The sequence below is a fragment of the Panthera pardus genome, unplaced genomic scaffold (assembly GCF_024362965.1).
Source record: "Panthera pardus isolate Hobbes unplaced genomic scaffold, ASM2436296v1 HiC_scaffold_2, whole genome shotgun sequence".
In the NCBI taxonomy this organism is placed as follows: Eukaryota; Metazoa; Chordata; class Mammalia; order Carnivora; family Felidae; genus Panthera; species Panthera pardus.
Window position 1 is genome coordinate 95,024,854 of NW_026526765.1, and position 144,179 is coordinate 95,169,032.

The 144,179-nt window shown below is 41.1% G+C and overlaps 2 protein-coding genes, 1 long non-coding RNA gene and 1 pseudogene across 6 annotated transcripts; 3 read left to right on the plus strand and 1 right to left on the minus strand.

Moving 5' to 3' along the window:
- Positions 1 to 6,686: 6,686 nt before the first annotated feature.
- Positions 6,687 to 9,310, plus strand: LOC109274855 (60S ribosomal protein L18a-like; annotated as a pseudogene).
- An 11,999-nt stretch (positions 9,311 to 21,309) lies between these two features.
- On the minus strand, positions 21,310 to 66,372 carry THBS4 (thrombospondin 4). Its single transcript, XM_053907246.1, has 22 exons — positions 66,111 to 66,372; positions 59,939 to 60,142; positions 48,592 to 48,839; positions 43,759 to 43,867; positions 43,294 to 43,376; positions 42,914 to 42,965; positions 42,488 to 42,699; positions 40,856 to 40,993; positions 38,360 to 38,428; positions 36,270 to 36,422; positions 33,249 to 33,353; positions 32,582 to 32,689; positions 32,169 to 32,328; positions 30,696 to 30,814; positions 29,761 to 29,813; positions 27,061 to 27,254; positions 25,970 to 26,148; positions 25,289 to 25,337; positions 24,995 to 25,191; positions 24,221 to 24,393; positions 22,065 to 22,204; positions 21,310 to 21,532 (listed from the first exon to the last, which is right to left on the minus strand). The coding sequence occupies exons 1-22, from the start codon at positions 66,196 to 66,198 to the stop codon at positions 21,471 to 21,473; spliced, it is 2,895 nt and encodes a 964-aa protein (XP_053763221.1). The 5' UTR covers positions 66,199 to 66,372; the 3' UTR covers positions 21,310 to 21,470.
- On the plus strand, positions 24,299 to 25,641 carry LOC128778291 (uncharacterized). The gene is made up of 2 exons (XR_008423816.1): positions 24,299 to 24,413; positions 24,673 to 25,641. It is a non-coding gene; the product is annotated as an uncharacterized LOC128778291 (long non-coding RNA).
- A 45,222-nt stretch (positions 66,373 to 111,594) lies between the features above and the next one.
- On the plus strand, positions 111,595 to 127,402 carry MTX3 (metaxin 3). 4 transcript variants are annotated; one of them, XR_008423817.1, is made up of 10 exons: positions 111,595 to 111,691; positions 112,200 to 112,269; positions 112,882 to 112,958; positions 114,143 to 114,235; positions 114,747 to 114,929; positions 115,072 to 115,148; positions 115,655 to 115,812; positions 116,195 to 116,291; positions 117,065 to 117,153; positions 120,930 to 120,952. XR_008423817.1 is itself a non-coding variant. In XM_053907247.1 (9 exons), the coding sequence occupies exons 1-9, from the start codon at positions 111,611 to 111,613 to the stop codon at positions 121,038 to 121,040; spliced, it is 939 nt and encodes a 312-aa protein (XP_053763222.1). In that variant the 5' UTR covers positions 111,595 to 111,610; the 3' UTR covers positions 121,041 to 127,402. The 4 variants fall into 4 exon arrangements, 3 of the variants coding, with proteins under 3 accessions (XP_053763222.1, XP_053763223.1, XP_053763224.1); XM_053907247.1 differs by lacking the exon at positions 116,195 to 116,291 and having other exon boundaries at positions 120,930 to 127,402; XM_053907248.1 differs by lacking the exons at positions 114,143 to 114,235; positions 116,195 to 116,291 and having other exon boundaries at positions 120,930 to 127,402.
- Positions 127,403 to 144,179: the final 16,777 nt, after the last annotated feature.

Genomic DNA, 144,179 nt, shown 5'->3' on the forward strand with positions numbered 1-144,179 from the left:
CTCTTACAGGTTTTTGGCTTGTGGTTACCATGAGGTTTATGTATAACATTCTAAATATATAGCAGTCTATATTAACTTGAGGGTCACTTAAGTTCGAACACATTTTATGTATGTGTTGTCATATTTTACATCTTTTTATTTTGTAAGTCCTCTTAATTAATTTTTTAGATGTAATTGATTTTACTACTTCTGTCTTTCAACCTTCATACTAGCTTTATAAGTGATTGCTGTGCTACCTTTATGTTTGATTTTACTCAAGAAATTTTTCCTTTTGTTTTCTTAAGATTTTATTTTTTGGTAATCTTTACACCCAACGTGGGGCTCAAACTTAAAACTCCAATATCAAGAGTTACCTGCTGTACCAACTGAGTCAGCCAGGTGCCCTGAAAATTTTTCCTTTTATAATTTTTTTTTCTAATTATGGACATTTCTTCTCTTCTTACAGAAGTCCCCTTAACATTTATTTTAAGACTGGCTTCGTGGTAATGAATTCTTTGATTTTGTTTGGGAAACTATCTTTCCTTCAAATCTGAGTGATGTTCTTGCTGGGTATTCTTGGTTATAGGTTTTTTTTTTTTCTTTCAACACTTGGAATATATCATGCCTCTCCATTCTAGCCTATAAAATTTCTGCTGAAAAAAAAGCTGATAGCCTTATGGGATTTCCTTTGTATATGACTCGTTGCTTCTCTCTTGCTGTTTTTAAAATTCTTTCTCTTTCATCTTTGACATTTTAATTATTATGTGTCATGGTGTGAACCTCCTGGGATTCATGATGTGGAACTCTCTGTGTTTCTGAACCTGGGTATCTGTTTCCTTCCCCGGGTTAGGGAATTTTTTAGCTATTATTTACTCAAGTAAGTTTTCTGCCCTCTTCTCTCTCTCTTCTCCTTCTGGGACCCCTATAATGCAAATGTCAGTTTGCTTGATGTTACCTAAGAGATCCTGTACTCTGTCCTCATTTTATTTTATTTTTGTTGTGTTTTGTTGATTAAGTGTTAATTTTAATTCCAGTAGAGTTAACATACAATGTTACATTAGTTTCAGGTATACAATATAGTGATTCATCAATTCCATATATCACCCAGTGCTCATCATGACAGGTACACTCCTTAGTCCCAGTTTCCCCCTCCCCCCACCCACCTCCCATCTGGTAACCATCAATTCGTTGTCTATAGTAAAGGATCTGTTTCTTGGCTTCCCTCTCTCTCCCCACCCCCCCTTCTCTCTCTCTCTTTTTCCCTTTGCTCATTAGTTTTGTTTCTTAAATTCCACATATGTATGAAATCATATGGTATTTGTCTCTGACTTATTTCACTTAGCATTTGACTCTCTAGCTCCATCCATACTCTAATCCTTATTATTTCCTTTCTTCTGTTAGGTTTGGGTTCTGTTTGTTCTTCTTTTTCTAGCACCTTTAGGTGTAAGGTTAGGTTGTTGCTTTGATTTTTTTTTGCCTCTTGAGGAAGGCCCGTATTGTTTTAAACTTCCTTCCTAGAACCAGTTTTGCTGCACCCCCCAAATTTTGGACTGTTGTGTTTTCATTTTCATTTGTTTTTATGTATGTTTTAAATGTTTATTTATTTATTTTGAGAGAGAAAGCAGGGAAGGGGAAGAGAGAGAGTGGGGGAGAGAGAAAACCCGAAGCAGGCTCCATGCTGCCAGCACAGAGTTTGATGTGGGCCTCAAACCCACGAACCATGAGATCAAGACCTGAGTCAAAACCAAGAGTCAGACACTTAACTGAGCCACCCAGATGCCCCATTTTGCCATGTATGTTTTGATTTCTTCTTTGATTTCCTGGTTGACCCATTCATCGTTTAGTAGCATGTTATGTAATTTTTTTTTTTTTTTTTTCTCTTTCCAGACTTTTTCTTGTTGTTGATTTCTAGTTTCAGTGTTGTGGTCACAAAAGATGCATGGAATGATATTGATCTTTTTGAATTTCTTGAGACTTGTGGCCTAATATGTGATCTGTTCTGGAAAATGTTCTATGTGCACTTGAAAAAATTTGTATTGTGCTGTTTTAGGATGGGATGTTCTGAATATATCTGTTAAATCCATCTGGTCCAGTGTGTCATTCAAAGCCAATTTCCTTGTTGATATTCTGTTTGGATGATGTGTGCTTGGATATAAGTGGGGTCTTAAAGTCCCCTGCTATTGTATTACTATTGGTTATTTCTTTATGTTTGTTATTAACTTGTTATGTATTTGGGTGCTTTCATGTTGGGTGTATAAGTTTTTACAATTGTTATATCCTCTTGTTGGACTGTCCCCTTTATTATTAAATAATGTCCATCTTTGTCTCTTGTTGTGGTCTTTGTTTTAAAGTCTGTTTTGTCCATTTTAAGTATGGCTACCGTGGCTTTCTTTACATTTCATTTGCATGATACCTGTTTTTCTATTCCCTCACTCTGAGTCTTCAGGTATGTTTAGGTATGAAGTAAGTCTCTTGTAGGCAGCGTATAGATGGGTCTCTTTTTTCCAATGTTTGTTTTTTTGAGAGAGAGAGAGACAGAGAGACCAGCATGAGGGGGGAGGGGCAGAGAGAGAGGGGGACAGAATCTGAAGCAGGCCCAGGTGCTGAGTTGTCAGCACGGAACCTGACGTAGGGCTTGAAATCATGAACCCCAAGATCATGACTTGAGCTGAAGTCAGCCACTTTACCCACTGAGCCACCCAGGCAACCCCACCATTTTTATTTTAAAACACCCTATGTCTTTTTTTTTTTTAACGTTTTTATTTATTTTTGAGACAGAGAGAGACAGAGCATGAATGGGGGAGGGTCACAGAGAGAGGGAGACACAGAATCTGAAACAGGCTCCAGGCTCTGAGCTGACAGACGCGGGGCTCGAACCCACGGACCGTGAGATCATGACCTGAGCCGAAGTCGGACGCTTAACCGACCGAGCCACCCAGGCGGCCCAACACCCTATGTCTTTTGATTGGAGCATTGACCCATTTATTTATTTGAGTCCAATTTGAAGTTATTATTGATAGATATATATTTATTGCCATTTTGTTACCAATTTTGTGGCTGTTTTAGTAGTTGTTATGTGATTCTTCTCTTGCTCTCTTTCATGGTTCATTGGCTTTCCTTGAATTCCTTTCTGTTTATTCTTTGCCTGTCTATTACTGAGTTTTGATTTGTGGTTACCATTAGGTTTGTGTATAACATCTTCTGTGTATAGCAATCTATATTAAGTTGATATTCACTTAAGTTTGAACCCATTCTCTACCCCTTCCCCCTGTCCCCCACATTTTAGATATATGGTATTGTGTTTTACATCCTCTTATTTATTTAGTGAATCCTTTGACTTATTTTTACAGAAATACTTACTTTTACTGCTTTTATGGTTTTTTTTTACTTTTCATACTCTCACTTATGTTCTTTCCTTTCCATTCAAAGAGTACCCTTTAATATTTTTTGTAGGGTAGGCTGAGTGGTCACAAATTCCTTTATTTTTTGTTTCAGAAACTCTTTATCTCTCCTTGTATTCTGAATGATAGCTTTGCTGGATAGAGTATTCTTAGCTGCAGGTTTTTCCCTTTCAGGACTTTGAATATATCATGCCACCCTCTTCTGGCCTGTAAAGCTTCTGCTGAAAAATCTGCTGATAGTTACATACAGGGAGAATCTAATGATGCTATCTTCTTTTCTGTTGCTGCTTTAAAGTTTTTTTCTTTATCACTACTTTTTGCCATTTTCAGTACTATGTGTCTTGGTGTGGACCTCCTTGAGTTGATTTTCTAGGGGGATCTCTGTGCCTCCTGGATGTGGATATCTGTTTCCAGATTGGGGAAGTTTTCAGCTATTATTTCTTCAAATAAATTTTCTGCAGCCTTTGCTCTCCTCTTCTTCTATGATCCCTATAATGCAAATATTATTACGTTTGATGTAGAGACTGAGTTCCCTAAGACTTTTCTTAATTTGCATATTTTTTCTTCTCATTTGGTCAGCTTCATTACTTTCTGTTACTTTGTCTTCCACTTCATTAATTCATTCCTCTACTTCATCTAGACTGCTGTTTATTCCGTCAAGTGTATTTTTAATTTCATTTATGGTATTCTTCATCTCTGATTGGTTCTTTTTTTCCCCAGAATCTTAAATATTCTGTATTTCATTTCATTACATTGTTATTGAAGTGTAGTTGACACAGAATGTTATGTTAGTTTCAGGGCTACAGCACAGTGATAAAACAACTCTGTATGAAAGGAACTTGATAGATATTTTCCCAAAAGAGACAACATTCTGACAAACGTACCTGACTATCAATAATGAGTTGTGAAAGTAAAAGAAGCTTTTTAAAAATTATCAGTGATAGAAACATGCTCGTCAGGTATTCTAGATATTGACATAAACTATCTTTTTAATCTCTATAGAAAATGAACTTACACATTTTTGTCATAAGAGGCAAAGATTTGAATCTGAAAAGTGTATTCTAGAGATGTGTCGGGCAGTAAAAAAAGTACAAATACATTATTTATATATAGAAAAAATTCAGGCATGAGCAACACCATCTGATGGGTTCTTTTTTAAAAAAAATATCTGTTAAAGATCTCATTGATGTCCTCCACTCTTTTCTCAAGTCTAGTGAATATCTTTATGATCATTATTTTAAATTCTCTTTAAGTCATATTATTTACATCTGTTTTCCTTGGGTCTCTTGGTCTGGTTTGGTCCTGGTCTTTCATTTGGGACATAGTTCTCTGTCTCCACATTTTGTCTAACTCTCTGTGTCCATTTCTATGTATTAGAAAAGTCAGCTATGTCTCTTACTCTTGATGCTAGTGGCCTTAAGAAGAAGAGGTCCTTAGTGCATGGCAGTGCAGTGTCCCCTAATCCCCAGGACCTGGTGCTTCAGGGAGTGCCTCTTATGTGTATATCATGAGCTGTGCTGTTGCATCCTGACCTCTTTTCCCTTCAGTCCATGTCTCTTTGCCTGTTGTGGGCAATATTTTTTCCTCAGAAGGGGTGGGGTGTGTTTTTACAAGGTGTGTGCTCATCTGCTTGTGAAATGAGACCTGCTGCTACTGCTGGCACTGAAACTGAAATCCTGCAAAACTTGTTGGTCAGGAGATGTGGTGTTGGCAGGGTTTGTGCCAGTCTTCTGGGGGAGGGGGCCTGTAGCACCAGGACTAAGGCCAGTGTGACTGGAAAGGGCAGGTCTACTGATGTGGGGGGTGGGTGGGCATGGCTTGGTGTAAACAAGTTAGGTAATGAGTGTCAGAGGTACACTTGTTACTGTAGGTGGCCGCTGTTTATGCTGCTGGGAGCAGGAGGTAAATGGAATGTGCCAGTTTGTTTGTTCCTGGAGGGGGCTTCTGTGATCTCTGTCTCTCTGAGTCACACTCTGAGATGAGTAAATCACTCTCCCTCCCATCTGCCCCAGTGTATTTCAACTGCTGATTCTGGGCTGTTTTTGCATGGGCTGTTGTGCTCTTTAAGGGTGGCGACTTGGCTTCCTAACACCCTCTGGGCTCTTTCAGAGCTGAGACCTCTGATTTTTTAAAAAAATCCCAGGTTTCAAGTTCTGCTGGTTGTACAAACTCACTAAATTTGGCCCCTCTCACTTTCAAAGCCAAATGTTATGGGGATTTGTCTTGCCTGTGTGGGCTCCCTTGTGTGAAATTTTGTTTTTCACCCTTCTCTGTGCTACCAGTTCCCTCCCTACCATGGGTGGCCATGGTCTGTTTTGTTTCCAAACTGTGTCTTCACCCTTCCTACCTTCCTCAGTGTGGCTTCTTCCCAGCCTTTAGTTGTGGACTTTGTTCTGCCTGTCTTAGGGTTATTTCCTAGTTATATATGCTGATATGAGTGTTACTTAGTTGTATCCATGGGATAGAAGGAGCTTACGGGTCCTTTTACTCTGCCATTTTCTCAGTCTCTCCTATCCTCATTTTTGGACATTGTTTTTTTGTGGGGTGCCTGGTAGCTCTGTCAGTTGTGTCTCACTCTTGATTTCGGCTCAGGTCATGAGCTCACAGCCATGGGATCAAGCCCCATGTTGGGACCCCATGGAACCTGTTTGGGATTCTCTCTCTCCTTTTGCCCCTCCCCTGCTTGTACTCTCTTTATCTCTATCTCTATCTCTCTCTCAAAAAAAATCTTTTTTGGGGGTGCTGAGGTGGCATTTGGTTGAGCATCCAAATCTTGGATTGGCTCAGGTCATGATCAACCAAATGCCACCTCATGATCAACCAAATGCACTGTACATGGAGTCTGCTTGAGATTCTCTCATCCTCTTCCCCTTTGCCCTCTCCCCTGCTCCCTGCTTGTGCTTAAAAAATATAAAATAAAAATAAAATAAAATAAATCTTTTTTATTTTCATCTTGGGTGCTTTCCCTTATCCTGCCTTCCAGATCACTGATTTTTCCTTTTTCATCCTCTAATCTACTGTTAATTCCCTCTTGGGTATTTTTCATTTCAGTTATTATATTCTTCAAGTCCTTCTGAGATTTTTGTCTTATTCTTCTGTGTGGAACATATTGCTCTGTCTCCTCATTTTGCTTGACTTACTGTGTTTCTGTGAATTAGGTGAAACATCTACTTATCCTAACCTTGATGGAATGGTTTTGTTTATCACAGGCCATCCCCTGTGAATACTGTGTGTTCCTGGTGACTTTGGTTGGTTGGCTGGAGATGTGGCTGTCATGGGCTGGGGGTCCCAGGCTGCCCTGTTGGGATGGTTGGGACTGAAGTAGGTGTGGGCCAGAGTGGTCCTGGGACCCTCTCTGCAGAAGGTACCTTGGCAGGACAGCTGAAGCTGAAATTACAAGCCAGGGTATTCCAGGGTACCCTGTGCATGGCTGGAGCTGAGGTGTGCACAGGCCAGGGGATTCTGGGATCCTTTGTATAGATGGTTTGTGCCAGAATGCTTAGAGCCAAGGTCAGTGTACCCCCAGTTGCTCTGCACTGGAGGGGTTCCCTGGCAAGTTGTCTGGAGCCAAAGTGATGTGGGTCTGGAGAGTTGCAGGGTGCTTTGTCCCTGTGTCGCCTTGGTGAAACTGCCATTAGCTGTAGTAAGCATCGATCAGGGATGTCCTGGTGTGTGCACCATGGTGGGGTGGCCTTGGTGGTATGGCTGTGACTGCTGTGAGCTAGGGGCCTGGGGCTCACTGAGGCAGCAGGCCAGCTATGGCACTGGGCCCTGCTCCTGTCCATACTGTCAAGGTGGAGGGGGAATGTAAACTGTGCTGCTCACTAGTCCCTCTAACCTCGAGAGTGTTCCCGCAACTCTCCTACCATCTGGCAGGATTTTAGGGTTGGTTTGTTTATATTCTAGTTGCCCTTTTAAACTTGAGCTTTTTTTTTTTTTTTTTTTTTTTTTTTTTTTTTTTTTTGTGCTCCAGGGAAGAGGGATCTCCCAGCCTGTGGGTAGCATCCCTCCCCAGTGCAGTTGGGGATTCCCCTTGTCGCTCAGTCTCCATCTCTTGCCATTCTCTCTGGGTTGTTTATATCATTTGTTGTGCAGAAGCTGTTCAGACAGCCCTCGGTCCTTCTCCAGGAGGAATTGATCTACAAATGGGGGTAGATTTGGTATACCTGTGGAGGAGGTGAGTTCAGGGTCTTTGTGCATTGTCATCTTAGACTAGAGCTCCAAATTTGTCTCAGTTTTTAAAGTTTGCATTAGTTAACAAAACAAACAAAAAAGCCCCAAGAATAGTGAAAACACTGTGCAGACCAAACAGTTTTTGACTGAATTAACTTCTGTCAAGCCACCTGTCCCTGCCTGGTAAGCTATGTTGTGTTCCCTGGAAAGTCATTCTTTCTGGTGAGACATTTAGGACAAGTCTTTTTTTTTTTTTACTTAGCTAAAAACTCTCAGGATTAAGTAAATGGGGGTTCTTTCAGTGGACAAATGCTTTACAAATAGAGTCAGAGAGCAAGCGTATCCAGCAAGTTGCTTTAATAAAGTTTCATCCAGTCCTAAAACAAATTATTCTTTTGCAATTAACAGTGTTGGAGTGAAAATGGCTCTCACTCAAATAGAGACCTGGACTAATGCCAACTGGATTCACGTACTTTTTTGCGTTCCTCCCAGTGCCTAGCACAGCGCCTAGCACACAGCAGTTGCTCAGTAGGTGTTGGTTTGATGTGTGAGTGAATGAATGATGAATGGATGGATGAATGGCTCTTTGCTTGGCTCACAGAGAAGACCCACATGTGAATTTAGGCTGAGGGACAAGGAAGGTCTTCTCTAGGCAATTCCAGAAAAAGAGAGAAAAAAAAAAAAATGAGGCTTCTGTGTTCATTCACAGCCTCATCTGTAATAATTGAAATATCATTTGTTTCATGTGTGGTTGTTGGTTTTTGTTTAATTTAATGTTTTGGTAATGAGTTCTTAAGCACTGAACTATTAGCAATGTTGTTACTAAGAGTAAAATAAGTAATAAATGGTAGTTGTTTGATTTTTAATGAACTTCAGGTGTTTTTTAGCTAGAAAAGGGCAGCCTGCTCAGAATAGTCATGTTTTTGGAGGATTGCCGCCCCCTCGTGGATTCAGTGGAGAAAGACAAGAGTTTGAAGCCTCCTGCTCTTGGCTTAATGGAGGCAACTGGCTTTTCCAGTTCAACAAATACTTTATTCAGGGGCTGAGGGTAGGGTACAGATAAGAATATTGCATACTACTCATCCTCCAGCAGCTCACAGAAACCACAGAGCTCAAAGGGACTTTTGAGACGTTCGTTTTCAACCCCTGGTCCTCAGAAGTCTGGTGGGAGCGATCCTCTCTTGGCTGGCTGTTGAGAGCGGACAGTGCGCCATGATGGCACACTTTAGGGTACAAGGTAGTGGAGTGCTGCCTGCCCACCCCGAAATGCCGCACTCCACTGTTGTATCTCCTGCGAGTATTTGCACCTAATCATGTCATCGTCAAGTCCCGCTTCTGGTACTTTGTGTCTGAAGATGAAGGCTTCAGGGGAAATTGTCTACTGTGGACAGGTGTTTGAGAAATTCCCCTTGTGGGTGAAGAACTTCGGCATCTGGCTGCGCTATGACTCCCGCAGTGGCACCCACAACATGTACGGGGCGTATAGGGACCTGACGACGAGGGCGCCGTCACCCACTGCGACCGAGACATGGGCACCCCACACCCCTCCCTGGGCTGCTGGATCCAGATCATGAAGGTGGAGGAGATTGCAGCCAGCACGTGCCGCCGAGCAGCAGTCAGGCAGTTCCATGACTCCAAGAATCAAGTTCCCACTGCCCCACCGGGTCCTGCGTCGCCAGCACAACCCGCATTTCATCACCAAGAGGCCGAACACCCTCTTTTAGATGCAGAGCCTCCCTGGCTCCAGTTCTGCCCAAATGAATTCAATGGGAAAACAAAACAAAACAAAAATCAAACAACAAAAAAAGGGCTTCTTGTGAAGATAACAGAACACCTTTTTCTCTTTTCTTTTCTTTTCTTTTTTATGTTTGTTTTGAGAGAGAGAGAGTACACAAGCAGTGGAAGGGGCAGAAAGAGGGAGAGAGAGAATCCCAATCAGGCTCCCTACTGTCAGCGCAGAGCCCAGGATGGAGGGGGCTCCATCTCAGGAACCATGAGATCCTGACCTGCGCTGAAATCAAGAGTCCCACGCTTAACCCACTGAGCCACCCAGGTGCCCCTAATGGAGAACACTTTCAATGAAAAACTTACTTCCATAAGTTTTTCTTAGACTTGAGATATCTGCTACTGTTTTTTTCTAGTGGGTGCTATAAAATAAGCAATTAATGAACAGCTATTTAGAAGAACCCCCCCCCCCAAATATGGCAAGAGATGTTCATATAGTTGGACAACTCTTCTTTGCAGAGATGTATGTGCCTCACAGTGATTACTTATTGTGTTTTATAATGTATAAACCTGATATTACTTAGTAAGGTAACCTTAGTGAAGGGAAGACATGTGTGCTAGATCATAGCTTGGATAAGGGTTTGAAGTGAATCCTTTCTTCAGGGTACTTTGAACCAAAGCTGTGACTTCAGGAGCTGCCCCCTTGAGGGTGCTCCACCCACGTGGAGCACTTCTCAGAGGCTGTTTGTAGAATTTCTAGGTGGAGGACGTGGCCTGGTCTAAACATAGGCATCTTTTCATTTTAGGAACAAATCCAAACAGTAGGAACTGAATAATCCAGGTCCAGCAAATAGTGGCTGAAGAAACTGCGTTGGGGTCCAGCCTTGGTGATGTGAGTTGTGAGGTAAGGTCAAGGTTGTTTGTTTGATTTTCATTTTATTTTTTTCCCTTTATGTCATTTAATCACCCATACTTCTCTTAGGTAATATTCTGCTGAATCTATTTATCTATTTATTTAAAACAATGTTTATTTTTTTGAGAGAGAGAGAGAGCACAAGCAGGAGAGGGGCAGAGAGAGAGGGAGATACAGAATCTGAAGCACACTCCTCCACACTGTCAGCACAGAGATGGATGCAGGGCTTAAACCCACAAGCCGTGAGATCATAACCTGAGCTGAATGAAGTCAGACGCTTAGCCAGCTGAGCCACCCAGGCGCCCCATGCTGCTGAATCAGTTTTAACGGCTCATTGGTTTCTTTGGTACTTTCTTAATGTTTATTCCATTTCTTCTTATAGAAACAACACATGTGCAGGAGTTTTAGAATAGTGAATATGCTTGGCGGGCTCCCCATTTCTGCATGTGGGTCCAAGGCTGCCTGTTTCTGCCTCTGGTGACTGGAGGTTGGATGGAGAGTGTCACCAGAAACACCTTCTGGAGTTGGGAGTATAGGGCCTGGAGGTTGTCTGGCTCTCTGTATGACCCTCTTCTTTTCCCTGAGCATAGGTCCCTGTGGCCTCTGTTCCTCAACTTTTCTTTGGTCAGCTCCCCTCTGTTAGAGCTGAGCAGAGCCCTGCTCCTGTTATGCCCAGAATTTATGATCCCCAAAGACCACTAGGGAGCCGAGTCCAATGTAAAAGCAAAAGAGCCTTTATTCAAGCTAGCTCGAGCTCAATCCCCTACCTGCACCTATGCAGAGGTGAGATACCAGGGAGAGAGAGCGAGTTTCAAAAGGACAAAGGTTTTATTGGGGCCTAGGGGCAGTTGGTGAGGTAATGGCTATGGCCTCAGCCGATTGGCTGGGGAAGGGTCCGAGTCCTGTTAGGCAGGTGAGGGGGGGGTGTTACTCAAGGGGAGGAGGTGTGGTCAAGGTGAAGGACACAGAACAAGATGGTGTCCGCTGGTGTAGGCCCGCCCTTTCACTCCCTGCTCTCACTTTGTCCCCCTGCCCTCTCACCTAGCCAGCCTGCAATGTCAGTCCTTACTGGGGCTCCTTCCTTAGCCCCATTCTACAGGTTCTCTGTGTGTATTGGGGGGAGGAGGTGGTGCTTCCTTTAGGAGGGCTGCATTGGTGCTCCTCGAGATCAGCCTGCCTGCTGCCGTAAGCTTGGCCATCTAGAGCCCTCATCTCTGCTCCAGGGTGCAGGCTAAGTGTCCAGTCCACAGTCATGACCAGGTACTCCCATCAGAGGCTCCTCTCCATTTCTCAAACCATTTAGGAGTGGAGCAGACAAGTCCACTCCAAACTCCACCATGCCTCTGCTCCCCCAGCCTTGGGGAATCCCTTTCTCTTCTTTCTCTGCCACCACACCCCTCTGCCTCTTGAGCACCTGCAATTTGATTCTGTAAGTATGGCTTTTCCAAACAATATTCCTGGTGGCTTTTTTTTTTTTTTTTTTTTTTTTTTTTTTTTTTTTTTTTTAGGCTCCAGAAACCCAAAGAGGATCCTATACTACACCTTAGGTCATCATCATTTGGGCTCATTCAGAATGTGGTGGGGTAGCACCAGAAGACACTGAGCCCATCTCCCTTTGATATTTCCCTATTCCCCAATTCTCCATTCAGAGGGTGGACTCTGAGCTTATTACCTCAGAGGGGATGTGGCATGTGTGAGTCAGAGCCGGCCTGCAAGCTAAGCCTTTAGGGGAACTTAGGGGCCATAAGTAAAGGAAGACTGGGAACAGACAGAATTTCTTTGCCAAAAGCAAGGAGGGAGGGCAGACATAAGGCTTTCCTTCTCAGATTAGGGACAGATTGTCCCATGCTAGAGAGAGAGGGAGAAGAGGGGCTTCCTGCAGCCCTCCAGGTGAGGGCCAGTAAAGAAATGGCTCCAGGGGTTCATTCAGATTTGGGGGCCCTTTTGTGGTTTTATGGCCTCTGAGAATGGGGGTGGTGGTGAGTGCTGACCATGGTCGTGTTAGGAGGAATCTGTGTGGACAGCCATTCCCCAATCCCTAACACTTTGGTACTGAGAAGTCACCCTAGGGTGATTCTGAGAGAAGAGTGGAAACCCCAAGCAAGACTCAAGTAGTACTTGTCTGGAGTCTGGGAGAATGAGTTTTCAAAATGAAAACAAGTTGGAATTTGGGAATTAAAGTGGTTTTTCTCACAAACCTGAGTTCAAGGGCTGATTCATGTCTACTACATGGCTGAGGAGGCAGGTGATATGCGGAAAATAATTGTCATTGTTTCACAACAGGCTCAGGAAGAGGCCACTGTTACTTCTGGGGCATCTAGCCAGAGAAGGAAGCTTTAATTCTGCAGGTCTCATTCACCCCCAACCCTCCAGGTAAGTAGGTGCATTTACACTTCTTTTTAAGGTTTAACATGGGGGGGTGGCAGGTAGGAGGACGAGAACAGAGGGGTGCTTCTTGCCACATCCCTACCTGAGGCCCCGAGTCCAGCATGAAATGTTCTTTGGACCAAATGGTCAACAAATGAGGGTCTGATTGCTGAAAGCAACATCACCCAGGCCATTGAGATGCTGTAGCAGCTGCCTGGTGATGCCCGGGGAGCCATAGGGAGCGGTACCAAGGCTCTTTTCCCCTCTGTGCGGTGACGGTCCCCATTGTAGAAATGCGCTGTGCTCTAGAACAACTGTCACTCCTTATTTGGAGTTGACGATGTATTTCCCCAGACTAGCACTGGACTGTATTTTGTTGGTTTTATTTTTTGCTTATGAGGGCAGTTTTTGTACATAGAAAGCTATTAATAATGGCTTTTATGTTTTTTAAAAAAATTTATTTACTTATTTTGAAAGAGAGAGAGAGGGAGGGGGAAGGACAGAGAGGGAAAGAGAGAATCCCAAGTAGGTTCTGCGCTGTCAGATCCTACTGTCACCATGTGCTGTCACCATGGGGCTCCCTCTCACAAACTGAGAGGTCATGACCTGAGCCAAAGTCAAGAGTCAGATGCTCAATCCAATGAGCCAGCCAGGTGCCTGAGGTTTTTAAAATTAGTATTTGATTAATTAAAGATACAAATTGCAAAACCTTAAGTTTATAAGTTCAACTTAAAAATTTGCTTACTCTTCTATACTCCATAAATATACAAATGTACTTATAAATGTATTATAAATGCACTATAAATGTACTTATAAATGTACTCTAGAACAATTTATCATCACTTTTAAGCTTTTGATTAGTGTTTAGTCTCATTTGCAAACTTAAATTTTAAATTGCATTTATAAGTTGAATATATTAATTCATAGCATCTAAAATACTATATTAATGTATAATACACTATGAACTTAATATGTTTATTTTTAAATGTTTATTTATTTACTTAGAGAGAGAGAGACTCCCAAGCAGGCTTTATGCTGTCACTACAGAGCTCGATGTGAGACTTGATCCCACGAACAATGAAATCATGACCTGAGCTGAAATCGAGTCAGATGCTTAACTGACTGAGCCATCTAGATTCCCCCAAACTTAGTATGTTTAAATTTCATTTATAAAATTAATTTTTGTATCATTTGTCTGGCAAAAACTACCTAGGTACTCAAGTAACTCTTGTAAATATAACAAACTTATAAATATTGTGGATTTAATTTATCTTAATCACCTCACTCTTATTTATATAGTCAGCCAAATTCTTCCATACCCTTTAACTTAAAATCAGAAGTCTAAAGTCAAATACACAACTATATGTACAGACGTATATATAATATGTAATACATATTATATATATATATATTATATAAATAAAAATGTTTATATTTTTATTTTGAGAGATTGCAAGCAGGGGGGAGGGGCAGAGAGAGAAGGAGAGAGATCCTAAGCAGGCTCTGCACTGCTGGTATGGAGCCCCACACAGTGCTCTGTTCCAGGAACCCACAAGACCATGACCTGAGCCTAGATCAAGAGTTGGATACTTAACCGACTGAGCCCCCCAGGTGCCCCAACCCTGAAAGATTTTTTAAAAATAATGGATGTAGGGGCGCCTGGGGGGCTTGGTCGGTTAAGCGTCCGACTTCGGCTCAGGTCATGATCTCATGGTCCGTGAGTTCGAGCCCTGCGTCGGGCTCTGTGCTGACAGCTCACAGCCTGGAGCCTGTTTCAGATTCTGTGTCTCCCTCTCTCTCTGCCCCTCCCCTGTTCATGCTCTGTCTCTTTCTGTCTCAAAAATAAATAAACGTTAAAAAAAAAATAATGGATGCTGTGGTCAAATCCACAGATATTCTAATTTAATTGGTTGGGGGCAGGGCATAGATTTATTTTTTAAGTTTCCCCAGCTGATTTTTTTTTTTTTTTTTAAGAGAGAGAGAGGGCACAAGTGAGCAAGGGGCAGAGAGAGAGAGGGAGAGAATATCCCATGAGGGGCAGAGAGAGAGAGAGAAGCCGGGTTCACCGGGGTTTGAGCTCACCTGAAACAAGGCTTGAACTCATGAAACTGTGAGATCATGACCTGAGCCAAAGTCAAACGCTTAACTGACTGAGCCACCCAGGCACCCCTCCCCAACTGATTTTTATCTGCAATTTTAATGAGAACCACCTTTCTGAGACTGGGAATATGCTTTACCTTTACCATTTTATATTATTTTATTTTATTTTATTTTATTTTATTTTATTTTATTTTATTTTATTTATGTTGCATTGTGTTGCATTGTGGTCCATTCAATTCCATCTCATTGCATTGTATCCCATCCCATCCCATTCCTTTATTTTAGAGAGTGAGAGCCAGGGAGAGGGACAGAGAGAATCTTAATCAGGCTCCACACTCAGCATGGAGCCCAATGTGGGGCTCAATTTCATGGCCCAGGGATCTTAACCTGAGCCAAAATCAAGAGGTGGGCACTCAATGGACTGAATCACCCAGTTCCCCAAAATGCTCTTTTTCTAAAATGAGCAGGTGTTTGTTGTCAAGAGAATTAACTGGGCAAAGTAAGAAATCAGCAATCCTTTATCATCCCCTGAAATTTATTTTGAAATCTCAAAAGAAAGCCAAAGGTTTGGGAGCGACTACATTAGAGGGTAGTAAATTATTAGGACTCTGGAGTTCTTAGCCCTTTAGGGAAGAGGAGTCTGATATCTTTGCATCCCAGGTCTAGTAGAGTGCAGAGAACATAGGAAGCTCAATTTTGCTTTCAAATGAACAAATAAGTTAGGAAAAAAGACTTTTGAATTTCAGAAAATGCGTTTCTAAGCATGGAAACTCTAGTTGTAAGTGGGAACTTAAAAACATGCCTAAATGAGGAAGCTTCAAATGTGTTTTTTTTTTTAAAGTCTCTTTATTTTAATAGATAGCACATGTGCACATGCTCAAGTGCAAAAGTGGGGGAGTGGCGCAGAGAGAGAGAATCCTAAGCAGGCTTAGTGCTTTCAGTGTGGGACCCTACAAGTGGAGCTCGACATGGGGCTTGAACCTACAAACTGGGAGATCATGACCTGAGCTGAAACCAAGAGTTGGATGCTTAACCGACTGAGCCACTAAGATACCCCAGAATGATATATTTTTAATTGAATCACAAGTTCAATTTATTAGGTTCTCTAATATGCCAAATTATTTAAAATATTTCAGGTAATTTATTTGTATTTTATTTTTTAAAGTTTATTTAACTAATCTCTACACTCGTGGGGCTTAAACTCACCTTGAGATCAAGAGTCACATGCTCTTCTAACTGAGCCAGCCAGGTACCCTTCAAGTACTTTAAATACCACATATTCAAAAATAATTCCTAAACACTACACAAAAATATTAGGACAGTAGGTTTAGTATCTCTATACTTAATTCTAAGTGTTTTTAGGAATTAAAAATCCTTACCCATTAAGGAAACTACACTGTCTCAAGAAATTTAGGGTAAACTTCTCAGTGGACTGTGTGCCCTCAAACAAGGGCACCTCATATCCCACTTTTGTAGGTTCATATAAATGATTTAGTTCTCAAGTTTTTTTCAGACCAGATTCTTTTCTGTCCCTTGAATATACTCTGAGTTATCTTCCTAGTCTGGGTCATTAAAAAAATGCTTTACAGATACTTCAATAATGGGTGACTAGATGTTGCATCTTTCTCATTTTCTTTGACTCTATAGCCCAGAATTAAAATTAAGCTAAGGATAACCTCCCATGATAATTCTGAGATATGGGAATAATAACCTGGAAGGAGAGAAGCAAGAGCTTCCTTTTTTGGGGGTGCTCTACTTCCCTCTCAGCCCCTCCTCCCATGCCCCTGGGGCTTCTCTTCATGGCCCAGGGCCCTCCTCCTGCCCCCCAAACTCTTCCCTCATCTTGTGGGTGTCTACCCTGGAATGGTCTTTCCCCACAGTGACATTCTCATTTTTCCATCACTCCTCCCATTTCCTCAGAACCCTTGATCTCAGTGAACAGTCAGGAGGAAGACAGATAATAGTATGAAATCATGAGTGAGTGAGGGCTGCTCACACTCTTAGAGGTATTAATAAGATTATTCTTCTTTTATATTTATTTCTATAAGGCAATTATTCTATGTTTTTAAAAATTTTTTATTTATTTTAGTTACATATTTTTTTAAAGTTTATTTATTTATTTATTTATTTAGAGAGAGATGGGGTGCCTGGGTGGCTCAGTCGGGTTTCCGACTTTGGCTCAGGTCACGGTGTCTCAGTTGGTGGGTTCAAGCCCCGCAGCAGGCTCTGTGCTGACAGCTCGGAGTCTGGAGCCTGCTTCGGATTCTGTGTCTTCTCCTCTCTCTGCCCTTCCCATGCTCATGCTCTGTTGTGCTCTCTCAATAATAAATAAACATTTAAAAAAAAAAGAAAGAATGTGACTGGGGAGGAGCAGAGAGAAGGAGAGAGAGAGAATCCCAAGCAGACTCTGAACTGTCAGTATGGAGCCTGATGTGGGGCTTAAACCCACAAACTGTGAGATCATGACCTGAGCCGAAATCAAGAGTTGGATGCTCATTTGAGCCACCGAGGTGCCCCTATGTTTGTTTATTTTTGAGAGAAAGGGAGAGCAAGGAGGGGAAAGGGCCGTTAATAAGATTCAAATGAAGACCTTGCTAACATGGATGGAACTCTCATAGAAATTTGAGTTTCTGTACTAGAGTTGAATATAAATATTAAAAACTCCCAGGTTTCAATTTGGGGGAGAGGGCACCACACCAGCTAGGCCATTGCTATAGTTTGTCGCAGGCATCTTGCTAGCCTTTTTCAAGTGTTTCCTGATTCTCACAACTTTCTCCACTTCTCCACATTTAAAATATTGAATATATTTGACATGTAATGTGCAAATTTAATGCATACAACTTATTAGTTTGATACATCTATATATTGTAATATAATTGCCATTGTAGCAATATTTAACCCCTCTATCATGTTATATAATTATTCTTTCTTTTTAGCAGTTGGGATAATTAAGTTTTAGTCTCATAGTAAGTTTGATTGTAGTACAATATTGTACAATATCATCTACATTCATTATACTGTATAGACTTTAGATCTCTATGACTTATTTACTACTTATTGCAAGCTTGTGCCCTTAAACACCATCAATCTTTTTTATTTATTTTTTAAACGTTTGTTTATTTTTGAGAGAGACAGAGCATGAGCTGGAGAGGGGAAGAGAGAGAGGGAGACACAGAATCTGAAGCAGGCTCCAGTCTCTGAACTGTCAACACAGAGCCTGATGCGGGGCTCGAACTCATGGACCACAAGATCATGACGTGAGCTGAAGTCGAATGCTCAACCAACTGAGCCAGTCAGGTGCCCCAATCTTTTTTTTTTTTTTTTAAGTTTATTTATTTTTGAGAGAGAGGAAAGAGTACGTGCATAGGGAGGGGCAGAAAGAGAGGGAGACCGAGAATCCCAAGCAGGCTCTTTGCCAATGTGGGGCTGGAACTCATGAACCATGAGATCATTACCTGAGCAAAAGCCAAGAGTCAGATGTTTAAATGTGCCACCCAGTGGCACTTACTGTTCCACATGTAAGTGATATCATACAGTACTTCTCGTTCTCTGACTTACCTTGCTTAGAATATTGTGCCCAAGGACCATGATGTTGTCACAAATGGCTGGATATCCTTCTTTCTCATGACTGAATAATTTTCCACCATGTATATTTACCACATATTCTTTATCCTTTACTTCACTGATGGACATTCACGTTTCCATATCTTGGCTATTGTGAATAATGCTGTGATAAATGGGAGTGCAGATATGTGGTTGAACTCCTGTTTTCCTTTCCTTGGGTATATGGTAGCTCTTTTTAATTTTTTTGAGGAGCCTCCATATTGTTTTTCATAGTGGTTGGACCAATTTACATTCATATGAATAGTGTAAAAGGGTTCCCTTTTCACCACATTCTCACCGGCACTTGTCTCGTCTTGATGATAGCCATTCTAACAGGTATGAGTTGATAACTCATTATGGTATTGATTTGCATTTTTCTGATGGTTGGTCACGTGGCATATTTTTACATATGCCTATTGGCCGTTTTGATGTCCTCTTTGGAAAAATGTCTGTTTAGTTCTGTCCATTTAAAATCAGGGTTTGTTGTTGTTATTGAGTTGTATGAATTCTTTACACGTATTGAATATTAACCCCTTATCTGATGTACATTTAGTTTCTTTTGCTGTGCAGACGTTTTTGAGGTTGATGTAGTTCCATTTGCTGACTTCTGCTTTTGCTGAATGCTTTTGGCATCATATTCAAATCACTGCCAAGACCAGTGTCCAGAAGCTTCTTCTCTACATTTTTTCCTGTTGCTTCTCCATTTAAAGAAGAAGTTTTCTGAAAGTTTCAAGCTTTCTACAGCATTTCCCAAGATACTGAGGAGGGACAACCAGAAATAAGACAGAATAGTATACCCCACCCAGTTGTGTGCTGGTAAATGTTTGACCATCAGCTCTCTGGAGCCTTGCTTTGTAGTGTTTGCCAATTTCTGTGGTGTAAATATTCTCATGATGGCTATCAAACCATCAACAGCTTGACGGGATATCCTGTCTTCAAAACATAATAGTTGGCTCTCCTGAGCTAGTAAGCACTGGCTTCAGCACATCACTGGGTCTGTTGCTCTCTGTATATAATGACCTTTGTCTTCCCAATGGTCTAATAAGCTCCCTAAGGGATACAATTGTATTCTTGATCTCTTATAGGCCAATGGTACTAGCATGGTTATAGACACAAAAGTATCAAAGAAACTTTCCTAAGGGTATATTGCTTTCCTAGAGCAGCTGTATTGCTAACAGCAGGGAGACTTGGGGGTGGGGAGGGGACAGAAAGGCTGCCTCCTCTTTCCACCAGCATCAGGGAGGCAGTAAAGGAGAGAATATGGGAGCCAGAGATGGTTTTGATAAGGAAATCAGGCTCACTGAAAGTCCGATCAAAATACTGTAAGAATTCAGCTCAGCTTCACAAGCAGATCTGATTAACACACTCTCTTTAACTTACAGAGTAGTTTATTTCCTGTCCAGGATCTGGTATATACTTCGGTGATGAGAATGAGATCTCTGAAGAAACAGATTTGTGGTTTTCATCACAGACTGCCTAGTAAAGTGCCAAAGACTCAGCAGAAGGGCATAAAAATAGCTATAAAGGTGTAACCTAACTGTATTGTTGACAAAGTGTGTGGAAGACCAAATGGGCCAGAGAGCTCCAAGAGGCCCTAAGGGCTCAGTAAATAATAAACTTTCAGTGAGATTAAAAAAAAAAAAAAAAAAGGAAAAGGACTAAGATTGAAAGAGGATGATCTCTAATGAAATGAACTTGTTCTTAGTTTTTTTTTGGAATTGGGAAAGAATTATAGGTGTGAAACCACAAACTGAAAAAAGCCCATGACAGCAGTATGGTCCAGAAATCCTTGAACAGTATCTCCTGTAACATAGTCCCCCTGGGAGACTAGACAGTGTCAGCGGAGGGAAAAATTGGTAGGCCTGAATTCTGTCCACTCACTGAAGACCTTGATGTGGGAGATCTAGTGTCCTGAATTAGGAGGCAACAGACACCTCTAGGCTTTACATGTGTAGCGGGCTGTCTTGAAATCCTGCATATCTCCTATTGCTTACGCATATGCGTCGTACTTTAGGACTATTGAAATCATGATAAAACTGTGGTGATAGTGTTTATCCTCTATTTATGACTTAAGATACCTCCAGGAGTATTGGAATAGGAGGATATATTACTACCCAGCAATATTCTTTAAAACAGAATTCTTAGGGAGTTTATAAAAATGGGCCTGGATCTTTGCCTTATAAATGGAATGGGTATGTATAAATTAGGCACTGAAATTAGGTTACTGATATAATCATAGAGCATATGTTGTGAGGGTTTTTTTAATTTATTAGAGAGCGAGAGAGCACGCATTAGTGGGGGAGGAGCAGAGGGAGAGGGAGAGAGAAAATCCCATGCAGGCTCTACCCTGTCAGTGCAGAGCCCAACATGGGCCTCAATCTCACAAACCTGTGAGATCATGACCTGAGCTGAAACTAAGGGCTGGGTGCTTAACCGAGCCACCCAGGCGCCCCTGTGAAGAGCTTTTTGAGTTGTGGAAGGGCTTATATGATGCATCTACACTTTTGTCCTTGTTACTTAAGAGGCATTCAGCCAGCAAGCCAGCAAACATTTACTGGATATCTACTATATTTCAGGTAACTATGTTGGGTACTGGGAATACTGATTTTAGTTAAGACATGGTCTTTGATGTCAGTAAGCTTACATTCCACTGGGGGGAGCCAAATATATAAATAAGCACAATGACTGCTGAATGTGCGGGTGTGGAAAGGTGTGTGTGGAGTGGGGGAGGGTGTCAGAAGGAATTAGACAGATTGGCTCCAGGACTGGTCAGGAAAAATCTTCTTGGGGAAGGTTCCCCTGAGCATGTGTTTTTGAGGCTGCTGAGGTGAGCAATGGCACTGTTAGGCTTTTATGTGAAGATAACCTGAGGGACCAGTGATCAGACCTTCGGCCTGAGTCTCCTGATTCACGCACTTGCTCAATCTCACTGATTCACCCAGTCTAAGCAAAAATTCCCCCTACAAGTTCAAGATGTATACCTCAGAGAAGCACATACACACCATCAAAGCCTGAGCCACATGTAAGCAATGTCTGAGTAGCCCAGGCTTTAGAAATTATCTCTTCTTTATTGCCACATCCATATAAAAAGTTTGATATTATTTGGATTGGTAAAAGGCAGGCACAGTGTATATAAAAAAAAGGTGTAGTAAGTTAAAAAATATATGGCTTTAGTGCTTGGAAAAACAATTATGGATTGCTTCTTTGGTTTAATTATCCAGGCGATCGAAATTCTGGGTTTGAAACTCTTGGAAGTCCTCTGGGATGGTGTCTGCAAACCAGAACAGGCACAGCAGGGTTAGTAAAGTTCCTTCCACCTGGAATCCGGGACCATCTCGTGCTGCGCAAGCATCCTGTAGGGGTCACTGTCAGCCTAAGCAACAGGCCCCTGAAGCCTCCACAGCCATTTTCTACTTCAGGCTGCTTTGCAAATTGTTGGCTTAAAGCCCGGGAGTGCTCATTCATAGGCCTAGAGGAAATTAGCAGGCAGAATGGATTTTGAGTGTGATTATGTCTCAGCCATGAGAAAATAAAGGCTGCCGTAAATTAAATCTGACTGAATTTCTCACTGAACCCCAAATCCTAAGCCAAGCAGTTAAATTCTGTGGGTCTCAATGTCCTCATCTACCAAGTAGGAAAAATGAGATCTACCATTTACTTTGGTTACACAGAGACTGTTACATTTTAACGAATATGCCGCATGAGCTTGGAGCTCCTGAGAAGAAAATGTGCTGTAAAAATAAGGCGGCGTTTTCTGATTAATGATAGTAATAATATTGTATAGTAACAAGAATGCACATTACCATTGCAGCGATATTTGAGGTTGGACCAAATGATGTTTTCTTGGGAGAAGCAGAACACGCCAAGCCGGCCTCCACGCATGGTGGTGTCTATGGTGACCCCGGAGTCAGCTACCAACTCAGAGCCTTCATAAAAGCGCACTCTGCGGACAACACAGCCCAAGCCGGTCTTCATGAACCTCAAACCCAAGTCAAGGTGAAGCACCCACTGTGGGACCCAGGGGCCCCACTTAAAAAATTTTTTTTTTTTTTTAAATTTTTGAGAGAGAGAGCATGAGCTGGGAAGGGTCAGAGAGAGAGGGAGACACAGAATCCAAAGCAAGCTCCGGGCTCCGATCTGTCAGCACAGAGCCTGACAGGGAGCTCAAACCCAGGGACCACAAAATCGTGACCTGAGCCAACCAGCTAACTGACTGAGCCACCCAGGTGCTCCTGAGGGGCCTCACTTCTTAAATACCCACATCTTTGCTGTTTCATACTCCATTTTTCACAGCCCTGGGTTGTGCTCCAGCTGTGACCCCTTCCCTCTTGGACTGGAAGTTCCATGAGGTCAAGGACTGTATGTTCCTGTCCTCCCATATTCTTTCTCTCCAAAAGCCTAACACAATGCTGGGCACAGAGTCATATTCGATGGGTACTTGCTGATGAGTTAAAGAGAAACCACAGTGTGAACCATGGCCAAGAGGCTTTGTGACCTCATTGTCCTGTGAGTTACCTTGTCCAGACAACATACTGAAAAATCACTGCTTTTCCTGAGGTCTGACTGGTAGCACCTGGTTCAATCTCAGAATAGTGATCCTCCACGGGAGCAACAGCCCTCCCCTAAACAAGGGCTTTAGAAATTTGTGGCTCTTTGTCTGGCATTTTATGACAGAAGCCAGGGAAGCTGAATGGCTTACAAAGCCCTGGAGAGAACAGTCACAACTTGTCCTGCATCCTATACTCCTTTGGAGTGTTCCTTCGTCACTTGGGTAGGTGAAAACCCTGCTTATAATTATCAGGGCGGGCCTAGACCCTAACTTCCGTTTACTTGAGAACATCAAGTATTTTTTGCACTGTTTTAATATATACTGAACTTGGGGGGGGGTAAATTGAGAAACGACTACTTTGTTTTGCTTAAAAAGAGTTGTTCACCTTGTTAGAAGTTAACTCACCAGCAGAAAAACCTGCATTAGAATGTCACTGCTTCTATTTCATTTTGTGTTGTGGTGTAGTGGTGTTTAAGCATTTACATGATTTTGTCATAAATTATTATTTTTCTCTTACAGTGTTAGGGAATTAGTTTTGCAAATTATGTGCAGGCAGATTGTATATTCTATGACTGCATTTTGGGACAGAAAAGAAGGCATTAGGCTTCATAAGGCTCAGAACATGAATGTCTTACTGTGCGACAAACAGTACATTTGACTAAATGCTCAAAGAAGAACAAAACATGAATTAGCCACCATGATTTTCTTTTTTCCACCAGGCTGGTTTCCTGGTCAGGAGACTGCAACTGGTCTACATAAGCTGTCGTTGGTGGTGATCTGCACGTTTGAGGAATGAGCAAGTAAGTACATGGTCTAAATTTCAAAGATGTAGCCTAAGCCATCCTCATTTCTGAGAAGAGTTTTTAGTGCTTGTTTTTTAAATAGTCCTATAGGGAAATGAGGCAGATGGTGTTGGCTCACGTGAAGATCCGTTCCTGCCGCATGTGGTACAGGCCCGAGAGTGGGGAGACCAAGGTAAAAGGAGATACAGGCACTGTCTTCAGGGAGTTGATAGTCCAGAGGGGAAGAGACCAAAAAAGGGATCCACCGCAGTGCAGCATGAATATTCGTGAACAAGCCACCATACAGGGCAGGTGTGGATAGGAGGCTTACCCAGGCCTTGCCTCACAGTGGTCAGCATGGCAGAAAGGGGGTCACCACTCAAGCACCTCCTTCCCCAACGCTGACACCTCCCGTGCAGAAAGTCCCTCTACCCCCAGTTGGGCCGTAATGTCCAGCTGGTTAGTTTGAGCTTGGGTGTCTTTCTCCTACTACTTTTCTGGGAGCCATGGCCTGAGTCTTGGAAGCATGCCCTTGGAGGGCCATCCAGGGTCAGGGCGGTGAAGGCTCTGTGACGTACAATGAGGATGTGCTTTGCTTCAAGTGCAAGGTGAGATGTCTTCCACGTACCTTATGTAGCCCACCTGGGGCCTGTGCTGCAGGAACCAGCGGTAGGACACCTTGTCCTTCCAGCCCACGTTCCTCGAGTCCTTCCACAGCAGCCGGACCTGGTCACTCGTGTCCCCGGTGTGCCACAGGGAGTTGCGGAGATGCTCCCCTGGGCCTGTCTTAGACTTAACAGCCTGGAAAGGACACGAGCACGGTAGAACCAAATACACAGACCACCCTTCCTGCTTCCTGGGTCCCTGGGGTGGTGACTTCATGGTTACAATCTGGCTGTCTTGGATTTGGACAAAAGCGTAAACACTTAAATGCCCTTTCTCCTGAGGTGACCTTCAACCCTTTAATAACCAGCTCTGGCTGATACCCCACTAACCCATTCCACTTTTTTTCCTGCTGTAAATCCATTGCTCCCCACATGTGTTTCTGAGAGCTCTGAAGTGTGCCTTTTCTCCAAGCAGGAGTGAGGGAGGCAGCGGCTCAGCCCTCCTGTACACAGCTGGCCCCATCAAGGGAACAGATTAGCCAGTTAAACTGGTATGTTGTGCCTGGTGACATACCCCCAAATCTCTCCCAACTCTTGAGCCCTACTCAGACTGACATTTTCACCATCAGTCACCCAGAGGTTAGGACACAGCTTGTACCCAAGAATGAAGGCCAAGCCCTGGGTGTACTGTAGCACAAACACCTCGATTTCACAGATGAACTAAATGCTACATGGGACAACAGAGGATTTAAAAAGAGGGCTCCGAAGAGAGATGAGTATCTTAGAGCTGTTGGTACCTTAAGCTGGATGCCAGGTTCCGCCACAGCGCGGAATGGCGTGGCTTGCCAATATGTCTGCTCTGTCTGCTTCCACATGACTACGTAGAAGCTGGAGCTGTCTTGGTAACCAAAGATGAAGCCAGCGTAGTCATCGTCTGTCTGGGTGTTTACGTGGAAGGTCCCTTCAAAGTCAACTCCGTTGAATGCCGTGTACCCTGCAGGGATCAGAAGAAGATCAGAGAGGCAGACCAGCCACATGAGGAGCTGCAACGAGTGGATTCTATACACGTGCTCCTGATGCCCTGGACATACCCACTGCCAGGCCAGGATCGCTGTTCATAGTCTGCACAATCTCCATGCCCTGCAGAGAGAGTTGAAGGCCATCTTAGAGGGTGGAGAAAGCTCAAGGAAGCCCAGAGCCTCTGGCACCATTGGTGAGTGGTCAGCAAGGTCTGACCTCCACACAAAGATTTAATTACCTGAGGAACTGTTCTACCTCGTTATGTCCTCAAAGAAAGCACATACTTGTGAGGGGGGAAAGAGAAGCTGAATAGAGATTATTTTGCTAAAACTGTAATTAAGGGTTTATTGAATCAGCTTAATTGAGAGAACATAGACTTCTAATGAATGTGACTTCCTGGGTGACACTAAAAAACCCAAGCCTCTCTGTGCCTGCTCTTTGTAGCTACACAATAAGGAAGACATGCAGGAGGCAGTCCCCTGGAGAGATCAGTAGCATGGCTCTGGGGTCAGATTGCCTGGGTCCCAGTTCCAGCATTCTTAGCCATCACCTGCATTGCTACCCGGAGCAATCATTTCGGATTGATGGGACTTGATGTGTAAAACAGGGCTAATGAAAGTGCTCTGTCATAGGGTGATTATGAGGAGTAAGTGCAGTCCGAAACAGTGCCCCCTGTTACTGTTACCCACTTCTCCCAGGACGACCTGTGCTGAGAGGCAGAGCTGAGCTGCTGTTGACCACGTGACGCTTACCTGGTTCAGGACCACCCAATTGGGATCAATCTGGGCATCCCCTTCAGGGTCCAGGACTACTGTCTGGTAGGCCCTGAAGTCGGTCAATGTGACCTCCGCATTCTCTGGGCAGACATCGATCCGATCGATGACCTGGTCCTGGTCAAAGTCAGTCTCACAGATGTCTCCCACGCCATCTCCTGGGTGGGGCGGGGGAGGAGGAGAGGAGCTGGCTACCGCCCACTCTGTGCTTGACGGAGACAGGGCTGGGCAAGGAGCTGGAGGGAGCCCACACCCCACCTCCAGGGCTATGACACCCCACCTCCAGGGCTATGACTCTCCACCCATGTGGGCAGAGGAGCCCAGCAGCAGCCATGTCTGAGGTGGCCCCGAGCCCCATCCTGGAGTCATCATGGTTGGTTGCTGAACCCCACTGTAGGTGACCAAAAGAATTTTCTGGGGGTAGAGTGGTGTGGTAGGCAACTCTATAAAACTGATCTTGTCAGAAACCTTGGGTCAGGATGCTGGGGTTCACCAAGTGGTGAATCTTAAGGCTGATCTTACATAAGCAAACATCTATAGTACTTTCTCTAGAACATATGAAAAACAGGGAAATTATCATCACCAGACAGTCTCTAAGACCAGCTGGTGATCCTTAGGCTCTCTGGCTCCTCTGGCTCATGGTTTGTTTTGTTCAGCTGACCTGGTATTAAGATATTTGAACTGAACTGCTGAGCTGTGGATGGGCGTACCCTCCCCCACTCGCCAAGGTCCTCACTACTCTGTGTCATTTCTGGCTTTGTGCACACTCTTCCTTACTGGCCTCACCTCTGTAGCCATCTGAGCTTGGGACTCCTGTGAGACGAGCAGCTCCCCAAGCCCTTTGAGGGGAATCGTGTGGCTGCTTCCCTGGCCCACGTGACCTCATCCCAGGGCTACTCAGGCTGCAGGGCAGTGCTTCTCTGACGGAGCTCGCCAGTGGTGTCTACCAGCTGTCTGCTGACCACCCAAACTGTGGCTCCTCAGAGAGGCCCTAGGAGAAGCGTGCCACCGTGTGCCTGGCAGAAGGGAGCCTGGGGGCCCCCGTGCAACCCGAGGCTGAGCCCGCCTACTGTTGCTATCCTCCTGGGCTGGGTTGGGGACCAGCCGGCAGTTGTCTGGTCCCGGGGGCACCACGTCTGGGATGCCATCGTTGTCATCATCATCATCACACTCGTCACCGATGCCATCCTTATCAGTGTCCAGCTGGGCGCTGTTAATGACGGTGGGGCAGTTGTCTGTGCTGTCCTGGTGTCCATCTCCATCACTGTGGGAGGAGGAAGAGGTGGTTTGTGGCAAAGGTGACCGGAGAGCAGGGAGGAAGTGAGAGTTGGGTGTGGGGGCTTGGTCTCTGTTGACCCACATGTCCTTAGACAGGGCTGCCCTGTGGGCCTCCGAGACCATTTTCTCCACTTCCTCATCTTGTTGAAACAAGCACATCATATCCTACTCAAGATAAAGGTTGATTTTTGGTTTTGTGACCAGATGTTCCTATCAGTCCCTGGGGACTGTGATCACCTCCCCACACCCCGCCACCTCCAGCTGAGACTGTGCAAAGGGAACAAAGTGAGGGGCAGTGAAGCCAGGCTGCTCAGTGAATCCTGGCTCAGCCACTTACTAGCATGCAGCCCCAGGCGTGATACTTGACCCCTCTGTGGCTCAGTGTCTACATCTGTAAAATGGGAGTAACAGAGCCTACCTCATTGCGTTGTTATGAAGATTAAATGCTTCTGTGATTAGAATTTTGCATATTGCAATTTAATCTATGACAGAGTACTTGTATGTGCTGGCTCCTAGGAAGCCCTCCAGTGTTTTCCATTCCTCTTCACAATCCCTGGCCAGCAGACCCAAGAAGGATCGTATGTGCATGCCTCAGGAAGAATGGCAGAGAGGAGGGGGCGGCCCCTGCCTGAGAGGCAAGCATGGAGGCTGGGCTCAGTCCTGCTCTAAAGCACTTCTCAGAACCCTCATTCTCCACCTGACATTTCTTTTTTCCAGGCCTTAGAGCCACTCGAGGAGGAGACTGCCCTGTCCCCAGAGTTTTTTTCCCCGTGTTGATGGAGGCCCTCTTTGGCTACTCTGTATCAGAGCAGATGTCCCTTTCACCTCATTCTACCCATGGCCTATCCCAGACAGGGGAGGGAAGCCAGACACCAGCCCATGCCCTCCAGGCCACATGTCCCAGATGGGTCCCAGAGAAAACGAGGCCAACCTGGGCAAGTAGAAGATGACATGGCTCAAACAGCGGAATTCCTGTGCCTGTAGCAGGGCTGACTTTTAAATCCTAAGATCGAGCCGTTTCCATCAGCAGCCATTCTATACGGCCTTGCACATTTTTATGCAAAAACAAGCAGTTCCTGTCCTCCTCCCGAAGGTTCAAGTTTATGGGAATTAGAATGTAGCAGAATGAGTCATTTATTTTAGGCAAATATCTACAGGGTGACAGGATAGGATATTTTAGAGATTCCGTAGATGGCAGTCGGTGCAAGACCACCTGCACCAAGGGACATTCTTGATGTCCATCCCTTAGGGAAGGTTCCACTTAGAAATGGAGACCTCCTAGGGCAGACTCTGTGGCCCTCTCCTCGTGTGGTGGTAACAATAACACAGCCACTGTTTGGTGCAGGTCACCTGTGGACCAGCACTCTGCCAGCAGCGTTACCTACTTTAGCTTTTATTCTTACAGAACCTGCAAGGTGCATTTAATTCTCTCTACTTTGCAGATGAAGAAACTGAGACTGCATTGAGAAGTAGGATTAAGTGCACTTGGCTGACACATACTTTGCAGCAAGGACACTGAGCACAAGGACAGAAATGGGACTTTATGGCAGCTGTCCTTGCACAAGGTTGGGCTCAAGAACCACTGGGGATAGGGCCACCTCCCAGGGGTTGAGAAGGGAGGCCCTGCTTTGCCTTCCAGGGTCCTTTCCCTCTCTCATCCCTGTCCTGCCGCCCCGACAAGCATCCCTGATGGAGATCAAAGGGGACAGAGCCTGGGACCACAGGCGCCTCCAGGGCAGAGATACACTTGTCTGTGTTCTTGCTAATGTTGCTACAGCATCTGATCCAGCCCTGTGTCTTAATATAGGACTACATCGTGTGGGGCTAGACGGGTTGACAAAACTCATTTGCACAGGACAATACCACCAATAAAGGGACACAACACGAAAAAATTCCAAGGACAATGAAATAACAGTGATCTCTCAGCAAACTGACAGTTTCCTATTTTGGGATGATGGTGAAGCTTCCCTGAGCTGAAAGACTATAATAATAAAAGAGCTCATACCTACTGAGTGCTAGCTATGTAAGGGAAGCTGTGATGTGCACTCTTCGTAAATTAACTCCATCTTCACAACAGACCTGGCTACGTGCCATTGTCGTCCCCATTTTTCAGATGAGAAAACTGAGGCACAGAGATTTGATGACCTGGTTAAGGTTAGGTAGTTTGTAAGTGAAGGGGTTGGGATTTATCTAGCTGTGTATCATCCAGAGCCCGGGTCTGAAGCATGATGCTCTACTGCCTCTCCTGTGCTAGAATCTCACTTGCTGGAGTGCCTCGTGGCCCCTCCTGACACCGTCACCTGGCTATAGAGAACTTTCAAGGAAGTGTGGTGACCCTGGCCAGAGGCAGGGCTATTTTCCCACCAGGAGCTCAATCTCTCTCAATGTATTCAGAGAGATCCCAAAGCAAGGTGGCAGCAGAAAGCTCCGAAAGCTAAAATTCCCTCTAAATTTTTCATCGGGCCTTCATGCAGCTGAGAAATGTGCCCTACCTGTCCTGATTGGTGTCACAGGAGTCCCCAACCAGGTCGTTATCCACATCAGACTGCAAAGAGAACAGAGCATGTAATTATTTATCCCTGGGCCTTCATGCACAGAACGTTCCAGAGAAGGCAGATCTGGCCCCTCACCACTGCATCTCAGGAAGTCTCTCTGGAATTGGGTTGGTGCAGAACTGCAAAAGGACAGCACCATATTGGTGTAGGCACAATGCTGAATTGTCAAAAAAGCCTTCCAAAATATCAAGCCACATGGCTGGGCTGCCTACACACCAGATGAGCTGATTGGAAAGGGCGCCGGGGCAGGATGGTGGCAGGTGGAGACGTGGAACTCTGGCACGGGTCTGAGGAGAGCCAGCCAAAGGCATGGGGACAAGGCAAACTGATTTGGCTTTGCTTCTGCATGTTGGAATTAAGCCAGAATGGGAGTGAGTCACAGAGGGCAACAATGACGCCCCTCTCTCAGGGCTTTAAAAATACATGACACATCATACCCAATTATCCAGACAGGAAGCGAGAAGGGAAACAACACGGCGCTAACTGAACTTCATCTGAAATGTCCAGACATAGGCTGTATAGGGGCTTGGGGACTAAAAGGGCACAGGCTCCCAAAGGTTAGTTTCCATGCTACATTTTCCTTCCAGCAAAAAGACTTGTTTTGGGCATCATTAAATTCCTACTACTAAGGCACTCTACACAGGCACTCTACAGCCCATGAGATTAGCCCAGAGGGCCTTAGGTCTCATGAAGCGTTCTTCCTACCACCTCCAGACCTAAGGTGTGCAATTCTACCATGTCTGCTCTGGTAGGTAAGTGCAACAGCAAGGAGCTGAGCCAGTGTGCTCTGCTGTTTTTCTAGGCACCCGTCTTAAAGAATCTTCACATAGGGGAGCTCAGCCTAGAGTATGAGGCCCTCAAACACTCCTCACCTGGTTAGGGTTACTGACATCAGGACAACTGTCACAGGCATCCCCCACGCCATCACCATCCCTGTCCCGTTGGTCACGATTGGGAACTTTTGGGCAGTTGTCCAGAATGTTTTTTATTCCTACAAGAAAGGAATGGTTCCCTGAGTCAGGTGAACACACAGATCTAGAAGACAGGCTTCAGGGTGCTAAGAGATCAAGCCTCTACCCAGGCCTGGGGTGAGTGACTTCTGTTGAGCTGTGCTCCAAGAGCCACTACCTTTCTCAGCACTTATCTGGATGTACCCTCAAAGGATGGATTCTGGGACACTTAAAAATGAACAGCGATCTGAGGCATTTCTCCATGCAGTTAGAAGTTGTGCAAGATGTCAAGGACTATCATGTAACCAGATGAAAAGGTCATGAGGGCTAGGTGGGCCAGCCCTGGAGAGGGAGGACCTTGTGGCGATGTGAATAAAGACTGGGACCCAAGGGCTGGGCCCACCGTGCCCCCCCTCTTCCCAACTGTTGTCTGACTATGTCCTGTCATGCAAGCAGCCTGTAATCAGTCATGGTGGGAGTGGTATTTATAGCATAGAAACTGGCAAATGCTACATCTTGGAGCTTTTTTTGGTTTGTTGAACTGGTTTACCAGCATACCACTGGATCTGATCATCAGTAGGGCTTGCAGAGGATGAGGTCATGTTTTAGGGAGGTGTGGATATTCTGGAGCGGTGTGTGTGTGTGTGTGTGTGTGTGTGTGTGTGTGTGTGGTGGGTGAGTAGGTGGAGGGCCGGGAGTGTATTTCTAAAGATTTTCCTTCAAGGCCCTTGTGATGTGAAATATTTTTCAAAAACTATCACATCCAGCCTATACTTTGATGATAGTCATCTATATGCTATGGAAGCTACACAGAAACAAATGTTCTGCCTCCCATCCTGAGAGGCTCCAGAGCTCAAACTGTGCTCTGGGGGTTGCCATTCACACAGCCCACACTAGAAGGCCTCTTTAGTGGAGCCTAGAGCTGGCCCACTCCTGCCTCCACACTCTTCCCAGAATAGGCAGGGGAAGGGCCCGTCTTCCGGGAGATGCCTGATTCTCCGCAGGAGGAGCCAGACCCAGAATCTGTAGTTTGTGACCCTGCTCAAGGCCCTCTCATGCAATTCTCTGCTCCCAGGAATCTCACAGGTGGGAAGTGGGGGTGGGGGAGATCTACTCTTTCTAGGAAGACACATGGCCTGCAAATACGCTGCTCGAAGTAATCCCCACAAAGTTTCTGGCAAAGATGTAGAATTCCAGAAACACCCAGGGTTATTAAATAGAGGAGTGGGCTATGGAGTCTCCTTCCATAGAAAGAGGCGGGCCAGACACAAGCTGCAGGAAACCACTCCATGTGGGAGGCCTTCTGAGTTAGCAATGCTATTTCTGCTCCTAACAGAGAACAAGGGCAAAAGGACACATGAGTCCCACATAAAAGACAAAGCAAGACAAGCCCACCATCTCCATCCATGTCATCATCACAGGCGTCTCCTTTTCCATCTCCATCAGTGTCTTTCTGGTCATTATTCAGGACATTCCGGCAGTTGTCACAGGCGTCCCCAAAGATATCTTTGTCACTGTTCCTTTGGTCCACATTGTGAGTCAGGACACAGTTATCCTAACGGATCAGAAGACCATTTAATCAGACTTTACTGAATCCCTCCAAGGTCTCCGGTCCTGCAGTGGATGCCAGCCAGCCCCACCCCATTGTCATGTGCTGTCAGAACTCAGGAGAGAGAGCCGCGATGCCAGGGGATCACAGGCATGGCAACTACCATGGGGAATGACTAATACAAATAGGGGACTTCGCAGGCTTTCTTCTGCATCCCTGGTATGTGGCAATTCATGCGCCCGGCTGGCAGAGCAAGTACCTGCTCATTCAGGATCCCGTCTCCGTCAGCGTCGTCGTCACAAGCATCTCCTATGCCATCTCTGTCTGCATCTTCTTGGCCAGAATTTGGCACATACTTGCAATTATCCTAAGGAGAAGAAACAAGAGCTCAGAGAAACATCTGCATCTGACTTTTTTTTCAGCTTTATTGATGTATACCTGGCAAAATTCTAATATATTTGAAGTGTACACTGTGATTATTTAATATACCTTTATGTTGTGAAAGGATTCCCACCATTGAGTTAACACATCCAACATCTCACTGGCTCTTTGTGTGTGGGTGAGAACATTTAAGTTTTATCCTTTCAGCCAACTGCAGTTAGACAATACAGGGTTAACAACTATAGTCACCATGTTATACATTAGATCCTCAGGTTTATTCTTCTTATCCCTTCGTATCCCGTCTGTACCCTTTTATCAACCTCTCCGTATTTCCCCACCCCCATCTACATCTGTCTTAGGTCAGAAATGATTTCTAACCTCAAGACTGACTGTAGCCGCCTGACTTTCCTGTTGATGGCTGTTTGGCTACGTTTGATATGCAGCTACTTTCAAAATGCAGTTTTAAATGGAACCCTCCCCCATATAAGCTCTGGCTCTGGACAGCCCACAGCGAATGTGGTGTTTTTCTTGTGTGCCCTCCTTACCTTCTTGCAGTTCCTGGCAGAGCACGGCAGTTCTTCATCGGGGTAACTGTCAATGTCCACATCCTTTCCGCAGATATAGCCATCGCCAGCCCAACCAATGCCACACTGTGAAGGGAAAGCGCAGGAGAAGTTCGGGAAACCAAGCCTGGGAGGAGGCAGGTGGCTGACAAGGGCCTCAGCTCTGACCCTGTGAATCCCTGCTAATCATATGTGCTTCCCCAGAGGGAGGGCCCAGAGCTACACCGCCTTGTTGGGTAGGATTTTAAAACTATTATTTTTTGAATAGTCTTATGAATCAAAAGGTACAAAGGGAGATAGAACCAAGACTCCTCCCCATTCCTATTTTTTTGGCTCAGGCCATCCATTATTATGTATACTTCCACAGATACAACATGCACAGACAAGCAAATACACGCATTCTTTTTCTTTTGACTTTTAACACAAATGACAGCACCTATATCCATTGTTCTGTACTTTATTTGGAGCTCTTTCCATATCACTCCAAGTAGATCATGTCACTCTTTTTAGTGGTCACAGATATATCATACCCAAAGTGGTAGGCATGTGCCTTAATGAATTCAACCAGTCCTCTACTGATGGGTGTCTGGTTTTTAAAACATTTTTCTATTGCAAACAAGGCTACAACAAGTTACTCTAGTACATAGGTCATTCTGCACATGTACTGGTGTACTTAGTGTGGAATTCCTGGTTCAAAGGGTATTTGTAATTTAGAGTTACTGTTAACCTGTTCTCCACATGATTATTCAATTTCCTCTCCCAGCAGAAACGAATGCATGTGGCTTTTGTGCCACTTCCCTTATCATTCTTGAACCGCAGTCATATCTCTGATTTTAACAGTCTTCTAAATCAATTTCCATCAAAAGAGTAACCTTCCAAGGTGCTTTACCTTTATTCATGCCCTTTAGCAGAAGAAGATTCCCACAGGTCCAGGGCTGGGCCTGTGTGTTCTCTCCACCCCTGGAAAAGTCTACCCAAGTACCCTGTTGTCACCAGCCCTCACTTCATTGCCAGCATAAGAGGCATCAATAGTTATTCTGTATCAGACCCTACACCCATTGTCTCCAATCCTTACAATGACACTGCAAGGTCATTGTTACCCCATTGTAGGTGAGACAAGTAGGCTATCGAGCAAGGATCGCTGGCAAACCGAAGACAAAAGAAGTTATTCAGTAAGTAGTGCCCTAGGCATGAGGTAGGACCTGGGGGCCCAGCCCAGGAACAGGACAGGCACCTGCAGAGGGGGAAGGCAGAACAGAGGAACTAACAGTGAGGAAGAGGACCTGGAAAAGGACAGGGAACCAGAAAGTCAGGGAGAGGACAGAGAGCCTGAGGAACAGAAGCAGGGTTTAGGGAAAAAGAACTTGACATGAATAAACATTAAATTTCCTGGCCTTGCTAATCAAAAGAAGGTGATTGAAGACCAGTGACTTCCTAAGCGGCAGCCTGCCTGTTCTCAATCATCCATGCTTTCCTTCTGCAACCGGGAATTTAGAAGGCAGGAGGCCAAAGACACCCCTCCCGTAAGTGCCCCTATTTCCGTGCAGTTGCTTCAGCGGGCCTTCAGAAGGCCTGGAAAGCTTGGCCATGGGGTATGGTCCTTGACTCATTTTAATGAAAGAAAAAATTTCCTCTAGGAACAAATACATTTTTAATGAGCCATTTTCTGGCAGATTAAATTATTTTAGTAGTCACACCAAGTGTATTAATCCTTTACCATCTGTTGTCGTGCCTTATTACAAATTCAAAAACATATTAAGAGCTCCATCACCCACCATCCCAGGGAAGTCATTAATTTGTTCACAGAAAATTAGGATTTAAACACAGATTTACACTCGCCTCTCAATGGTAATAAACATGCCCAGGCAACAGGAATTAGGCAAGTTGTGGGGTTTTTCCCTCTGACCCAGCCTGCTCCTTTGTCAGGACCTTGTTACAGACTATCTGTGCTGCCAGAGAGAATGCATGTTATTACATTTCTTCAACTTCATTCTAATTCTTCTCATTTCCAATATTTGAAAAGCGATATGCTCCCAGTAGAAAATTTTGTGAGCATAATGATAAAGAAGCCTAAGTTCAAGGTATAGACAAGAGAGAAAGCGTCTCCCAGAATCCATCCTGCAGCTCAGGAGTGACCGTCGTGAACCTGGGAGTCCCACAGTCTGAAGGGCCACCTGCCATGGGCCTGACTTACTGGGAAGCAGCTGAAGTGGCTGACTTCTCAGTGTCTAGAAGCCCTGAGGACTCTGGAGCCTGGGATTTAGGAGTGGGTGTCAGAAAGGGCCCTCTTCTTCACCAAGGGCCCAGCATGCACCCACCTGGCCCGAGACCCACGTCAATTCTCTTGCCAGCCAGCTCCTCCCCAGATGGGCTCCAGGGTTGGGTAATGCATAGGGAGAAGAGTGGCCATCCGCTGAGCTATTCCTGAATCTGGGTGCAGGTGGAGACAGAAAAGTGCCCTCTGTCCCCTCGCGTTCACTGGCAGGAGACAGGAGGGTTCTCTGAGAGTTGCAACAGCCTACCGCTTCCCTCCAACCTGCTTCCTGGAGCATCAGGCCAGGTTCTAAGGACAGCTAGAAAGGATGGCAGTATGCTAATACATTCCCCGAATAAATAGGGCGGTGGATGGGAGGGAGGGAGGGAAGGCGGCCCCTTCGCTTCTTGCCGCCCACTTCTTGGCCCTCCACAGAGGGTATCTACCACTCTGTGGGTAGATATCTACTCTGTGCTAGAGTGGAGGGAGGGCTCTACCACTGATGTGCCTGAGGGAATGGTGTTGACCCATGACTGACAGGGAGAGAAAAGGCAGCTGATGTTCGATGGACTTCACATTGCTCTCCGCGAACTCAGCTGACCCTGTTACTATAAAATTCTGTGTGTGTCTCAATTGAAATGTTTTCACTTCTGAGTACTTTTTACCTGGAAGCAAGGAGAAACTGGGGAGGGCTTGGTGTTTGAAATGGAAGAGGAAAAAAATCATTGAGCAGGTGACAGACAACTTACCACACATGTCACATCCCCTTGCCTCTCTTCAATGCACTGTGCATTCACACTGCAAGGATTCAGCTCAGGATTTCTGCAGCTCCTTTCGGTTTTGCATCCCCTTGTCTGATCACCAGTGTACCCCAGTTTGCAAGGCCCGCAGCGGTAAGATCCCTGCAAAGATCAGATGATGAGCTGGGGCTCAGAACTGTGAGCGAGGCGACTGCAGTTGTGTTTATTTTTGTAGGTACTCAGTGATGCCAAGATTTAGGGACACCCATGCCTGCCTCTCCGCCCATGTGTACATCTTGGAAGACTGTGTGAATGTTGAGGAAGACACCGCCAGCCTGGAAGCTGCAGCGAGCCACACGGACGTGAGGGAAGAGCAGGGAGGGCAGAAGAAGGCTAGAGTGAACCACCGTCACCAGGACTTGCCAGCTCTGCCGTGGAAGACAAAAGGGGAAGGGGCTGATGGCGCCAGTGAGGCCCTGGGAGGCAGAGAGCATTTATTCTCAGGACAAAGGAGACGGTTTGATTGAAAAGCATGTTAGGAAAAAACAAGGTTTTTTTTTTAACTGTTCCTTTGGCTTTTTAAAAATGGAATGACAAAGAACAGTTGTACAGAGAAATGTCAATGGCTTTGCACGGAGAATTCTTGATGAGGTAGGCTCCGTGGAGAAGCCTGGCAAATGAGCTGTCAGCCCTGCTACAGCAGCCCTTCTACCGGCCGTGACTTTTTTTTAACAGCTTTACTGAGATGAAATTACATTTCATGAAAGACACCCATGTCACCTGTAGGGTTCAATGATTTCGGTCATTAACAACCTCTTACTGCCAACTCCAAAGGATGCTCTTCAGTGGTCTTCCTCGATCTACTGGCCTTACCGGATTGCTCCATTTGGTCGGTTCTCTCCTTTTCTTGGCTCTTGTTCTTTTTCCTTGGCCCATTTTTGAGGTTCTCCGGAGTTCTACTTTCTAGATGGTTCCAGCATCTAGTTTTCTTCCCCCAGGGTGACTTTAGTTATTACCTTTATGTCAGTGTCTCCCAAATCTCTATCTGCAGACTCACTGATAAGGGCCTGGTGAAAAGCTAAGAAGCAACAATCCCTATATATCCCTAGGTAGCCAAGTATGTGGATAGGAACACAGGCTGCAGCTGGAAGTCTTAGGAGAGGTGTGGTCTTGGCCCAGTTACTTTTCTGGAGTTGTTTCTTCAACTGTCAAACGGGAATAATAGTGCCTAGTGACATGGTTGTTGTGAGGACTAAAATAAGGGGCTTGATATTTATAAGATGTTTTTAAATTAAAAAAAATGTTTATTTTTCAGAGAGAGAGAGAGAGAGTGCAACAGAGCACAAGTGGAGGAGGGAGAGAGAGAGAGACACCCACAGAAATCCGAAACAGGCTCCGGGCTCTGAGCTGTCAGCACAGAGCCTGATGGCAGGGCTTGAACTCACAAGCTGTGAGGTCATGACCTGAGCCGAAGTCGGACCCTTAACCAACTGAGCCACCCAGGCGCCCCTATAAAATGTTTTTACATACAAGCAAACTAGAGTAATTTTCCTAGGGACAAAGTTTGAAGCAGTCACAAATGGAATCAGCAGGTCTCTTGATGGTTACTGGGCCACACCTCTATCTCGGAATCAGTTGACAAGAACTTTCAGAAATAAAACCATATCTAAATATATACACTTTAGACCTCTTAAGAGCTAAGCATTTTAATACGAATGACTTTTGGAGAGATTTATAAAAATAATGAATACTATTTGGGGATTGTGTCATCACCAATAAAATGTATATTCTGAACTGTATAAACTAAGAAGTTCTTCATATTTTTAAAATAAAAGAATATTTTAAAAATATATTCTAAAAGCCCAACATTGCAACTATGATTAAAATACAGCAGCTAGAAAATTATTCTCATATAAAAATTACTTATAAAATTACTCTCACATGAAAGACTATTTTTCAACATAAACTTTTATCTTCATTTGCCAACCAAATATGTTGTACCCACCTGTTCTATGTGTGTTTGGGGTTATGATTTATAAACATATGATTGTATCAATAACTGGTCTGCTTTGATAACATCATCCATGAAAAATACTTACCAGAGTGTTAATACAGATAGAGTTGAGAACACATGCTCCGTTTTGACACTCATCAATGTCAGTGCAGACCTAGTACAGGAAAGTTTAAAGACATACTCCATTTAAGCAGAAGTGCAAATAAATTTTGCTTTGATATCTTTGGGTGAAGACATGGGATTTCAGGTAAAATGGTAATAGGAGCGTCGCTTTAGCCACCTCCCTGTGTTTGTACCAATCTGAACTTGACCTAATTTCAAGTGATAGTTGCCGCCTTGGGATTTAAGGTTGTTCAGAAAACACAACTGGTATGATTCATCTGTTCCTGCAACCTTTTTACTCAGGAAAGGACTTCTATATCCTGTTTGGTACTAGATGTACTTCTGTATGAGGATTCCTAGCTTTCTTCAATTCTGGAAAATTCTCAGCTTCCCTCTGCTCCTACTCTTTCAATTCTTTCTTTGGAACTACCAATATAAGCCAATATTGGACTTTCTCATTAATTTCTCCTTTTGACTCTTAACCTCTTGTTCATATTTTCACATATCTTTATTTTTCTGTGCTGCATCCTGGATGATTTCCTTAGATGCACCTTCCATTCTATATATTCTCTGCTAGCTGTCTTGCCCACCTATTGAGTTTTTAATGTCAATGATTACATTTTTCACTGAGTAAGTTTAACCTGTTTTTCAAGGTTGCCTTTTATTTTTCACACTGCCCTATTTTTTTTTTTTAATTTTTTTTTAACGTTTATTTATTTTTGAGACAGAAAGAGACAGAGCATGAACAGGGGAGGGGCAGAGAGAGAGGGAGACACAGAATCTGAAATGGGCTCCAGGTTCTGAGCTGTCAGCATAGAGCCCGACGCGGGGCTCGAACCCACGGACCGTGAGATCATGACCTGAGCCCAAGTCGGACGCTTAACCGACTGAGCCACCCAGGCGCCCCAACACTGCCCTATTTTTAAATTATGATATCTATTCCTTCCTTGGCCTCTTTATCCTTTTGAACTGTTTTATATTTATCATGTATCCTCAGGGTAGCTTAAATCACCATTCACATAAATCACCATTTTTGTTTATGAACAAAATGTTTATGAACAACATACCTTTAGCGCCCTGTTTTTGCATGTTCTACTGGCACTGGGTTTCAGAGTCTCTGTTATGACTTTGACATTAGCCAGGGCCCTAGGGATTTTACTGCACCAGGGCTAATTTTTATGTTAATTTTCTGGCTTGTATTTCCATGTGGTATTAGTAACATAGATTTGAAGCTCATAACGGTATATGGCACAAACCTGGAGCTCTGACTTGTTGTGGGAAATATTCCTTTTTGTCAACCATGTCCCAAAGATGACATGAAGTTTCCTTGTTGATTTTGGGGGCTAGTAGTTTTCTCATCTCCTCGTAATGCATGGGTAGGGTTCATGGCTTTATGAAGGCATGGTAGGTCTTTCTAAAGGTCCAGGACTACATCTGCTATACCTACACAGGTGCTAAAACCCCTGATTCCCACTCCTAGGACTGATACCCAGCTCCTACCTCCCATAAGCATTAATTTGTTAAGTTTTAGCAAGGTGGCTCCTTCTACTTCAGTTGAGTCTACCATATTACTGGAAATCCACTGGGCACTGCTTCTTGCTCTCTTACACAAAGCACTGTCTATTTCATTTCGTCTATTTTCCTTGGTTTAGTCTTGGAGATTTTTGTCTTTAGAGGAGAGGATGAAAAACTTTGGGTCATTACTCTAATGGTTTCTTGTCACTCGTATATGTCCAGCTTGCCTCCTTTTTCTAGTCTTAAAAAATGATGCCCTCTAGAATCCTTTGATAGGCAGCTAGGAAATAATGAACCCTTGCCCTTCTTCAAACCTAATAATTTCCCTAAGGTAGTAAAATATATTTATAGACCAACCACTTTTAAGGGCTGAAGACATCAAAAAGAATTTCACAGTCAGTCAGTTAAATAATGGCCAGGATATAGTAGAACATTTGGAAATAAATGGAGACTGTCACAAAGTGCTCAAGTGCTTTATGGCAGTTTATAGCTTATATAAGAAGAAGGGGGGTTTCCTCAGGGGATTATTTCTACTCTTGAAATCCTCTCATCTCTAAAACAGCTTCTTATCAGCAACAATGACTCTATAAAAGTGACCTAATTTTTCAAAGCTTTTATTTGCTTCCTTGATTCTCAAGTTATTCTGCAGGACAAAACGTTCAATGGCTAACAGAAGAAGTCTGACATCATACCACATATTTAGTATTACCCCACTCATTGTTTTCCTAGTGATACTCTATTATCCTGATTTGATAGTTTCCTCCCTACTAGATATTATGAACATCTATACTCAGAAATGAGTTGGAAAACTTCCCTATTTGTCCTTTGTGCACCATGACATTCCACATGGCATTGGCTGTTCAAGGAGGTAAAGGGTTATAATGAAAGAGGTGAGAACAAACCCAAGGTTTTCTGTTGGTAATTAAGATAAAAAATGAGTAGAAAGACCGTAACTTCAGCCCACCTGCTTGTTTGACTTGGCAAAACTGATCCCAACACCCTGCACCATGGGCCCTGTGAAGCCCATGGGGCACGCATCACATCTGAAGCCGGGAGCCAAGTTCACACAGCGCACACCTGGGTAGCAGGGATGGTATTTGCACTGGAAACAAAAAAACCCAAAGTCTTTAGCCACATGGAGAAAACACACACTCTCATTCATCTATTTGTACATGCTTATCTACTTAACTGTCCATTTCTTGGTGACCAAGATGGTAAAAGGATATAAAGGCTTCGAATTTCATAGTTATAGACGGAATCTCAGACACACACAGTATAAGGCTGACTTCTAGTGGGCTTTGCTGTATTACAAATAATGGCATGGCCAAGTGGAAAAGGTCCTTAACGATAATCAGTCTACCTCCCAGTGTAAATTCTCTGATATTCTACCTTGTAATTTAAAATCACCATGGAAGGACAGTGTTCCTGGACTGCCTGTCAGGTGGCTGTTAGGTGAATCCAAATGCATTACTAAACCAAATTCTCAAATGAAAAAATCTCAAGAAGACAAGGCCAGGGTAGCTGTTGCTTTTTTCAACAAGATGTGATCTATTAGGGTCTGTGCCTGCCTTCATGCCCTATAGAGTCCACGGATGTTCCAAGGCTCTTGGTAGTCTAGGAGATTGGTTCTGATTTTTTTTTTTAACCGCTTCAACTAATGTAAAAAACATGACCACTTCCTGCCCTTTCAAAAGGAGGAAAATTCCAGCTCACAGATAAAAACCAGATGCAGTTCTGTGAAACATGTACAGACGTCTCTCCAAGTGAGGGATTACTACAGACCATCTTAATTGCTTACTACCTGGGAAAGTAATCAGCTGAGTGCTACCATGAGCCTGAAGGAGCTGTGTGTGTGTGTGTGTGTGTGTGTGTGTGCGCGCACACACACACACCTAACCTCTTTGCAGGCACCGTTCTTTCTCCTTCTAGTCCTCCTCTGGCTTGGTGGGAGGGGAAAGGCATATTCTGGTGGCGGCCTTGCTACCTACTGTGAACACTGCTTTGGGACTGGACTAAAGACTGGCTAACCACAGTCTTGAAACAATCTCCTTTAGAGGCTTTTGCAAGCCGGCCAAACAGCCTGTGTTTGCTGTATGTCCTTCTGGCTCCATCCCTCAGCACTTTTGGTTACTCACAGGTTATAGGATCTCCTCAACAGGCTTTGCTGGTCTGAGATTCCCCTCTGCACATCTAACCTGAAGAAATTAGTTGCAACCCCTGAAATATACCCTCACACAGATATTCCCCCTCCCGTGTTTGCAGAAGTGTAGAAAAATCCAAACTGTAACAATGACTACATGAGAGAAATAATCGATGCTGGGGTACAAATCTCAGCATTATAGTGACATGGCCCAGCAGAACAGCCGGGAACACAGAGAGGAGATATTACAAACAGAGCCACAATCAGGTGTCATGCCTCCTTCATCCTGCTGCTCATGGTCTTGTGCTCGCTAAGGATTCACGAGGGAGAGTATTTATGTTACCTGGAGAACAGCCCATGTCATCCCAGCATCATCAACCTGGCTTCCTTTTCCATAAGCTGTAGGGTGTACAAGATACTTAGGGAGCCCCTGTCCCGGGGAAGCTGAACTTTTACCTCATCAATATCAGAACAGGTGATCCCATTTCCTGTGTAGCCCTCGGGGCAGGGCCCACACTGAAAGCCATCTCTGGTGTCAGTACATCGGACACCGCGGAAACAGGAGTTAGAATCACAGCGGCGCACTGGGGGTGTCGAGGATGTCATGGGCGCTGGGGATGCAGGGGGCACCAGCGTGTTTGGGGTTGGAGACTGAAAGCTCAGTGGACCTAGAGGAAAACCAATAATCCGCAGACTTTTTGACCACCAGAAAAACGTAGCTGATTCAAAATGCTATTTGATTTTCCAATGAACTTCCCTTCCCTCCAACTCTGTGCCAAACCTCCAGAAACCATAGTCGGTGTAGCCTCACTCCATGGCCCTTCATCAATCCTCACCTGCTCGTCCAACTCAGGATGAAGCAGTTACTAGAACAGCACTTACCGCAAGCCTGGCACTCAGCTATGGTATTTCGCAAAAATGATGTTTCCTTGACCTTTAGAAATGGGAAGGGAAAAACAGGATGGAAAAGGAGTATCTGATATAGAATCCAGGAATGAAAGAATCCATGTGTAGCAATCTAGTAAACACTTCTTAAGGTAGTGCTAATGTAGCCTTTGATGGCTCCAAGGAGAGCCATCACATACCTGTCCCCCACTTCCAGAGCCCTTCGAACAGACCTCTGGGGTAGTGGGCCACATGGGGCCACCTGAGGTCTGCCTCCAGGTCCATCTCCCTGCCCCTGCTGCCTCAGCAGCTCCACTAGCTCGTATGATGAGCTTCTTTGACAGGACTAGGGATTTTCCATGCTGTGGCCTTGTTACCTGCTGTCTCAGAAGATCCTTCACCTCTCCCAGGAGCTGGTTGAGTTGGGTCATTTGCCCCAAGAACTGCCGATTAAAGTCTCCTGTAGCAATAGCAAAAGGCAAGGAGCATTCAGCCACTAACAGACATTTCTACCATGGCTCAAAAGCAAATGGTTTCCCAGAGAATCATCATGACAAAAACCCGAGGAGAGGAATTTAACTTGGGGTAATTCATCTAATTCACCTAAAAAAAAATGATAATGATGCCATTGGCTGTTAGCCCAAATTCATGAGTTATAAAAATAAAAGCACAATGGAAATATTTCTTGTCCCGCTCTTTGGCACAAGAGCCTGATTTCTGTAGACACATCCTGTACCTGTGCTCTACTGAAGTTCACCTTTCAGTGATGGGAGCCAGCCCACTTGGGGGCTCAGGGTTTATCTGTACTGATGAAGGTGTGCAAATTGCCCAAGAGCCCATACCTGTGCTTGTGGTGGCCAGTGGCTCACTCTGCTGTAGGAAGCAGTCTTGCAGGCTGGCCACCTGGAACAGTGAGCCCCTCACCACCAGCTTCAGCTCTTCCAAGGAATCCTGGAAGAAATCACATTCATACCACACATTGCTGACACTGTTAAAAAACCAATGTGCTTGCATACTCACATAATTTTCATAACAGAGTTAGTAGCCCTGTATACTTAGACTCTGACAGCTTGCATAATTTTGTGGGTTTGATTTTTCCTAAAACCTGCCAGCCCTATCCTTCTGACTGAAGCAAATATGGAAGTAGCCAATAACCTAGGAAAATGCTGGCATCCAACTTGGCCTGAGGGTTCATCAAGGTGTCTCTGAGAAGAGGAAAGGCTTTTGCTTTCATGGTAAACAAGCTATTTTGTGGCAGACACCTCTTAAGAATTGTCTGGAATTTAGTTATGGAGTTTAGACTGTAATAAATAAGACACTGATCTCAATTTTAAACGCTATTGTTTTTAGGATGTCTCGGCTCCAGGTTTTAGCAAAGACCCTGATTTCCTTGGGCTAGGAGAATGAATAAACAGTATACTCTCTGATTATCAGGTAGTTGGAATCATACTTTCACATTATTGGTTGATATCAATCATTCTAGTCACAAAGTCAATTTCCTCACCTCTTTATAATTTTTAGTCTACTCATTATTGTATACTTGTGACAGAAAAAGTTTATGTTAACTGCCAGTGTAAAGTTATCATCCTTATTTTATTATTATTTTTTAAATTTACATCCAAATTACTTAGCATATAGTGCAACAATGATTTCAGGAGTAGATTCCTTAATGCCCCTTGGCCATTTAGCCCACCCCCCTCCCACAACCCCTCCTGTAACCCTCAGTTTGTTCTCCATATTTATGAGTCTCTTCTGTTTTGTCCCCCTCCCTGTTTTTATATTATTTTTGTTTCCCTTCCCTTATGTTCATCTGTTTTGTCTCTTCAAGTCCTCATATGAGTGAAGTCATATGATATTTGTCTTTCTCTAATTTCACGTAGCATAATACCCTCCAGTTCCATCCACGTAGTTGCAAATGGCAAGATTTCATTCTTTTTGATTGCTGAGTAATACTCTATTGTATATATATATATCACATCTTCTTTATCCATTCATCCATCGATGGACATTTGGGCTCTTTCCATACTTTGGCTATTGCTGATAGTGCTGCTATAAACATGGGGGTGTATGTGTCCCTTCGAAACAGCACACCTGTATCCCGTGGATAAATGCCTAGTAGTGCAATTGCTGGGTCGTAGGGTAGTTCTATTTTTAGTCTTTTGAGGAACCTCCATACTGTTTTCCAGAGTGGCTGTACAAGCTTGCATTCCCATATCATCCTTATTTTAAAAATGAGGATGTTCTTCCAATGGAAAAAAGACAGTCTCTTTAACAAATGGTGCTGGGAGAACTGGACAGCAACATGCAGAAGGTTGAAACTAGACCACTTTCTCACACCATTCACAAAAATAAACTCAAAATGGATAAAGGACCTGAATGTGAGCCAGGAAACCATCAAAACCCTAGAGGAGAAAGCAGGAAAAGACCTCTCCGACCTCAGCCGTAGCAATTTCTTACTCGACACATCCCCAAAGGCAAGGGAATTAAAAGCAAAAGTGAATTACTGGGACCTTATGAAGATAAAAAGCTTCTGCACAGCAAAGGAAACAACCAACAAAACTAAAAGGCAACCAGCGGAATGGGAAAAGATATTTGCAAATGACATATCGGACAAAGGGCTAGTATCCAAAATCTATAAAGAGCTCACCAAACTCCACACCCGAAAAACAAATAACCCAGTGAAGAAATGGGCAGAAAACATGAATAGACACTTCTCTAAAGAAGACATCTGGATGGCCAACAGGCACATGAAAAGATGTTCAACGTCGCTCCTTATCAGGGAAATACAAATCAAAACCACACTCAGATATCACCTCACGCCAGTCAGAGTGGCCAAAATGAAGAAATCGGGAGACTATAGATGCTGGAGAGGACGTGGAGAAACGGGAACCCTCTTGCACTGTTGGTGGGAATGCAAATTGGTGCAGCCACTCTGGAAAGCAGTGTGGAGGTTCCTCAGAAAATTAAAAATAGACCTACCCTATGACCCAGCAATAGCACTGCTAGGAATTTATCCAAGGGATACAGGAGTACTGATGCATAGGGGCACTTGTACCCCAATGTTTATAGCGGCACTCTCAACAATAGCCAAATTATGGAAAGAGCCTAAATGTCCATCAACTGATGAATGGATAAAGAAATTGTGGTTTATATACACAATGGAATACTACGTGGCAATGAGAAAGAATGAAATATGGCCTTTTGTAGCAACGTGGATGGAACTGGAGAGTGTGATGCTAAGTGAAATAAGCCATACAGAGAAAGACAGATACCATATGGTTTCACTCTTATGTGGATCCTGAGAAACTTAACAGAAACCCATGGGGGAGGGGAAGGAAAAAAAAAAAAAAGAGGTTAGAGTGGGAGAGAGCCAAAGCATAAGAGACTGTTAAAAACTGAGAACAAACTGAGGGTTGATGGGGGGTGGGAGGGAGGGGAGGGTGGGTGATGGGTATTGAGGAGGGCACCTTTTGGGATGAGCACTGGGTGTTGTATGGAAACCAGTTTGACAATAAATTTCATATATTAAAAAAAAATTGAGGATGTTCATATGTGAAATTTAAGACACAAAACAGATGAACATATAGGACGGTGGGAGAGAGCAGAGAGGAAAGCAAATCACAAGAGACTCTTAACAACAGAGAACTGAGGGTTGATGGAGGGAGGTGGGTGGGGATGGGCTAGATGGACGATGGGTATTGAGGAGGGCACTTGCGATAATGAGCACTGGGTGATGTATGTAAGGGATGAATCACTGAATTCTACTCCTGAAACCAATACTGCACTGTATGTTGATTAAAATTTAAATTAAAAAATATGTAAGTAATAAAGAAATAAAACAAGGACACTAAGTATTTTCAGAGTAGTTCTGTTTTCTAATTTTGCTAAGTTAATACGCAACACATGCTATATAACAGATATTGTTTTGGACATCAGGCTATAAGCTCTATGGAGGCAGGGCCATGACTGTTTTGCCCACAATGCTTTCCTTAACACCTAGAATATGCCTATTTGTTAGCTGACTGAATAAATAAGAAGGTGACTATGAAGACAGAATACTGTAGTCTTTGATAGTCTAAGGATTTAGAACTTTTGGAAAAATTCCAATGAGTTTAGTTTCTGATGACCTTGACATGGCTGACTCCTGGCTTTTAGAAATTGACTTATTTAGTGGTACACACTAAATTCTGAAATGGTCAGTGACACAATCTGTGACTGTCATTCTGATTATTTGGGCTACTTTGGGGATTCAGAAATAAAGTTTTGCATATCTCTCTATTCACTATTTTTTTCTCTATATAAAAATCTATACTAAGTCTATTTGTGTTTTTCTCTTTTTCTGCAAAAACAAAAGAACCCTTGCATTTTAGCTTTCTTGAAGTTTCTGCTTGAAAATGCTTCCTATTCTCCAAACACAAAATTCCAGTATCAGATTCATTGTTTTTATATTATTATGTAAAACTTCTCAGCATTCTTAGTTGTAATGGAAATTATTGCTTATACCCAGTCTCTTTGTACAAAGGGATCAGAGCAGCTTGTAACTAAAGCACATACAATAAAATAAAGTAGAAATGGAAATGAAGATTGAGACACAGAAGATAACATTATGGGCCGTAACAGATGAACACAGTTACTGATTTTGGCATTGACTTCTACATCAATGGAAGGTAAAATTCAAGAACTATGACCAGTTATAATACATGGGAAGGACAAAGAATGCTAGTTCTTTATAGGAAACACATTATTTCCTGGCACAAAAATTTAAAAGCAATATATGTGGCAATTTCTAGGGGAGGTGCCATGATATAATAAAAAATACCATCAACATATCATAAAACAGAAAAGGGGTGAAGAGACTTTTAAGGCCTCATGGAGCTAAGTTGGCAGTAAGGTCTTTTTTGCTAGGATTGCTCTAATAAGACACATGAAAAATGTTGTTCCTAGTGCTTGGAGTTTCCAATCATTCTTTTTCGCTTTCATTAAAAACAGTAAAATTATAGAAAAATTTAAAATAGATCATCCTATTGCTCTAAGATTTTGTTTTTGTTTTACATAATCTCTAGGCCCAATGTGGAGGTCAAACTCAGGAACCCACAATCAAGAGCCGCATGTTCTACCAACTGAGCCAGTCAGGGGCCCCTCTAAGATTGTTCTTTAAATTTTTGCTTTTCCTTTCCAACTTCAGAGGCTCTCAATTTTAGCTTCTGATTAGAATCAGTATTATTATTATTATTTAAAAAAAATTTTTTTTAAGGTTTATTTATTTTTGAGACAGAGAGAGACAGAGCATGAACAGGGGAGGAGCAGAGAGAGAGGGAGACACAGAATCTGAAATGGGCTCCAGGCTCTGAGCTGTCAGCACAGAGCCCAACGCAGAGCTCGAACTCACGGACCGTGAGATCATGACCTGAGCCGAAGTTGGATGCTTAACTGACCAAGCCACCCAGGCACCCCTAGAATCAGTATTATTAAAAATACTTAGGCCTAGGCACCACCTCTACAGAATTTAATTCAATTTGCCTTGAGCCTAGGCCCTCTTTCAATAGGTTTTTAAGTTCTACAGGTAATGCTAATTATGCATCCAGAATGAGACCCACACATGACCTCAGCATACTCCTCTGCATTCCCTGAGCCTGGGCTCTTTCCACTTTGGAGAATGGCTTATGGGTTTCTACCTGTGCCTTCCTCTGGAAGGTCCTTAATTCAATGGACTCAGGACTCTGGGAAGAGCCGGAAAAGGCTCTGGGGAGATTGTGAACAGAATCCACTTGGGTGCAATCCACGTAGAGCTCTACAGAGCCAGTCCCTCGCCGCAAGTTGGTGAGTCTCAGGAGGACCCTGTGCCGCCTGCCATCAGCCAGATGCAGGTTGTTGAAAACCACCAAATGAATCCTCCCATCGTTCTTCAGGTAACGGAGTACAGCTGGAACCAAGCACATATCAACCAAGGATGAGAAAAGGATGAGAAAGGGCAAGTCTCTGGTAAACAGCCTGTAGGTCACAAGGCTGGGTTACTAGAAAGAATGCAAGCAAGTTGGAACCATAAATATTCAACACATTGTGTGCCAGGCATTATTCTAGACACTTGTAACCCACTCTGTTGTTGAGGATGCTTTGTGCTCATGGAAAGACAGACACTAAGTAGCACATCTGAAAACAAACAATTTCAGACAGTGATAAGTACAATAAACAAGCAGAATCCATCAAAAGTCAATTGAAATCCAAATAAGCTCCTGAACGCATAAATCCATTAATTCACCAATTCATTTATTAAGCACTACAATGGAGCTGGGTGCCGCCCTTAGTTGCTTTCAACACTTAATTTCTATTCACTGCAACCCTATCAAAGTGGAATAACTCCAGATGACAAAAGTGAACGTCAGGTAAGTGAAGGAACTTACACAAGGACACCTAAGTGGCAAGACTAGAATTTGAAACTGAGAGGAGGGCACCTGTTGGGATGAGCACTGGGTGTTGTATGGAAGCCAATTTGACAATAAATTTCATATATTGAAAAAAAAAAAGTAAAAAAAAAAAAAAGAAACTGAGTGGTTTATTTCATGACTAAAGGAATGTGAACTATGGCTAGGCCTTTGTAAACATATATTGAATGGAGTATTATCTGTCATACTGTCCCTCTGCAACCCATCTTCAATTTAACAATGCTCAGAAAACCTAAGGTATCCATGGTTGCAAAAGAAGGACTAAGAAGAAGATCTACTATCTTATTTTCTGTTTGATTTTTTCTTTTTTTATGTAGGTAGCTATCTATTCACATATATCCTTAAGCTCAAGCATTTCCACTTCTTGTTAAATAAAAATTCTTACAAACTTTAAGATTCTGGTTTTCTGTCTTGCTTTTTACTCCATTACTTTCTTGAATTTATTGAGCCCTGAGCTGAAATCTGTTCAGCTGAGCCTTTGGGAGTTAAAGCCCATCGGGTGAGGTTTGCTCTAAGGACCCAAGTTTGGTCTTGGGAGCAAACCGATTTGCTTCTAAGGGCTTAGTGAGTCGACCCAAGAACACCTCCAAATTCATCCATAGGTACCATTGCCAAACTACAGTTCGTTGCCAGAAATAATCATTTCAGGAATATGTAAGAAACATTTGGTACAACATATATGCATAAAAAGAGAGGGTGCACTAGCTACTTTAATTTTAGTGTAATCATGAAATGGAATACTATGGAATAGGCACACATTAAAAACACAGAGTCCTGGTATTTTGTGGAGTGAGAAACGCGTTGAGTCACAGTATAATTTCGTTCAGAAAAAAATATACAGAAATTTAGAAGGAAATATGTCAACTTTAATACGGTCATTGGTGGGTGCTTGGATGATGTTTTCCTCTTGCTCATCCTCATTGTCTAATTTTTTTCACAAGAAACATGCGTTATAGTATACAAAAAAAAATTAAGAAGAAGTGAATTACGTACATATACCCAGACTGTGCTGCTGTCAAGCTGTATGATTTGTAGCAAGTAACTTGGACTATTTTTCCACAGGTACCTTTTCTGAAGAGTGTAAATGCCAACTTGGTGCCTCCCCGTGGAGTAACCAGCCTGTTGATGTTGTAGTACTGCCAGAAAAAATAGTCACCACTATGAAACTTTCAGGATTTATTTGAAGACTTCCTCCAAATGTATAAGGCTGTCTAGGTGGATATTCCCACCGCTTCTAAAATCTGCCCAGATCTGTTTTTCCATTTGACCATGACTGGAGAGGGCCAGATAGCCTTAGGTTCTGTGATATGCAGAGATGCCAGGAGGAGTAAGGAGATCTTCTCTTAGGCCTATGTGCTCACCACCACTCGCTTACCAAGAGAAAACAATTGGTAAGACCTGGCAGGACAGACTGGCTAAAAGACCTTTCTCTGACTCTAATACAAAACATAGTATTTTATATATGGTGGTATGAAGAGAAAGAGTGGGAAGGAAGAAAGTAGACATGAGTAGACATTCTCGAGGCATTATAAATATGGGATACGCCAGAATTTTTACCTATTTAATGTTGTTCAGAATTTAAACAATAACTGCACAGCTGGAAATTGAAGGCATATATGGTACCCAAAAGAGGGAGAAAACTGATCAAAACCTATAGACTAATTCAACTTTTCAGAGCTCATTTCTTTACTGTTTTGAGCAGTTTTACAAACACCTGGAGTTTTACAGGCCAGTGAGAATACCACTTGGGCCACCAAACTTCAATTAGGTCATAGACATGTATACTCAACATCTCCTTATTCTCTTCACACCACAACCTCAGTGCCTCAAATTAACAGTTGAAGAGGATACACACAGTGGCTTAAAACAGATAGCCTTGGTTTTCTTCCTCAAACTGAGATTTCTGTGGAATTCAAAGGAAACATATTTTCATGGGCATCTTGCCTGCTTTTAACAGGCTTTCCAGGGCATGTGGGCCATGATTTATTTTCATAACTGAATCACTAAGTTTAATTTTATAAATAGTACCCAGTGGAGCACTTTACACATAGCAGGTGCACATTAAATGTTGTGAACATGAACTTTCAATGAATAATAAAATGATTGCATGGAAAGCGTTCCATATATAAATTATGAAGTTTAGAGAGGGGCAATTCAATATCTACTGCAGAGAGCAAAACCTACTGTTGTGCTCATGCTGTTATTTAAGGGGATTCTATACTTCTGCCTGGCTTTGTGTTGCAGTGCAGTGCTGAAATGACAAATTCCTCATGCTCCTAGATCTTGTGACAATGGCAAGAGGAAACAAAAGGAAAAGAAGAATCACGGAAACTTCCATCTTCAAAACGTCCGTTAGCAGAAAAATTATCAAGTGCTTTGACATTTACCATTCTTCATATTTGATCCAGTGATTCTCATTTCTCTTATGGCTTCCATTTTTCATTTTTCTTTTTTATTGCAAAGAAAGGAGTTTCAATGCTTCAGTGCTTCAATACTTATTTTATCTTCAGAGCAGTAAGACTACCCCAGAGGGCAGACAGGCACCTGCTCAGGAAACTCACTGTTGTCACATCAGTCACACTGAGTTGAGACACATTCTAAAGCTCTGGCTCTAGGAGCTTGCAGCCTGCGGGGTGGAAGTTTCTCCGACCTTCTCCAGAGACAGCACCGCTGGAGCAGGAGAGGGCAGACATAGTTGCCTCCCTCTCTCCGGCCCCCTTTTCCAGTGTTCACCTTGCCCTATCTTAATGCAACACACATACACACAGTAGAGAGAGCCAAATGGAGCAGAGATACTACAGAGGTAATAACATAATCAGGTTCCCCCCTCCAGGAGGGGTGCAAAGCCAGTCCCCTGAAGCTGCTAAGAGTGGTCTTCTCCTGGGTCAACCACACCTCTGTCCATCACCACCTCCAGGAACACCACACTCAGGAAAACAGTCATCGGTACAGCTTTGTTTCTTCAGCTGTGGCACACTGCGTTCTCTTATTCCCTCTTCACTCACCACTAGCTGAAACCAGTTTGGTGATAACTGCCTGAAAACCGCACGTCTTCAAACGGTGTTGCTGTCTCCACTCTGTTCTGTCGCTGGCTTTGTCCACCACATTCCTGCCTCACGTTCCCACCAAAAGCTTCTCTCTGCACAATTTATCTAGACCGACAGCTTGAGCTCCTTAAAGGACTCTTCTGACCAAGTTATTGCCTTCTCAAAGCCGCACACAGGCAAGCAACTGAAATCTTTTAATAGCTCCCTAGTGGTTCCTAAATAACATCTAACCTCCTGATCCCAGGACTAGCTGCAACCTTCCCCCTGCCTTCATTACCCAGCCAAGCTGAACAACCCGTATTAGGTTTTCCCTCTGTGTGGAGTGCCCTCTGCTCCATCGCTTTCTTTCCTGATCCATCACGGCTACTCATCTGAAACCAAGATCCAGCTCAAATGCACCCGACTTCCCGAAGTCTTCCTTCTTCCCAATGGCTGGCAGCTGTCTTCATTCCTAGTCCTGTAACACTTTGTCGGGACTTTTCCAGCTGTACTTTTCCAGGACTCAGAGTCCAGTTTTGGCTCAGATACCTAATAGCTATGTGACCCTGGGCCTGTTAATTTTGCTAGGTGTCCATTTCTTAAACTATTAAATGCAGCTAAGATGAGTTTTCCTTTCTATCTCTTTTGGTTTTCAGTGGTGGTCAAATAAGAAAATACAAAAACTACCAACTGCTATGCAAATGTAGGTATTAGTGTTATCTATTTGTATTTATTTCTTATCTTCACTACTAGAGCATAAAGTCTGGGGCCAGGATTCTAATTTTTATCAATTTTCTCACATACCATAGCATCTGAAAACACAAAATACAGCTATTTATTGGATGAAAAATAGATAGAGTATTCATGTATCCACTCTGATTTTTTTTTTAACCCACAATCTCTTAAACAACGTGAGGGGCAGTTTCTACTGGTTTATTTATTTTTTTGTTTACAAATCCTTTCCTTCTAAACTTAGCATCTTTGTATCCCAGACAATTTGGGGCTTGATTTTATAGCTCCATTTACATGCCTGGCTACCCTCTTGACACAGAAACCACGTAACTTAGCCTGATTAAATACCATCTCCGCGACTGGCAAAAGATGAAAAAGCAAACCCAAGCAATGAAGATGTGAAATACTGCTTTCTTGGAAAAGAATTTTCAAAGGGTGCTTTTCGGAACAGTGGACTTGGTAGTCAAAAATATTATGATGTACTGAATGTCAGAGCAATGAAGTAGGGCGCCAGCTTTAAAGAACTGGAAATGATAATATTTTGTCTGCCTGGGCAAAAGAGTTCAGAGTGACCTGGCCCGCAGGCAGCAAACTCGTGAAGCCGTAGTCCGGGGCTTTCTGCTTTGCTTGGCAAATGGCTTTGCTCTTTGGCACTTTTCAATATTTGATGAAAGCCATTGCTGTCAACCTTTCCTCTTCTTTTAAAATAATTGCACATTAAAAAAAAAGTCTTCTTGCCATTAATGTCTCTTGTGATGGATATTCTTGTTTGCCTTTGCTTATTTATCTTCATGCCCTATACACTGAGTCTTTGTAACTTTAGTGCTTTGGAAATACATATAAAAGGTAAGCCATCAAATTGCTTTTCCTGAAAGTACCCTGGGTGACTCCCAAGTGGGATGAATGCCGTGTGGAGGTTTTGAAATTTTCTTATAGCAGTTTGAACAAATGTAAAGTACACAGAGTACATGTATATATATACACACACACACACACCCTGCAAAGAAACCATCCAGTGAAAGGAAGCGCAGTAATTATATTAAACATCTGCAGAGGGCTTGATATTTTGAGAAGTTATGAGATTCCTCAAGTGTGCAACTGTCTGGTAAGTGACAAAAGCTGTTGAGTGCGCACGAAGTCCCAAGGTCATCTTATAGGAGGGAGTTCCAAAGCAATTCCTTAAGCACCCATGGAATCTTCTGGTCTTAGCAGAGCCACAGAATATGAACACTGTAAGTTATCTAGCTCTATTTCCCATTTCACAAATCCCTTCAATAAAAGTTTAGCTTCTACCAGCACATTTCCAGGAACAAGGAACTAATTACTTTGTAGGGAAACCCATTTCACTTTTGGATTGCTCTCCAAGATTTTCCTAATACAGAACCAATATCTGTTGTTCCCTCTGACTTCCACCAATGAGTCCTAACTGTGCTCTTCAGAACTATAGACAGATTTAGTCTTATCCTTAATTCAAATGATATTCTTCAAATATTTTAAGGCAACTTTCATCTCTCTCATGTCTTCTATTTGGCTCCTTTATTTCTCCAGATCCTTTAACATTTTTATTTGTGATGTCATAAAAAATGAGGTCCAAAGGGCTGTTGTTTTGGGGACTCTCCTCAAGGTAATCTCTGACTTGAGAGTGTCCTTGTGTCATGTGTCCTGAATGAGTATGGTGGGACTATTAGCTCCTTTAATCCAGCCACATGAATGCATTAATGAAGTCTAAAATTTAAGGAGATTTTTTTTAAATGATGACAGGTGATATGTATTTTTTTTTAATTTTTATTTTTAGAGAAAGCATGCAAGTGAGGGAGAAGGGTAGAGGAGGAGAATCCCAAGTAGGCTCCTTGCTCAGGGCAGAGCCTGAGATGGGGTTAGATCCCACAACCCTGGTATCATGACCTGAACTGAAATCAAGAGTCAGACACTCAACCAACTCACCCAGGCACCCCTTAAGAAGATTTAAAAAACTGTTGCATTAATGCATCTGCTAATTCATTCATTCATTCATTCAGCAAACATTTCTAAACAACTACTAAGTGTCAGGCACTGTGCTCAACACTAGTTGGTTCTTAATGTTGACTAGGCCTCTGAGGATAGTTCTCCCACAGCCTGTACTTTGGCAATTTACTTTTCACCCCTACGTGATGGATTTACATTTGTTATTGTTAAATTTCCTATGATTGTGGCATATGTGGCAGACTGGTAGGACCTTGTTAAACTTGATGATGGCATCCAACATGTTCAACGGTCTTCTCTAGCTATGTGCCATTTTCAGACATGATAAAATACTATTTATGCCTTCACCTAAGTCACTGATATGCTGAACAGTTCAATGCCCAAGACAGAGCCTTGTCAAAAACCACTAGATTTGCTGTAAAACAACTTACTAACCCCTAATAGTACTATTTATCTAGCTTATTCTTTTTTATACTCTCCAGAAATGTATAATGAGTGGCTTCAAAAAATTCTTTTCAGATATCAAGATACATTATGCTCACAGCATCTTTTTGATCTCTCAGCTTAGAAACTACTTTAAAAAAAGTTTGGCATGACTTATTTTTAGTGAACTCATTTTCTTTTAAATAATCCCAGCTCTTTCTTTTCCAGGTAATCCCAAGATACAAGAGTAGTAATATAATCCTCCAGGAGTTCGTCCTAAAGTTCACTACTATTCTTTCCATTTTCTATACATGACCATTTTAAAACCAAGCAATTCAAAGGCACCTCATAGGAATACAGTGAAGATCACAAGAGATAATGAGGTTTGAGCCTTTAGAACACTCTTGGGACACTGGATGGGCACATAAATATTATTATTAATGTTTGAGGCACCTCATTGTCCCCCTTCATTACTGGGTTCAAAATTCTAATTTTTTTAGTGGGGGGAGGGGCAGTGGAAGAGGGAGAATCTTAAGCAGACTCCATGGCCAGTGGAGAGCCTGATATGGGGCTCGATTTCAAAAACCATGAGATCACGACCTGAGCTGAAATCAAGAGTTGGACACCTAACCGACTAAGCCACCCAGGTGCCCCCAGAATTCTAGTTTTGAAACTCATCTAGCTCTCTTATACTGTGTTTCTCTTTAGCCCACAGACTTCTCTGTGAACCATTACTCTGAACTATTTGACATGTCCTATCTTAATGCTAAGGAGCTTGACTGCAGTTATTACTGCAAATTCTTGGGGTTCCCTTCATTTCCACAGCACCAAGTTGTTCTTTTAAAAAAAAATTTTAATGTTTATTTATCTTTGAGAGACAGATTGTGAGCAGGAGGAGGGCAGAGAGAGAGGGAGACACAAAATCCTAAGCAGGCTCCAGGCTCTGAGCTGTCAGCACAGAGCCCAACATGGGACTTGAACCTATGAACCGTGAGATCATGACCTGAGCCAAAGTCGGACATTAAACCGACCGAGCCACCCAGGCACCCCCTAAGTTGTTCTTCTGTGGCAAACAAACTAAGACTAAAGAAGCAGTTCTTATTGTTTTTTTCTGAAAGGTGAAGGTCTCATCAAGGCAAGCCAAGAGTTCACCAAATCCTCTCTGGAAGACAGTCCCCTAAAAAAACAGAGATCTTTATCTTCCTCTTCTGTCTACCTATCGTATAGAAGCATATGGAAGAACCTGAAATTTTTATTGAGCTTCACAGTCTATAAAAAGTATACTTATATAATTCAGCTCTTGCAATCAATCAACCCCACTGTAGAGACAGTAAACCAAGGCTAAGCACTTCAGAGACATATTCATGGGGACAGAGCTGTTAAGAGATTTAACTGTGACTCAAACTCAAAATCCTAACTGGAAGGTTGCTTCTATGCCAGATACAAGAAAAATATCAACCAGATCTTCTGTACAGCCAGGTGATTTCTGTAGAACGCTTATTTCTACCAAGATTGCACCACCTGTATTACTAACAATCTGATAGATCATTTATATCAGAAATAGTCCATTTCCCTTATGTCCTCATCCAAATGGTCTTCAAAACTCATTAATGCATTTGAGCCAGAACTATTATGCGCCAGACATTGTATAGTTCCAGAATTTTCACAACAGTATATATCTTCTTTAATAAACAAGGCTACTCTTCACAGCCTCCATTTATTCTATTCACTTTGCTCATGAGCTACTTTATGTACAAGGCACTGTGCTAAAGGCTACAAAAGACACAAAGGTGAGTTCAGGGATGCTCAGTTCCTGCTTTGAGGGAGCTTACAACCTACTGGAGAGAAGAATTCAAGAACAAGGCAAACTAAGATTAGTACCTTCTGTAGAAATCATAATAAAAGATGTCAGAAAGAATTTGAGAACGGTCTTGCATCTTTAGGATTTTGGTATCTGTATATGATGCAGGAAAGGTACCAGTGGGGAGCAAAGGACAAGAGTAAAAGGATAGAAAAGGACAGACAGCATGAGTGGGCCCAGGAAATGGTAACTAGTCCATCTAGCTCAAGCACAGGCTGCATGGAGGGTTGGAAGAAGGGATAAATTGCAAACGCTGGTTGCGAGATCATGCCACAGAAAGTTCTGACAGCTCAGCAGGGACATCTGTATCTTATTCAGTTTGGAATGGGAAGCTACTAAAGGTTTCTGCCATCCAGCCTAACTCCATCCAAGTTATGCTTATGAACGATAATGAGGCAGCCATGCAAAGGCTGACTTGTAGAAGCAGGGAGCTCATTGGCCAACTTGTGCTTCACATTCTTCACGCAATACACTTCACTTTACTGTAGGAGCTCATCTAGATCCTTAGACAGTGACTGGGGTTCACCTTCAAGGTAGATGATTCTCCTCGACCCTCCAGGTCAGGCCTGCACGGCCACTATCAAATACCTCGACAGGGAGTCACAATCACAACCCCGTCTCTTCCATGGAGCTGATGGACCCAGTCACTTCTCCTTCTTGTTCCAGTCTGAAGGCTACTGCTCCTTCACAGAACCTTCAGATTCACCGTGTTGGCAACTCTCTATACTTTTTTCTATTGCTCCAGTGAAAATTCTCTATGTCAAGTTCGTCCACTCTCCAAACTCTGGTATAAATTCCTCTTTGTTTTCCTTTAATTTTCATTTTCTAACAAAATCCAGAAAGGTGGAGAGGTGTTCATCCAACCTTGGGGTCTTCTCCTCTAACATGGAGATCAGCTGGTGTTTACAGCTGAATCACATGACTGCTGGTTGTTCAAAGGAAGCACTAAAAACACCCTTACCTCTCCATCTTGCTATCTGGTGTTACCTCTGCCCATATAGAATCAACAAAAAGAATCCGTTCTGGGGAATGTGCTGCCTTGTGTTTCCAGGCAACACAGATTTTCCACAATGGGCTCACGCATACTGGACAATTGTGAAATGGAGGGGGGAGATTCAGTGAGGCTGAAAAGCTAGGAGCAGAGTTTTTCACTCCACAGAAGGCCCTTCTGTCACCAAGCTGAGACATGTCACCATGTCCCCAGACTCCCTTCGCTATTTGGGACCTCAACACAGCCCCTGACAGGCCCAAGGTACAGACAGAGAGAACACATATGAGTGGGGAGGGAAGGGGCAGGGGGGTGGTTGGGACTTGACATAAAAGGAATTAAAAACCCATTCCTTCCTGCTTTTAACTCTGTAGTCCTATGAAAGCTAAGAATTAGGAATTTCTGTCAGCTCCTAATATCTGAAAATTAAATGTTCAATCACAATTAGAATCTGATAGAGAGTCTGAAGCACTTGAAGTAAAGCAAAGTGAAATAAATATAACATCTAGCCAGAAGGACCAGTCCCCCCCTTTTTTTATTAAAATCATGAGGCAGCAGGAACACGTATCTGTCACATTCCTCAATAAGCAGGAACAGGTGTTGTCCCCAGGGCATGGGTGGAGGGGAAGGAGATGAAAAAATAGTGACCTGTTTCTTTGAGAATCATTTCTTAGTATTTGTAGTAACTCACTGTGACAATGAAACATTTGACAGCAAAGCAACCAAACAGATGACAGACCTGTGTAAACTGGGATGAAACAGGTGGAAAAGAACGATGTTCATTTAGTTCTAGTGACTGAGGTATGTTCTCTGCATCAAGTCCAGGGAAGTTCTTGCAGAGCTTGGAGTTAGGTCTGCTAAGCCACATACTTCCGAGGGAACAGAAGAATGGTGTGGGTGGCTGTTAGAGGCTGAATGTTTGTGTCCCTTCTCCCCCCCCCCCCCAAATTCAGATGTTGAAGCTCTAACCCCTCAGTGTGGTGGTATTAGGCAGTGGGCCTTTGGGAAGTAATTAGGTTTAAATTAGGTCATGAGGGTGGGACCCTCACGATGACATTAGTTTCCTTTTAAGGAAGTCAAGACAGAGAGCTTGCTCTCTTCACTGGCACACACTGAGGAGAGGCCATGGAAGGACATGGCAAGAAGGTGGCAGGAACCAGGCTTTCTCCATGAACAAGAGCTGCTGGCACCTTGATCTTGGACTTCTCAGCCTCCAGTACTGTCAGAAATAAATGTCTCTTGTTTGACCACCTCGTCTATGGTATTTGTTCTAACAGCTTGAACTAAGTCAGTGGCCTAATGGTCCTGGGTCCTGTCCCTTCCCAAACTGGACTCAGAATAACAGGAGGTGGGACAATGTCAAAGGGCATTTTGGCCACAAACAATTCTTCATCCTCTCTCCAAATTATCAACTCATCCTCCCCAGACAGGTCAATGAACAATCAGAAGAATTTTGTATTGAAAACTGACATGAATGTTGGATCAGTATAAAATTGGAGGAGGGAACCATCTCAAGGCAAGAAGATCCCAAAGGTTCAAATAGGAAAAGAAGATTCTTAGGAAAATGATTTCTGCAAATGTGCTTACCTTTGTTTAAGCGTCCCATCACAGTGAATTCAAAATATTTGCTGCCATCAATGGAAGAGTAAAGGCCCAAGATGGTGGATGAACTTTTAGAATGCAGCTTGAAGGTGGAGATCACATAGACCTCATTCAAGGTGGGATCTGTCAGGATTGGCTGCAGAACAGCTGGGTTCAGCCTCTGGCTGGAAGATGGGAGAAGGTCAAAGACTAGGGAGAATGGAGAGAAAGGGATAATCAGTGAAAGAAGTTTGGGACAAACATTTTTTTGAGGGGACACAATTTGACAGTAAGATATAACGTACATGAACACTGTTACCATTTACATTGCTAAACTCACCAGTTCTTCCTTATCATTCTTACAGTGGCTGGACATTTGAACCAGAAAAAATACAGCACAATCATCATCACTAGGTCATGAACTCCCAAGAGAAGACTAAATTTGCAAACCGTAAATCACATTTGGCCCAAGAAGTGGCTCTGAAAAAGCCCACTAGGAAAAGCACTAAAGGCTACAAGGGAGACAGGTGAGAGCATGCAAGTCATTGTTTCTCTTATGTCTCTAAGTAGTAAATGCCTGCCCTAGGGTTCTCATGCATGCCCTGGACCAGAGCTGACTGTAGTTTTCTGGTCAGTGATAAATGATACCAGGCATGCAGCAGAAAGAATGGATGTGGTGGGACACAGTGTGTCAGCAAACAATTTGCTGTCTCTGTGAGACCCAAGTGTTCCCTTTGTGCATATATAGTTCTCCCATATTTCTCTGTTAAAAATCCTGATACACGGGTGCCTGGATGGCTCAGCCAGTAGAGTAGGAGACTCTTGGTGTCAGGGTTGTAAGTTCTAGCCCCAGGTTGGATGCATCTATCTCTATCTTTTCTTTCTTTCTTTCTTTCTTTCTTTCTTTCTTTCTTTCTTTCTTTCTTTCTTTCTTTCTTTCTCTCTTTCTTTTTCTTTCTTTCTCTTTCTTGCTTTCTTTTTCTTTCTTTCTCTTTCTTGCTTTCTTTTTCTTTCTTTCTATCTATCTATCTATCTATCTAGAGATATAGATACATATACATATTTGTAATATTTTTGAGAGCTTTAAGAGTATACATCCAGAATTATTCAAAAGGCAAAGGCCAAATGGGTAATACTCACTAGAAGTTATTCAGTATTTTTGTTGGTTTATACTAATATTGTTTGAACAATTCCAAAGCCTACAGGAACTTCAGCCTCTAAAGCTGTTTTCTAGATACAATAATCTGGTTATGAAAAGGGTAATAGAATCCATAATTTATAAAAAGCTCTTACAAATTAATAAAATAAGCAATAGAAAAATGGACACAGCAGTCAGAGAAAGATAAGTATCATATGACTTCACTCATATGAGGACTTTAAGACACAGAACAGATGAACATAAGGGAAGGGAAGCCAAAATAATATAAAAACAGGGAGGGGGACAAAACAGAAGAGACACTTAAATATGGAGAACAAACAGAGGGTTACTGGAGGGGTTGTGGGAGGGGGGGATGGGCTAAGTGGGTAAGGGACACTAAGGAATATACTCCTGAAATCATCGTTGCACTATATGCTAACTAACTTAGATGTAATTAAAAAAAATAAAAAGAAAAAAATTTTTAAAAACAAGGAAAATGGGCACAGAACATGAAAAAGCAATTTACAGACAATTTACAGAAAAAGAGTTACAATGGCAAATAAGTATTTTGTGTGTGTGTGTGTGTGTGTGTGTGTGTATACACATTACTGTATCTAGAAAAAAAGGTTTAGAGGCTGAAGTTCCTGCAGGATGTGGTATGTACACACACACACACACACACACACACACACACACACACACACACACACTGTTCATATGCTTAACTAATGATGAAGGAATTGCTAACTTGAACAATAAGGTATTTTTCTCACCATCTGACTGTAAAAACAATTAATACAATGATACCCAAAGATATCCAAAGAAAATGGGAGAAAATCTAACTGGAAGAGGTGGAAAACCAAAGCCTTGTTAGCATAGCACTTTTTAATGAAAACGTCAACTGTCCTTAGCAGAGAAAGAAGGGCTTGACAGAGACCAAAGAGATTTTAGCCATCCAAGCCATCCTGTAGCACTACAACTGTTCAACAAATTATTGTTTATAATATCAAAACACTGGATGCAACTTAAGGGTCCTTTATTAGAGCGCTTGATAAATAAACTTTAGTCCCTCCCGAAAGTGGATTATTATCTATAAAAAATAGTAATGCAGCTGAATACTTACAGATATGGAAGATGTTCATGATATAAAGAATTGAAAAAATCATAAAACTATACATGTAACATGACCCCACTTGAAATATATATTTCCAAATGAAAACATTTGAAAGACAACACAACAAAACCTAACATGAATAGTACCTATCTCTGGGTCATATAATTATACATTTATTTCCTTTTTTTTGCTTATGCAATTTTTTATTTTTATTTTTACAATGAACAGGTGTTACTTTTGTAATAAGAAAAAAATAAATAAAAGTTATAAAACAAACAGGCAAAACCCTAAGTACTCAAGAATTTCTACTCTTTAAGAAACTATCTGTCTTTATACTGGATATGTATTCTTTCCCATGTACTTAAGGACCTTACAAAATAATGTGTTTAATATTAGAAATACTGGAAAGCAAAACATCTATTATGTTCCTTCTAGGACTTCGCTTCCCCCCACCTCCACCCAAACATGAAGACTATTGCCTACTGTACTTCAAAAAGGAAACAGAATTTTTTAATTTCCAGAGAATTGCAAGCTTTACATTTCCATCAGTAAGAACAAGGGAAAATGAGACAATATGTCTAAAAGTTCCATTCAGGACAAGCCATCTGCCAATGTGTGTTCAAGGTATGGGAACTGCATTCAACACTAAACTCTTGCTATTCTGGAGTCTTGCTTTCACTAGGATTATGCACATGATTTAGCTCAAGCTAAATTTACCCTATTTCAATCTTCAAGGCTCATCTAACCCATTGGCTTCTCTCTCAAGAGGCAGAGTTGGGATTAGTTGGTAATGAGTTTGGAGAGTGTTTTGAAAAGGAAATGAGACACAATTTTCTATTAATGTTATTACATTTCATTAATAGTGCCACGATCTAAGCACAACCTTCTACTGTTAGAGGTGAAATTACTACTACGAATCAGTCCAACTACCACGGTATGACAATTGAATACATACCAATAAGACTAGCAAGGCAGCTCACAGGAGAAAGGATACAAATTATTATTCAGTTGAGCTGATGATGGTAAGACTAATTAATTCAATAAAACAATCTATCAGAAACTTAACTTAATCTGATAATCTACAGGACTAAGTTAACCAGATAATTTAGGTAGTACAGCCTTATTCGGAGTCCTATGAAACAGGCAGCTCCAAGAAGCAGCAAAATCCAAACCTGCAGCACACCATGAGGCTGTGTGTTCACATGTCAGGAATTCATACAACACAAAATATTAACCCCTAAGTTTAAAACTGCCAAATCCTATGTACAATCAGAAAACTTTTGAATTGTTTTGAAAAGCTTCCTCTTTTTTTTTAATGTTCATTTATTTTTGAGTGGAGAAGGGACAGAGAGAATGAGAGAGACCGAGAATCAGAAGTGGGCTCCACGATGACAGCAGAGACCTGATGTGGGGCTTGAACTCACAAAGTTGAGATCATAACCTGAGCCAAAGTCGGACACTTAACCAACTGAGCCACCCAGGCACCCCGAAAAGCTTCCTTTCTAACATCAAAAAGCAAAGGCAGCAGAAGCAAAAGCAAACAAGTGGGACTCCATCAAACTAAAAAGCTTCTGAACAGCAAAAGAAACCATCAACAAAATGAAATGACAACCTACTGAATGACAGAAAATATTGACAAATCATATCTGATAAGGGGTTATTATACACACTATATAAAGAACTCCTAGAACTCAATAGCAAAAAAAGAATCTGATTTTTAAGTGGGCGGAAGATCTGAACAGATATTTTTTTCCAAAGAAAACATAGAGATGAGCACTGGGTGTTGTAGGTAAGCGATGAATCATGGGAATCTACTCCTGAAACCAAGGGCACACCGTATACACTGTATGTTAGCTAACTTGACAATAAATTATATTAAAAAGACATACAAGTGGCCAACAGGCACATGAGAAGATGTTCAACATCAGTAATCATCAGGGAAATTAAAACCACAATGAGTTATCACCTCACACCGGTTGGAATGGTTATTATCAAAGAGAAATACCAAGTGTTGGCAAGGATGTGGAGAAAAGGAAACTCTTGTGTACTGTTTGTGGGAATGTAAATTGGTGCAACCACTATGGAAAACAGTACGGAGGATCCTCAAAAAAACTAAAAATAGAACTACTTATGATCCAGCAATTCCACTTCTGGATATTCATCCAAAAACCCTAAAAACACTACTTCAAAAAGATATATACAGGTTCATGTTCACTGAACCATTACGTACAATAGTCAAGATATGGAAACCATCAAGTGTCCATTAATAGATGAATAAAGAAGATGTGGTATATGTATATCATGGAAAATTATTTAACCTAGGAAAGGAATGAAATCTTGCCATTTGTGACAACATGGAGGGACCTTGAGGGCATTATGCTCAGTGAAATAAGTCAGACACAGAAAGACAGATACTGTATGATCTCATTTTCTATGCGGCAACTAAAACAACAAGCAGCCAAGCTCATATACAGTGAGCATACTGGTGGTGGGGGGGGGGGGCAGGGGTGGAGGCAAGGGTGAAAAGTGTCAAAGGGTAGCAACTTCTAGTTATAAAACCAATAGGTCATGGGATTTCAAGTATAGCATGCTGATTATAGTTAATAATACAGTATTGCATATTTGAAAGTTGCTAAGAGAGAAAACCCCAAAAGTTTCCATTGCAGAAAATCATTTTTTTTGTAATGGCATATAGTGACAGATGTTAACTGGCTTTATTGTGGTGATCATTTCACAATGTACGCAATTTTGGAATCATTATGTTTCATGTTCACCTGAAACTGATATATCCTTCTGTGCCAATTACACTTCAATTTTTTAAAAAAACTTTCTTACCTTCCTTGAAGAGAGGTCACAATGAATAAATACACACTATAGTATTTCAAATATTTCAAGGCAAACTAAATGCAGTGTATTATTACCTACCCCCTGAAACCACTATTCTGGTTGCCTGGTCTGAAATCAAAAGGAGTTATTTGGTGACATGCAAAGTTTAAATGGGTTATTACTGCAATAGGAGAGGGAGGAATTGGAGACTTCCCTCAGAGGCATGCTTCACCCTGGGTTTGTGAGGAAGAACAACTTTCACTTCAACCTGTTGACTCCTTCCAGCTTTATTTCATGCCGCAGTAATAAGTCAACAGGTGAAGGTCATCACTGGATGGCCAGTCAGAGCCCTAACATCTTTTCTTGCTTAAGTAATTTCTTCCTTTTGACCTTTACAAAAAAAAAAAAAAAATCAGTTTAAACTTAAGTGCATTCTGCCCAATGGTCATTTTCACCCCATTTCACACAGAGGTTTGAAGATTATTCAGCTGTCTTTTCAAAGTATTTATCGAATTTTTACCTCTAGAAGAGAAACACCGACTTCTTGGTCCTTCCTGCTCTATTCATCTCAGGAATCAAGAGATGATGCCGACTCCCAAAGATGGTTTTGGGGGCCAAAGAGCAGCAAAGAGCCAGTAGCCGGGCAAAGAGAGTAAAGCTGCGTGTGCCTTTCTCGGGAACTTCGCTCCCGCCGGGTCGGAGTTTAGTGGGCAAAGGCTTAGGGGATGGCCGGCCAGAGAGAACCGCAGGGGATACAACCTGGATTTCAGGATGTGTTAGAGGTCTAGCGCAGGGTGAGCTCTGAAATCAACTCCACTTCTTTGCATGGACTGAAAATAAGTTTCGAATCCCCTAAGATGTTGTTTAGGGAAGTGGTCTCATGGCCGGATAATGGTCTCTCAGAAAATGCTGTACTCTAATCGCCACTTCCAATCACAAAATGCTGGGACTCGGACCCCAGAGGGTCAGAGAAGTACCGACGGAGGCCCCGGGAGCCAAGGGCCAAGCAGCGCGCGGAGCTGGTCCCTCCTGTCGTCCAAGCGGAGCGTGAAGGAGGAACCCGGGGCTCGTCGCCCCCGCCCCGGCGCGAGCCCACTTACCCTGGGGGGTGGCCTGGGCGCCGGCCCCTAGCCACGGCTGCAGGGCCAGGTGCAGCAGGAGGAAGGCGGCTCCGCGCGGGGCCAGCATATTGGCTCTTCCTGCAGCCGCGGACGCCCGCGAGCGAGGCGGCTTGGCCGTGCCTCGGTGTCCCCAGCTACGCGCTGACCCTCCGTCGGGCCCCGCGGGCGGCGCAGGTGCAGGGTGCGCGGGGCGCGGCCTCCGGGGCTGCCGTCGGGGGCGGTGCAGAGCTGAGCGCACTAGGATCTGCCTCCGCCGAGGGCGCCGGGCTCTTTATGGTCTGGCCGGCCGGAGCCGGGGGAGGGCCGAGGCCGGGGCGGCCCCCTTGGCGGGGAAGCCTGTTCGCCGGGAAGAGAGGGGGCGGCCGAGCGGGGAGCGTGGGCGGCGGAGGGGACGGACTGCGTGTGGCGAGGGGAAGGAGACGCGGTCTAGCGGGACCTGGGCGGGCGAGGGTTCTTGGGAGAGAGCGGGGCAGCCAGGGCTGCTCTGGGCACACAGGACGGGGGAGAGATGAAGTGACCCTGTCCCCCCCCCCCCCCCCCCCCACGTTTCCTCCTTCTGTTTTCTGAAAAGAACCGCGCTTGGAGAGGCTTTGTAACGCCCGTAGCCCGTCGTAGGTTCCCTTGAGAATGAACCCTGAAGACTCTCCTGCCTCCTAAAGCGGTCCAGACAGCAATTGGTTTCTTTTATTTCAAGCTTTTCTTGAGTGCCTCGGATGTTGAATATTTTTCCCATCAAGTTTTAAGACACGAACAGTGAACGTTTGAAAGTTTTGAGTTTTTAACGGAAATAAAACACATCTCAAGGAATCAATCCGGACAGAACCATTTATAGGAGGGCGGTTTATTTTCAGTCTGGTTTCCAAACACTCTTGCATGCGTCCTCCCAAAAGATTCCATGTGACAGTTTGAAGGTCTGGGAGCAGGGAGTATACCGAAAGAGAGGGAAGGAACATAAGGAATTCATCTCTCTCCTAAGCGAAGCCCCCTAGGATAATGCGGATTAACCAGAGGAAAAGATATTTCAGAACAATGGCAAAATGTTTCCCTGTTAGAGAATCTTGAGTAATGGAGAAGATCCAGCAAAGTATTTCTATCCCTGTCGTCATGTCTCAAAGAATGTCACTTGAAAGGTTAATAAGCTATGTGCCACAAGCTGGAAGATGAACCCATCATCTTATTTTCAAGCTGTGCAAGAATAACCCTTCACCTTTATGATTCCAGCCATTGCTGGTGACCTGGAGATTTGCAAGCTATCTTAGGATATCGCTTCTCTTTGAGGTCTACCACAGTTCTGGGTTTTATTTAATGCCACATTACACTAATGCCACTCTATGGAATGGGGTACCGCTTCTCTACATATGAGAGTGCACTGTAGCGAAAAAGGGCATGTGTTTCCAGCAATGTAACGGTAAACCAATGAAATGACTGAAGAATGTTCAAATCTTCAAACTGTCCCCGCCAGTGGCCTGGGTGAGAGCGGCCTCCAGGTTCCCAACTTCTGCTAGAAGCAGAACAGCTTTGCCTATTTATGTCTTCTACAATGGACTTACACAATAACTGTAGTTATTTGGAGGCAGATCTTAGTTTTTAGTCATCTTCATTTAGTCACCTTTGCTAGGTGACCCCAATTCTTAGGAGACGGCCAGCAAAATAGCTTGCCCAGGTAGACACACAATAAATTTTGCTTGAAACTGGATGACTACTAAGGGTAATGGATCAACAAGAGAACCAAGTGAATTTCTGCTAGCCCAGCATACTTACAATCTAGTTTTGCTGCCAAAGAGCCTGGATGTTTATTAAACTATTCACTGGAGAATCTCACCCAGCTTTTTCTTTATGTCTTCCATAAGGGAGGAAGAGGAGGAACCAAGAGGAAAATCAATTATTTTTTATTATAGTAAAATCCATTAAATTGGCTATGAAATCTATGATCAAGGAGGTGAAAAACTTAATCAGTTTCTTTTCTGTGCCACCTTATTAAAATATCTGTTGTTGCACTTATCACACTGGATTTTAATTTATCTTAATAATGCATTGTTGAGGGAGCCTGGGTGGCTCGGTCGGTTAAGTGTCCGACTTCGGCTTGCGTCATGATCTCACAGTTCATGGGTTCGAGCCCCATGTCGGGCTCTGTGCTGACAGCCCAGAGCCTGGAGCCTGCTTCAAATCTGTGTCTCCCTCTCTCTCTGCCCCTCCCCTGCTCTCACTCTGTCTCTCTGTCTTTCAAAAATAAATAAACATTACAAAAATAATAATGTATTGTTTATTTTACCCCAATATCAGACTATGAGCTCTCTAACACTCTTATTTATTTTTGTAGCCCCAATTGCAAGTATAGTGCCTAGCACCTACTGGTGAATAACTCACTGAACTGATTTTCCATCTTTCAGCAAAGTAGGTTATAAGAGGCTGTGATATGTTAGTAATCCATTTGTGAGAGAGGTTGCAAAAAACTGTCCCAGTTCTTTGTTCTTCCATCTACATATCTTTTGCCTTCCCACTATGATTCTCGGCTTGGTCATGTAACGTCCTTGGCCAATAGATTTTAGGAAATATGCCACATTCAGGAGCTTAAAAAGTATTTGTGTGATTGCACTTGCTTGCTTTTTCACGTCTACCTTTGCCATGATAGCATGGCTGTGCTAGCTTGTTGGAGGATGACAGACATGGAGCAGAGATGAGTCACCACAGTCATCCTAGGCAAAGCCACCTGAGATTAGCTGTCAGCTGACTCAGGTGAGTGAGCTCAGGCAAGATCAGCAGAGCTGTCTAGCCGACTCCAGACATGCGAATAAACGTTTATTTTTGGAGGTCATTAAGATTTTAGGATTGTTATGTAACTGACATAGTAGCAGTTACAGTAGGTAACTGATATACTAGGTGTCCTTCCATTTGTAACTGTTTAACACAGAATATAACATTTTTTATGTTTGCTCACAGCTTTCAATGTCTGCCACTCCCCTCCCCCTCAGCCCCATATCTGAGCAAGCCTGGGTGCTCCCTCCTTTGGTGCTGGCAGGAAGTTCCACTGTGCAAGCCCTAGACTATAGCCAGGAACCCTCACCCCAGCCTCACACCCTAACCACCACGAAAATCCCCAAACCATCTCCTTTCCCTGCTCTCTGAAGCCATCTTCACACAAGCTTGGGAGCCCATCCTACTCTCGCCAGAAAGCCTCACTATGTGGGTGATAAACTTTTTCAAACCCTTTGGCTACATGCGTGGCAACATCATCAGTCTCAATATCCAAACCTCATTTTGGATGTGGGGATACCCATCTGCTCCTACTCCTTCTGTTCTTTAGAAGTGCAAGAAGTTACTCATATTACATACTGCTATTGGGCACAACGAAGCAGAAGTTTTGCATATTTGTTAACTGATATTTGAATAGGGTTATCATTAGTTATGCCAAGTTTTCCACTTGAATTCTTGAAGGGAATGGAAATGGGAAATAATGATTAATATGTAAAGAAAGCTTGGGGGCACCTGGGTGGCTCAGTCAGTTAAGCATCTGACTCTTGACTTCAGCTGAGGTCATGAGCTCAGGGTCACGAGGTCATGAGATGGGGCCGTGCGTCAAGCTCTGTGCTGAGCATGGAGCCTGCTTAGAATTCTCTGTCTCCCTCTCTCTCTCTGTCCCTCCCTCCCTCTCTCTCTCTCTCTCTCAAAAAATATAATAAAATAAAGATGGCTTAAAGGGAATATAGTTTACACCATGATGTGTGATAACATTTATGCCACAGCACAGGAAAATGCAGACTTTGGGTTACTATGTAGTTTAATGTTAATAACAAAGGAAGGTACTTGATTAAGTGACAGGAAAACAGCTTCTCTAGAAACTCATTAGCACAAATAAGGGTCTGTAAATTAGGTAGGGGGCTTTTGATTAGTGTGCAGTTAAAAGTAAAAAGCTTTTTTCCCCAGAAATTAAAAGATAGCAATTTAGGCACTGAAGATTAGTGAAGCGAAAAGAAATGTGTAAAATCACTCATTTTCAATCTCACTAAGAGTCTAAGTAGACTGTTAGAAAAACCTCTCATTAAGCTTCTTTAATATACTTTACTAAATGCTGTGTAAAAATTTCTTGGAAAAATGCAGTTGTGCAGACATTTATTACAAATAACTATGTCTACCCAACTTGAAGTCTAGGGAGAGTTTTGAAGCTAGCATTTCTTAAAGTAACTTGTCTCCTTCATTAAACAATACATTAATCCATCTGCATGGTAGTTCCTGCAATGTCAAGTGATAATAATGATTATTGTGCCAGGACAATACCAAATTTAGTGCCAGATGTCTAAATATATTTGCTAAGAAAATATGATGCAAAGTGCAATGAAATAATAGGACATAAAGAAAACTTGTAATAAATACTAAAATTCTATTCATTTGGATGTCAGGGGTTTAGAATTTGGGATAATTTGATTTGAATTGAAGTTTATCTATGGGAAAAAAAAAGGTTTGTGAGCAAACAAATAGTATCACTTGAATTCCTGGGGACATGTTTAATCTAACTAAAAGAATGAACATATAAAGGATCTTAGTTAACTATCAATAGGAAAACTGGTATAACTAATTACAAATGAGCCTTAATGAGTTCATAAAAGAGTTGGATTAGATATACACAATTTTTCTAATTCCAAATTCTAAAATTATGTGGGTGTTGCTATCCAGTCAGTGACAAAATTGTGAAGCTAGAAAGGATAGTTGCCTGTCAGGTATGAAATCTTAATTAGAGAGAGTTTGTTCTCATTAATGTGATCAGTTTAGCAACAAATATTTACTATGTGTCCATCACTTAATATACTTAACAAATACTTATTGACAGTCTTCTAGAATGTGCCCAGCATGCTGTTAGACAATGCCATACAATGATGAATAAAACACAGTTCTTGATCTTTAGCTCACAGTTTACTCAGGAAACCAGATGATGTAAATAATATGATAAGATCTATAGTAGACACGTGTCCTAAGAAACAAGGAAATACTTAGGAGAAAGTAACTTGTAGTTAGAATTGGAAAAGACTTCCTAGAAGGGCTGGCTTTTCATTTGAATCATGAAGGATGAGAATCTCCATGTGACAAAGTAAGGGAAGAACACAACAAACAGGAAACGCATGTTATATGCAAGAGCATCAAGGGACATATCAAGACAATATCTGGGGTTCTGACCTTGGCAACTTGGTGGACTGTAGTGCCACCCACCAAGATATGACGGGGAGGTGATGATTTGTCTTGGCTGTATTGAGGTGAAGGCACCTTCAAGACATTCAAATGGAGCTATCCATTAGGCATTTAGTTTCATGAGTATGTAACTAGGAGAGAATTGGGTTGACATCATAAATTTATAGGTAGCAATATAGGTACCTATATAAGCCATAGGCATAGATAAGACTACCTAAGAAAAGTGTAAGATCAGGGAAGAACATTGATGAACACTACACTTCAGAGCCAGTAGAGAAGGAGAAACCAGCAATAAAGAGAGAAAGATGTAAAAGAAGCTAAGGAAAGTGTAGTGTCAGGGAGGAATGGTAAACAGTATCAGCACTTTTGAGAGGTCAAGCAAGGTAAGGACTAAAAGACCGTGCTTGGGTTTATCAACCCAGAAGTCAACGGTGATACTGTTGAAAGCAGCTTGATGGAGTAGTGTGGGTGAAAGGAAGGCAGAGTAATGCCATCAATGAGTGAGGACCACAAAATAGGCAGTGGAGATAGTAAGGGTAACAATAAAAGTAAGGTAACTTTGAAAAAGCTTGCCTATGAAGTGGAAGGTGGAGATAGTGCAGTAACCATTGGGAGAAGTATGAAGGTATTTTCATGTATTTTGAAGAGAGCTCCTGCTAGGGAGGGAGTCATTGATACATCATTTTTCTTAATCAAGGGGCACTAAAAGTATAACTAGCATCATGTATTGGTCTAGGATATTTGATATTTGATATTTTCTTTTAATTTAAATTTTAGTTAACATACAGCGCAATGTCAGTTTCAAGAGTAGAATTCAGTGATTCATCACTTACATACAACACCCAGTGCTCATCACAATAAGGGCTCTCTTTAGTACCCATCACCCACCTAACCTGTCTCCCATCCATCTCCCTCCATAAACCCATAGTTTGTTCTCTATTATTAATAGCCTCTTGTGGTTTGTTTCCCCTCTCTTTTCTACCCACCTCTTTCCATATGTTCATCTGTTTTGTTTCTTAAATTCAACATATGAGTGAAATTATATGGTGTTTGTCTTTCTATGATTGACTTATTTTGCTTAGCATAATATAGTCTAGCTCCATCCATGTCATTGCAAATGGCAAGACTTCATTCTTTTTGATGGCTGTGTAATATTCCATTGTATATGTATATACTATGTCTTCTTTATCCATTTATCAGTCGATGGACATGTGGGCTATGTCCATATTTTGGCTATTACTGATAATGTTACTATAAACATTGGGGTGCATGTACCCCTTCAAATATTTATTTTTGTATCCTTTGGGTAAATACCTAATCATGCAATTGCTGGATTGTATGGTAGTTCTATTTTTTTTTTTTTTTTTTTTTGAGAAACCTCCATACTGTTCTCCAGAGTGGCTGCATCAGTTTGCATTCCCACCAGCAGTGCAAGAGGGTTCCCCTCTCTCTGCATCCTGGCCAACACCTGCTATTTGTGTTGTTAATTTTAGCCATTTGGACAGGTGTGAGGTCGTATCTCATCGTGGTTTATTTTTTTTAAAGGATGTTAGCATTTTATTTTTTTAAGTTTATTTATTTATTTTGAGAAAGAATGCACACAAGTGGGGAAGGGGCTGAGAGAGGTAGAGAGAGAATTCGAAGCAGGCTCCACACCAACAGTGCAGAGCCATAACAGGGCTCGAACTATTAACCATGAGATCTTCACCTGAGCCAAAGTCGGATGCTTAAGCGACTGAGCCACTCAGCCATCATGGTTGTGATTTCTATTTCCCTGATGATAAGTGGCATTGAGCATCTTTTTCATGTGTCTGTTAGCCATCTGGATGTCTTCTTTGGAAAAGTGTCTATTCCTATTTTCTGCCCATTTCTTAACTGGGTTATTTGTTTTTTGGGTGTTAAGTTTGTTAAGTTCTTTATAGATTTTGGATACTAACCCTTTATCTGATATGTCATTTGCAACTATCTTCTCCTATTCCATAGGCTACCTTTTAATTTTGTTGATTGTTTCCTTTGCTGTGCAGAAGCTTTATATTGATGAAGTCCCAATAATTGATGTTTGCTTTTCTTTCCCTTGCCTTCAGTGACACGTCTAGTAAGAAGTTGCTGCAGCCGAGGTCATCAAGACAGCATGGTACTGGTGGCACAAAAACAGACATAAAGATCAATGGAACAGAATAGAGAATCCAGAAATGGACCCACAACTATATGGTCAACTCATCTTCGACAAAGCAGGAAAAAATATCTAATGGGAAAAAGACAGTCTCTTCAATAAATGGTGCTGGGAAAACTGGGCGGTGACATGAAGAAGAATGAACCTGGCCCACTTTTTTACACCATATACAAAAATGAATTCAATGTGCATGAAAGACCTAAATGTGAGACAGGAAAACATCAAAATCCTAGAGGAGAACACAGGCAGTAACTTCTTTGACCTCAAGCTTTGTATGTTAAGCTTTGTAACATAGCTTAAAATCCAGAATTGTGATGCCTCCAATTTTGTTTTTCATTTTTAGGATTTGGAGTCCATACAAATTTGTTACATACAAATTTTAAGATTGTTCTAGCTCTGGGAAAAATTCTGGGGGTACTTTGATAGGGATGCATTAAATGTGTAGATTGCTTTAGATAGTATAGACATCTTAACAATGCTTGTTCTTCCAATCCATGAGTACGGAATTCTTTTCCATTTCTTTAGGTCTTCTTCAATTTATTTCACAAGTGTTCTATAGTTTTTAGAGTATAGATCTTTTACCTCTTTAGTTAGGTTTATTCCTAGGTTATCTTATTGTTTTGGTGCAATTGCAAATGGGATCGATTCTTTGATTTCTTTTTCTGCTACTTCGTTATTGGTATATAGGAATGCAACAGATTTCTGTGCATTGATTTTATATCCCATGACTTTGTTGAATTCATGTATTGTTCTAGCAATTTTTGATGGAGTCTTTTGGGTTTTCCACATTTCTAGATGTCATCTGCAAATAGTGACAGTTTAACTTCTTCCTTGCCAGCTTGGATGCCTTTTATTTCTTTTTGTTGTCTGATTGCTGAAGGTAAGACTCCCAGTTCCATGTTAAATAGTAATGGCAAGAGTGGACATCTTTGTCTTGTTCCTGACCATAGGGGAAAGGGTCTCAGTTTTTCCCCATTGAGGATACTAGCTTTGGGTCTTTTGCATGTGGTCTTTATAACGTTGAGGTATGTCCTATCTACTCCTAATTTGTTGAGGGTTTTTTTTTATCAAGAATGGATGCTGTATTTTGTCAAATGCTTTTTCTGCATCTATTGACAGGATCATATGGTTCTTACCCTTTCTTTTATTAATGTGGTGTATCACACTGATTGATTTGCAAATATTAAACCGGTCCTGCAGCCCAGGAATAAATCCCACTTGATCGTGGTGAATAATTCTTTTAATGTACTGTTGAATTTAATTTGCTAATATCTTGTTGAGAATTTTTCCATCCATATTCATCAGGGATATTGGCCTGTAATTCTCCTTTTTTAGTGGGATCTTTGTCTGATTTTGGAATCAAGGTAATGCTAGCTTCATAGAATGATTATTTCTATTTTTGAAACAGTTTGAGAAGAATAGTTATTAGTTCTTCTTTAAATGTCTGATAGAATTCCCCTGGGAAGCCATCTGTCCCAGGACTCTGGTTTGTTGGGAGACTTTTGATTACTGATTCAGTTTCTTTGCTGGTTATTGGTCTGTTCAAATTTTCTATTTCTTCCTGTTGCAGTTTTGGTAGTTTGTGAATTTCTAGGAATTTGTCTATTTCTTCCAGATTGTCCAGTTTGTTGGCATATAATTTTTCACAGTATTCTCTCATAATTATTTGTATTTCTGTGGTGTTGGTGGTGATCTCTCCTCTTTCATTTGTTGATTTTATCTATTGGGATCCTTTCTCTTTTCTTTTTGGTAAGTCTAGCTAGGGGGTTATCAATTTTGTTTATTCACAAAGAACCAGTTCTTAGTTTCACTGATCTGTTCTACTGTTTTTTATTTTTGGTTTCTATATCATTATTTCTGCTCTAATTAAAAAAAAATTTTTTTTTAATCTTTATTTTTGAGAGAGAGAGACAGAGCGTGAGCAGGGGAGGAACAGAGAGAGAAGGAGACACAGAATCGGAAGCAGGCTCCAGGGTGTGAGCTGTCAGCACAGAGCCCGCCGCGGGGCTCAAACCCACGAACTGGGAGATCATGACCTGAGCCGAAATCAGATGCTTAACCGACTGAGCCACCCAGGTGCCCCTATTTCTGCTCTAATCTTTATTATTTCCCTTCTTCTGCTGGCTTTAGGCTTTATTTGCTATTCCTTTTCTAGCTCCTTTAGGTGTAAGGTTAGGTTGTGTATTTGGGACCTTTCTTGCTTCTTGAGATAGGCCTGAATTGCAATGCACATCCCTCTTGGGACTACCTTTGCTGCATCCCAAAGGTTTTTGACTGTCATGTTTTCATTTGTATTTGCTCCCATGTATTTTAAAAAATTTCTTCTTTAATTTCCTGGTTAACCCATTCATTCTCTAGTTCAATATTCTTCAACCTCCATGTATTTGAGAGATTTACAAAATTTTTCTTGGGGTTGAGTTCAAGTTTCATAGCATTATGATCTAAAAATATGCATGGTATGATCTTGATCTTTTTGTGCTTGTTGAGGGCTGATTTGTGACCCAGTATGTGATCTATTCTGGAGAATGTTCCATGTGCACTCAAAAAGAATGTGTATTCTGCTGCTTTAGGATGAAAGGTTCTGGATATATTAAGTCCATCTGGTCCAGTGTGTCATTCAAAGCCATTGTTTCCTTGTTGATCTTCTGCTTAGGTGATTTGTTATTGTTGTAAGTGGGATGTTAAAGTCACCTACTATTTTTGTATTATTATCAGTGAGTTTATGTTTATGATTAATCAATTTATATACTTGGACACTTCCAAGTTGGAGGCATAAATATTTACAGTTGTTAGATCTTTTTGATGGATAGACCTCTTAATTATGATATAGTGCCCTCTTCATTTCTTGTTACAGTCTTTCATTTAAAATCTAGTTTGTTTGACATATGACAAGCTGGCTACTCGAGCTTTCTTTTGATGCCCATTAGCATGATAGATAGTTCTCCATCCTCTTTCAATCTCAGTTGTCTCTGGGTCTGAAATGAGTCTCTTGGAGCACGTGGGTGGCTCCATTGGTTAAGCATCCAACTCTGAATTTCAGCTCAGGTCATGGTCTCATGGTTTGTGAGATTGAGCCCCATGTCAGGCTCTGCAATGACAGCATGGAGCTTCCTTGGGATTCTCTCTTTCCCTCTCCCTCTCTCTCTTTCACTGTCCCTCGTGTGCTCTCTCTCAAAATAAATAAATAAACATTTTTGAAAAAGATTAAAATGAGTCTCTTGTAGGCAGCATACAGATGAATCTTGTTTTGTTTTGTTTTTTATCCATTCAATTTATGTCTTTTGACTGGAGCATTTAGTCCATTTACATTCAGAGTGATTACTTAAAGATATGAATTTAGTGCTATTGTGTTGCCTGTAGAGTCGGTGTTTCTAGTGATGCTCTCTGGTCCTTTCTAGTCTTTGATGCTTTTGATCTTTTTTTTCCTCCACTCAAAGAGCCCCCCTTAAAATTTCTTGTACGGCTATTTTAGTGGTCACAAACTTCTTTTATTTTTGTTTGTCTGGGAAACTCTTTATCTGTCCTTCTATTCTGAATGAACACCTTGCTGGATAGAGTACTCTTGGCTGCATATTTTTACCATTCAACACATTGAATATATCTTGCCACTCCTTTTTTCGTCCTGCCAAGTTTTTGTGGACCTGCTGTGGACCTGATCTGTCTTCCCTTGTAGATCAAGGACTTTTTTCCCCCTTGCTACTTTCGGGATTCTTTCCTTGTCTGTGTATTTTGTGATTTTGACTATGGTATGTCTTGGTGATGGTGACTTTTGTTGAATTTAATGGGAGTTCTCTGTACTTCTTGGATTTTGATGTCTGTGTCCTTCTCCAGATTAAGGAAGTTTTCACCTATAATTTGCTCACATACACCTTCTGCCCCTTTTTATCTCTTTCATCTTCTACGACTCCTATGATACAAATGTTATTACATTTTAATAAATTGCTGAGTTTCCTATGTCTGCCTTCATGATCCCTGACCTCTTTTCCCTCTTCTTTTCAGTTTCATTTTTTCCCATAATTTTATCATCTGTATTGCTAATTCACTCCTCTGTCTCATCCATCCTTGTTTTTATGGCCTCCATTTGGGTTTGCACCTCAGTTATAGCATTTTTTAAAAAACTTTAAAAAAACGTTATGTATTTATTTTGAGAGAGAGAGAGAGTAAGTGAGCACAAGGGGGAGAGGGACAGAGAGAGAAGGAGAGAGAGGGAGAGAGAGAGAAAATCCCAAGCAGGCTTCAGGCTATCAGTGCATAGCCCAACTCAGGGCTCAATCCCACGACCCTGAGATCATGACCTGAGCTGAAATCAAGAGTTGGATGCCAAACCGACTGAGCTCCCCAGGTGCCCCTCGGTTATAGGATTTTTAATTTTGGCCAAACTAGATTTTAGTTCTTTTATCTCTGCAGGAAGGGACTCTCTGGTGTCTTCCATGATTTTTCGAAGCCCAGCTAGTCTCCTTATAATCATTGTTTTAAATTCTACTCAGACATCTTACTTATATCTGCATGATTAAATACCTGGTCATCATTTCTTCCTATTCTTTCTTTTGAGGTGAATTCCTCCATCTTGTCACTTTGGAGGAAGAAAAAACAATAATGACAATAATAGAATGAAATAAAAATTAAAAAAAATTAAAACTACCATATGAAGGAAGGTACATAGTAGGTATGTTTTGGTCTGCTTTTTAAGAGAAGCTGCAATATTCTCTCCCTCAAATTATGCAGATTGTTCTATTAATCCTCAGATTAATTTCCTAGGTGTTCAAAATGGTTTGATGTTGATCTAACTGCATTCAAGAGATGAGACAAGCCCAGGGTCTCCTTACTACTCTGCCATCTTAACTCCTCCCCTTGATATTTTGTGTTTTCTTGTCATCGTTTTCATTTTATGTGTCCCATCACTCCTCTAATAACAGTTTCACAAGAGTGAAGCCTGTCTGTGTAAGACAGTAACAGAATTCCCATCCCAGGGGTTTATTTTCTCTCTGATAACACGGAGTCCAGAGACAGAGTTGCAGGGGTAGTTCAGTGAATTAACAATGTTATGCCTCTAGATCAGCTTTTGGACTTCTCTCATGGTTACAACTTAACTGCTGCAGCTCCAAACATCTTATCTTTACATGACATTGTCCAAAAGTAGGAAGCAGGAAATAAGGCTTCTGCTGTTGACTCTCACTCTTGGTGTTGCTCTCTCTTTCTTTCTTATTCCAGTGGGGAAAAAAGGAACCTTTCCCAGGAGCACCCAAACAGACTTCTCAGGTGTTATTGTCTAGGAGTAGATCACAGACAAATCCATGTCTTGTCTCTAAGGAAAGGTGGGAAAGTGATGACTAGTGTCCAGCCTCTATTGTAGGAGTAGACCGTACCAGGAAGGAAGAAAAAGAGGACAATGGTTAAATGACCATGTCAACATGGTCAGCCACAGATTCTGTGTCTTCCACTTTGTTAGTGCCACCACAGTGATAGGTGCTTACAGGGAAGTCTTTGGCAAATAGTCTTTATTCTCTTGTGAGGTTCACAAATAAGTGAAGCTAAAGGAAAAGTGATGTACTGGTAAATCAGAGTAGGAGGAAAGGTGTGAGAAAAAAAAAAACAATGTAGGAAAAAGTGGAAGGGGGGCGGGGAGGGAAGGACAAAATAACTTCAATTTCAATGGGTCTAACATATAAAAAAGTTCAAGACCAGGAATTGGCAAACTGGTCCACAGTGGCCCATTATCTGTTTTTGTAGGCTCAGCAAGCTAAGAAGAGTTTTTATATTTTTAAATGGATAGGAAAAAAATAAGAAGAGTATTATTTATGACATGTGAAAATTATGTAAAACTTAAGCTATAAATAAAGTTTTATTGGAACAAAGCCATTTTCACTCTTCTGCAGCTGCTTTTGTAGCACAATGGCAAAGTTGAGCAATTGCAACAGAGTGCATATGGCTTGTAGAGTCCTCAAATATTTACTCTCTGGCCCTCAACGGAAAAAGTTACCAAGCCCTGTTTTAGACCACATATTTTCCCAAAATCCTATCCATTAAATCAGGCTTAATATTAAGCAGAGAAAAAACGAAGGGGTGGGAAGGAAGAAGAAGCAAATATTAGTGGGCTCTTGTTGCTAATATTCCATTCCTCACTCTACTCAGACCTAGGAGTTGAGGGGCACAGGGCATGAGTTTCATCTTGCTTCCTAGTACCACAAATGAATAAATATTAGATCTACTGTTCCTCTCCTTCCTCTTGTGAGGTACAGTATTTTTCCAGCAGTATTAAAATGGACCAGTTTATAGCACTTTCAAGAGAAATGGGAGGGAGTTGGTCACTGACCTGAAAAATCTGTCTAATGAAAATGTGATTCCTTTTATGGGAAATGTGAACTGCAAACATATTTTATTATTCCATTTGACCGCTGACTTTCATTGGTATATAGTATGTGTTCCATCATTCATGTCAGTGAAAAATGAAATTCCAACTTACATAATTCTCAGAAAGAGATTTTCTTGTGGGTCTCTAGCATGTCCCTTTATAGAAGTAATTCTGAGTATGGATATAATTGCTAGTGATGTTGATTCTTTTGGCTGCTACATTTAAAAATTGACCAGCAGAAAAGGAAAATAGACCTGACAAATTCAGGAAAGTAATAGTTGTGCCAGAAAACCCAGAAGTGAGCAAAAGTAGCATGGGAATTGGGGAACAAGAAAAGAGAGGGGCACTTGGGTGGCTCAGTCGGTTAAGCATCCAACTTCGACTCAGGTCATGATCTCATGGTTCATGAGTTCCAGCCCTGCATCGGGCTCTGTGCTGACAGCTCAGAGCCTGGAGCCTGCTCTGGATTCTGTGTCTCCCTCTCTCTCTGCCCCGCCCCTGCTTGCACTGTCTCTCTCTGTCTCTCAAAAACGAATAAATGTTAATTTTTTTTTTCTTAAAGAAAAGAGAAGTGAGGCCTGGGAAGAAAATGTGAGAAGGCAGCAAAGGGTCCCTCAAAGACAAGCTTATTGTGTCTGGGGGTGTTAAATGTTGATTCCTTTTAAAGAACCTGTCAGAGTCCCATGCTCCTTGTAATATTTTCCTCTTTCATTAGCCCCCATTTCTCCCCCCATCCCCCACGTGAGAACTCGATTCCAGTGCCCTCTGGGGGAGCTAGGGTGTTCCATGGCAACCCCCTGAAGTCACCAGTGGAGATGCAGCTTTGTGTCAGTCCTTTGAGGACTACTGTTCCTCTTACCTTGGTCCCAGCAGCAATCTTTCAACATTGTCTGTATAACTGATAGTTTAAGCTGCTGAAATCAGAGGCCTTGTAGGCTTGCCTTAGCATACTCTATCAGGGCTTATCCTGTGACATTATGACTAGTTTTTCATCTTCATTTGCATAAGACAACTTACTTATACACAGTACTTATGTGCATATTCATATATGCATATTTGTTCATGCATACGCATAAGAACACACACATACACCCCTCATCTTTTTCTTTTTTCTGTGGAAGAGTCTTAGTATCCCACACAATAATAGTAATCAACTTTAAATATCTCATTATATCTCATTAAATATCTCATTTACGCGACCTCAATCTTCACAACAAGTGAGATAGGTAGGATGGTTATAATTCCCACTGTACAGACTAGAAAACTAAAGGTCAAGGAGGTTGAACAACCTTCCCAAGGAAATGCAAGAGCTTGCACTCGTACTCAGGTCTCTGACCCCAGGCCCAGCACCCTTCTCCTCTGCTGTGCTGCCTTAGGGAGAATGGATATCTGATCAATGCATAAAACCCTGCTTCCTGGGACACCTGGGTAGCTCAATCAGTTGAGCGTCTGACTCTTCATTTTGACTCAGGTCATGATCCCAGGGTTATGGGATAGACCCCCAAGTAGGGCTCCGCACTGAGTGAGGAGTCTGCTTAAGATTTTCTCTCTCCCTCTTCCCCTCCCCTACTGGCTTGCGCGCGCTCTCTCTCTCTCTCTCTTTCTCTCTCTCTATCAAAAAACAAAAACAAAACCCCAAACCCTGCTTCCTGGGAAAATTAAGTAAAATGAGGCCATAAGAATGCATTTCTTATTATTAATTTAGCTTATTTATATAGAAATATTACATGAAACAAAAAAACTCAGTTTTCCAGTATTTACCGTTTCTTTCTTTGCACTTTTTAAAGACCATTGCCAAAATGGTGTGGTCACCAGCACAGTATATTATGACCTTGCCCTGACCTGTGAAGGAATGCTAGGTCTAATCTGGGGAAGTGGCATGGAGGAAACACATGGGCTCAGCCACTTATTAGGTCTATGGCCTTGGGAATTCTCTTAAGCTCCTGTTATAGGACAGGTCGTGTCTCCTTGTCATCACTGGAAAACGTGAATGACACCAACCTTGCGAGTTGTATGAGAGGGAGCTCGAGGATGGTGCCTCACATATTGTGGCTTTCAATTAGTAGTAGTTGCTCATTCCTAGGCTGGGCTCTAAATCCGGAGACCTGAAGCTGACAACCTGAATATGTGAATTTGAAACATTTCTGAGAGGAGTCAGTGAAAACAAGCAGGGGTAGTGTCTTGGTTAGGACTGCAGCAGGCTCTGTGTCATACTGCCTGGTTTTGTTCCGGACTCCATCACTGTGTGCCCCTGGGCAGCCATTTAATGGCTCCGTTTCTTACACTGGAGTGTCATCCGAAAATGGAAATGCTAATGGTGCCTGTTTTAAGGTGAATGGAGATGCCTGTAGCACTTTTTAAGTGAAAGAATAAATATAAACATTTAACCTAGTGCCTGGCAAGTAGTTGTTTCATTTTTATCTTCTTCTTCTTCTTCTCCTTTTTTTTTTTTTTTTTGATGAGGCTCAAGTATTTTGATTTGTAATTGAGTTGGTTAATCTATTATTATCCAGAACCTAAGTGAGAGGAAATGGAGAAGCAGTAGGTTGCCTTGACAATCTTTAAACAAGCAGAACATATTCTCTCAGGGAAAGGGCACCCAACCCTCTTGTAAAAAGAAGAAAAGGACAGCAGGATTTAGAGGAAATTACTCTGACTACAATCATAATTAATGCTTTTGGCTGCTTTGGTAATTTAGGGAAAAAATTGAACACCAAAATCAAGGGGAAGGATATATATAAAAACACAATAATCTCCCTCCTGAGTAACTATTTGTATGCAGGGACACCTAGATATGTTGACCAACACACAGATCAGAAAAATAGAGTCTGGGGGCTGGTTCAGAAGGTCCCAGACCCAAGGAAAGTCACAGAATAAAAATATCCTCCATCTAAAACCTGTAACTAACATTGGAGGGTAACTATTCTACTACAATCAGTGACAGTGGGACGTCATGGAATGTTATGATTCTGAGATTTGTTTCTTGCAGAATAAATAATATTTCTTTCCTGTTCTTTATTTTTATTTAATACATATTCTTATTCATCAATTGAGGTTGGTGTTCACGCAACTGAGGGACTGATGACAGTCTACTCAGTTTTGTAGGGGAAAAGTTCACCCTGGTTCTTAAATGGAGGCTTGTGTTAAGGCTTGTGTCCGGAGCATACCAAATCCATTACAATAAAAAGAAAATGTGAGAGATATTGGCTTTAGTAGTTTGCTCCTCATATAAGCAAATAAATACAGAATGAAAAAGGGATATATTGCTCTTGTCAACAGGGCTATTTCCATTGTTGTTATGAAAGGTGTTTATGACTTACTGAGAAGGTGTTTTTTCATAATCTAGCCTCTACATATATATATATATATATATATATATATATATGGTACAGAATTATGACTTTACAATACATTGAATAAATGAGCTTATAACTTAGGGGAAAAGACTGGCTTGATGGAGTACCTTTTTGTGTTGAGACAACTATATTTTCAACTGGGTAGATGAAAGGTAAATATACTCGATTTATGTATTAAGGCCAGGGGCTTTATAACAATGGTATGATAAGGAATATTTTTTTGAAATGTGCTTGTGGCTTTAACTGCTTTTTAAATCTCTATAGGAATTGGAATAAAAATAATAAATTTCATTTAAGATGTTGTTGCATGAAGACTTCTGCTTCTACTAGTATAATAGGACAAGATGCCCTAAATGATCCTCCTACTAAAAACATGAAATTTTGGGGTGAAAAATATTTTACAAATTAGATGAATTACTGAGCAAGCAATCAAGAAATCCATAGTGGGCAATTATAAAGTTAAAGCATGAAACCTGGGCAGTAGATAAGCACCAAAATCAGCTTTTACCCTGAGAGTATCTGATAAACCCCGGGATATTGAACCTCTGTTTTAGCAGCTTCAAAGGTTGAAGGGATTAAAAAAGTCTAAGGCTCTACCAGGGTGAAAAATCTAAAAGAAGACCCCCTCCTCCATATCAAGTTGAGACCTCAAGAAGTTATGCCTTCTGTGTAAGACATTAGAAATGAACCCTCTGTTCAGAAGGGGAAAACATGGAGACTTGCCTGTCTTGATCTTGGCCCTTGTGTAGGGGAGAAAATCTCCCCCCTAATATTTGTAGCTACAGCTATCCCTAATGTAGTTTTTTTGTTTGTTTTTGCCTTTTCCCACAAAATTTAAAAGTTTGAATATTTAAAAAACCTACAAAGAAGTCAAGAGAAAAGTACAAATGAATAATTCTCCTACAGTCACCGATTTCCCTACCTATACCTATACCAAGACGTCTATGTGTGTGTGTGTGTGTGTGTGTGTGTGTGTGTGTGTGTGTGTGTCGGGTGTTTGTTTGAACCAATTGAAATTAAGTTACAAGTACAGGACATGTTACCCCTAACTACTTCAGTAGGCATCTCCTAGAATAAAGACATCCTCTTACATAATCACCATATCATGATCTCACCTCAGAAAAGTAATGATAATTCCATAAAATCATTTAACATGTGCTCTGTATTCTAATATTCTTAATTGCTTCCCAAATATGTTTTATGACTTAAAAAAAGAAAAACAGAAGCTTATTAAAGTGAATTCATTGCATTTGATCTGTTTCTTTAGTGTTTTTTTTTAATTAAGAAGAGTATCCTGCCTTTTCTTTTTTGTATGCGTGACAATGACTTTTTTAAAGAATTCGGGCCAACAGTCATGTAAAATGTCCTATATTCTGGATTTGACCAATTTTTTCTCATGACTAGATTCAGGTGAAAAACTTTTGTCAAAAATGCTTCATAGCTGATGTTGCTCCTTGTTGTACTGTAGTCCCAAATTCATGCTACTATACGGTGTGAAAAACTGTCAGACAGAGAACAGGTAGTGCCTCCAGACAACTAAAGTCACAGGAAATCCTGTCTGGGGGACAAGAACTTTAACCTCATTCTCAAAAAATTCCTACAGATAATGTTCCAAAGAGTATAAGCCTGCAATAAAAAGAAAATTACAGAACACTCAAGGAAACAAGGACCATAAGTGAGAAACAACAGAATCACACTTTCACAGACTTTTGGACCATACAATTAACACATTTAATATGCTTCAAGAAATAAAAGAGAAGCCTGAAAGTAAGGACAAGAAACGAACAAACAAAAACTATTAAGTAAAAAACCAAGTACAGTAAGACGTTGGATTGCGAGGAACTTGTTCTGTGACTGATCCACAAGATGAGCAAACATTTCTAATAAATTTTAACTTGACAAACGAGCAATTTCTTGCAATACGAGTAGGACGTGACCCCAAATGTCACATGAGCACGACTAAGGTAATGGTTCTTGAAATTTGCTTTGATATACAAGTGCTTTGGATTACGAGCATGTTTCTGGAACAAATTATGCTCACAGACCAAGGTTTTACTGTATATTTGCAAGAAATCTTCTAGAAATGAAAAATATAACTGAAATTAAAAACAATGTATGAATTAAACATCAGCTTGGACAAAATTAAGAGGTAATTAGCAAAATGGAAGATAAAGCGAAAGAAATTACAAAGAATGTAGTGCAGAGAAACAAGATTAAAAAGAAATATGAGAAATTGAAAGTAAAGGAGGATAGAGTGAGAAAGTACATATGTCTAATTAAAGTTCTAGATGCAGACATTAGAAAAAATGAAAAAGTGACAATATTTAAAGAGATAATGGCTGAGAATTTTTCAGAATTGTTGAAAGACACCAAACCACAGAGTCCAAACAGGATAAATAAGCAGAAAATCACTCCTAGGCACATTGCAGCAAAAGTTCAGAACACCAAGGTCAAAGAGAGGATCTTTAAAGCAGCCAAAGATTAAAGACAAATCTCAAGTGAATAAAAATTAGATTACAACACTGTTTTCAACAGCCTTTGCCAAAGCAAGAAGATATGGAATATTATCTTTAATGTGCTGAGAAGGGATAACTATCAACCCCAAACTACAATTAGTGAAAACTCCTTCTGAGAATGAGGGCAGAGATGCCTGGGTGGCTCAGGCAGGTTAGCGTCCAACTCTCGATTGGGGCTCAGTACATGGGTTCCAACCCCATGCTGGACTCCACACTGAAAATGTAGAGCCTGCTTGGGATTCTCTCTCTCAAAATAAAAAAGTAAACTTCTTAAAAAAAGAATAAGGACAAAATAAAGACATTTTAAGGCAAATAAAACTGAGTATAAGGCATTACAAAATGAAATTCTCAAGGATATACTTCAGATGCAGAGAAGATGAATTCAAATGGAAAGTGTGAAATGCAAGAAGAAATGGTAAGCAAAAACATTCTTAAATAAATAAGTTTAAACATTGGTCATATAAAACAACAACAATAATGGGTAATTTGTAGAATTAAAAAGCGAGATAGAACTAAAGTACTGTAGGGGTGCCTGAGTGGCTCAGTCGGTTAAGCATTCGACTTCCGCTCAGGTCACGATCTCACAGGTTCGTGAGTTGAGCCCTGCGTCAGGCTCTGTGCTGGCGGCTCGGAGCCTAGAGCCTGCTTTGGATTCTGTGTCACTCTCTGTCTGCCCTTCCCCTGCTTGCACTCTGTCTCTTGCTCTGTCTCAAAAAATAAACATAAAAAAAAGAACTAAAGTACTATAAAGTTGGGAGGGAAGCAATTTGATACAGTCTTACAATGTCCATGATCATACCTCTCAGGAGCAGGTAAAAAAAATGGATAAGCTTAGATGCTTATTATTAAAATATTTATGCTCTGGAAGAATAGACAGAGGAAGCATTGCTCTAGTAAAAGGAAGAAAATGAATAAGGGAAAAAAATCCTTCAAAAAACACAGAATATTTTTGGTTTGCATGTTGCCAAACTATATTGTGGGATGGTGTCATCCATATCCCTGGGTTTTTTATATAAAGATGTAAATAGGAAATTTCACCTTAAGGGGCACCTGGGTGGCTCATTCCTTTGAGCTTCTGACTTCGGCTCACATCATGATCTCATGGTTCATGAGTTCGAGCCCCGCAATGGGCCCTGCTCTGACAGCTCAGCCTGCAGCCTGCTTTGGATTCTGTGTCTCCTGCCTCTGCCCCTCCCCGACTCGTGCTCTGTCTCTCAAAAATAAATAAACATTAAAAAAAAATTCAAAAAAAGAAATTTCACATTCAAATGCCAAAAAAGGCTTTATTTATTTGGGGAGATTTTCTTTATAAGTAACAGGTAATTTTGTATCTATTAAATTTTCACTTTTCCTTTTGCCACCAGGAAGCCCAGCCCAAATACTGACCTCTACTTTAATAATTATGCAGGAACTACTACTATCCTATGTATCTTTACCTCCTCCCTCTAACTTTATCTAACATTGATTTTTATTTTCCCCTATCCTAACTTCCATCCTGTGTTCTTCTCATCTGTCTTAAATGCTTTGTGGAACAAAACAGGTAGGAATAAATAAATATGTAATAGAGGGGATCAATAAATAAAAATAAATGATTAAAGCAAATAGAAGATTGAAATCTGGAAAGGAGCAACTATTTTGCCTGCTCTTTAGCGTTCATTACTGGGAGTGAGGTATGGATTAATCTTATCCTATTTGAATCTGTTCATCTAAGGTTGAAGTCACAAGCAGTTTGTCTAGGCTTGGGGTTTTTAGTAGCTGCTAGTGGTTACAAAACACAAACAAAACAACCAAAATCTTATGAAAAAGAGAAATGAAAACTTATTACCTCACATTGCCATATTTTACTGACCAACTTTTAGAGCTAGTAGTAATTCTAAATGTGATAATATATGTATATTCATCTTACCATTTATGAACACAGTTTTATCTCTCAAATAGAAATTGTACCAGAGAGGGGCACCTGGTTGGCTCAGTCAGTTGAGTGTCTGACTCTTTTTTTTTTAATTAAAAAAAATTTTTTTTACATTTATTTATTTTTTAGAGACAGAGAGAGACAGAGCACAAGTGGGGGAGGGGCAGAGAGAGAAGGAGACACAGAATCACAAGCAGGCTCCAGGCTCCGAGCTGTCAGCACAGAGCCCGATGTGGGGATCCAACTCATGAACGGTGAGATCATGAACTGAGCTGAAGTCGGACACCCAATTGATTGAGCCACCCAGGCACCCTGAGTGTCTGACTCTTGATTTTGGCTCAGGTCGTGATCCTAGGGTTGTGAGATCGAGTCCTGCGTTGGGCTCTGCACTGAGTGTGGAGCCTGTTTGGGACTCTCTCTCTGGCACTCCCCTGTGCGTGTGCTCTTTCTCTCTCAAAATAAATAAACTAAAAAACAAAAACAAAAAAGATTCTCTCTCTCTCCCTCTGCCCCTCTCCCCCACTTGCACGTACTCTAAATAAATAAATAAATAAATAAATAAATAATTAAAAAAAGAAATTGTAAGAGGGAAAGAACCTGGCCTCCTTTGATATAATGAAGTTGATTATGGCAGTTGAATTTGTTATGAGATTTCATCTTCCTTGATTCAATCTATGCTAAAAATAACCTCCTTTCTCAGATAAATCCCACTCAAAAAAATCAGTGGAGACATTTAAAAGCACACAGAAAATAAAAGTGAAATGAAATAAAACAAAATGATATTTTAAGACTGCAGTGTAGGTGTTGTATGGGAGGAGGGCAACAAGGAGGTGACCTCAAGAATTAGGCTATGAAAGGAAATCGCCTTTGGTCAGCTGAGCACATGTAGTGGGTAAACTCAGTATGCAGCCATATCTTAGAGCGTGACCTGTCCTGATGAAAGATTGTAACACATTAAAGGAAAGACTCAGTCAGAAAGGGAAGTGGTCAGACATCGAAGTTTGGAAATGGGTGGCACAGGAAGAGTCAGTGAGGCAAACATTGGCAGTGGACATGTGAGTAGTGTCCACAGAAGGGTTGTCCTGGCTCCAAACACAACCAAGAGGTCCAAGAGGCAGGCAGGCCACATGGTGGAAATGGATGCATCAGGTAATTACAGGCTGACCCCATCCGGCAGCACCCTTGCTGCTTGCCAGACAGCTTTCTGTTAAATTGGCTTCCTTGCAGTTTGTCTAAGAATGTTCTTACCAGGCTGAGGCGAATATCAACCTCATAAAAGAGACCTTGCCTTTTAATGACAATACTGGTAGTCTGCTTATTATTCTTCCGCGTCCTTCACACACTGACAAGAGAAGAGTATCTGTTTGTCTAAGGCTGAGTCCCAGACCCTGGTCTCTGGCTCGTTCACCATGGAAAGGAACGTTCCCCTCGGGAGCCAGTCTTCCAGTCTTCCCTGTGACACCTGGCCTCTCTAGGGACCTTTTCCGTGAATGTCGACAATGAGCAATCATTTTACTAATGATGAGGATGGTGTTGTTCCAGTGAAACACATGATTATCAGAGGTTCTTTATCAGAGGGGGAGATGTACCAGAAGGCATGGGGATGAGCTCCAGAATATGAATTCACCCCTCCTATTACATCTCATAGAGGTACCAGTTGTCTACCCCTATCCCCCAGGGTAGGCCAGCTTTAGCCCTTTATTTATTTTTTAAATGCTGATTTGTTTATTTGAGAGAGAGAGAGAGAGAGGCAGAGAGAGAGGGAGAAAGAATCCCAAGCAGGCTCTGTGCTGTCAGCGCAGAGTCGACACAGGGCTCAATCCCATGAACCACGAGGTCATGTCCTGAGCCAAAATCAAGAACTGGTCACTTAGCCAAGTGAGCCTCCCAGGTGCACCAGCTTTAGCCCTTTATAATGTGCCCTCCTATCTCCCTAGGGACTTGTAGACCTCTACAGAAGGTCTCTTAGTTGTAATCAAGCATGCAAGCCCCAGAAGGGCATCATTTGCCTTGGCTGCAAGGACGCAGCCTGGATACCTGAATCACTTCAGGAAAATCTATACCTGAGATAGTCAACTCCTACTTAGCTCTCGCTGCCACCAACTCAGTACTAAAGAAACGAAAACTTTCCCCATCCCCTAAATGAATCTTTATTTGCATGCCCAAAAGAAAAAGTATGATAGGGTAACACCTTTTCCCTTCCTTCATCTTTTCTCATCTAAATTTGGATAATGTTCTAAGGTTGAGTACTGAATGTTAATTACTTTAAAGGATGTAATATTTCCATGAAAAGATTCCTTACCAAAATGGTAACAGTTCCAAGTCCTTGGGAGTTACACATTTCAACTGGAAAAGAGTGCTAAAGAGACCTTGGCTTTATCTGAATCCGGTAGTGATGAAGTAAAACCATTATAGAAAGGGTCTTGGTTATCAAGTGCAACTCTCTTCCCTCCTTTCTGCAGATGAGAAGCTGAGCTTCCAAGAGGTTAAGGCACTTCCCCAGAGAGAGTCAGTGTCAGGGTAGGATGAAAATCTAGGTCTCGATGGTCCTGGTGCAGTGCTCACTCCAATCCCTCACTGAAATATGGTGCCATAGGGGAAGTTCTTCATTTGATGCTTATAGGGATCCCAGATAAGAGAAGTGTATGCCATACCTCCTTGCCTATTTTCTTCCCTCCAGCTCACTTCAGAATCTCTTCACCACTTCCCTCATACCCAAATTTCTATACCTTGGACTAGACCTGCACATGTTCATAACTAAATACTAGCAGCCACTCCCTGGTGTCAGCCATGTTCTTTCTCTCTTCCTCCAACCACTGGCCAATAAATACCACAACCTTGGGCCCCGGCACCACTTGGTCTCAACCAGCCTCAGGCTGTAGTGGCTTCTGAGGGTCCTGCTTTAGCCACAGAGCACCGGAGATATCACCACGACCGCTAGGAACCATTGTCACGTCTGCTGAGTACTGCAGTCGTGTCTGCGGGAGGTCATTGTTATACCAACCATGTTGATGTCTGCTAGGTACTGTCATCACATCATGACCACAGTCACGTCTGCTGGAAACGCGTGTCACATTTTCCAGGTATCACCGCTGACGCTTGGGATCCTGTGAGATTCCAAAGCTGTGCAGCATTGTGAAGTGAAATTTGAGGGATTACAGCTTCCCTGGTCAGGTGGAACAGAGGCATACACACTGCAGGAAGTGGTGGTGGTGCCAAAGCAACACTGCCTTGTACCTCAAAGCCTCAACGAGCTTTTAAGGAAACAGCTCTTGTCACACTTTCCTTATAATCCCACCTCCACGTGGAATTTGATGATGATTTGCTGGGAAGTTGGGCCGGGACACAGAGGTGAGAGCTGGGAACCAGCAAACTGTACTCAGATTCTCTCCTTTTGAGGTTTGTTTGTTTGTTTGTTTGTTTTACTGGGTCAAGTTGACTTTCTTCTTACCTTAAGGTAAATGTCTTCCACGGGGTCTTACTTATGGGGTAGCTGCTATTACAGCTGTCATTTTGGGGGTGCTTACTACATTCTAGGCCCTGTGCCAAGAGCTAATTTTACCTCATTTAATTCTCACAATCAAGGAGGAAGCAGACACTATCCTTATGTGCTTATTTTAAAAATGAGAAGCTGAAGGCTTAAAGGGGATACAGGACTTTCTAAGGCCATATAGCTAATAGGTGGCAAAGCTGAAGTTTAAACCCAGGTCTGTGGAAATCCAGAGACAGCTTTCTTAATCCTTCTCCTTCCCTGCCTGGTACAAATACGCTTAGGGCAGGTCATCACTATCACCTGCATATACTTGACTATGGCTAAATCCCAGAAGTGGACATAGATGGGCCTCAAAGTAGTTCTCTTCATGGTAATTTCATTTTATTCTTAAAATATCAGTATACAGAATCCTGGCATGACTCCTCAGGAGTCAAGAAATGAAACACTTTTTCAGGACGGCAGAAACTTGGCCCATCAGGAGGATCCCTGTGGACGTGCCTGTGTATAGCTAAGAAGCACACGGTAATCCACCTCTGGGTGTGTGGGAGATGATGGGGACCAGGGCAGAGGGGAGAGGAGAGAGGAATCTTCTAGGAGTCCGTCAGGCATTCTGGAAGTCAGACTGTTATGGTCCTTCATACTCTCTTTGTTTTGGTCTCTATAGTTTCACTATTATTTTTCCTGTTCCTGCATACTGACTGGCTCCTCCTTTCTCTTATTCCAAATGCACAAGAGGAGGTTGGTTGGTTATTGCCGTACTATGCAATACAGTTCTGTTACTGGTAAGGGTTAATTACCAGGCTTCCTTTGAGGCTAATGATCTCCTTATGCGCTCAGCCTATAGTAGTGGCTTTGATTTTAGCTTCCAATTCCTGGTCTAGTCAGTAGCAGGAACCAGTCTGGCTGCTTTGCTCAGAAAGAGGGACAGCAGGCACTTAAGCTTCCCTCAGTCTCCTTCCTTTCTACACACAATTATTATGCTGAAATCCAAGTACCTTTAACAGAAAGTGATAAAGTATTTCAGTGCTATCTGATGTGTGTTTGATTTGGGTCAGTACAGTTACTGTATTCTCTGCAGAATCAGAATCATATTTTAGTACACTTTACCCTCTATATTAAGTGACTTGTTCTGACATGCAGCAGGTCTTAGAAAAGCCCCTCATCCCATAGATGGATATAGATAGAGCCCAAAGTAAGGCCCTTCATGGAGATACTGCTTTATTTAGTTCTCCTTGTAGCTTGTGCTTTGGGGAAGGAGATTGGAATTGTGCCCCTAGGAACCTCTTCCTGCAGAGTTCTGGGGAATCAGTCCCTGGCTCATTCCAAAATCTAGCTAAGTTTGGTGTAGTCATCACTAGTCAAGGGACATCACTGGATATAAGGAACCTCTGTTGTTCTTGCCCCAATTTTAGCTTTCTTTCTGCCTCGGTGCTTTGCAGGTGGCTTCCTCAATGAAATAGCTTTTGATCTAAAAAAGTCAATAAGTGGAACAAACTCAAGCAATGATTATCTTCCCTCTTGTGATCGTTCCCCAATACCCATTCTCCCCTTCTTCCTTTTAGTTCATAGATAGGCACATGCCTTTTAGCTAAAGTCTATATTTCTCAGTCTCTTTTGCAACTGTGGTGGTCATTCTAGGTCATTCGAGACATTCCAGATAATGGATGTAAGTAGAAGAGGTTCGTGCAACTTCCAGGTCACATCACGTCCTGGCTGCTGTGCTGTGCTGCCATGTAGCCATCCAGATAGCTGTTGGCCAACAGCCCTCTTTGAAAATCGCCTGAGCTAAAAAGAGCCATCTCATCCCAGGCAACGTCCCCGACCTGGAGCCGCTCACAGCTTATCACTGGTCAAGGGATATAAAGGCCCAACTCTCCATCCCCCTTCTGAAGGGCCATGTTAGCTTCAGGGCTCTCGAGAGGGTCACTTGAGGCCTTGTCATGCCTGTCCTGCAGCATAGCTTCTCCCCTGCACAGTTCTGCTTCCTTCCTCTCCCCCTACAGCTGTTGATCTCAGGAGCACTCCCTAACAAACCTCCTGCATGCTGATCCCCGCCTCAGAATCTGTTTCCTAGGAAACCCACCTGCAACACATTTTTTTTTTTTTTTTTTTTTTTTTTTTTTTTGCAACACATCTTTAAAAGAAAGCTTTTTCGCCTGCCATTCTGCCCATATTTCTTCAGACTGGAGCACAAAGAGGGTCTGGTGAGTGAGCTTTGACCATATAGGTGAGGAGCAACAAGATAGAGTACCTGGTCACTAGATCACCTCATGAGTCGAGCTCCACATGAATCCCGGGCCTTTGAACACCTGCATCATTCTAAACTGTTTTGTGAGAGAATAACCAACTTTGATCTTTTTTGAGCAAATTCACTTTGGGGTCTCTATGTTGGAGCAGCTTAGCCTATATGCTAGGAGCTAGAGAAAGTGTGATCAACTCCAGCCAGATACGTCAGGACCCTGCAGAGTGCAGTACGGATTCAAGACTTTATCTCAAGGGCGATGGGTCTCTGCTGCATTGTGTATATTGTGTGTCTAAACAAAGAACTTCAGACCAGAACTTAAGTGCTTCACCCTTAGAGCAGAATTGCCTTGACCTAACTTTAAAAAAGAATATTAGTGGGGATATTTGTCCCCTAAATTTTGTTAGAATGACTCAATTAAAAGAATATTTTTTGCACTACCCTCACAAAATACAAAATTGTAGATTTCAAATTAATAAAGGCAGAATAAGAAGCTCATGTATTCTCTTTGGAATTTTGTTTGAACCACTGTTCTTTTGAGTCTCTCTTCATTGGAAGTTGATTTGATTTTTCACTCCAATCTGGCAATCATGTAGAACTTGAGTGGAAAATAGGATTATGCTGTAAATTCTTTGGAGGAATGAATGATTAGTGACTCTCTATGTACGACCAAAGAACAGTAATTAGAGCCACAAAGGATTGAAAGGTTAATTCTTTAAAAAATGCCTCCATAATATGTGTAACCACATTACTTTCTTGGTTTAGACAATAAACTAAATTCATATGTTTTCTTGGGGAAAACAGAAGCAACAACACCATAGTAAAATTTCCTGTCAAATTGTTTTCTGGAGATCAAACAGTAAACAGTTTTCCCCACTCTGGTTCTCAACACATCTCCTGGCAATTTGGGTCTTTTGGACACACACATGATTATTCAGCTAGGTGGTCTAGGTTGGAATTTCAATTATTGCTATCCAAATACAACACTCCTTTTCCAAAAATCAGCAGACTCTGTACTAACTGTTCTTTCAGAGCCTGGATGGAGGCTATGTTGGGAACACGAGCCTTCACTTAAGTCCTTTCTACTGCCTTTTTTATCTCAAAGAGGAAGCAGAAGCTTCTCTCACAGAGCCTCGGATTGCAAAACAATCCTGTCTACCAGCTCTTCAGCTTCTCAACCACTTTCCATCAGTTCTCCATTGGTGTCTCTCTCAAAATGCTTTAAAATGAAAACTGTATAAAATATGGGGTTTCCCTTCTTCCTTCCAGACAAGGACAGACTAGTTTTCTACCAAAAAAATACATGCACCATATTTACTTATAAATAAGCTTCTTCCCTCAGAACAGTGGTCCTCAGCCAGAGATTATGTTGTGTCCCAGGGGATATTTAGCAATGTCTGGACACATTTCTGGCTGTCACAACTAGGGAATGCTATTGGCACCTAGTGGGTAGAGGCCACAGATGCTGTTAAACACCCTACAATGCGCAGAGTAGCCCCTCACAAAGAATTATCCAGCCTAAATGGTCAGTAGTGACAATGCCAAGAAACCCTGCCTCAGTAAGATTTGAAATTGTATTTAAATATTTTCCAAATGAGTGTGCCATCATATCCTTTGGTTTTATACAGGACCACTAGCTGGAAACAAAATTTGCCCCTTAAATTATAGTGTCCATATTTATCAAAAATATGGGAAGCTGAGTTAAATTTAAAGTTTTTACTAGTATAAAAACTATTTGTTATTCATATTAAATTCACATTTAACTGGGCATCTTGTATTTTACCTGGCAACTCTACCGCAGACGGAGACATGTGCTTTAGTTTTTTCACTGGTAGAACCATTTTTATGTCTTAATATAAATCACTGATTTTAGTTAGGAGATGCTCACTGGTCTGTAAAAAATTTTTTGTTGTTAATACAGTACATAAACAAGCTAATTATCTTTCACAAAGACTCTATTACTATGAACACAGCTTGAGTGTATCTTTAGTTTCTTCTCTGAAAATCATACCAATCTGATTTTTATTAGCATTGCTGTGATGTGATAATAAATGTTTTAATGCTCCTAAGCTCTGCTGAGAATGGTCCACATTTATTCTGGACATGGGTTCAGTTTGTAATAAGATCATACCCAAAATACACAGATCAGGGTCTTATACCTTCTTTTCTTGCAGGGACATCTATGGCTTTCTTCACTCTCAAAATAAAACTAAGTATTTACCATTTGAGAAGAATAACTGATACTGATAATCTCAGATGAAACGCAACATACCATCCACATCACCAGAAGAAAAGTGACAGTAAGACCCAAAATGATATGTGTCTTTCATAAAAATATGTGATATGTGAATGGGCCCAGGGCTGGTACCGGAAGACCTGCATTCTGGATGAGATCCTGTTACTAGCTCACTCTGGGTCTCCCATCTACTCTTGGGCTTCTGTTTGATGCACAGACAAGTTGGGTCCCTGAAGCAAATGGAGCCCAAGAGCTGTGTCAGTTGGCAGGATTCCAGTGTTGAGGTAGAACCTGATCAAGAACAAGGATCTGGGTAACAGGCGAGTCCTGCAGATGGGGCATGGAAGAAGGATGCCTGATTCTCGGGGGTGGGGTGACTGACCTTGAACACTACTCACCTGGCTTGATGGTACAGACTAATTTTAGGAGGCACAGGATGTCCCTGCACTCAACTTTGCTTTTGTTCACTCAGAGCAACATGAAGACTGTCCTTTTAAGGCCCACACACCTACAGGCGGGCATAGCTGGGACAAGTAGGAACTGACACTAAATACCAGAAAGTTTGAAAAAAATGACTAGCGTTAAATTAACTTAGTCCTTTTTAACCATGTTCTTTCATATGCCTGTGAAATTCCTAAGAAAAAATAAGCTTAATTTCTCCCTGTTAGTATCTAGTCGCATTGGGCTATGAAGTTATGGAAGAGGATAAATACCTCATGGGCATTATCCTATTCACTGGGCATCAACTACTCACCCCCCTATCTGATCCTTCTGGTACCCCGATGTCTTTGGCTCTCGTATTCTGGAATGCAAGCGCCATGGGAGAAGAAATGCACTCCTGTGGCATCTGCCAGCAGGGCGATGTTGAGGTCCAGTGAGGAGAGTGGTGTCCAATCTGACTGTGAGTGGCAAGAGAATCTGGAGGGAAGAGGTGTCACTCCAGAAAGAACTAGAGCAGAGTAGAATTGACTCACGTGGGGAAATGAAACCTCTTGATATTTTATAGCTACAAGGAAAAAAAGTTTCCCCAATTCCTTTTCTGAAAACTATTGCTTTTCAGGAAAATGATAATGCATACAAAACCTTTTATTTTAATAACAATGCCACAAACAGAACATATATGGTATGCACGGTGTTCTAGGTTATAAACATCTCTAACTGCACTATCTCTCTGGATTCTTACAACAGCCCACCAGCCAGGCAGAAGGGCGATTGGTGCCCTTCTACACAAATTAGGATTCTAGAACTCAGAGAAGTAAAGTGAAGAACTCAGGTCAACGTGTGGTCAACCCCAACTCTCTAGAATTCACATATACTGTTCGTCTCTCTAGGCCAAGCTGTCTCCATACAGAGTGTAAGGTACTTCGTGGTTCAGGTCTATTAAAATATATTAGGAGTGACTTAATTTAATCAAAATTGTCATGCCTGGTAAATTAAATTATAAACGATAGTTAATTCAGATAACTGCAAATTTACTCATTAAATTAACCTTTAACTACACTGATTTTTTTTTACACATGGAAGTACAAGCCCCTAAACTTTGAGAAAACCATGATCCATTTATGTTTGCCAATAAAGGGAAAGCTGGAGAATATTACAGTGAAAGTGAAGACATTTACAATACTTTCTGGATTTTCTAAAATAAATATACACAAAAGGAACTAAGAAACAGAACATGGAAAGCCTACCTTGTTCCAAAATATATGGACTGTGACTTTCCCACATGAACTCTGTCTAATTGCTGTCTTTTTCTGCCTCTAATTATTATTCTAATTTTAAATTGGTATTTATTTTTTATTTTTTCATTCACCACAGTTGAAGAGTGCTAAAAGTTGAATCTTTGCTCCAATGGGCAAACGCTTCTCTGAACTTTCATCTATTTGTTTATTTCTAGATTTTTCTGAAATTCTAAATAAAATCTACAGGCCACAGAGAAGGGACGACTGTAGTACGTGAGAAGGAAGATGGGTCCAACTGATGTCCTGCAAAGATCTAGCCTGTGTGATGGGTCTGGCAAGATCTCAGACCTGCATCTTGAGAACGAACACTGAGAGATATTCTCCGTCACCAATACTGGAAAGCACCTTCCCAGAAGGCATAGAGTGCTGACTCTCTCAGGCCGGTCGAATGCAATGCTGATCCCACTTACAGAAGTTGAACAATATCATTTTACACATTTTAGTCATCACTCTAAATGAATAATCTAATAAAACCTTTCCATTTTCTCCATTTGGGGAGAAAATAAAACCTTGAGGCAAACCCGAATGACATTTCAGAAAACCTAGCTTCTAGTATTAGCTCAGCCATTGTAGCTTGTAAAAAATCAGGGAGCCAAACTGGAAGACTTTCAAAGTCCCTTTAGCTGTAAAATTTAGTTCCCTTTTGGGCGTCTGGGTGGCTCAGTCAGTTAAGCATCTGAATTTCCACTCAGGTCATGATCTCGCAGTTTGTGAGTTTGAGCCCCACGTCGGGCTCTGTGCTGTCAGTGCAGACCCGCTTCAGATTCTCTCTGTCCCTCCCCCACTCAAAAATAAATAAACACTAAAAAAATTTAGTTCTGTTTTATCTTCACCTCCCTGGTAATGTGCCCCCCTCCTTTGTATTACATATTTCCCTGTACTCAGCTGCACTTCTAACTTTTAAAGAAATAGACTTGTAGAGAAATGTTAAAAACCCACAATATACAAAGAGCTTCTCCAGAATCTCCCCCAAATCTGTTTCTGATGATAAATACCAGATGCTACAAAAGATTAACTATGCAGACAACTTGCATATAAATTACACAGTAAGGCAAGAAAAGGGTCTGGAGGGATATGGGATTTCATTTTGAACTTGGCTGGGGTATCTGCTTCTGTCCCCAAAGGGGAGTAGTTTAGAGTGGCTTTAGGTTCATTCATATATATATGTGTTGATTGTTTTTTCTTTTCTTCTTGAAATAACTGCATTTGCTGTCCTTTTCCCCCTCTTTTTCTTTTCTCTTCTTTCCTTCGGAAGAACCGCTTTTTTTGTCTGGGTTGTAAAGATCACAATGCCACGAGCTTCAGCCTCTGCTTGAGCTTCGTGTGGTGAGAGACAGAGAGCTTACTCAATCAGGGCAATGGTTGATAAGGCAAACCACTAGCAAACAGCACTGAGTCAAAAAACTCTTGTAGGTTCAAAACCATCCCTTCTCGTCTTTTTTCTATCTCTCTCTTATTTCTGCTCTTTGTCTCATGCCTGCCCTTCTGATCTCTTTCTTGCCCCCTCTCTCCTTTCTCTAACTATTACCTGAATCTCCAATCCACTTTTTAAATGTATATAAAATGCTTCAGGTATATACAGGGTTATAAAACATTCATTCCCACCGTCAGCTAAGTTCGTTACTGCAAATTACTGACACCCCGTCCATCTCCCTCTCCTGCTAATAACCACCCTCCACTCTCCAACCCCGGAGTTAAACACAATATTGAATGTGCCTTCATCTGTAACAGACTATCATATGGAAGTTTAAACCGACGACCTTGTTCTTACTGGAAAACACTTACATTCTTTGTTCTTATGATGAGAATCAGGGCATTTAATCAAAAATTTTGAAGAGAAAGAGGAAGCAAAGTTTGTCACATGAGCTTTCATTGCAATAATAGTTCCTTGACCCACCTCCTGTGGTGGGGGTATGTCCTAGGTCGGCTTTCCAGCACCATTGATGCAATTTTGTTCAGAAGTCTTTTTCTGAAGACGTAGAATCTTAATGCTCTTTCATCTAGTTCTCGAGCTTTCCTTTTTCTTTCCTGGAGTTTCCTCAACTGTTTGATGTTTCTCTCCTGTCTCATTACAGGACTCACCCCAATGACATTTCCTGCTTGGACAATTTATTCTTGAATATAAAATGTTCTCTCTCTGCTCTCTGCTCTGCACCAATTGATTACAGTTGACTTTGTCTGCACCCTCTCTATTTAAATGGTTTGGTGGGAAAGAATGAAGACCATTCATGTTAGGATGGAGCGTGAGGTCATCCAGAGGGTTCTTCCCAGCCCTCCTGAGGCAGTATGACTGTTAAATATGACAGAGGGCATGGTCTTTGTGCTTCTGTTCCTCTTTGGGAAATGCTAATGGTTTAGGGGCAGCAGAGTCATTCTTAGTAACTGGGTTTTCCTTGACCTCCAGCAAGGGGATGTCAGTCCCCTAAGTCAAGCCTGGGAGAGACCTCTGCTCCCATCAGGCCCAGCAGATGTGCCTTGGTAGAAATGCCCTTGATGTGAAGGTCTGGTCTCAGATCCATGTCAGGTAGCTACTGAAGGCGGTGGCTGGATTCTCAAAAAGTAGAGTGACTGTTTTGGAGCACCCACCAAGTATAAGCCCAATATTAGATGCTGGTCAGTTTGCTATTTTAATACTAACGACAACACAGTGCATGGTATGGTATAAAAAAGCAGGGTGTAAAAAAAAAATTAAAATAGCAGAGGGTAAGATGTCTAATGAATAGATTCAAAGTTCAAAAAATATTGAAAGCAGGATTATAACACACATTTTCCAAGTAATGCTATTCAAGTATTTTCCAAGTTAATATTATTTTTTTCCGACTTGCAAGACGATTTATTTATATCTTTGGCAAATACTGAACTTTAAGATTGTTTGTGGAGTAAATATGTAATAATGTAAAAAGCACAGGCTTGGGGGACAAATAGAACAGGGTAAAAATCTTCATGGAATCACTTTTCAGGACAAGATATTTACCCCAGGTGCCTCCAAGTCCAAATTCCTTAGTGTGGCTGGTGTGGCTACATAGGCTTCTGATTATGTCTGTAGTCTTACTTCTCATCATTATCTACTGCTCACTTCACCCTCCTGAAAAGTTGAATTATACATAGTTCTCAGACGACAACACAGTATTTCTCTACTCCATGTCTTTTTAAAAAATTTTAATTCCAGTATAGTTAATATACAGTGTTATATTCATTTCAGATGTACAATATAGTGATCCAACAATTCCATATATAATTCAGTGCTTAACAAGAGAGGTGTACTCTCTTTTTTAAAATTTTTTATGTTTATTTATTTTTGAGAGAAATAGAGACAGAGCATGAGCAGGGGAGGGGCAGAGAGAGAGGGAGTCACAGAATCCGAAGCAGGCTCCAGGCTCTGAGCTGTCAGCACAGAGCCTGACATGGGGCTCAAACCCACCACCTGTAAGATCATGACCCGAGCCGAGTGGATGCTTAACCAACTGAGCCACCCAGGCACCCCAGGAGAAGTATATTCTTAATCCGCTTTACCTATTTCACCCTCCCACCCCCCTTACATCTTCTTTGTTTGTTCTCTATGGTTAAAAGTCTGTTTTTTGGTTTGTCTCTTTTTTTTCTTCCTTTGTTCGTTTGTCTTGTTTCTTAAATTCCACATATGAGTGAGCTCATATGGTATTTGTCTTTCTCTGACTGCCTTATTTCACTTAGCATAATACTCTGCTCCACCCATGTTGCTACAAATGGCAAGATTTAATTCTTTTTTTTTTATGGCTGAAGAATATTCCATTGTAATGCTTTATAGACATAATATCTGTATATATCATATATATATGATATATATAATCTCCTTTATCCATTTATCTATCGATGTACACTTAGATTGTTTCAACAATTTGGTTATTGTAAATAATGCTGCAATACACTTAGGGGTGCATATATCTCTTTGGGTTAGTGTTTTCTTATTCTTTGGGTAAGTACTCAGTAGTGTGATTACTGGATCATAGGGTAGTTCGATTGTTAGTTTTGTGAGGAACCTCCATACTGTTTTCCACAGTGACTGCACCAGTTTACATTCCTAGCAACAGTACATGAGGGTTCCTATTTCTCACCAATACTTTTTTTTTGTGTTTTTTATTTTAGCCTTGACAGGTCATAACAGGTGACAACTCATTGTAGTTTTGATTTGCATTTCCCTGATGATGAGTGATATTGAGCATCTTTTCATGTGTCTGTTGGCTGTCTTCTTTGGAGAAATGTCTGTTCATGTCTTCTGCCCATTTTTAATTGGATTATTTGTTTTTTGGGTGTTGACTTGTATAAGTTATTTATATATTTTGGCTACTAACCCTGTATCAGATGTGTCATTTGAAAATATCTTCTTTCATTCAGTAGGTTATACTCCATTGGAGCTACTGTCTCTGCTGGGAACTCCTTCCTGGCCAACTGCCTCCAAGAGTACTTGTCTGATCCCACTTCATCTCCAAGCCCTCTGCAGATGGGTGAATTATCCTTTCCCTATAGTCCCATAATACCTTGAATTTATCCCAATGAGCACAAGCTGCACAGAATGCATGTTATATGCTTATCTTCTCCAATGTAAGCCACTCAGTAACAAGAACTACATCTTATTTACCTTGGCATTACCTGTGCTGGCATTTAGTAAACTCAATAGATGTTTGTTGGATTGAAAGGGATATATCTATAAAATGAGTATAATACTATCCCTAGGGTTATTGTGAGGAAAGATTCAAGAATGCTACTGCTAATTCTGTTACTCAACCTTCTCTTAAGGTTTTCCTAAAATACAGAAACAAATATAGAGTACTTGCAAGGAAAATATGTATTGACAGTCACCTCTAACATGTTGTTTTTGTACTCATAACATTTTTCATGGAAAAATATGTTCAACGGAATTGCAACTATATTTGCCAATTTGAAGACACCATTTGGCTTTTGAAATCCAAATAGAGGGAGGATACTTATGGATCGGATGAGCAGTTTAATTGAGAGTCAACTGGTCTCTTTTAATTTTTATAAACTGTTGGCCATATCTCCAAGTACAAATTATTTTAAAGAAGAATGAATTTAAAAATACAGTATTTTAAAAACAGGCCCACATACATAATGAATACCTCTACACATAAAAAGATCAGAGAGATTTTTTTCTCCAAAGTAGAGACCCGCTTGAGAATATTTCTTTTGCCTGAGGAAGCTTCTACCACAATTCCTGCCTTGTAACACTTCCCCCACTGCACACACATACATGTTCTTGGAAGCACTGCCCTGAATATTCATACTGAGTCACTGTTCCACACTGGAAAATACACCCAAGAGAATATCCTCTGGACTTGCTTTGCTCACTTTCCTTTATCCTGTTGGTTTCCAGCATTTAGTTAGTCTTGCATGACTAACATGATTTGCATGAGAGTTCAAGGTCACTTAATTATCTACTCCAACAAAGAGGAGGAAAAGCACATTAATTGTATTTATTCACAGAATAGTCTTATTGTCTCATTCACATGATGAATTCAGATGTGCAGAGTGGAAGACTGTGGTGGCAGTAATAGAAAGCATAAAGTATCGGGAAGCTAATGGATGGATATGCCTTGTAGAGACAGGAGACAGCAAAAGGAGAAAAGGTTCCAGAAGTGGAGAAAAGATGCAATGGAAAGATAGAACACAGCCCTCAGAGGAAACCACTGTAAGAAGGGGCAGACACTGTGATGGGATGGAATGGGTGAGTCTGAGACTTTGGAAATTGAGGAAGCAATTTTTGCTCTTTTAAAAGATTTGCTCTTTTTTGTTTGTTTGATTTGTTAACTAGGCTTAAGTTTTCTTTCTTCTTTTTAAAGTTTACTTATTTTTGAGAGAGAGAGAAAACAAGAAAGAGAGAGAGAGAGAGAGAGAGAGAGAGAGAGAACGAGCAAGTGGGGAAGGGGCAGAGAGAGAGACAGAGGGAAGGAGAGATAGAATCCAAAGCAGGCCTCAGGTTCTGAGCTGTCAGCGCAGAGCCGGATGTGGGGCTTGAACCCATGAACCACGAGATCATGACCTGCGTCTAAGTCAGACCTTTACTGACTGAGCCACCCAGGCACCCCAAGATTCACTCTTTTAATAGTTGAACATGTGGCACCTGGGTGGCTCAGTCAGTTAAGCGCCTGACTTCAGCTCAGGTCATGATCTCCTGGCTTGAGGGTTCGAGCCCCGCATCGGGCTCTGTGCTGACAGCTCAGAGCCTGGAGCCTGCTTCAGATTCTGTGTTTCCCTCTCTCTCTGCCCCTCCCCTGCTCATGCTCTGTCTCTCTCTCAAAAATAAATAAACATTAAAAAAAATAGTTGAACGTGTTTGGTGTCCTTCCCTTCCCTTTAGGGGAACGCCATCAACTATGAACATCTATGATATGCTTGTTGGCTGTGGAGGATATAAGACTTAGCCCCTGCATTTGAAGTCGCAAGTCAGTGCAGCTTGATGTGCAGGCAACCATAGGGTGTGAGTAGATACAATAATACAAGTTAATAATAATTCACAAGTATTTACACAGAGACATATTGTCAAATAGTCAACATACATTCCATTCTTTTATATACCTACTCAGTATACCTTTTGGCTTGGTTTTAATGTTGTTGCCTCAGACCTTTGATGAATATGGAGAACAAAAGGATTTCAAGAGCTGTAAACAGTACACACACATAAAACTGTCCTGTGACATCATTTCAAATGTGTTGGATTCTGTCCTTTTTTCATCCTAAATCACTTCCATTACTCAGAATATACACTAGTTCCTTTTAGCGTGCTAAGATAACATTTAAAACATTTATGTAAGTAATGGTTATTTCAAGAGGAGGTTCCATGAAGTAGGGTATCAGACCAGATATGTGTTATTTTACACAACTGATATGATTGTGTATAGACAGAATTTGTATTTATGAGCTATTTAAAAATGCTACTGGGTTTTGCTATTTAAAACAACTTAATGTATAAAGCAAAGAATCCCTCAAATGAATGACTACTTATCCAGATCTCAAGATTTCACAAGGTAGGATTTTTTTTTTGTCTTTCACTGTTAATGGTAGCCTATTAATCTGGGAAAGTAATGCAGCTCCCTAAAAACTTAACAGTATCATGAATGACTTAAGTTCTGGAAATAACTAGGATTATTTTATATACTCATTTTTAAATATTTACAAAGATGGTACTTTATAGCTTTTTAATAACTACCATAAAAAATGAGGCATGTGAATTTAATGATTTTCCCCCTTGTAAAATGAGCTAATTCAATAGAAGAAACATAAAGGAATTTATGTACATATAAAATTACATGTATATGATTCTAAGTAATATAATTATTATATCTAATATAATAATTAATACTTAAGTTATCAATTAATACAATAATTATAGTGAATATACACTATATTAAATATAATTTTATTGTTATAACAATTATATTGATATAATCATATATAACATATAATGTATGTATATTTATATGCACATATATAAGTTTATGTATGTATGTATATAAATTCCTTTATACATATATTATATATTGTATTTAATATATAATTCCTTTATATCAGTGAACTGAATCTATGCAACTTTATGCATCACTTTTCTTTTCTTAAAGAAAACTCAAAACTATATCTTTAGCCAAAATAGAAGTAGCTGGATTATTTGTAGGTCATACAGAAGTTCCAAGGTTGACTGAACCCCAGTGGTACAGGGAAGTTTATCTGGTGCTAAGATTGTGTCCTGCAGAGCTCCTTAATCCCAGTTGTCCATCCTTATTCATCATTATTGATTATGGAGAGCTGTGGGGTTGGCTGAACGTAGCTCAACACCTCTTCTGGGAAAACATATAAATGGCATGGCTCTGTTGATGAAAGGATGTCCTAAGTACAAAGGTCCATGAAGGCAGATAGTCTACATTTTTAGTTGCCATCTGGTTGAGGATTCTGGACATTTTATATACGAAATTTTTTTTTTTTTTTTTGCATCACACACTATTACATCATAACTCTTTTTAAAATTTTTTTAATGTTTATTTATTTTTGAAAGAGAGAGAGAGAGAGAGAGAGAGACAGACAGAGTGCAAGTGGGGAATGGGCAGAGGCAGGGAGACACAGAATCTGAAGCAGGCTCCAGGCTCTGAGCTGTCAGCACAGAGCCCAATGTGGGGCTTGAACCCACGAACTGTGAGATCATGACCTGAGCCGAAGTCGGACGCTCAACCGACTGAGCCACCCAGAGGCCCATAATTCTTTAAAAAAATCTTTTTATTTTCAAATAAGTATAGATTCATAGGAAGTTGCAAAACAAATGTAAAGGGAGCTTCTGTACACCCTTCATACTGTTTTCCCCAATGACAACATCTTGCATATAATACAACAGAAAACCAGGAAATTAACATTGGTACAACCTGTGGAGCCTTTTCAGATTTCACTAGTTTTACACACTCATTTGCATGTGCCTATGTGTATATAGTTCTATGTAGTTTTATCATGTGCAGATTTGAGTAACCACCACAACTGAGATACAAAATCACTTCATTACTCCAAGGCTCTTGAGCTATCCCTTTGTGGACTCACCCAGCCCATCACCCCCATCCCCAACCTCTGATAGCCACCAATCTGTTGAAATCATAAACTGTGAAACATTGTGAAGTTGTTTTTTTTTTTCTTCACTCAGAATAATTGTTTCTGGATTCATCTAAGTTGTGTGTGTATCAGTAGTTCCTTCCTCTTTACTGTTGAGTAAGGATGAGCTACTTTGTTTAACTATTTACCTACTGAAGGACATTTGAGCTGTTTCTAGTTTTCTGCAATCATGAGTGAAGCTGCTAACGAACATGTGTGTAGCTTTTTGTCTTAACATTTCTTAGAATTCTATTTAGATTTATTCAGTGTTTTTGAGTATATCTCTTTGTATTCTTTTCTTAGTGGTTGCTCTAGGCATTACAATATACACATATAACTTGTCACAATCTACTGGTATATAGTTCTTTACCACTTTGAGGAGGCATAAACACCTTATTTCCTTTTAAGACTCTTCACCATCTTCACTTTTAAAATATAATTTTCCTGTTTGATTGCTATGTCAGATAACACTACTATTTTTGTTTTATCTAATTCTTTTTCATACAAAACACAGACATCAGGTTCACTATGCTGGAGAAACAAAATTAATCCCTTACAATACATACCACTGCCTGATAGCCTTGATACTAAATGAATAAATGAAGCTGGCCCCCTATTTAAACTTCTGGGCCACAAAGTACCGCTGGAGGAAGCCACACAACTGTGCTAACTTAGCAAGACATAAAGATGGCTGAGCCCCACTGAATCCATAAGTTCCGTCTTCACGCAATTCCTAGGATCCTTTCCCTCTTCTCTGTGCAATCCTCTGGAGCAAACTCTAAGTGGTACTAAAGCCTAGGTTTCCATGTAGGACTTTTAACAGATGGAAAGATTAAAATTTAAATTGATCCTGTTATGTTCTCTAGCTACCAACATTACAGTTTTTGGAAAAATGGTGAATATTTAAATAATAACTGAAAGGATGCCTAATTATTAGCCTGTCCATGACTCTCACTTGATTTATCTCCTTCATACTAATTTAAATTTGACCTTTGCCACTGCCAGCAACGCTTCCATTCACTTTTTATTAACTCACCAGTACATTCTCTAAATTGTTGTCCTTCTTTCTGAAGCCCCAATCTCTCTTTCATGCTCTTTTGATTTTTTTCTAATGTAAGACAGAAATTTGAAGGTAACTGGCTTGGGCTGACTCAGGATCCCATGCTGTCCTTGAAACTTCCTTTGGTGTCAGAAAGAAAGCCTCTCTCATTTTCAGTGCCAGCTGCACTGCTCATACTCCTGATCTCAGGCTCTCAACTCTTAGGGTAATTCTGAGAACTCTAAGAATAGGATACAAGGCATCTTTCTATCTGGCATCTTTAGGCTTTTGCTCACTAGTAGCCAATTTTGTCTTCATATGTATGTAGATTCACCTTGTCATCTCCTCCAAAACATTTATCTTGAGTCATCTGCTCCTGTCCCATTCTTTCCTGCATCTGTCACATGCCTTATGATCTTTTCCTTGCCCCTGTTCCTAATACCATTTTCTTCAACAATCCCTTCCAATTTGATTTCTAACAACCTATTCAATGAAAAATGCTCAGCACAAGGGTGCCAGTTGATTTTCTTCTATTAATACTCAGCCTCATTTCCTCACTTCATTTGCCACAACATTTTCCTTCAATTAGTACAATTGACAGGTTCATAAAGCCCTTCCTCCTACGGTGTCCATGAGACGATAGCATCCCACCTTCTCTCCATGACTACATGTGTCTGTTAATATTGTATTCAGACTTTTACTCTTCTTTTTTACTTTCTCAAAACTGCATATATCCATGCCTTCCAACATCACCAATTCTGGTTCTTAAGTTAGTCAGTCAACATCCCGATCAGTCTTGTTATCAAATTCAGCATCCATTTACTTAAGATTCTTTGCCACAATCATTCCCAGCACTATGCCTTGACTAAGGTAGCATAGCTCATGTGGAATCTCTTCCCTGTGCCAATCTAAATCCAATGTAGCCATCCTTCCTGCCAGGTCAGCTGAAGTCCCACTTCTTCCACTAGGCCTTTTCCATGCAGTGCAGTATGTTAAAGTCTCTTGTCTAAAATCACATTGGACTTGTGGTCTGCTGGACAAAATGGTACTCCTAATCACCTCTACTTACCTCAAACATGTAGGCCTTGTTTTATCAACTATCCCTATGAAAGCGTGAACATAAGTTATTATTCCCTGATAGCCCAGCAATGTGCTGGGCATACAGAAATTGCTTAAGGAAATTATTTAATGGATTAATACCAAAAAATATTATTAAAACAGGTAATGATAGTACTATCATGGCATTGATAGGTTTATTTTGACTGAAGCTAGGATTTTTAATGGACTACTTAGAAGGCTACCAGCAGTATGACACAGTGGTTAAGAGTATGAGCCCAGACTACCTGGGTTCAAATCTTACTTCTGTCACTTACTGGCTAGGTGAACTTGGGAAGGTTCATGAACATCTTTGTGCCTTAATTTCTCTCCTTGGAAACAGGAGAACATAACATTACCTACCTTATGGAGTCATTATGAAGATCAAATGAGTTATGTCAGATACAAAGAACAGTTTCTGTCATGTAGAAAGTGTTCCAAGAATGTTAACTATTATTAAATGTTTATCACACATAGCATGATAGTATTTCAGTATCTCGCTTACTTTATAAGTGAATGAGTTGAGTAATAAAGGTAAAATGATTGGCTTAAGGTCTTATCGTTAATTAGAGGCAAAGTAAGAAACCAACACTACTGACTTCTACTCAGTGTTTGCTTTTCCTCCCCAAGGATTTTGTACCCGAACACGGAACTAAATTATAGATGTTCAGAGGGGAAAGAGATAGTCAAGGCTGTTTGGTTTACCTTTTCCACAAAGGACCATATTTTCTGATCACTTATCACAAAACTTTCATCTTTGTTGACAGGGGCATTTTACAGATTCTTAATCACCCAAACAAAAAGATCCTAATAGAACTTACACCATGGCTTTCAAGTTAGGAAACACATGAAGGATACAAATGGATGCCAAGGTCAGGTCCCCTGAGTTCACATGACTGTCACTAGATGAGGCCCTTTTTAACGTCCTTCTTTTCAAAAATAATATTTCTTTTTAAGGGAAAACATTGTCTGGAATACTCATTATAAAGCTGTGATTCAAGTTATCCCACACATATGTGAATGCTTTGCAGATAATATGCTTCCTGGTAGGAATCTGAAATTATGATTTTGATGAACTCTGAACAACACGCTTTAGCAGCCAAAAAAGGCACAGGGGCCAACTATCCATACCAGGCATAATTCCTGAAGGTTTCAGCTTTCTGTGTGGTTCTCTGGAACAACATTCAGCCTGGTTGTGCAATCAGCTGCGCTAGGGTTTTAAAATTCAACCTAGCAAATACAGACTCTCAGGAGGAATTGCAACAATAAAAGATTGCTATTAAATAGACACAGATAAACCTGTGTGTAAGGATTTTCTCATCAGATGCATTAGCATGCTATTCTGTCTGAATGCAATGCTAAGAGGAGATATTTAATTTCTCTTTAATGCAAATGAAATTGTCATATGTAACATCAGAAATAAGGGAGAAGGCTGAACTGAGTAATTATATTATGTGTCCACAAAAAAATGTGCATCCACTGCCCACCCCCCTCCACCTTGCAAACAAGACTCAGGGCATTCACAGTTTAAATGCTCGGTTGCAGTATATGGACTCTGAGCTTTATGGATTAAGATTTTAACCTCAAAACAGGGAGGTCTTATTTCTTGAGTCTGAAAGTTGAATTACTTTCTTTACTCTGAAGGCTGAAGAGACAGCCTCCACTGATCACACAGAGAATGCATCCTTTCTGGTTTGTGCTTCTATAGTATTTTCATTTATATCTCTGCCTTTACTCATGATAATATGACTTGTTACCCTTAGTTGTATCTTTCCTTTGTGCACTATAAATTCCTGAGGATAGAGTTCATGTCTTATTTATCTCTGTATTCTCCTAGAGCGTTACTGTGTCTTGCATACAGTAACTACTCAATAAATGTTTTGATACTTGGTTTCAATGGTACATATGTTAAGCATTTCCCATTTATAAAGTATTTTTAATGGATTCTCACCATTGACATACTTTACCCTTCTCATTTCTGAGAACTCTTGCATTTGAAAGAGGAAAAATTTAGATAGCCATATAAGCTATATAAACCATGTAACCCTAGGGAGTACCTAGCAATTATATGTCGAATTATAATTTTATGAAAATTTGCAGAGGTTTCTTTTGAGCTTTCAGTTACTTAAGGGGACCCAACTAACTTAGTGAAACAGAGAAAGGCAAAGAATTCAGAGAAGTGACTGAGAGGGTACCCCAGAAAGACTGTTGTGCCTTCTAGAAGATCCAGCACCCAAGGCGTAACTCCCACACTCTGTAAGCATGTTAGGATCATGGCATTCTGAAGGCCCATTTTTCCTCTTTGACAGTTTCTCTGAGAAACTGTCAGTTTGATGTTAAAAAAAACAAAAACAAAACAAAACAAAAAAACCAAAAACCAAAAAACAAACATTTAGTTCATGCCCACAGACTCAATTGGCTTTACAATCACTAGGACCCAATAGAAAATAAAAATGGAAGGCTCTTGTTCAAAAGTTAAGAATTTCAAGACAATGGTAGCAGAACAGTAAGGCAATTGTGGGCCCTTCTAAGCATGGGGCCTTGGGTGACTGCACAGGTCTCACATCTATGAAGCCAGTCCTGTTGTATCTTCAAGGAGTTTTCAAGGATAGTGAAAGGCAAAAAATCTGTATGGAATAGAAGCTACAATTTAAGGGGCGCCTGGGTGGCTCGTCGGTTAAGCGTCCGACTTCGGCTCAGGTCATGATCTCATGGTCCGTGAGTTCGAGCCCCACGTCAGGCTCTGTGCTGACAGCTCAGAGCCTGGAGCCTGTTTCAGATTCTGTGTCTCCCTCTCTCTCTGCTCCTCTCCTGTTCATGCTCTGTCTCTCTCTGTCTCAAAGATAAATAAACGTTAAAAAAAAAATTAAAAAAAAAAAAAAAAAAAGAAGCTACAATTTAAGTGTGTACAAGGGTTTGCAGGAATCCAGAATTTCCTAACTTTATAAAATCATCCCGGAGAAGGTGACGTCTAAGGTCACTTTTGAAGGAGCAATGGCAGGGAAAAGGAGATATTCCAGATTGAAAAAAGGCAGAATTCACTTCACAAATTTCAGGAATAGGATTACTTTTAAGGAGAGCAGACCAAGTGAACTTGAGGGTGACATAATTCAGAGTGGAAAGAGACAAAAGCCAAACATGGAGGAAAGAGTTGAACTATTGAGTGCCTATTGTATGTCAAATTATTTCTCCCTGTGTCATAATTTTAAACACAACAATCATGTCTATTTTACAGATGGCTTAATTGAAGCCCAAGGTAGTAATTCTCAAAGGGCTGGGAGCACTTTAGGCACCTATAAATATTTTAAGACTCTCGGGTAGGGCGGGGAGGGGGTCTAACTCAAGGGCCAAGACTCCTAGCCACCAGGCCAAGCTGAGGCTAAGAGAGCTTTTAACCCCTCCACCTCTTGACGCATTTCTTCAGTCTAAACGTACCCTTCCCTCCTCTCGCCCCGCCCCGTGTTTCACCGTGCCGGAAATTGAGCGTCTAAGTACTTCCGGGGTAACAAAGGTCGGCCCCGGCAAGATGGCGGCCCCCTTGGAGCTCAGTTGCTGGGGAGGTGGCTGGGGGCTCCCATCGGTGCACAGCGAGTCCCTGGTGGTGATGGTGAGGCCGCCTCGCGGACCAGGGCGCAGGAAAGATGGGCGGGGCCAGAGCGCGAGGCTGGCTGGGCCTGGTCTCCGCTGCTCGCCGCGGTTCCTTGCGGCGCTGCAGGGCTGAGACCGGCCGGGGCGCTTCTCGCTGCACCACATTGGGTTCCCTCCCGTGGAGTCAAAAGCCTGGCTTGTGACCCCGCCGAGGCCTTGGCGGGAGAGTCAAGGCTTCTCCGCTTGCCTGCGAGCCCACTCAGCCTTGCAAAGCTTTCTGGGCGGTGGAACTTAAGACCAAAGCAGGGCGCGCACGCGCCCCGCTCTGCATCCCCCGGACCTTTGGGGGAACAAAATCCCCGAAAGCTGGGTAGCTGGCGCGCGCATCCTCGGCTAGACCTCCGGAGAGGGATTCAGCCCCAGTGTCAGGAGTTTCTGCCTTAGGGCGACCGGGCTGTGAATTAAAGCTGCTTGCAGATTTGCACTACGTACTCAGTCTAAATGTTCTCTTACCAACTTTGTTTCAGGCTTACGCCAAATTTTCTGGTGCACCCTTGAAAGTCAATGTCATAGATAACACCTGGAGAGGTTCAAGAGGTACAGTGTAAACACAATTTTCTCCTCTCTTAAGAGACTCCCCCCCCGCCCCCCAACCTCCATATCTGAATTTATTTTTTAATTTTTTTTAATTTTTTTTTTAACGTTTATTTGTTTTTGAGACAGAGAGAGACAGAGCATGAATGGGGGAGGGTCAGAGAGAGGGAGACACAGAATCTGAAACAGGTTCCAGGCTCTGAGCTGTCAGCACAGAGCCCCATGCGGGGCTCGAACTCATGGACCATGAGATAATGACCTGAGCCGAAGTCCGACGCTTAACCGACCAAGCCACCCAGGCACCCCCATATCTGAATTTAAAGCTATGAAGCATATAGTCATGGAGTACCTTGGGGTTTTAGTTTCTTCTTACCATAACTTTGGCTGTGTGTTGCTTACGGTTTGGGCATTGTGAGTAATACTGTAAAGTACAAGTCAGATCAATGGAAATACGGCACTGTTCTCTACAACTGCTTTGTGAAATTGCAAAAAACTAAGATGAGCTTACTCATTTTGCCCCCTCCGAATGTGCAATTGGTATGGTTTTTAGGGGACTGCAATGTCTTCAGAGCAAATAGAAATGTTTCCTTGTATGTAAACTGTTTTTGATTGTAGGAGATGTACCAATTTTGACAACTGAAGACAACATTGTTTCTCAGCCTGCGAAAATACTAAACTTTTTAAGAAAACAGGTGGGTGGTTCCTTTTGAAGAAGTAGATTGTTCCCTACATGTTACTTAAAAAAAATACATTGTAAGGTTTGGGGAATTTTTTTAAATTCTTTTTTACCAACTCAGTAGACAATTGGAGTTTGATGTAAAAAGAGACTTGAGAATTACCGCTCTGAATCATGAGTTTTACTGTGATTTGAAAGTCCTGTAGTGAGGAACACTCAATTTATGTTTTCATGTACTTTTTTTGGATTTTCTTGAAGTTTAGAAATAGGCAGGTTCAATGAAGCCATCTTTATGATTACACTTATTGATATGATTATCACTGGAGTGAAAGCTGCCACACACTTTCTGCTGCATATGGCATCTGAGTTCCCCTCAACTAGCACCTATTTTATTTTTATTTTTTTTTAATGTTTATTTATTTTTGAAGGAGAGAGAGACAGAGTGTGAGTGGGGGAGGGGCAGAGAGAGAGGGAGACACAGAATCGGAAGCAGGCTCCGGGCTCTGAGCTGTCAGCACAGAGCCCGATGTGGGACTCGAACCCACGAACTGTGAGATCATGACCTGAGCCGAAGTCGGACGCTCAACCAACTGAGCCACCCAGGCGCCCCCCTATTTATTTTTAAAAAGCGCTTCACTGGAGAGTTGCAGTTAAATGTCCCATGAAGTAAGGTATAAAATGTGTGAGCATCTAAAGATTTATATAATGCATACAAAATGTTTAAACATGTAAAGACTTTTATAAATACAAAAGTTGTAATTGGTTTTGCCAATACTTTTCTTGAAAAAATAAATCCTATGTCAACAAAATTTAGAATTGTTCTAACTTGGAAGGTTTTCTTTCTTTTTTCATGGGGAAAAATGCAACCAATTAGAACTTCTTCCTTATTGTTAAAGGTAATAACTTCTATTTATTGTTGGTACAACATGCCATGCGCTAAACTAGGTTGTAAACAATCACAGAATATCAATTAATAAAAAACCGTAGCTGATATTTATTGACCTTACTGTGTGCGGAATGTTGTGCTAAGAACTGTATTTGCATTAAACGGCATTTGTCATTGAATTTGTATTTATCATTATGCCTTTCAATATCATATTTGCCATTTTTAAGGAAGAATAGGAATCTTAATTTATTTAACTTCACTGTTGTGGGATACCCTTGACTTCTGAAGTTTTTTGGTTTTATATTTTTTAATAGAAATATAATGCTGATTATGAACTCTCAGCAAAACAGGGGGCAGATACACTGGCTTACATTGCTCTCCTTGAAGAGAAGCTTCTTCCTGCAGTGGTGAGCATTGGTGAATATTACATCATTGTAGTGACCTACTAAAAGTATGCTTTAATCTATTTAGAAGGAACATAGTGAAAAAGGCTTAAAGGAGGAAATTTCATTTATGAATTAATTTTGATTCTTTCATGTTACTGTGAAACTGGGTTCTGTTAGACATTCAGCTAAGACATGAAACAACATGAAAGATACTGTCATTTTGGAAATAAAAATTATTTGTGGAAGACAGAGTTTGTTCCTCCATGTATAGAATTTAGCTAACTATCATTCACTCCTTCAACAAATATTTATTGAGCACATATGTGCCAGGCCTTGTTCTGGGTGCCTGGGATATAGCAATCAACAAATCCACATGTTTAAAATCTTGTTTCATCCTTGAGTCATTCTAATTGGGAAAGTTTTATGAAGCCACTTTGTACAAGGATATTTACCCAAAACTTTCACACTGTTTAAATGACCTTTCTTTTCATAAAAGAACATGCTTGTGTTTTTCGTTTGTTTTGTTTTGTAGCTTCACACATTCTGGGTTGAGAGTGACAATTACTTTGCTGTGACAAAGCCATGGTTTGCTTCACGAATTCCTTTTCCCTTGAGTTTGATCCTGCCTGGAAGGATGTCTAAGGGAGCACTGAATAGAATTCTCCTGACTAAAGGAGAGCCTCCCCTTTACCACCTCCGAGAAGTGGAAGCTCAGGTATGGTTGGGATTACTTTCAGAGCAAGGTCCCTCCAGGGGAGGGACAAGAGAGACAGCAGAGATGAACATCCTGGATGCCTGCTTAGAAGGACTTCTAGAGCATCTGTTCTACCTTTGAGTTGTAATTTCATCCTTACTAGATATACAGAGATGCCAAGGAGTGCCTAAATCTTCTGTCAAACAGATTGGGAACATCTCAGTTTTTCTTTGGAGATACGTGAGTGCATTCCCTTAAAAATCGTTTTCGTGTTTTGTATGCATATAGTCCATGAGTAGTTATTTAAAGCAGGTCCTCTTGCCACCCCTCCCACCCATGAGGTTTTGCTTTAAAAAAAAAAAAAAAAAAGATTTAATGAATTACTATAGTAATTTCTCTGTCCATGGTAATCAAACATTGACTAGACATGCTATATATATGAATTTAAAATATCTAAGACTATCCCCACCCTGTCTCATATCTTCATATAACACTTGTAAGTAAAGATGAATTTTTAATTTATGAGTTAATTTTCTTCTAAATAAAATAAATGGTTAGAGTATTAAATTTTTTTTTAAAAACCCTCATTACATCATTTTAATAAGCTTACATGTGTAGTAAACCTTCTAAAAGACTATATTGTATACTTCAGAATTGGTAAATGTATTAGAGAAAAAATATTTTTAACATGATCCCAAGTTAATATTTTCCTATGTGTTTTTTAAAAATCCTGAATTTATTTTTAGGCCATCTACCTTGGATGCCTACGTGTTTGGTTTTCTTGCACCTCTTTATAAAATACGCTTTCCTAAAGTTCAATTACAAGAACATTTGAAACAGCTCTCCAACCTGTGCCGCTTTTGTGATGACATCCTAAATAGTTATTTTAAGCTTAGTCTTGGAGGTAAGCTGGCTTCTCTTCAGCTAATTTGCGTTTGTGTAGATTATCTGCATATTCTCCTAAGGATGGATAAGCAAAATTCATGACTTATTAAAGAAGTTTGTGTATCGTCTTTAAGTGCTGACTTACAGCATTTGAAAAAATTTTATTTTTCCAACTTTATTCCCATGTGTTAGTTCTATTTTAAATAGAGAAATAGATATTTTCCTTTTGCCTATTCTTCTAGATTTTATACATTTCTTGCCTCTTGTTCTTCTTTAAATATTGCCCCTTTGAAGTGGATCATTTTCTTCTAAAAGTTAACTACAGGTATTTATTGAGTCCCTGCTGAAAGATAGCATCTATCCTAATGCAAATGGGCAATTATTTTAAATGTTGCTTCTAGCATTTTCCTGCGTGAACAGAAATCAGCAGCAGATTGATTTGGGTGAGGTACACTCCCATGATACCACTACTTGAAAACTGATTGCATCAGACTGGAGGTATTGTAAATAGAGGGCACCTGTGACTTAGGATATGATTCCTTGGGTGTGTGGGCCATGTGTGTAAGTGATTGGGATACTAAATTTGTATTGGGAGAGTTGGCAGAAATTGTCCTTTTGAGAAACAGCAGTTACAAGGATAGCTGGCTTAGGGACAGTTTATTTTTTCATGGTGGTTTATATGTTTTTTAGAGAGAGAGGGGTGAGTCATGAAACTAAATCACTTTCAACCTTGTTACTTTGGAGCAGTGATTAGCAAACCTGGCTGGAGGACATATACAGTCTTGAGTCCTAAGCCAGAGATACCGCATTAGAATCCCTTCAGGGTAGAGCCCAGAAATCTGTATTTTTTAAGTTCTTCCAAATACTTTGGATGCCTGTTTGATAGCTGTTTGGGAGTCCCTGCCTTAGACAGCTATCCAGATAGCTGTGACTAAAGGCCTATTTGATATGGGTGGGGAAAAGGTACACCTCAAATTGGAGAAGGAAATGAGGACCATTGTGCTCTTTTACTAATCACTTTGGCTAGTTGCATAACACTTGGCTGTCTACTTCATGGACAAATTTAGTCCTTTTGTTTAGGTTTGGTTTTGGAGCATTACTATCCCTCTTTGCCTTTGAACCCATAATGGTTTTTCTCTTTGCTTGATTTTATTTATTTTTGGAGGGCAGTGTACTTGGGAGGGTGGATAGACTCAAAATTCTTTCAGTCTGAACAGCTTTAAAGACTTTCAAAATTTTCTGTCTTTCTGATTTCTGTCCTGGCTTCTTAGGCACCTCTCCTGCTGGTCAAGAAACAGTAGACGCAAATCTGCAGAAACTCACACAACTTGTAAATAAGGAATCCAACTTGATTGAAAAGGTCAAGTTTACTTCAATCATTATTTTATAGTAGTTTAGTATTTTTCTTTCTGAAATTAATATTGTAACTTTAATTGTATAGTTAATATGCATTATTTTACCCTCTTATTTTTTAAAGAGTTTATTTTTTCATAAATCTGCTCAAATATACATTTACTATAGTTGTATATAATATAGTGTTTTGAAGCCAGTAGTGGTTCGATTACTTTGATAGTGGTATTGGGCTTATTTTTACCACATAATTAGTATTTTTCAAGTTGGGAGACCAAAAGCCTAGCTTTAAAAAAAAAAAAAAAAAAAAAAAAAAAAAAAAAAGACAAAACAAACACACTTCTTGCTTGTCTGTTTCTGTCTCCCAAGGTTAACATTTCTTGAGATTGTAAGCACCAGTGCTGGTTCTTTCTTGTTAATCACACTATGATGTCTTTTTCTTTCTTCTACATAAACTGTTTTGCTTTGCTTCTTCTATCCTTCTCTTTTCTAATTGTTGCCCACAGTTTTTCATCAGTGTGGGTATTTTGCCACTTTGGTCGCGTTCATTTGCTGAGAGAGAGATACTAAGGAAGCGGGTAGGAGAGAGAGAGAGAAAGAGAGAGCACGCACGCCAGTAGTGGGAATTTCAAGGGCGATTCTAATTGGAAAAATACAAGAGAGGTGATTCATTTTTTCCCCAAGTGTCTGATCAACTTCCTTTTTTCTTATGCCAGTGAATGATACTTCATTCTTTCACTAACTAATGAGGCAATGTGGCCTAATAACACTGGCTAGCAGTTTTTGAGGTCTGAATAACAGGCATTGTGTCCTACGAGCTTTCGAGTTACCTCATTGAATCCTCACAGCCGCTGTGTGTGCAGCTACTCCGTCAGTCGTATCTTACAGATAAGGATAGTGAAGCCTGGAGAGCAGTGTATGTTACCTGCCCGAGATCATTCAGGTGGTGAGAGGCAAAGGGGATTCGAACCCTACAAATTGGATTCCATCATGGGCTTTGCAGTTAGTAAGCTGCAAATGAATGAAACTATGTATCCAGTGCTAGTAGTACTAGTAGCAAGAAACCTCTGTCACTCTCTGGAATGACCTTTCTGTTTCTTTGTAGAGTATTTCATGTGTTGTTAGAAGTTGAGAAGTGAGTAGGACTGAGCAGTAAAACTGTAAAGGACCAGCATTAAAGTTTAGGTGGGCTCGTTGAATGCCAAGTTTGTCTTCTTAGCCCAGCCCAGTAAATCCCACGAGAGGAAAGATATTGAGTGTTAGGTGTGGATAATGGAAAGATTATTCAGATTGTTTTCGACACTTAGCTGCTGGATGAAGGCTATCCAATACAGTTTTCATTTTCTGTATTTGGCAAATTCATGACAGACATGTAAAGGGAACCATGAAATACCTACATATGCAGGAGGTGAACCCAAGAGGCCCTGTCACCGCTTTGTACACTTCCATGTTGGGTCATTATCAGCATGTGAACGTTTCCTAACTCTAAATCAGGCACTCTCCTTCCCACCCCTGTTTCATATCTGCTCTTCAGTGTGGTTCACTGTTGGCTGCAGGACATAAGAGCAACAAATCCTATTGGCTACTACTGTTCGCCATTTGCGCAGAAAATCTAGAGCTTAAGAAAAAAAAAAGTAATGTCTGGGGGACTTAGTTCTTACAAAAAAAAAAAAAAAAAAAGACAACCCAATTGATTCAAGCAGTCCACTGGGAATGTTTTTTTCCATTGGAAAGTTAAAAGTTAATCTTTTATACTCTTTCCTTTCCTGTAAGCTGCTTGTATCTCTGCTGAGACATTTCCTCTGTGCTTTATAAGAGCATCTGGAGGAGATAAGGGAGAGTTTTGGTCTGCACATAATCAAAACTCTGGAAAAGCCTGTTTATCAAGTGGGTAGTCAGATGCTGTTTGCTGTTGGTGTGGGATCTTTGGCGGCAATTGCTTTCAAGTCTTTTCTGAAGTTGAGCTGATAGAGAGCTCAGCACCAGGCTGTGAACCCTGCACTCTGTTTGTGGGGTGTTCTGGTTGAAAGGTAGCTTTGTAAGGTATGACTCCATTCTTTCCATATATGTATGTATGTGTGTGTGTGTGTGTGTATATATATATATATATATATATATATATATATATATATGGAATATATATATACACATGGAATATATATATGTATATATATATACATGGAATATATATATACACACATAAACGTATATACGTATATATATACATATATATATGTATTTCTTATTTATATATACGTAACGTATAATTATTTTTGCTTCTCTTCCCTTATGTTCATCTGCTTTGTCTCTTAAATTCCACATATGAATGAAATCATATTTGTCTTTCTCTGACTTATTTCACTTAGCATAATGCACTGTAGTTCCATCCACATTGTGGCAAATGGCAAGATTTCATTCTTTTTGATTGCTAAGTAGTATTCCATTATATATATACCACATCTTTATCCATTCATCAGTTGATGGATATATGGGACCTTTCCATAATTTGGCTTGTCGACAGTGCTGCTATAAACATGGGGGTGCATGTTTCCCTTCGAAACAGCACACCTGCATCCTTTGGATAAATACCTAGTAGGGCAATTGCTGGGTCATAGGGTAGTTCTATTTTTAATTTTTTGAGAAACCTCCATACTGTTTCTGGAGTGGCTACACCAGTTTACATTCCCACCAGCCTGACTCAGTTCTAAATGATTCCTCTCCTAGTGTTTCCAGGGATGCTAATGTCCTCCTGAGGGCAAGTCTGAAACCCTTGGACATTTTCTCAATATGCTCCATAGTAATTTTTTTTTCTAGAGCAGGCTTAGAACTGATCTGGTGTTTGGAATACCTCTGGATTAGGTCTAAATAGTTTCTCCTTCCATCTGTCTCTTTTCCTAGCTTCCCATGGTCTAAATACTTGCAGCCTAAAAGAATTTGTCTTTTTGAAGGGAGTACAGGTCATTTTCACTGAGGCTGTGGGGTGCAGTTGAAAGAATAATAGTATTGGAATAAGAAGACCTGGGTTTTGGGATGCCTGGGTGGCTGGCTCAGTTGGTCAAGCGTCCGACTTCGGCTCAAGTCGTGATCTCGGAGTCCGTGAGTTCGAGCCCTGCATCGGGCTCTGTGCTGACAGCTCGGAGCTTGGAGCCTGTTTCAGATTCTGTGTCTCCCTCTCTCTGACCCTCCCCCATTCATGCTCTGTCTCTCTCTGTCTCAAAAATAAATGAAGGTTAAAGAAAAAATTTTAAAGAAGACCTGGGTTTTAATTTCAACTTTTGATATTGGCTTTGCAAACTAAGGCAAATTTCTTAACCTTTCTGAGCTTCATTTTGCTGCTACGTAAAATAGGGAATGATCGTCTTCCATGGTTTCTTCACAGTTGTGTTGGGAAGATCAAATGAGGTATTGTACATCAACATAATTAATAAACTGTGGAGCTTAGTGTATCAGAAGTAATGCTTTTCCACTTACTATACTAGGAGACCTCTTAAATCCAGTTGTGATGTGGTTGAGTTCAGTAGAATATTCATTTTGTGGAATTGCTATAATTTTGCAAAGGCATCAAGGATGAGCAATATTGCTTGTACACATATACTGAGTTAGCTGGTATTTGAGGTATGACATTTAGAGTTCCTGCGAGATTATCTGTAAGAAAAAGGTTTTTTGAGCAGTCCTGGAGCCATATGGTTCTGTGCTCTTCTAGGCTATAGTTTCGATGAGGAGGTCACAGTCCACGAAAGTGGTGCCACAGCCATCAGTCACATGTACTTTTTGTACTTCCCACAGATGGATGACAATCTTCGCCAAAGCCCTCAACTTCCTCCTCGGAAACTGCCAACACTCAAATTGACTCCAGCAGAAGACGAAAATAATTCCTTACAACGGCTATCACCCTGACAGTCATCATGCTTTGTGTCCAGTCATGATTATTGCAGTAATCTCTTACACTAAGTGTGAAGGCAAAAAGAAAATGCCATTAGTAGGTATAAGGGAGACTCTAAAAAGAAACTTTCTATGACATCTATTTTTTCTTAATTAGGAAGCTTGTATTTTGACCTGGCAGTGCACTTTAGATAACATCAAAGTGAATGCTAAATGAACTTGGGGAACAAAGAAAACATATTGTACTGTATATTAAAAAAAACCAAAAACCTGCCTTAATCTTGGCAGATTTTTGCCTTTATTTCATATGTTGCTGACCAAAAGCTAGAATTCTGTTCTGAATGTGCACTCTTATTTATTCAAGTTATTTTATTAATTTCGTTTTCTTAGAACAGTTTGAATATCTAATATGTGGCTCTTTGAGGCTTTTTTCTTCTGTTTAGAAATTTGATGACTTTAGACATTAGGAAAAATGTAATATTCTAATATTCTATTCACTTCAATAGAAAAGTCTATTTAAAAAACAAAGAGGAATGTGCTTTTTAATTATGCTCTCAGAAGTGTAATCTTTTGGGAGGATTAGTACCATATATATGTATATATATAAATATCAAAGGTGGTTACATATAATATTCATCTGACTATATGCACTTCTGGTATTTGCTGATGTGTTCAATATAAGGTTGGCAAGGACGCTTTTAGTTTATTGGGCAAATGTGGCAGCTTTAGACCTGTGTATTTGTAGTACATTTTTAACTTTAGTAATCTCTTTCTTGGATTGATTTCAGGAGAACTGAGTATGTTGGTCATCGTTATTACGCCAGGCTGTAAAGTCTTACTGGAATTTGCCCAGTTGTTAGACCTTCCTCAGCCAGAGTAATAGAAGTACCTACTGTGTGCCTGGTCCAAGTTCACCAGGCTTGGTTCAGACCAGTGTTCTTTCAGAAGAAGCCTATCATGTAGTCAAAAGCATTATGGCAACTTATTATTTTCCATATAGTTAAACTACAACAGTTGAATGTTCCAGTGGAATATGCGGAGATAACAATAGTTTTTAAAGAACATTTTCTACTTATTGGTTACTGAACTGTTGAAGGATTTGTTGTGCAGGTGGTTTTGCTTAGAATAGAATCTCGCATACTTTAGTGGCTGAGGTGCTCCTGTTGTCCTAAAACCACTTCTGAGGTTTTTTAATTATGGGATCATGTTTTTGATTAGTGTCTTAAAAGATTACTATGGTGCTCAGCAAATCTTATCACATCCTGCAGAAACACCCGTGTTAAGCAAACAGTTTTGTAGTCAAGAGACTCCCCTAATTTGAGCTGAATGGAGCTCAGCTGTATTTGACCTGCATCCTCCCAGTTTGTTCATGTATTAGGTATTATACAGGACTCTTTAAGTCGCTGTAAATATTTTTTCTTGAAAGTTTTAATTAAATGAGAAACAAGGTAGTCTTCAAAATCTTGTTCATCTGTTTGGATGCATTTAGGGAAAGTAACTAATGAGTTTCACATTATTTATACAACAGGTTTGTGTGTTTTGAGTTAATTTTCCATTAGACTCCAGCATCCAAAACCTGTATGAATATTCTATGTTGAAAATCATGACCATAGGACTTTATTGTCCCCTGGGGTCCATGTATATTGGAGAAGGGTGGTTAACACATTAACCAGACATCTGTTTATGCTGTAGTTAGAGTTGATCATTTTCAATCATGATTTATATTAAACCTTCTAAGAAGCATTTGAAGTGGCTTAAAATTGTCAAATACATAAAACAGGACAATTAAAATTAGTTTTTGGAAAAATAAAAAATGGGGGAGAGAGAGCTATACCAACCCTAACAGATTCTAAAATCAAGTGGTAAATTTAGCTCCCAAATTTCTCCATGGTCACAGTCCAAAGTAATACTGGGTTATGTAACAGTTTTCTGTCAGTAAAACTACTAATGCCCATGGTAAGAAATGTGTTCAAATTTTTATAAGAATGTGAGATCATGTTCTTTTGACACAGAATTCAGCCAGTAATCATACTGTAATAGTTCATGTGTTGAAAGTTTAATGAAAAGACATCATTTTAGAATGACAAGGATTTGTCATATTTTAGTAGAAAAGACAACTGTAAATATGATTTATTTCTTTTTGGTCATTCCTGCTTTGACTTGCCTTTAGCCTTGCAGTAGGTAGGCTCTGATGTTTCCAGACTACCTTTCCTAAGATGCAAAATGTGATTTAGATAAGTGAGAATTTATATATGGGGCTACTTAGTTGAGCATTTTGGGGATTGGCCAACAAGATGCTCGGAAGCTATAACTGAGTATGACCTGCTCCAGGGAGCAGCCACGCATATAGGAAGCTCTTAGAAAGGAACAGCTTTCCAGATTGGGAAGAGAACTTGCGATCAGCCTGGCCAGGATGTGCTTTGGATAAAGTTTGAGTTTGCTGAGATAGATGGCCCACAGTCTTAAACAAAATACTGTGAGCTATTTTCTTTTGGATGTGATGGTGGAATATGATAAAAGGGACTATGTTTGTGTTTATGTTTGGTGCTAGTATAGGATTAGAAAATTGATCAGATAATTCCCATAAGATAAAGATCCCTCATCAACACATTGTCACCAGTCATCCATAAGACCCACCACTTCTTTTAACAGTAAATACCCTGTAGAGAGCATTGAGGATGGTCATTCCTTCACAGTGGTTTTTTCCCTTACAAAGGTTGGCATTGACAAATTCCAGCTTAGGTATTTTGCATTATTTTGGGGATACTATAGAGTTCAAGATTCTTACAATAAATCCAAGCATGTTGATTTCTATTCGTAATTGCTATTCATTTAATGTTGCCAGATATATTAACATGAAGGAATAAGGGAGCTTATTTCAATAACAGCTAAGTTAAAGTTTTCAGAAGCTGCAAAAGTGGGAAACCATTGGACATCAAAAGAGGCAGAGATTGGTAACAGTGACAGAATCTCAGAAAACCAATTTTTAAGGTACCTTCATGTGATAAAAGTTGTATTTGAAGTCAGCAGTATGTTTTCATAGAGCCTCTTCCAAGAATATGTGTTCATCAGGCCTATTAGGTTTTTTGACAGTTTTTCATGTTGTCAAAAGTGTTAACCCTTTAAAAGCCAAAATATAAATAAAGGTAAGAAGCTGAGTGATGGATACACAGAGTCTGTAGTATTTTTGCAACTTCTTGTGAGTCTATAATTTCAAAATAAAAGAGTTTTAAAAGTAAGTCAATGTATCATCTAAACTACAATTGAAATTTAATGATCCAAACACAGTATTTACTATTCAGTTTCTGACAAATACATAATATAAATTAAATATAATTTACTTCCTTCTTAATTTTAAAGAAAAAAACAACTCAGGTTTGTAATGAATGGTTATCTAAAGATCTGTTTTGCCTTACCAGAAAAGAAAAAACAATAACCTAAAACTAAGAACTCCTTTTCCCTATAAAATATGCTCTGGTTTTTATATTTGTAATAGTATCATTTTCTTCCTATGGTACCTGGGTTTACTTTCAAGGATAAATACGTTGAAAACAGTCCTTCTGTGTCTTCATGTGGTAGTCCTTTGCTTTGCTGTGTTATCTCTAATTACACAGTGTGATGAGACGACATTAGGACCAGGCTTTAATGAAGAAAGTGCAGTCTGTGTTTTTTGTCCTAAGCTCATAGGGATTTAGTAATTGACTTTGTCTTGGTTTGGTTATTTATATAATTGAAATCCTGAGCAGAGCCACTGAGTATAATTTGGGTTATGATTGTGGTCTTTTGTGTATATTGTTGGCATTAAGAATTATCTTTTGCCTTTTTTTCTTGTTCAGCCCTGTGGAATATACATGTGCTTTTCAGTGTTTTCACATTTCTTAAATAGATTATGAAGAAATTCATTGTTAATTACATGAACTAAAGGTTTGTAATCCTTTTATCCTCAAAAGTTTAATTGAAGTGTCATTGGAGGTTCAGAATGCTGCTTTACTCTGAAAGTAAAGATGAAGTTTTGGTTTTTTTTAAGGGTTTGCAAAATATTTTGGTCCAAAACTCAGGATGTACTGTTTGCTCAGGGCGCAGCTTCCCAGCCCTAGACTTAAAACCACTGTGACTGAGGTGAGGAGGTATTCTAAGAAAGGGTAACTTTGAGCTGGACTTGTATAGGAAGGGGACTTGTTATGATAGAAGAGCATTCTTAGCAAAACAAAGTAGTTTCTTTAAAAAATTCACAGAAAAGTAAGTGTTTTTGCATCCTGATTATTGTTAATTTGAAATTATACTGTAAGATCTTTAAAAAACATCTTTTAGTTTCTTGGAGAAGTAGGTGGGTTTTGGCAGATTCTATCATTATTATGTCAGTAGAGGGTTCTGTTGTCAAAAAAGGTTGGGAAATGCTTTGTTAGACAACATTAAGTTCCTAGAGCCTTTCTGAACCTTTGAAATGCTATTGTGTAGTTTCAATCTCCAACAAAGGTCTGCATTTTATACACTATTTTCCTGATTTATTGCATGTGGTTTTTGGGGTGTGTGTGTGTTTAAAGTAGGTCTTGTGGGATTTATATGCTGAAAAGTATACTTAGGGAAATGCTGCCCTGGAGTGTTTTTGCTTGTTTGTGCTCATTGCAAAGGTTTCCTGTTGTTAGGTGCTGCTCTAGTGAGTGGTGATAAAATGGAAAGACGGGTCAGGACTCCCTTGGACCCTGAAGTTGAGAGAGGGGTGGCCATGTGTTTAAACAGTTGGGTTATTTAGGCACCTGTGAGGCCCCTGGTCAGTCAGTCATCCCTTTTCCCTAGAATCCCATTTGGCTTGGAACATCTGCACAAGGGTGTGACCTGGTGATTCCAGGTGTCTGTGAGACAGAGGGAACCAGCTTGGAATTCCAGAACAATTTTCCAAACCATGTTTGGCTGTGCTTTAAAAGTGACAAAAAGGTGATGGGATTTATAGTGGTAAAGCCACATACAAGCTGCTGATTTTATAAATACATATGCACACACATACACACATGCACATATACACGGTGTTGTAGAAAGTTTACAGTTGTGTCAGTGACCAAGCAAAAGAAATTTAATATTTTCAAGTTCTAGTCTAGTACTGAAGACATGTTCTAAACAAGGATTGCATATTTGTGTGCATTTTCTAGGATGACGGTTTTCAGTTTTCATAAAATTCTCAGCAGTTTCCTTTTTAAAAAAAAATTTTTTTAATGTTTTTATTTTTGAGAGAGAGAGCGCAAGCAGGGAAGGAGGAGAGAGGGAGACAAAGAATCCTAAGCAGGCTTCAGGCTCTGAGCTGTCAGTACAGACCCCAACGTGGGGCTCAAACTCACAAACCGTGAGATCGTGACCTGAGCCGAAGTCAGACACTTCACCGACTGAGCCACCTAGGCGTTCCCTCAGCAGTTTCTATAGCCTAAAAAATTTAAACATCACTAGACTTCTAAATATCAGAGGACTAAGTATGTTTGATCTCCTTTCAAAGTATAAAACCAGATCTCGAATAGGGCGTAAGGATGCTCTTTGTTTCTTCTCCGCAGTGTGTACAGTTGCATATTTGGAACTCCACACTGTGATTATGTATTTGATAGAAAGCTGGACTTTGGTTTTGAGTTGTGTAACGGTGAACATCTAGCCATGTGAAAAGCAGTTCGATCTCTGTTCTGATTCTTCAGTTTTCCTCATGCACATTCAGAGAAATGCCTTTTAATCATTTAGTTTACGTGCTCAGGTTGTTGGAAATCAAGAAAAATGGCTTGCCAGGGTTTGCGTCAGTCGTCAGTGAGTCACGCACTGTCGAGAAGGGTGTGCCGGCCCCTCTCTGTTTAGACTGTTGGCTACTTCTCTTGCACTGCTCGTGTCTCTTTTCTTGGAGAAGGAAGGCTGTACTCAAGCTTTTATGTTAATTGCATAAAGATGAGCTTTATTCCTCTTCTGATTCAATGTTTTAGTTTGTACAATAGGAGATAACACGTTTCCATTTTTCTAATCATTTTGAAATGGAAATTTGAGGTGTTTGCAGTGTAACTGTAGCTTTCTAGAAGATTGACAGCAAATAAGATAAATAAGAAATCTATGTGTATACATATTGGTTTTGTCTCACCAAGCCTCTCTTTGGTAAATATTTTAAATATCTGTCATACTATACAAATTACTATAGTTTTATTGTAAAGTAAACATCTTAAAATAAGCAATGTTGGTCATAATTTAAATATTCTAGTCATGCCTAGTGTGAATATATTTTACTCAGAGACTGTGTATAAATACCCAGAAGTGGTAATGATGATCAATGTTGTAAAGAATTTATTCTGATAAGTGAGAAACTGGATATAATGTCAAAATAGCTATTTTCACAATAAAATCTCAAATTGCCTGAATGTCTATTAATTTCTGATTTAATGTTAACAATTCCTTGAGGTAATTATTTCCATTGGGAAGAATTTTTGAGTGTTTAAAAATGGTTATTCAGTGCTGGAAATGAGCTAGGTAGGATTTTAAATGTTCATTCTTTCTATGATACATTGAGGTCACTTGTGCTCTTTTTACCCTGAGCTCAGGCAGCTTGGAGGCCTGCTCCCTCAGCCACTGGTATGCAAATGACTGAGAGGGCTCAAACAGTTTTGCAGGGCTACAGCTCATCCCTGTGGCCCTATAAGTTTCTTCAAAATTTTCCCTTTTGCCCACCTACACAGCCCAGTGATGTTGCATGTAATTGAATGGATGACATACACAGAGAAAAATGCATTTTAGTGGGGGATTGGGGTCAGTGTGTGGTGGGGGAAGATATTCATTTTTTTTGGCTGCCACCCCCCTTAAGAAAAATTTTTTTAATGTTTATTATTTATTATTGAGAGAAAGACAGAGCATGAGCATGGGAGGGGCAGAGAGAGGAGGAGACACAGAATCCGAAGCAGGCTCCAGGCTCTGAGCTGTCAGCCAGAGCCTGATGTGGGGCTCGAACTCACAAACCGCGAGATCATGACCTGAGCTGAAGTCGGTCGCTGAACCGACAGCCACCTAGGCGCCCCCTCCCACCTTTTATAAATGGGATAGGATATATGGGTATATAGAATCCTGTTACAGCTTTGGTCAAGTAAGGGCAGTTTCCCTGAAGGGGTGAATGCTTTTGTTAGTAGAATTAATTTTTTTTTTAATTTTTTTTTTAGAAAGGGACCTGAGCAGGGGAGAGGGGCAGAGAAAGAGGTATTAAGAGAGAGCGAATCCCAAGCAATCTCCATGCTCAGCACAGAGCCCAACACAGGCTCAATCCCAAGACCCTGGGATCATGACCTGAGCCAAAATCAAGAGTCAGACACTCAACCGATTAAGCCACTGAGGCACTCCTAGAATTAATTTGAGTATAACTTACATACAGTAAAATGCATCAATGCTCCAAGTAAAGCTGTCAGATATATCAGATATATAAGTATTTCTCTCACATGAGAATCTGGCTACATCATTATTGGTACTTCTATCCCCAAAGAACACAAATCCTAACTGCTTATGAAGTGTAGGTTTTAGGTGAAAGGTTCCTGGGTAAATTGAAGTGATTACTAATGATCACCTGCTTTCTGCAAGAGAGCAGGAAAGAAGAGGTGCTACTGTGGAATAATGGAAATCTTTTGAGGAAAGAGAACTATTTGGAGTTATAAAGCTGAGAACCACACAACAAAGGTCTTCAAAAATTTTATTTCTTAATTGCTCAGCTCAGAGGCTTGACTTGGGTCTGGGATTGTTTTGGGTGTTTAAAATCTTGTGGATGACTGTTTAGTACCATGTCCTTCAGTGGATGTAGCTACGGCATAAACCAAGCTCTGTTTTTCCTTTGCCACTAATAGCAGCTGTCAGGAGGAAAACTTTTAAGCTTCGCCAAAATGGGAGCTTGTCCTAAGTGAATCTCCATAGGAGAAACATTGAGATAACGGGGTTCCAGTATGATCACTCAGGGTGGCAAAATATGTTTGAGACGAGCCCGTATGACACTGAGAAGGAAATGGTTGTGGAGGAATGTGAGGGTTTGTCTTACTCAAAAACATCTTGTAATTAAGTTCCTTATTGTAGAGCAAAGATAAACTAGTCCCTTCTTGAACTGACAAGAGCTTCAAGAGAAAGAATGAGAAACCATGGCCCGTTTCTTCAGGTATATGACTCAGCCTCCTGGAATGCGTTGGACATCTGTGATGAAGACATGAAGACAGCTGTGCATCATCAAAGACATTTCTAATTTCTAACGCAGCCAACTTGAGGCTCCAAAAGTTGTTCTTTGCCAAGGTAGCAGAAGCTATTATATTTATCCTACTTTTTGAGTAAGCAAGTGAAAACAATACGAAATACAATAAAGGATTGGTTCCTCGGATCCTACTTTGGGGGAGGTGGTCCTTTTAAGAATTCAGGAAATCTTTTGGTACAGAAGAAAGTATGACACTCTCCGAATATCGCAGGTAAGACCAAACAGATTTCAGTTTTATGTTAAATGCATGAAGCAAACTGACTTATCTGCAGACTCTTAGCTTGTGCCTATACTGATATATGTCCCAGTTTTCTCCAGGAGGGGGGAAAATTGCCTTTTTCACTTAGTGAATGTGATTTAGTTTGTGTTACACATAACATCCGAATCACAGGGTCACTACTGCTAAAATAGGTCAACAGGTTTAGTCAACAGGTTTAGGAAAGGCGTGAAGGGATATAGTAAATGTAGAAATTAGGAGGAAAAAACCCAAGAGAAAGGAACTCTAGATATGATGTCATTGGGGCTCTGGGGAGGAAGATGGATGGAATGGAGAAAGTGGATTTTAGAGTAAGAAAGCCCAGCTTAACACAATATACCAACTGGTGATTTTGAGCAAGCTACCTGATTCTTAGTCTACCTTGCTGTTTACTACAAACGGGGCAGTAACAGGATCTGAATGTAGGAACAGTTTTATGTGTGTGGGTTTTTTTTTTTTTTTAATTATTAAAATTTAAAAGCTACCAAAAAAACCCTCTTATGAGTAACCTCTGTTAACATATTGGTATCTGGTTTTTTTAGTCTTTTTCTGTACACACACATACACAATCCTGTGTATACAGTAATCCCACAGTACACACTATTCTCTAATACGCTTTCTCATTTAATATTTACAAAATATTATAGGCCATTACACGTTCTACATGACTTTTAAAGGCTATGAACAATTTCTTTTTTTTTTAGTTTTAATTTTATTTTTGAGAGAGACAGACAGCGGGGGAAGGGCAGAGAGACAGAGAATCCCAAGTAAGCTCTGCACTGAAAATGCAGCCCAATGTGGGGTTCAAACTCATGAACTGTGAGATCATGACATGAGCCGAAACCAAGAGTTAGATGCTCAACCGACGGAGCCACCCAGGTGCCCCAAGGCTATGCACAATTTCACTATATGGATGTAGTATTGTTTATTTCATTCCTTGTGATGGACATTAAGATAAATTCCTCTTTTTAACTGTTCTTGTTACATATTCTTAAACTGTTTTCTCAGGAAGATTGCACTACTTTATCTTCTCTGTAGCCCTATGTAGGAGAGCCTTTATTACTACAACCTCACCAGCTTCAAGTATTCTCTCTCACTTCACCACTTTATAGGTAAAATATAGCACATTTATTTATTTAATATATTTTTTTAATGTTTATTTAGTTTTGAGAGGCAGAGACAGAGACAGAGAGAGTGGAAGTGGGGGAGGGCCAGAGAGAGGGAGACCCAGAATCCGAAGCAGGCTCCAGGCTCAGAGCTGCCAGCACAGAGCCCAATGCGGGGCTCATACTCACAAACCATGATATGATCTGAGCCAAAGTCGGACGCTGAACCAACTGAGCCATCCAGACACCCCTTTCTTTCTTTTTTTTCTAAGTAGGCTCCACATCCAATGTGGAGCCCAACGCAGGCTCTAACTCATGACCCTGAGATCAAGACCTGAACTGAGATCAAGAGTTAGATAGTCGGATGACTGAGCCACCCAGGTGCCCCTATTTATTTAATATGTATTTCTTTCATAACTTGTAAGGTTGACTATTTTCCTATATGTCTATAGTCCATTTGTATTTCTTCTCTATGTTGTCTAGTCATCCTCTGCATAAAAGGCAAATGATTTCACTTCTCTGAAACCCCGTTTTCTTAGCTGTAAGATGGGGTTTCCATGTGGTCTGAATGGGATAACACATTGCACATCCAGAATATGGCAGGTGCTCAACATTATTACTTCCCTTCATGTTCTTTCCTGGATTAAGAGATCCTGGAGGATGGAGATTCTTTTCTTTATTGTATCTTAGCACAGTGCTTGGAACATAGAAAGAGCTCAAAAAGTTTTTGAGGAAGGAAGAATAGATAGGATTTGAAAACATTTTGAGCATAGCAGGAAAAGGAGTGAGAAAAGCTGAAGCCAAGATCCAATGAATCAGCAGTGAGAAAACTGGTGGCTTCCTCAGAAGCTTGCTATTAAAATGGAAGAATTTACATTTTATTCTTAAAACTCTACCAAGAAACAATTTCTTATAGACTGAAATGGCTGAAGGACACTAAATTCCTATATTCATGTAAGTAGGCTTGTAAAGTTTTTTTTTTTTTTGTAAGCAAAGGAGTATTTTCAGTATGCTAGGAAAGGTGACTAAAGGAATTCATAATTAACTTTTTATAAAGTGAATAGTAAATAAATTTAAAATACGATTAATCTTGATTTTCACATTCGATTTTCCTAGACTGGGAATAATGTGTAATAATAATGTAATCATATTTCAAAATGTTTATGAGTTAGAACGACCCTGAGTGGTGGTGCCTCAAATGGAAGGAAGAAGATTGGTGATAGGTCTTGTTTTATTCAACATGTCCTGTGACTGTGGGGGAGAGGGAATCAGTGGTTTGTTAATGAGATTTGCAGATGGCTTTAAATCGAGAGGTATTGTAAACAGCAGGAATGACAGAGAAATGATACAAGAGGAGCTGGAAAGGTTAGGAACATGGACAGGAAATCAAGTGATTCAGGCTGGAGTAATGCAAGCCAATATGACATTTGGGGCCAAATATGAAGAAATGCAGATATGCCATGAAGAAGACAAACATGGAAAACAGTCATCTCAAAGGAGTTTGGGGGGTGGTACTAGAGACCAGGAAAGGTAGGAAGCAGGAACCACTGGTTGCTGAATGCCTACTATGTGCCCCAAACTATGATTTGGTACTCTCTGTGTTGATTTCTCCCTCCCTTCCTTCCTCCCTCCCTTCTTCCTTCTTCTTCCCTTCCTTTCCCTTCTCTTCCCTTTCCTTCCCTTTCCTTCCCTTCCCTTCCCTTCCCTTCCCTTCCCTTCCCTTCCCTTCCCTTCCCTTCCCTTCCCTTTCCTCCCTATTCTATACATGATTCAGTGTTCATGTTACTCATGCTCATCATGGTAAGTGTAAGTGTATTCTTAATCCCCTTTATCTATTTCACCCATCCCCCACTCACCTCCCCTCTGGCCATCACCAGCTGTTCTCTGGATTTATGAGTCTGTTTTTTGGTTTGTCTCTCTTTTTCTTCGTTTGTTCATTTGTTTTGTTTCTTAAATTCCACATGAATGAAATCATATGGTATTTGTCTTACTCTGGCTGACTTATTTCACTTAGCATTATACCCTCTAGGTCTATCCATGTTGTAAATGGCAAGATCTCATTTTTTTTTAATGGCTGAGTAATATTTTGTTATATACATATATAAATCTTATTTATCCATCCATTTATGGATGGACACTTGGGTTGCTTCCAATAGCCATAATTCAGCTACTGTAAATAATGCTGCAATAAACAGTGGAGGGGGGGTATATATCTTTTCAAATTAGTGTTTTTTTTTCTTTGGAAATGCAAATTGATGCAGCCACTCTGGAAAATGCTATGTAGGTTCCTCAAAAAATTAAAACCAGAATTACTGTATGATCCAGTAATTCCACTACTGGGTATTTACCCAAAGAATGAAAACATTGATGTGTTGATTTCTTTTTGACCAAGGTTAAGCAACTCAGTACTGTGTAAGAAAGAGTTTTTGAGGATTAATTATGCATAAAAGCTTAGTACTTAAACAAAAGCTCAGCCTTCCTCTGTTGATCCTAATGTTTGTTAGAGTGTTATAAGTACTGGAGAGCATTGTGGAAGTCCCAGAATCTCCAGAAAAGCTCTAGAAGGAAAGGTCCTTCACATTCCTACCCGAGCATTTCTTACTCAGTGGATATTTCTGAGAATTCTTGGCACAGTTTTCCCTAGGCTATCCTAGTTGCCATCAGCATGATGGAGGCACCACAGAACCTTTGGCAAGTTAGCACAGGAGTCCAGCTTAAGCAAAAATAAGATGTGTGTCTCATAGTGGCTACCCATGAAGTAGTCTATTCCTACCAGCCATTCCCCTCTCCTTCTCTCTTCTAGTGTCCTTATGTTAAGCCCTAGTTACATACAGCTCCCATCATAGCCCTTTGCTTGGATTTCCTACTAGCCCTATCCTTCTCTTGCTGTAAAGGTCTAGCAATCATTTGTATTTACTCTAGATGTCAATAAACAAAATCAGATTTATTGTGATATTGGCCTAATTTAGGAACCTCCAACTTTTTTTTTAATGGAGTCACTACTTCTCTCTCTCTCTCTCTCTCTCTCTCTTTTTCAGTTACAAGGGTCAGAGTGAGGATCCCATGGAGATGAGGAGGAAGAGAACCAAAATATGGTAGCGAGGACAAACCCTAAGCAGGCAATGTTCAGTGTATTCATTCCCCATCCTGAGGACAAGATCAGAACACTGGTGCAAAGTATATGTTGAAGGTGTGAGCTGGAAAGGAAAGGTGTCAAAGATATATTCATTCATTCATCAAGTATTTACTTCATCCCTCCTACGTTTCAGCCACTGTTCTTGGTACTGATGATATATCAGCAAACAAAACACTGCCCTTGTGTTACATTCTAGCTGGGGAGACAATAAATAATGAACCTAATGAATAAGGAGGTTACATAATATACTGCAAAATGATAACTGCTATGGAAAAAGAAAAAGTAAAGCAGAACAAGGGGCTGGGAGTTCTGGGGTTGGGGGCACATGACAGTATTAAATATGTCAGGGTAGACTTCATTGTGAAAAGGACATCTAAATAAAGACTTGAAAGAAGTGTTGGGTTGGCCTTTCACATATCTGACAAAGAGAATTTTAGGCCTAGGGTACAGGTGGAGCAGCAGTCCTAAGGTAGGGCTTGTCTGGCATGTCTGAGAAACAGCAAAGAGGCCAGGGTCTCTGGAGCAGAGTGAGCAAGGCAAAAAGTAAGAGATGAGGTCAGTGAGCTGAAGGATGGGAGCTTGTAGACATTTGTAAGCATTTGACTTCTACTCTGAGCCATTTCATGGTTCTGAGTAAAGAAGTGATGTCACTCGTTATTTTTCAGAAGGATTGCCTCAGCTATGATACTCAGGATGGACAAGCGTATAGGTAGGAAGACAAGTTGGGAGTATGTTATAGTAACCTAGCCAAGAAGTGGTGGTGGCGCAGATGGATTAGGATGGTAACAGCGGAAGTAGTAAGAAGAGACTGGATTCTGGATGTAATCTGTGGGTACTACCAACAAGATTTATTGGCTGATTAGATGTGGGTTGTAAGAGAAAGAGAAAAGTCAAGGGCAACTTTAAGATTTTGGCTATGAGCACTGGATGGACTGGGTTGCCATCAATGGAGTGGGGAAGGCTCTGGGTAGAACAGCTTTTGAGGGGAGTTTAGGAGTTCCATTTTTGACATGTTGAGTTTGTGATGTCTGTTAAACATCCAAGTGGAGATGCTTGGAGTACCAAGTGGAGCACCACACGAGATGTTCAGTTTTACATGGGAACTTTAATGAACCAGCATTCAGAAGTTTACGGTCCTTCAGGTATGGTTTTAGTGGTGGGTCACTATAGACAGAGTGAAGCTCTACCAGTTCCTGATTCTTCCGATCCAGACCCTCCTCAAGGAAAGGACCAATTAATTTTAAAACTCACTTGAATGAAAGCATGGCTGGTTATGGGGCTTGGTATAAAGTTCGTATTCCACCCCTACCTATGAATATGATGATCTTGAATTGGCACCGTGTGTTTAATTCTAACCAATTTCAACAGAATACTGTTGTCTTTGTAATAAATTAACCTAGCAACAAATGCTAGAAAATAAAAACTACCATTCTGTTTCTTTCTTTTGCTTTTTGTGGAAAAAAAAAAAAAAGAGCCATAAAGAGGATAAAGAGAAATAGCAAAGGAGCAGCAAAGAGGAAAATCAAAAGAACGTGGCATCCTTGAGGGGAAATGTGTCAATGAAGAGGGAGTAATTGACTGCAGTGAATGTTGCAGATGGGTCCTGTAAGATGGGGACTGAGACCTGACCACTGAATTTAGTAAAATGGGGGTCATTGGTGATCTTGAGGAGCAGTTTGGATGGAGTGGCTGTTAGGGGTAAGTTCAAGACAGACCAGGAGGAAAGGAACTGGGGTGAAAAGAAACAAATGAAAAATCGGATAACTGTAAGCAGCACGACAGGGCTGGGAAAGATACCTAGAGGTAAAAATGCCTTCCCCTGGGTCCTTGAGCTCCCATCAAGGAGGCAGCCACTTATTTATGTATGTATATTTATGTATAGTTGCAAATCAAGTCAGCATGCAGCTGGCAGTGTTGAGCTAGGTCATTAAGAAATCTTCCCCATTAAAAGAGATCCAAATGGGGTCTACAGAGTTTGTTAAGGGACTCCTTATTTATTTTGAAAATATTGCTATTTGAAACATGGGCTCTTTCTCACAATGATGAGCTAAATTATTTTCCTTTGTAAATAAGGTCTAGCATATTAATACTTTACCCTTAGTTAAGCCAGGTGATAAGGAGACCAAGTCAGTCATGGGGGTATTTTCTTTGGAGGATTTCAGCTTCTGTGGTTTAGGTAATAGAATTTGTTTCCTCTACCTAGGCCTGGGGCCCAGAAAACTGAGCCCAAATGAAGTAAATCTGCATCTTTATTTCCCATTTGAGCTGCTTAATGACTGTGTGCATTCATCAGGGGGCAGGATGAGGACATATTTGAAAATTAAAGGGTTATCGCTGTAGAAAGCAATGAGAATGCTGTGTGAAGCACAAGTACGTATTAGGAAAAATGTAATGCTTTAAAGGCACAGACCTATCTGAAAACAACCCAGAAGCCTGGGCATCATTTTCTCTCTCACCCGATGTATCTAGTCAGTCTCCTACTCCCCTCTGTTCCTCACTACGGTTATCACTCCAGTCTGAGTGATTCTGCTCCCCCCTGGCCTTTTCTGTCCTGGGTCACAGCCACAGATACACCATTGGTCTCTCAGCTTCTGGGTTTGCTCCAAACCATTCTCCATATTGTTCAAGAGTGTTCTTTCTAAAATGCAAAATGATCATGCATCATTCTTGCTTAATACCTTTTAGTGGCTCCTTGTTGTTATCAAGCCTAAGCTTCTTAACATAGCTTATAAGACATTTAATCATCTGGTTCAAGTTCAACTATGCCCCACTTTCTGTCCTCACAACTGAAGATCCAGTGACCAAAACCACCAAAATCTCCAGAATTATCTTATCCCCATACTTTAAGTCTTTGCATGAGGAGGCTCCAATGAGTAAGAGAAGAAGGCACAAAATCAACTGAACAAGACTAAACAGAGAATTAAATCTTCATGCTCCCTTAAAATAAAAAAGGAAGGGAGATCCTTTGTTTCAGTATTCATTATGTTCAAATTATGCTAGATGTTTCTATTTCTGCTAGTGTAACACAGGTGTATACCAATGCTGAACATAAATCATTTGTTGGTTTCTTTTCGACTCGGCTTTGAGAAGTCTCCTGGCTCAGTCTTTGGCCCTGTTTTTACATTCCACTCATTACACTACACACCCACTTTACATGCTTTCCCTTGTTTGTCTTTTCCATTCCCCAGTCTTTATATACTGCCTATATTTTGAAGTCTCAAAGATTGACATCTCCAGCCCAGGCACCTTTTCTGAGATCAGATTTCTATCCAGAGATGACCAAAGGGTCTGCAGCAATCTCAGACTTTTACCTAAAGCTGAACTCTAATCTTCACTCTACCAAAATCTCTTCTGCTAGTTTTCCCCACCTCAATAAATGTCACCTTCCATTGCTGAAGTCAGAGACCTGGAAATTTACCTCTTTTTAGTTACTGAGAAAACCTACTAATATACCAGGCATTGTCTGAAATGTTTATATTTGATAACCTGTTCAATCCTTTTAACAAATGTGTTAGGTAGCTACTATTATTATCATCCACTTTATAGATGAGGAAACCAAGCCACAGAAAGGTGAAGTAATTTGCCCAAGGTCACACAGTTTACTAATGGTGGAATTGGGATTTAAACTTAGACGATCTGTCTTAAGAGTCAATGTGCTTAACCTGTACACCAACTGTTACTCTTGGCACCTTCCTCTGATTCACCCCTACATCCAACTTATCAGAAGTGCAATTAGTTATACCTCCAAAAATGTCCTGAATCCATATACCTCTTTCCATCACAGTTGCCACCACCCTAGCCTTTGGCTGAGACTGTCAAAATAATTCCTTGGAGATCCAATTCCACTCTTGTCTACTCTGCCACAGATGGCCACCCCAACTTTCTTCCCCAAGAAGCCAGGTCTTAGATTAAATGTTTTGTCTTGTTTTTTTTTTTTTTGTTTTTTGTTTTTTTTTTTTTCCTGAGAAGCCTTCTTTGACCTCCATACTTGAATCTCATCACCCCGATAATTCCTTCTCAAATCACCCTATTCTTTTCTATTACCGTAAATTTCAGAATTGAAATTCACATTTGTGTCTGTTTTTTAAAGTAAGTACCATGAAAACAAGGATTTGTTTTATCTTCCACTGTCTACCCTGTACTTAGCACAGAGCCTGGCCCTTAGTAGGCAGTTAGTAGTATTTGTGAATGGGTGGATGGATGAGTGACTAATATTAAGAAGTGATAATATTATTATTTTATGTGTTATAACGAAAGTACAATTTCACTTCTTAATAATAGGCTAACGGGAAGAGGCCATATGAATTAGTGAAAAATACACAGTGTTTGGGTTTTTAAAAAATAAAATGCAGTTTTACTCTTTCAATGAAGGACATTGTATAATTCTAGTAAGCGTGCTACCCATTGCTTCCACCCCTGCATTCTTTTCTAAGACATCCTATTCCTACCCTCATACCCCTAACTCAGCTCATTGGACCAGAAACTGACTCAAGATTCTCCCTGTTCAGAATTTAGAACCAGAAAACTTTAAGTTAGAACTACGTTCATTTACCCTTCAAATATTTATTGAATGTCTAGAATGAACTGATGGTTGGCGATATAATGAACAAGACACATCTCTCCTGAAGGCATTTATAGTTCAGTGGAAAGAACTGATGACTAAATCTGCTACTGCAATTCAGTGTATTAATCGCTATGATATGGGAACCACCAAGGAACACACAGGAGAGGTACTTTATGCAGTCTTAGGAAGGCAGGAAAACCTTCCTAGCAGAAGTGATGTCTTGGCCCAAAAAAAGCTTAATAGATTGAGGAGACAGTAGGGGTGAGGGGAAAGGGTGTTCTACGCACAGGGAACAGGAAATGCAGGTATAGTACATTCCATCTGTGTGCATGGGTAGGGGATATTACGCTAGGTGAATTACGCTAGGTGAATCGAGTCTCCATCATGAAGGCCCTTGTCAGCCTTCAGAGTTTGAACTTCATCCTGAGGGCAGTGAGAGGCCTGCACACGGGGTTTTAACAGAGGGATGATGCGTTCAGATTTGTACTCTAGAAAGGTCCCAGTGGTCTCAGTGAGGGGAACATCCTGGAAACAGAAGGACCAGTTAATAGATTGTTCCAGAAAACCAGACAGGAAATGATAAGGGCAGGGATAAGTTGGCAAATGTGGGAAGAACAGAGTGGATGACGAAAGTGATATTTAGGATCATGATGGGTGAGGGATTACCGAATGAAGGACAAGTGCAGGTTTAAGGCTGAAGCTAGCAGTAGATTGTGAGGTCACCTGCTGAGACAGGAGGCACATGAGGGAGCCTAAGGAAGAGGTCAGGGCTGAAGACCCAAATGTAAGCCTTTTCTCCCTAGAATTAAGGTAAGCTTTTGGGGTTGAGATTACCCAGTGAGCTGTGAAGCATGAGAAAAGAAGAGGTCCACGGATGGAATCCTAAGTAACTCCACCATTTAAGTAGGTAGTAAGGAAGAAGAGTCAACAAAAAGGATTTGAGAAGATGTGTCCTAACAGCCATTTGGAATCCCAAGGAAGAGTGATGTCAGGGAAACCAGTGGATAAGACCCTTTCCAGAAGGGTCTAACGACTGTCAGTGCTTCAACCAAAAGACCAAAACACAGAGAACTTCAAAGTAACGAATTGCCTGGGCTATCTAACACATATGAACATTTCTCTCACTGAAGTAAACGTTATTCTTAACTATCTTATTTACAGTATTCATCTGTTTGTCCTTAAGAATGCTAAGATAAGCTTCCTTGTAGTCCCCTAGCCTAAAACCTTAGAAATTCTCTAAGAGTGGAGTCTGGATTCATGAGGGTTTTCTGAATTTGGTCTTCAAATGTTATTACGCATCGGTTCGAGAAGTACACTTGAATGTCAGAGTTGAGCAGTGGAAAAAAGGAGACATAAGGAAAATTTATTTTAAAAATGTTTTTCAACTTTAAGAAAAGCATCTAGCAACTCACTAAGTTTAGCATTTCATGTGTGTTTATGACCTGTCAAAAAGTGCCAGAAATTTACTTGTGAGCGAGAAGAAAAAGATGTTGCCTGTTTGTCATCTGTTAGAGTGTCCAAATTCTGAAGGCCACTTTGCAACCAAAAAACTTTCCCTCATCAGTGGACATATGTCGAAGAAGAGAAACATTAGTAATAGGATCCAGGCCATGTAATGTTCATTAAACAATTAGATGCTGATGCCAGCGGGTAATCGCTTTTTTCCATTTTATTTTCAACAGTTTGAGTGTTCCTGAGAGACTTCATGGGACTGGATCTGGTATTTTCATCAGAATTTTAGTGTATTTGCAGTATTGGTAACATCTCCCTCTCCCTCCTGCTTTCACTAAGCAATAGACTCTCCAGGGTCTGATTTGTGTTCTTTCTTCTGAATGTTTAGTCAATTTAATATACACAGTGGACATATTCTGGGGGAAAAAATGCTAGGCTTCTCAGCAGAGTCATTTTAAAGATTAGGTGTTGTTTAAAAACAAAGGCATACCATTCATCACAATTACAAGGCAGAAAATACAGTGCTCTGCTCTGCATGATTAGAACTTTTCTTTAAGGACTCTTGTTTTTTGACCTTACAAGTACTCAACTTCTCTGCAGATGATTTTGTGACCTCCCTCTGAAGTTTCAGGTCCTGGCAACACTCAGCATGGTTTACTGAATGCTTTCCATTTAAAACCATTTCACTGAATGACTACTGGAATGGAAAAGAAAGCACAATACGAAGGCAGTCGTGGTCAAGGCTACCCATTCTGGGGTTCAGGACAAAAGGTCTGAGTCTTGCCAAATGCCTGGCCAGAGCACCAGCCAGCCTCTTCCCTCCAGAGGGAACCCAAAGGGGCACTGATGGGGGAGTTGGCATGGATCCCAGTCCAGAAGCTCAAAGTTTAGGAATAACTGCCTTATTTTTCTAGAATAACTTATTTTCTAATGCCAAGGTCTCATTTCTCCTAACAGAAAAAAAAAAAAAAAAAAAGAATGCATAACCTCAGTCCTCCCTGGGGTCCCCTCCCTGTGGCTATTTATGCCAGTATTTCTGGAGCTCAGGCAGAGCCAAGGCCTGTGGGGTGGGGCCCACCTGGTCCTCACTTCCCTGTCTACACAACTGATCTCCAACCTAGCCTTGTCCTGGCCCAGCCTGCAGGGCCCCCTCAGGCTCAACCACTTTCCCTCCCCACTCCTGCACCTCACTCTGAAGCATCTTTGCCTGGTCGCCTTTGCACCATAATCCTGTCACTTCCACCTTCACCTCCTCCTCGCTGAACAGAGTATCTTCCCAGTTTGGAGAAATCACTTCTTTCCTTCCCAGTTTCTCTAGGACAGTCTCTCTCTATCTCTGTCTCTGTCTCTGTCTGTGTGTGTGTGTGTGTGTGTGTGTGTGTTCTTTTTAATTGAATCCTCATCTACTAAGGGATTAGGCTTTGTCTTCAACCCTTGGAAGGCAGGTCTTTGCCTTGTGTCCTGCCACAAACCTCCTGTGAGGTAGCATTGCAGAGTCAGCTATTATCTGCTTGAATGCAAAGAAAGAAAAGGAAGAGAAATGGATGAAATCATGACAGATAGCTCAAAATCTTATCTAGCCTGAACACACACCTCCCTGACTTGCTGTCCCGAGACCTGAACACCCAGTGTTTGTTAGGAAATACCACCTTCCACCCTCTAACTACATTTACTGATTTTCAGGGACCCACAAGCCTATGGCTTCACATACAGACACACACACCAATTATGGGGAAGGACTGGGACTTTCCTGTAACTGGTGAAGGAGCCCTGGCTCAATGAGCTGAGCATAACAGTCACCCAAGGGAACCACTCTGATGCAGCCCAGGTACTTCTATGCCCTGGATGGGAGGACAGTATAGAGAAAGGGAACCAGAGCCCCAGCGTGGCCCAGGCAAGGCTGCTAGTAGTCTGCATCTCCCCACCCCACCAGAAATAGGCAAAATGAAATGCACAAAAAAGCAGGGCACAGAAGGTGGAGTCCTTCCCCCTCTGCTATAGAGAAGCCTGGGTGGGTAGGCGGGTGTCACAGAGACACCAAGGGCCCCAGAACCAACTGGAGAAATGAGGGTAGATGGCCCAAAGTCTATCAGAGGTCACAGGAGCTTTGGCTGGCCACGGGATGTTATGGTCTGCATCACTTGGCTGATCAAGCGCCCAGCAGAGAGGAGCAAGACAGGAGGGGCAAGCAGCAGCCGGTATGTGGGCTACAGCTTGGATATTCCCAGAGGCACAGAGGAAGGGCTAAAGGAGAAAGTTCTGTCATTCTGCGGGCAGGAACAGGCTGGGGAGGTGGCTGTTTTATCAGAATTAAGGACGAGATGTTAGAGAACCTTAGCAAGAACCCGTAAGCTAGGAGGAGCCGAGGCAGTTACAGATGTCCACCTGTCTCTATGTCAGAATTTTAATCCATGCACCACAGAATAAGATGAACCTTCCACCTAGGTGGACCTAGGTTTACATTTCAGGTTATTTCTTAGCTATCGAGTTCTTTGCAAACTACATGATCTCTTTCGCCTCATCTGCAATTGGACATAACAGGTTTTTTTTTTTTTAATGTTTACTTATTTTTGAGGGGGTGGAGGGGCAGAGACAGGGGGATAGAGGATCGGAAGTGGGCTCTGTGCTGACAGCAGAATCAGGGTTCAAACTCATGAATCGTGAGACCCTGACCTGAGGCAGAGTCAGAAGCTTAACCAACTGAGCCAGCCAGGCACCCCTGGACATAACAGCTTTTGAAAGTACTAGCATATTACCTGCTGTACAATAAGGACCAAATCAATGGGAGTTGCTACTATGGCGGTTTTTGTTACCATTATTATTATTATTATCACTATTATCACCTAATCCCTTCATTTCACTAGTGAAAAACCAGGGCAGGAAACTAGAAGGTTGCAGACTCTTTGGATTTTTGCATTTCAGAGCCTCCATTAGGCCAGCTAAGAGAAGAGGGAACATAATCCAGCGTCCAATGGGTGACTTCTGTGAGACCCTGGACGTGTGGTCACTCTTTGTTCATTCATCAAAGTCACATACATAGGTTGTCATAATTTCTCTGGAGGTATTGGGACTGAGTATGCAAAAATGATGGCATTTGCTGAACCTAAGCTGTGAACAGCTGTGCTGGGTTAGAAATAGCTTTTCAAACGATGACTTTCTTTGCCAAGTCAAAGGCACAGCTCTCCATGGGCTTGGAACCACAGAAACATCTAAGAGAAGAGGTCTCTTTTTCAGGGGGACACCGAGCAATCTTTCACCTTCAAAACAGGGAAATGGCCAGTTTCTAGAGCACATTCTTTGGCCTGTTTTGGAACAAAGACACAAGTAAAGATTCAGAGGAAAGAGAAGCCTCAGCAACTTATTAGGATGAAACAGGTTCATCAAATCAAAATCCCAGCAGGAACTGTAAGTTATAGAACCTCCAAAGCCTCTGGCTCCCACATCCTCTGTTGCCTGTTGTCAAGAGCATTTGTGGTCATAATAGCCAAGTCTATGTCCCCAAAACCCCAGCCAACTAAAGAAAGCAATGCATTTGGTGGAAAAGTCATAAAAATAAAGACATCCTAATAAAGTGGTTGGACTATTCTCACTGCATTGGACCAGAAAAAGGGAATGATGGAAAGATCCTGTCACCATCTATGATCTACTTGCCATAAAATCATAAATCATAGAATGTTGGCAATGGAAGAACTGTAAAGGTACACATCACAATCCTTTCCCCCTGCCCAAAGGCTTAAAGCTAACATAAGACATCTTCAGGACTAGAACCCTGGCTCCCAGCTCACAGATAGGGTCCTTTCCACCAACCAGGCACATGTCTCAGAGGTGCCAAGAGCACACCTCTTCAGAAAGTAAGCACATTAATGAAGAAGTGCCATTTAAATACATACATATATATATATATATATATATATATATATATATATATATATATATATATATATATAGCATCTAAGGACCAGGGACAAGAATAACACTGCATGTTGAATTCAAAGGGACCAGGAGACCAAGAAGAATATAGGCTGCCTCCAGCTTTGATCAGTCTGCATTTCAAGTTCATTTCCAAGTCATTTGTTTGGAAACCCTATATACTTCCAGAGAAAAGCAATGGTATAACTGGTTAAATTCCCAGGTCAATCTAGACAAGCTAATTTAACACCTAACTTTACCTGAAGCACCTGACAATTTCTGACATTCCAGCTGTTAAAAGACAGGATTTATAAGTTTGTTTCATTCATAGGGGAAAAAAACATTCCAGGCCCAGAAGGCAGCAACCTGTCTTCCTCTTTTTCCCAGGCTAGTGGTTTCTCTTGCAGTTGCCTGGGACTCCAGGGTCCTGGGGTCAGGAGAAGAGGCAGGAACTCTCCCCCAAGGCCTGGGAAGTTGCTAACTTCTGGCTCTCAAACCTGG

Bases quoted from the DNA above. Each gene is read 5' to 3' on its own strand.
- THBS4 (XM_053907246.1), bottom strand. From the start codon at position 66,198: ATGCTGGCCCCGCGCGGAGCCGCCTTCCTCCTGCTGCACCTGGCCCTG. The intron at 43,868-48,591 runs GTAGAAACCCAT...GATTTCTTCCAG, and splicing joins CCTTCCAGAGGAAGGCACAG to GATTCCTTGGAAGAGCTGAA. The intron at 29,814-30,695 runs GTGAGGAGTGTT...TTCTCTTTGCAG, and splicing joins ATGTCAGTAACCCTAACCAG to TCTGATGTGGATAACGACCT.
- MTX3 (XM_053907247.1), top strand. From the start codon at position 111,611: ATGGCGGCCCCCTTGGAGCTCAGTTGCTGGGGAGGTGGCTGGGGGCTC. The intron at 114,236-114,746 runs GTGAGCATTGGT...TTTGTTTTGTAG, and splicing joins AGAAGCTTCTTCCTGCAGTG to CTTCACACATTCTGGGTTGA. The intron at 115,149-115,654 runs GTGAGTGCATTC...ATTTATTTTTAG, and splicing joins CAGTTTTTCTTTGGAGATAC to GCCATCTACCTTGGATGCCT.